Source organism: Cydia pomonella, chromosome 5 (genome assembly GCF_033807575.1).
Source record: "Cydia pomonella isolate Wapato2018A chromosome 5, ilCydPomo1, whole genome shotgun sequence".
Lineage (NCBI taxonomy): Eukaryota > Metazoa > Arthropoda > Insecta > Lepidoptera > Tortricidae > Cydia > Cydia pomonella.
In genome coordinates, this window is record NC_084707.1 from 11,652,565 (window position 1) to 11,764,330 (window position 111,766).

The 111,766-nt window shown below is 36.6% G+C and overlaps 6 protein-coding genes across 9 annotated transcripts; 3 read left to right on the top strand and 3 right to left on the bottom strand.

Moving 5' to 3' along the window:
- Positions 1 to 26,930: 26,930 nt before the first annotated feature.
- On the bottom strand, positions 26,931 to 36,600 carry LOC133517706 (ATP-dependent RNA helicase DHX33-like). 2 transcript variants are annotated; one of them, XM_061851077.1, is made up of 13 exons: positions 36,002 to 36,600; positions 35,648 to 35,901; positions 35,336 to 35,545; positions 34,316 to 34,538; positions 33,694 to 33,878; positions 33,287 to 33,362; positions 32,594 to 32,781; positions 31,394 to 31,567; positions 30,038 to 30,162; positions 29,164 to 29,288; positions 28,881 to 29,045; positions 28,531 to 28,659; positions 26,931 to 27,583 (listed from the first exon to the last, which is right to left on the bottom strand). In XM_061851077.1, the coding sequence occupies exons 2-13, from the start codon at positions 35,890 to 35,892 to the stop codon at positions 27,305 to 27,307; spliced, it is 2,124 nt and encodes a 707-aa protein (XP_061707061.1). In that variant the 5' UTR covers positions 35,893 to 35,901; positions 36,002 to 36,600; the 3' UTR covers positions 26,931 to 27,304. The 2 variants fall into 2 exon arrangements, with proteins under 2 accessions (XP_061707061.1, XP_061707060.1); XM_061851076.1 differs by having other exon boundaries at positions 36,007 to 36,598.
- A 488-nt stretch (positions 36,601 to 37,088) lies between these two features.
- LOC133517707 (FAD-dependent oxidoreductase domain-containing protein 1-like) lies at positions 37,089 to 39,546 on the top strand. Its single transcript, XM_061851078.1, has 6 exons — positions 37,089 to 37,517; positions 37,678 to 37,981; positions 38,104 to 38,440; positions 38,683 to 38,917; positions 38,997 to 39,111; positions 39,357 to 39,546. The coding sequence occupies exons 1-6, from the start codon at positions 37,251 to 37,253 to the stop codon at positions 39,494 to 39,496; spliced, it is 1,398 nt and encodes a 465-aa protein (XP_061707062.1). The 5' UTR covers positions 37,089 to 37,250; the 3' UTR covers positions 39,497 to 39,546.
- Positions 39,538 to 42,464, bottom strand: LOC133517708 (calcium load-activated calcium channel). Its single transcript, XM_061851079.1, has 5 exons — positions 42,119 to 42,464; positions 41,931 to 42,008; positions 41,036 to 41,210; positions 40,734 to 40,874; positions 39,538 to 40,067 (listed from the first exon to the last, which is right to left on the bottom strand). The coding sequence occupies exons 1-5, from the start codon at positions 42,177 to 42,179 to the stop codon at positions 39,971 to 39,973; spliced, it is 552 nt and encodes a 183-aa protein (XP_061707063.1). The 5' UTR covers positions 42,180 to 42,464; the 3' UTR covers positions 39,538 to 39,970.
- A 1,459-nt stretch (positions 42,465 to 43,923) lies between these two features.
- Positions 43,924 to 68,875, top strand: LOC133517705 (serine/threonine-protein phosphatase 1 regulatory subunit 10-like). Its single transcript, XM_061851075.1, has 5 exons — positions 43,924 to 44,347; positions 50,510 to 50,607; positions 50,687 to 50,961; positions 51,878 to 53,005; positions 67,181 to 68,875. The coding sequence occupies exons 1-5, from the start codon at positions 44,345 to 44,347 to the stop codon at positions 68,662 to 68,664; spliced, it is 2,988 nt and encodes a 995-aa protein (XP_061707059.1). The 5' UTR covers positions 43,924 to 44,344; the 3' UTR covers positions 68,665 to 68,875.
- Positions 68,876 to 73,296: 4,421 nt separating this feature from the next.
- Positions 73,297 to 84,396, top strand: LOC133517709 (glycerophosphocholine phosphodiesterase GPCPD1-like). The gene is made up of 7 exons (XM_061851080.1): positions 73,297 to 74,748; positions 75,169 to 75,394; positions 75,535 to 75,744; positions 76,042 to 76,164; positions 76,310 to 76,444; positions 80,780 to 80,926; positions 81,595 to 84,396. Exons 1-7 carry the CDS (start codon positions 73,679 to 73,681, stop codon positions 81,955 to 81,957), a joined length of 2,274 nt encoding a protein of 757 aa, XP_061707064.1. The 5' UTR covers positions 73,297 to 73,678; the 3' UTR covers positions 81,958 to 84,396.
- A 2,088-nt stretch (positions 84,397 to 86,484) lies between these two features.
- Positions 86,485 to 110,961, bottom strand: LOC133518282 (uncharacterized). 3 transcript variants are annotated; one of them, XM_061851950.1, is made up of 6 exons: positions 110,502 to 110,961; positions 100,627 to 100,979; positions 100,021 to 100,136; positions 99,433 to 99,945; positions 93,633 to 93,891; positions 89,324 to 89,462 (listed from the first exon to the last, which is right to left on the bottom strand). In XM_061851950.1, exons 2-5 carry the CDS (start codon positions 100,946 to 100,948, stop codon positions 93,652 to 93,654), a joined length of 1,191 nt encoding a protein of 396 aa, XP_061707934.1. In that variant the 5' UTR covers positions 100,949 to 100,979; positions 110,502 to 110,961; the 3' UTR covers positions 89,324 to 89,462; positions 93,633 to 93,651. The 3 variants fall into 3 exon arrangements, with proteins under 3 accessions (XP_061707935.1, XP_061707934.1, XP_061707933.1); XM_061851949.1 differs by lacking the exon at positions 110,502 to 110,961 and having other exon boundaries at positions 100,627 to 101,174; XM_061851951.1 differs by lacking the exons at positions 93,633 to 93,891; positions 110,502 to 110,961 and having other exon boundaries at positions 86,485 to 89,462; positions 100,627 to 101,189.
- Between the last annotated feature and the right edge of the window lie 805 nt (positions 110,962 to 111,766).

Below are 111,766 nucleotides of genomic sequence, written 5' to 3' on the forward strand. Positions count from 1 at the left end.
CACTAATATTAGGACGGTGTAGTCGAGGGTATGGAGATCGACTCCAAATACCGAGTTGCTGTGGCTAGGAGTCTCGGTTCCTTCTGTGAAAATATGTCTGTCTGGGGGTCGAATAGAAGGATATTATTTATGTGATTCAGTGCTGCATACAGAGGACTGGTGACTAAAGTTACTGTATTGGTGCTGGGAATTGTAAAAAGAGGTGTGGGGCGAGGTCGAAGAGTAGTTCTCACAAATGGCGTAGGTACTTTAAAGGTGACATATTGCAGTAACCAAGGATTTGTGATTGATCCACGTATTAATCTAAGGAAGTATTTTATGATTGCAAGTTGTCTTCGTACCTCAAGACTTTGATGACCTACCATTCCTAACACAAACTGCGTAGGATACATATAGGGATAGTAACCATGCTGCTTCCAGTACAAGTACCTAACAAATGATTTCTGAATCTTTTCAATGAGAAGTACGTATTTTTTTTTCGTGTGGGCACCAGACAATATAGTTACTTTCCAACAGGCTACGTACAAAGGCATTATATAACAGAGTAATGACTTGGTGGTTATGAAAATATTTGGATTGACGTACTACGAAACCGAGAGCTTTTCGCGATTTTTTACAAATTTGAAGTACATTTTGATTAAAAGTTATTTCAGTGTCAAAGCATGTACCCAGGTCACGAATAGAGTTTACATTTTGTAAGTTTTGGCCGTTTAATGTGTAGGATCTAGCAATGGTCTGAGACGTTCTTGAATATGTCATTACTGCACATTTACTAGTGTTAGGGTGTAAGCTATTAATAACACCCCATCGATAGACGCTATCAATATCCATTTGGAGTTTACTTACATCAGATGGATTTTGTATGGACATAGCGAGCTTGACATCATCGGCAAACATCAATATCATCGAATGCTTTATGTATTCTGGAAGGTCATTTATTGTTATTAAAAATAGTAGTGGTCCAAGACTTTTAATCAGTCACATTTTTTGTTTTTATAATTACAGATTGTAGTATTAACTTTTTTTTATTGTATAATTATAAATATTTGGGGGCAATCTTACACAGATCGTCTAGCCCCAAACCAAGCAAAACTTGATCTATGGGTACTAGGAGACGATATCTACACACATACGTACTTATATACATAGAAAACACCCATGACTCAAGAACAACTATCTGTCCAGCAAACAAATGAATGCCCTTACCGGGGTTCGAACCCGGGACCATCGGTTTCATAGGCAGGGTCACTCACTACCCACTAGGCCAGACCGGTCGTATGGTAAGTACTTGCACAGTTTAATTTTATCGATGATTTTTAGGGTTCCGTACCCAAAGTGTAAAATCGTCCGTCGTCGTCGTCGTCTGGGTGTCTGACAGTCTGTCACCACTCACCAAGCTGTAATCTCATGAACCGTGATAGCTAGACTGTTGAAATTTTCACAGATGATGTATTTCTATTGCCGCTATAACAACAAATATTAAAAAGTACGGAACCCTCGATGGGCGAGTCCGACTCACACCTGTCCGGTACACTTAATAAAGTTCAGATACTCTAGGCCAAACATAGTCAATTATTAGCAGCCCTATTTGGCCGTTCAGATGGCAGTCATCACTCAGACGCGGTAATTGCCATTATACAAAATTCTGTAAAAATAATTGAAGACACTTATGCCGGACAAACATGGCGTATTGGGAGATTTCCCTTATTTGTTAAAAAAATTGACAAACTATGGACCAGCTGCACTAACTATACTTGACAGACTGATCAACGTTACTCGGAAGTACATTATCCCTCTAGTCTAATGCATATCATATAAAATTATTTGTTTACATTTTAACTTTAACAGCTGTTAATAGAGTTGATAATTACAACTGCCATAAATGGCTTCGTTAGAACTAGAGACTTATAAAACTTTCCATAAAATAATATTTAAGTACATAAATTGGTACAAGTATGAATGAGGCTAAACTTTTTAATTACCTACTATCGGTTTTTTTAACAAATCATCCACGCACAATCTATTAAACGTCCTCATCACTTGAAAAAGAATGTATCTTGCATTTCATTTCATAATTTTGAATTTGGTCAGTAGATCCATTAAATAGATGGCATATAATTTATTATTGCTAATGCGCTAGCGGTTTGGGACTCATAATTTACCTACTTTGAAGCGCGCTACTAAATGACTACATTAATACTCATCTACATAAAAGTGATACGTGCTTTATGTTTTAAATTTTATCAATTACTTGGGTTTTGCTTTTAAGAGGTTGTGACGTTGAGGTGACTAATTGGTTCAAGCGTTCCAATATTTCTGCTTATTAGGTAGGCTTATAGTAGAAGCCCATTCAAACTTACAATGTGACATCAGAATGATATCTAAATGGTGTTCGTCCGTACATGTATTGGAGTGAGCGAGACGCACAGGCTACTTGACATCATTTAAATGTTATACTGAAACACATCCAACTTGTCAGTAGAAAAAGGCGCGAAATTCAAATTTTCTATGGAAGTTCAACCCTTCGCGTCTACATTTTTTAGCCGCCAGACGTTAACGTTACATGAACGTGCACCGGACATCAAACCGATATTAGAGTAATATTTTATAATCATATAAGTCAGCTGGCATACGGGGGGCGTTTCGCTCGCACTAGTATTAGTAGGCAACGGTACATGTATATGTACGGACAAATCAGAGCGAAATGAACGCGTGAATGACAGCTAACTGGTGTGACTCCAATATGATTCCAATATCGGTTTGACGTCAGGATCACGTTCGAATTGGCCTGCTAGTCACTTAACTCTTTTAGTGCATCATTTTTCACAAAAAAATAAGCGCACACGCTACGTCGTAGCACTAAGACCCCTATCGTCAAGTGATAGTAGGTACCCTACCTGTCAAGCACCGTTTAGTATAATACAAACAGGCATATTAATGGTTTAACAGCTAAGGTTCTAAGGTACTAAGGTCAGGTCTAAAGACTAATGACAAATCAATATCAAATCATTATTTTATATTTATTTTTATATGAGCCTAGAGTTTCTAACTGCTGGGCTGTCCCTCCTCCCTTTCCACGTATCCCGGTCTTGACCCGTCTCCCACCAGTTCATATCAAAGGCGTCAAGGTCATCTCGCCAACGCCGTCGAGGTTTGCCGCGAGCCCGGGTTTGATGTGGGACCCAATTGGTCGTTATTTTAGCCCACAAGACATCCGGCATACGGCAAACGTATCCCACGCAGTCCCACTTCAGCTTGGCGGCTGCTTCAGTCACGTCAGCTTTTTGAATTTTGGAGCATAGTACAGTGTTTATGATGCGATCGGTCAACTTCAAGCCAAGAATACTACGCTTCATTTTTACTTACGTACTTTATACTTACTTACTTGGCTGGCGCGATGATCCAAAATGAGTCTTGGCGTCCAACACAACCGTCCGCTATTTTTCTCGATCCTTAATGGCGAAATCTAATAACTGATTGCCGAGCCGAATATAATAGATGAAACCAAAGCGCATCGTCTCCGCTGGCTTGGCCACCTCGAAAGGATGGGTGAAGATCGAGCATTTAAAAGAGCATACTTTAATTTTAAAAACTTTAAATTCTATAACTTTAATAAGTACGAGTATTACGACATACGCGTAACATAACCACAAGCTGTGCATTTCATTGCAAGGAAATATCACGTGCATACCAGTAGAGAGCATCGACAGCTGGTAGATGCTAGAAGTTGGCAGGAACGTGTGTCGCTCCAGGCGCGGAAGGAAGCACCCAATCAAGGAGGCGGCACACGCCCGCACGAGGAAACTCGCCTGATTTACTGCCGACAACACGCTAGAGTATTCTCTCTTAATACACGCTTATCTACTTCGTATATTTAATCTATTACCGCCATGCCCGTGAATTGTACGTGTAAAGATGTGCCCACGTTTAATCGCCACAATCGTTTTCGATCCTTGAAAAAACTTAACTATCATTTTTTCAAGAATCGTAACCTCAGCATAATCTTGTATTATTTATTTACACGTTTTCTAAAACCACGCTTATGATTTAGATGACATTTACTATTTACAGATTATATAACAAGGGTAAAAAGTTAGATCATACTAAATAAAAATGCAACTAAAAAAACTTAATGAATCATTCTGGATCCAAAAGTACGGAGATACGAACAATCTATACCAGTAGTTGATTCCTGGAGAAACTTATTTTAAAATTGATTTAATTCTACACGACCTTAATTTTATTGCATGTTTTTTTAGACTTTACTTGTACGATAATTTATAAATATTAGGGGTACTTAAAAACTCAGTACCGTACTAAAAGGTAAATTGTAAATCCAGTAACATTAAGCACGTTGCCAAAAGAGTCATTAAAGTGAGCGCGCTACACTCGGGAGTATACACGAGTAGATCGGAATATCTAATTAAACAAGAACGTAATGTTTGAACGGCACTTTAACCCGCAGTTCTAATACCTACAACTCCGTCGCTGTGTAAATAAGCTCCGGGCATAGCTTATTTACTACTAATATGAGATCCATTATGAGCCTCGTCGCCCCTGATTACTGGGCATTATTTTGTACACGGCTTAAGCATCGCTTTTGTACGATATAATATAAAATCCATTCATGTATAATTAAGATATTTTGTGACATAAGGACAATAGGTAAGTATCAATAAGAAGTGAAGACTTGAACAATGAACAATCAAAAAAATTCGTGGGTAATATACAAAAAAACTGGCCAACTGCAAGTCGCTGTTGCGCCCCGAGGATTCCGTACTACACACAATATGTACATATGTTCCGACTTATGCCTGACCAGTTTTGAATATTTGTTGTTATAGGACAAGTACATTCTTTATTATCATATCATGTTTGAGGTTAATATAAGCATGTTAACAGTTATAGAGATACAATAACAATAAATTAATGGTGTTAGGGTCGACCTCATTCTTAATTAATTTTTAATTGTATTTTTAGTATCTGTAGTTGAAGAGGTAAACAAACTGTGAGATAATACAATTCAATAATATACCTATTACTGTTCTTAAGATAGATCCCATTGACGGACAGACGAACGGACAGTGGAGGCTTAATAGTTATAAGGATATGATTAATCATTTTGACCACTGAGCGCCGTTAATAACTTCTACTGATGAAAAACTCCCCTATGTTGTGATAAAATAGTAAAATGAAAACAATACTTTTTTGAAATAAAGCGAATTACATAGCGTATAATTTATTGAAGATACATGTCATGATTGGATGTATTTTAAATTCATTAAACGCGTAACGGATTATCCGTTAAAAATAGGTTTATTTCATGAGTAACTATCGTGGTGATCGAGACAATATCATAAGTATATTCTTTCTCAGTTTTATCTCTTAATATAAAACACCTGTTCTTCTTAAGCTGTTAAAGCTTAATAATAAATAAAATATATTGTCCTACACATTCGCCAGAAATACAAGCGAGTGCGGCAAAGGGGAGGTCACGTATCATCATGCTTGGATAATGGGGCGAGCGAATAATGAAAAAATACACACAAAAGAGTAGGCAATTTATGTAGCCCACCTGAAGCTAGTAACTAAGATAGATGCCGGGTGAAACCATATTGAAAAATATTGGTCTCGTAATTATTATAGCCAGGACATAAAAGCTTTTCACATATATTATAACGTAACATTTTCGCTAACTTTATTTTATTTTTAAAATCAAGGTTAATCTTAAAACGTATCAGATTGCGGACTTAAGGGTATTTTCAGGAAAAAGTGTACCATTTAATATTTTTCGAAAACCATCGGCTTATTGGTTATTTCACAATCACGTGGATGTTGAGTCGATATAAACCAAGCCATACATCTTATGAAAGAGCTGTTAGTTTTTAAACAAAACTTTTTTCTGAAAACCCTGATAAAGGTAAATTTGTTCGTTAACACAATTTTTATTTCTAACAGTCCAAACTATAATCAATGTTGGGTAGGTCGAATAGGACATTACCGAACAATATTAATGAAAAATAAATACTTTGAATTTGTAATGATTGATTAATGGCCAAGTAGTCAGATGCAATGCACCAGTAGCTTAGCATACGAGTAGGTAGGTATGACCTGCACGAATACTCCTTAATTTTTTTGTTGTGAGAATCATTTTTCATAATTGTTTATAACTTATATAGAGGTGACTTACAACTTGATCTAAGATTTGTTACACAATTTGTGGGACTTCAGGCGGTCTTTTAATTGAGTTTTCGTGTTGGTATATAATTTAATTTTAAGTTTAACAGAGGGGTGTTCGGACTTCGGCACGCGGTGAGAAAGAAAAACACTGTAAGCAACAAAGCCTCGCAGAAGTGACCAACGAGAAAGAAACTATTCCAAGTTATGATAATGCCTAAATACGAATATTCAAACTACGACGTTAGAGACTACCCTTTTTTGACCGCAAACGGCTGTAACGGCATTCGAACTGTAACTAACCTGATGATATTGATTTGACATAACTATTTGTACCAATTGTAATGTGTACTTATCTTGTCTACCAGTGAGAGTTTAGTACGAGTAACTGTGAAACCATGTAGCTTCTCGCAATTGTAATAATCATCTGCATGTAGAATTTATAGATTGTAATGTGGTACGTCCCACTTTCAAAAATAAAAATCTACCTACGAGTAATAACAGGTTATGAATTTGATCTGGTTTTTGTATGGATATGATTCATCAGTGTTTTTCTTCTTTTAATGGCTGCCATTAAATTTATGGTGATTGCGCCAATGTCAAAAGTGTGTTCGTAGAGTATGACGTTATTCGGTAGTTTCTTTAATAAAGTGATAGCTGGACTTTATTATTTGTCAACAACCTATTTGCCACGATGGATTGCCGCGTTTTAAAACAATTTCTCCATTAGCTGCACACTTCCGCGTCAGTTCACTGCTTAATAACCTATAAATATTACACTTTACACAATAATAATGAGGAAAAACCAAAAAAATATTCTCGAGACGACTTCGCCATTTTGAAGTACAGCCCAAAATTCCAACCAGACACGTCACTTTCGACACTGCCAGATTAAATCAATAACTATAATCACAAATCCAGATAAAATTCATAAACTGTTATTGCAATCAGAATAAGACCCCGGGACTAAAAAGGCACTGTATCGCTTGGAGATACCGTCCGTAGCGCTACGCTATAGCACAGGAGCAATTTGTGAACTAGGTAGGTGCCTATGGCATGTCCGCCCAATTATCAAACGAACAACAGATATTTAGAACTCGAATTCCGCTCTTGCTGTCCGACTCATTTCGGGCTACACACAGTAGTGTAGCTGCACCACGTTTGGCACCACGATGGCCGCTTTGACCGTAAGTACTTAAATTAACTGAACACCTCAGACAACACCCGCCTTTGAATAATTAGAATAAAATACGAGTAAGATAAGATAACACAAAACACTGATTTTGAACTTAGTGCTAATAACTTATTTTGAAAATACAAGTAACAACAGTTTCATGCTGTACTCTTTCACCATTACCAATCAAAGGTGAGACCAGACCCTATTTCTGAACACTTTGTAGTAAAAGATCTAGACAGATTTAAAATTTCAAAAACCTCAACATAATTTTATTATAAAAGTAAGTAAGTAAGTAAATATTCTTTATTGCACCACAAAGAAAACAAATTTAAAACAGATTTACAATGTAAAGAAAGGTAGCAACAGGCAGTCTTATCGCTGTAAGCGATCTCTTCCAGACAACCTTAGGGTAGCAGTAGGGTAGGGTAACAGTAAGTTTTTAGAACAGGTAGTGCACGAATTAATTAGAGGAATGGGAAAATTACACATACATTAAGCAGACAGTACATACAGTACATTTACATTTTAAATAAACATATAAATATAACAATACATACCTATATAAAAATAAATAAATATTAAATACATATCTAAATATACATACATACATAATATAACACAGCGGCACATTAAGAAAGAGACAAGTAATGATTTTTCAGTAGGGGTTAAAGCTTTGAAGAGTTTTCACACACCTAATATCTAAGGGCAGGCTGTTCCACAGCCGAACAGCTCGAAAAGTGAAAAAGTCAGTATAATATTTTGTAGAGGATGGAGGGGGAACAAGTAGATATTTCCGTGAAGGCCTGACGGAGGAGAGATAGGTAGAAGTGCCATTTGATTGGTAAAATTTTATCTAAGTTCTATCACTGTTGCACAAATCTTGTACAGAAAATCGCAACTAAATTGGTAGATCCGCTTTGGAGAGAAAAATGCGATAATTAAATCATGGGCACAAACAGCTAAACTCATATACAGTCTCCATTTCGTCGGGAGTAATAAATCTAATCCTACATAGTGAATACATTTTATTCGCCAGAAGATAAAGGATCATTGTGTCAAAGCACTTATCTGAAGCTTAAAACTATACCATAACTATTTCCCCGGTTTGATCATTGAATGAGGCAATAAATCGCAAAGGCACGTACATATACGAAATGCACATAAAGCATATAAGTATCCACACATTGCAAGCCGCGGCTCGCCGGCGCTGCCGGAAGAAGGTAATAAATTGCGGCCGAATTTTAATTAAAACCAATTTAAAACCGTTGTCATCGGAAACAGCGGGTGGACAAACTTTGCTGCTCTCGAACAAACGAATAAGTAAACGCAATACGCCTACTGGGCTACCTTCATTAAATTCTTTCAGGCATTTTTACTGAAGTAAATTAGGGTGGTAAACAATCGGCCCACCTGATTAAGTAGCCTATGGATGTTTGTAATACCGGAAGTAACTGAAAAGAAGGAAGTTGGCACGAGGGAGATTAGCATCCTAATTCGGACCGTGTCTCTTCGCTTTCAGTAACTTTACATATAAGGCGTTAAAGGAATAATCCAGACATTATTAGTATTATGACTAGGCGGACTAGGCCTAATAAATGTACTGCATTACAATAAATGATAAAAACTGGCCAAACGGTCGGACTTAAGAAATTAAAACACTGTCAACATTGTATGACGGCACGAAACCCTCAACGCGGGAGTCTGATTCGCACTTGGCCGGTTTTTAAGTTTTGATGTAAAAAAACCCTTAAAAGTTATGAAACGCCTTTATATAAGCTAAATATTACTAACAGCAGGCATTATCTCTAAAACTACATTGAATCCAGCCTGCTATGTGGGTACGTTTTAGTTGATAAACATGAGCAGCAAAAAGACACTCTTAAAATCTCTCTACAGACCTCGGGATTACATTTTATTATAAGGAAAAATAAGTTACCTATCTAAATAGTTCCTTTTTCGTAGATCATTCGTATTAAACGTTACTTCATTATTTAAGACCGTGTAAGCAGCCATCTAATGGTGATGTGATGTGATATACGTAATGAGGTCCTTATAGAACAGAGTAGGCTCCTTCCCGCGGGACTAGGGACCCTTCCCCGCCGAATATCCATACCCCATTTGCTCTCTAAAAGCTTTTATACTTTTCTACTCGCATACATACTTAGACGCAAGAGTATCGATATATTCAATAAAAGAGCGCCTCTCACAATCTTCGTAAATACAATAATTGTGTTATTTAATCAGAGTCGAATAAAATCTAGGATAGCCTAAAATAATCCTTGCCCTTTTTGTGTAACACAAAAGGAACTGTTCACGTAAAGGCCAAACTGCATCTTACGTGTCGAATATGTAGTGCAAAAAACTCACAATCACTCACAAAAAAAACAACAATTACACAACACAATAAGAAACGGTTATGGCTTCATAGTCAATATCTGGAAGACATTATAAAAACTCAAAAATGCGCGTTTTCTTAGAGATAAGACCTAGTTAGATCGATTTTTCGCCCCCGAAAACCCACCCCCATATAGTAAAATTCATCGAAATTGTTAGAGCCGTTTCCGAGAATATATAAATATACAAGAATTGCTCGTTTAATCTCATCGAAAAAATACAAAGAAGCACTGACACGACTGACACACTGTTGACAAACAAGTTTTTTCATACAACTCTTGTGTAAGGTTTTATTTTATTTGCAAATAATGAATGAGATTATTTAATTCTCAAAAAAAAAAAGCAACCTACCTACTGCTCATTCAGGCGATTCTAACGATTATAGAGTTCGTTTAAGATAACTACACCGTCTTGAAATAAAGTGAGACTGCGTCATTATGAATATCATATTTGTAGTGACATGAATGTCAATTGATGACATAGCCACACTTTGTCATTACCAATGACATGCAGAGTTAACTTAAACCGTGGCTTGGCCCGACTCATGACATGTGTCACGACACTCACGGCGTATGTTTTAAGTTACAATATAGTTAAAATGTATTGAGATAACAGCTGTCACCGTACTCAAGCTGCATGTGCAAAAATACTATAGTTTTATGACAGAGTTCTGTAACGACTTTTTATCACGCTACTATAATTACCCGTCTCTCAATTTAGATACATCCGTTATTTCTAAACATTTTTTGTCATAAACATAACTTTCTGATGTAACTTGTTTTGAAACCTGACACTAAGTGGAGGGCAACAACGATCTGTGGTTCATCAGAAGCCTCTATGTAGAACTCTATACTATACCTATATATACTTAAGCTGATAATGTTACTATAACTTAGAAAACAATGACATCATGCTTTTTCCAATGATACGCATATTCATGAAAAGAGAATATTAATTTATTACTGAGGGGATTGATAAAGCATCAACAGCAAGTAATGTGTTGAAGAAAGTTGGGCAATTAGCGGGAAAAACACAAAAAGCAGACTCGAGCGTTATCGATGATGCCATCCATTTCAAAGTCCCATTAACCGCAGCGAGGGGCCTACGGCGCCGGGATATTACTCACAACTTGACCATCAGCTAATTATCGATCGGCTTTATTTCCTACATAATTTTGTGCTGATAGACTACTTAGTGCCAGATTAATACATTCTCAATTTGATACCTATTTCAAAACGATATTGAAACCTTATTGGTTATGTGAGATCGGCATGACTATAGTAAAATCAAACACTCGCTGCACACGAATACAGTGTCCTACCCGCTGCAGGTAATTGTATCAGAAACGTATTCGCGTGGAGCGAGTATTTGATTTTACTATAGAGGCACAGATATTCATGCTGAATTGGTGTTACATTAGTATCGAATCTTGATTTCTTATTAAAGCCCTTACGTATCATGAGTAGTTTTACCGTCCTCTTACTAAAGGTCGAATAAGTAACTTTATAGGGGAGGATAATTTATAAAAAAGAACTAGGTATATTATTATAAATATATTAAATGGAAGTCTTAATTTTAAGTTGCCTTGTAATGAATAAATAATTACTATAAAAAATGGAACTCTTAATTAAACGCGTACGGATGTTAATATTTACAAGCGTAGTTTATAAAGAAATATATAATAATTAACTACCTAAAACCCAAAAATATTGGTACATATAAGCTTATTTCCGACCTGTTCTTAGTAAATTAATTAGCTACAATGTTGTTTAGCTCGACTAAAATAGCTCGCTAAGTAATAGTATAGGTACTAACTGAATTATAGTTAGAGGAAAGTACAAGTAGGTTATTCGTTATTCGTTAAAACTGTAACGCGCGGTACATAAAGGTACATACACGAATACACAAATGGTAAAGATTAGTATTTTATACACTCGTGATATAATAGAGAGTTTTTCAGTCGAGTACCGTGTTTAGGCAACGAAGCTTGCCTGCTTGTGGATGCAAACTTAAGTTTGAGACCCACATTTACCTACACCTACATACTCGTAAATTGAATACCTACCCAATCTGCCCGTACCCTACCTAACAAAAGCCTATTTGGGAATAGGTATATTTATATTAAGTTGGAGTTCTTATACTTTTTAATAAGGTCTTAGCATTTTTGTCGACATAGAATAATGTTCGAACGCGATATCTTGCATAATAAAGTTGTAAAATAAATTGCCTACAGTTAATTAAAAGATTGCTCAAAGTGGCATTACTGTAATGGGTGCTTCTATAAAAAAGTTAATTAGGTTAGAACGGCGAGGCTCCGTACGGCGGTGTGGCTGTCGTTAGAGAAGCGCAAACGGCCCTTTTTCTGCCCCACAATCTCCGCAAGAACTATCCACACAAACACGTATAACACATAGTAAAGTGACGGCTTTGAAATAATCTTTTTTTGGTGTGTCCACCATTGTGGTTGTTGTTTTGATGAGTATAGTATATACTGTTGGCAACGAATATTCTAAGGAATTCTTATTTGTTTTATAAGAAGTATTTTTTAAGAAGAGTGCATTTCCGCTTGTATTACGAATCACAACTTTTCACGCAATGCGCCCCTTATCAGTCCAAATTGGAAGAGGACAGTGGACGACCGCTATTCCATACAGACGTCCCTATTTTCCTCCCTGGATATTGACATTATGGAAAATATTTTTACACGATTTATTGTATATTAACCATAGTTATTCAATAAATTATATTATTATAACAATTAGAAGCGAAAACCAAATTCCGTACAAATTATTCATTGCTTCTAACACTTACAATAATAATAATTAAAAATAAGGGTTCCGTTTTTTGCCATTTGGGTACGGAACCCTAAAAAAACTAAGATATTACGTTTATATTTGTATGGAGAAGCGTTCGTCCCTACAATTACTAAATTATTTACTGTAGGTAATATTGATTAAAGTTTATTAGTCTGCTGTCATCAGGGCGACATGATAATAATATCAAGCCTGCTTAAATATGTATATCGCATAAATCATAATGAACGATTTAGCGGTATTAGCATAATTATCGAATTAACATTGTTCCGGCTTCTGACTGAAAGCCCCGCGACGGCTCCATTCTCAAAAGACAATTTGACTATTGTATTAGAATCGTATTGTTTCATGCCTAAGATCGCTTTCGGCTAACACCATTACACAAAACCGCCGTGGAATCAGGACCATCAGGGTAGAGAACGGGCACAGTGGATTTTTTCGGACACTTAAATTATAAAAAATATATATCATATTTGAATCAAGTTAGAAGCTAGATTTGTATTAGATCACGACTAACAAAATTATGATCTAGGACAGCAAGTACAGATATAAATACCTACATACCTACAAGAAATCTCCCCTTGATACGTTTATTTAAGGAGTTAATTTGAGGAAAAGATTACCCTAAAACCTACTTTGAAGATTTTCGTTGCGAGGTTCCGTTACTTATTTACGTGAATAATTTAGCATTTCTTAACTGACAGAATATCCGCTTATTACAAAGAGTTCAATTCCTTGCTTTGTTAAGTCATGGTTACGGTTATACGGATGATAAATTTGTGCTGAATAATATCATTAGAGAATTATAATAAGTACCTGGGAGACGATTTTTTGATTTCGAGCGCTCGATTTCGTGTGGCTCCCTTCAGTAGGTATATCTCCACTACTAGGCATTTAAATTCTACCAATAGAATTGAAAACGAGTAGTCAATACCATTATGTTCTCAATTTCTATTGCTCGTATTATAGCAAAAATATCAAGTCCCCGATTTCCACAGATTTTCTAGTGCTCGAAATTCAAAAATCGGCCCCCTATTCGCTATGTGCACGACTGTCACGCAACCTAGGCTGAACCGCAAATCTAGGGGAAAACGTCAATTCACTACATCTAATAAAACTACTCCAAAACTAAAAACTACTAAACCGATTTTCATACGATTTTCATCTATTGATAGAGTGATTCTTGAGGAAGGTTTAGGTATATTGTTAAGGTTTTGTGTAAATTGGTTGAAATATAGCGATGTTGTCCGAAAAAATCACACTGGCTAGGAGCTTTAATCGAAAACGCTGCCTAAACCGTTTGAGCTATAACAACACAATGAATGGTGGGGTTGTCTCTCTTTCATAGGTCTACAAAAAAGTCCGCGATGTTGAATATCTATCTTTTAAGGATAACTTACTATACCCATTGTTAACTTCTATGAAAAGGTCACATAATATGTGTAATAATTACATAGATACAGTGTTAATAATTATCAAATTCAAATACTCGTACTTCAGTTATATTAAGCATTTCATACAGATTACAACGGTCCATTACACCATACAATTTAAATAAATATTTTAGGAGTTATCGTAAATTAAAGTTTCATTTCGAGCCATATAACTTTTACGATATTTTAAAAACACTATCTGCAGTTAGTTATGTTTTTTACCACGTTATGCGCTAGGATCGCATTACTTACCTCCACCATGCACTTCGCACCTAGAGCTCAAATTTTACATACAATGTATGCCCGTCTGCGGCGTCTGCCCCCTCCCTAGTTCACTGCTGGCTGGCTACGTATAGGATCAGTTCGTTATCCATCCTTCCGTCCGTCTCTCTGTCAAGACTATTTATATCGGAAACGCGTGCAGATATCGAGTTGAAATTAAATCCATATACTCAGGTCTACACTTCCTTGAAGCTGTGAAAAATGAACTTTCTAAGTTAATGTAAAAATAGATACGGCCGATAAACATGCCACAAAAATTGTATATTTCGACACTCAAAGGAATCAAAACTTATAGGGTAGTTCCCGTTGGCCTAGCCTAGAGCTATGAATATCGGCGGCTTACACTACAAAACTCATAAAACCATAAATTAGTAAAAAATAAAGTTATGTTTTTACGGAACCCTCGGTGGACGATTCTGACTCGCCTTTGCTTGGTTTTTAGGGTTCCGTAGCCAAATGGCATAAAACGGAACCCTTATAGATTCGTCATGTCCGTCTGTCTGTCCGTTTATGTCACAGCCACTTTTTTCCGAAACTATAAGAGCCATACTGTTCAAACTTGGTAAGTAGATGTATTCTATGGACCGCATTAAGATTTTTACACAAAAATAGAAAAAAAAAAACAATAAATTTTGGGGGTTCCCCATACTTAGAACTGAAAGTCAAAAAATCTTTTTTCATCAAACCCATACGTGTGGGGTATCTATGGATAGGTCTTCAAAAATGATATTGAAGTTTCTAATATATTTTTTTTTCTAAACTGAATAGTTTGCGCGAGAGACACTTCCAAAGTGGTAAAATGTGTGTCGTCATCGTCGTTGCCACCCCCCCCCCCCCCCCCTGTAACTTCTAAAATAACAGAATGAAAAATCTAAAAAATATATATGATATACATTACCATGCAAACTTCCACCGAAAATTGGTTTGAACGAGATCTAGTAAGTAGTTTTTTTTAATACGTCATAAATGGAACGGAACCAGAGATGTGACTTATTTGAAATACTTGTATTTAAAATGCAAATACAAAATGCAAAATACCTATTTTGTATTTTGTATTTAAATACCTTTTAAAGAAAACTATTTTGTATTTTATTTCAAATAGTTTTTGGGACCTATTTTCTGTTTTCAAAATACAAAATACTTTTAATTAGGTGAAGTAAGGAGACACAAAATTTGCACTCTAGAGGACTGATATACACACTATTTTTAAAGAATAAAGAAAGCCTTTCCAACTTGAAAATTCCGAGCAATACTAACTTTAATTCAGACTAGGTATTCACTATTTAAGAGTACCTTTTATCGCAAAGTATTTGTATTTTAAAAAAGCATTTTTAAAATACCTATTTTGTATTTAGTATTTTAAATACAAATTTGAAAACTATTTTGTATTTTGCATTTGAAATAGTATATCAAGGAAGTATTTGTATTTTGTATTTAAATACTTTTTATAAACTATTTTTCACATCTCTGAACGGAACCCTTCATGAGCCAGTCCGACTCGCACTTGGCCGCTTTTATATATTTATTGTACGCCCGGTTCAAATTTTAGAGGGGGGACTTTATTTTGGACTTTCGAAGCGATTATTTTCAAAAGCATTCACTTATGACTATACGTACATTTTTACAGAAAAAAAAGTTGATACTAACCTAACCTAACAATATTTTTTTCCTCTGAAGTAACGGCTTCCAAATTTCGTTATTGGTCTCGAGGACAATGGCTGTGACAGACGGATGGACGAACGGACAGAATTATAAGGGTTCCGATTTTGCCATTTTGGTTACAGAAATACCATCTACATCTGCCTACCCCTTCGGGAAATAGGCGTGATTATATATGTATGTATGTATGTATGGTTACAGAACCCTAAAAACGTAAACAAATATAAACTTTTAAGTAACTAAGTTTTTTACTAAGGTCTACAATTCCGGTAAGTAAATGTTACATGTTATTATGTATAGTTCAACTATATGACGACCGGTTTGGCCTAGTGGGTAGTGACCCTGCCTACGAAGCTGATGGTCCCGGGTTCAAATCCTGGTAAGGGCATTTATTCGTGTGATGAGCATGGATATTTGTTCCTGAGTCATGGGTGTTTTCTATGTATTTAAGTATTTATAAATATTTATATATTATATATATCGTTGTCTAAATACCCTCAGCACAAGCCTTATTGAGCTTACTGTGGGACTTAGTCAATTTGTGTAATAATGTCCTATAATATTTATTTATTTATTTATACTTTATTCATGTAGGCCTAGCAACAAGCACTTATGAATAGTAAGATAGTATTACATATTATTATCTTAATGAGAGATAATATATGATTAATATGATTAGGTATATGTATATGGTTATATGACCGCTCACAGAACTCGCACCTCTGTCTCAACGTTATACAGGTGAATGCGGCATTGTCTATGATTTCTATAGCTATTAAACATATTAGTACGTGACGTTTGACGCATTAAGGCACCTTATGGCGGTTAGCGCTTACGCTATTATGAACGACGCCCCAATACTAATGCTGCGCTACATGACGTAAGCGCTAGCTGCCATAAGGTACCTTTACTCGTGGAATGTCACATATTATTGTCTGATGCGACCAATGCGACAATAGCGACCAATGCGACAATAACCGACACTAATATTGTTGCGGATTTGATACGAGGGAATACGGTGAATGACGTTATATATAAGTTTTTCAAGGTGCAAGGTCAAGGTGCCTGGTTCGCTTTCCATACAAAAAACATTTGCGTTTTATGAATTCATTACACACTATAGGGACCGTGCGCGTTGGAGGGTCTGCCATCTTGTGGCCTGAATCGGAACCATAAACATGTACATTTACACGTCACGTGTTTTCTTGTGCATAGTAGGTTCTGCCATCTTGTGGGCTACATCGGAACAATAAACATCACATTTACGCCTCGAATCTGACACCTCCTGTGCTGCCTCCTGCAGTTCATGCACGCTCCCTATTACTACGAGTACATTACGTGCGCATCTGTCTACTTTCGAATATTGATAGAAAAACTTTGTTTCACACAGAAATCACGCAATAAACGTTATTTTGGTGTTACATTGATTGACGACCGGTTTGGCCTAGTGGGTAGTGACCCTGCCTACGAAGCTGATGGTTCCGGGTTCAAATCCTGGTAAGGGCATTTATTCGTGTGATGAGCATGGATATTTGTTCCTGAGTCATGGGTGTTTTCTATGTATTTAAGTATTTATAAATATTTATATATTATATATATCGTTGTCTAAGTACCTCCAACACAAGCCTTATTGAGCTTACTGTGGGACTTAGTCAATTTGTGTAATAATGTCGTATAATATTTATTTATTTATTGATAAAAAAATATAACATATTTAAAATATAATATCAAAAATGCGCCAAATAAGTTCACTTGACTTGACTGGTAGAAAATGCCTCGTGGCATTAAGTCCGCCTTTTGTACTATAAGATTGTTTTTCTTTTGCGCAATAAAGATTAAATAAATAAATAAATATTTGTGTGATTTCTGCATGAAACAAAGTTTTTCTATCAATTTAGTTCAAACTAATATTCGTTTTTTGTATGGAAAGCGAACCACCTTAAGTAGTTACCTTTGCCGAAAAACTTGCCTTTCTAGTAAAAGGACGTAAGTGCTTCGAAAATAAGTGCTTTGACATGTTATACCTACACATAACATGTTCCAAACTCTGACATTTCATAAATCGCACATGTTAATCAAACAAGCCTAGGTAAGAAAGACAGAAAATGTAAAAAAATGCACATTGTACAGTAATTGAATCTTTATTTACAGTAATTTACAATAATGGTACCGTAAAACCTATATAACAATAATCCACAGACGTACATTCAGGGTCCAATCAATGTTAAAATTAAGTAATCATCGGTATTCAATGTCTCTCCCTCGTCATCCCTTTAGGTAGTTATGTGTATGGCGTGGGGAAAATGTCCATGGGACGACATTATTTAACAGATATCAAAGGTCAGATAATTGGAAGATGTCGAAGTAGCGATACGAGGGCCGATTTTTTTTGTAGAAATTTTTTCGTCAATTTCCTATAAAATTGGGTGGATATAGTTTCCTGTACTGTATTATCTATACAATATAAGCGCAATTTCACCGTAGGTCGTAATTTGCTGTTGCCCGCGACTTCGTATGTGTAGATTTTTCAATCCCTATGTAACCCCCTCGAGGGATGAGTTATCAAAAATCCTGAAACTACTATTAGAAGTATTAGAATAAATTATATTAAAATATTTTAATTTGTTTTTATTTCAAGTAGAAACACTACCATATAAATTGTAAACTGAAATAAATGTCATATACTAAGAAAAACTGACCAAGTCCTCCAGTGCCCCAGGGTGGAATCGAACCAACGTCCTCTGCTATCGCGGCAGGTGCCTCAGCCACTCGGCCACCGGTGTCACGGCGGCATTGGTCGATTTTTTTCAAGTATATGCCTTTCTTACTGAAGGCTTGCGGCGCCCCCTAGCCATCCCTAACGTACAGTCAGCGTCAAATACTTTGTAGCAGTCAAAGTGGCCAAATAGTTCGGTACACCATACTAAATATATGGTGTACCGAACTATTTGGCTACTTTGGTTGCTACAAAGTATTTGACGTAGTCAAAGTGGCCAAATAGTTCGGTACACCATACTAAATATATGGTGTACCGAACTATTTGGCTACTTTGGTTGCTACACAGTATTTGACGCTGACTGTACAATAAGGTAAGGTAAGGTAGGTAAGTGGTTCTACCTCCTTTTATCCTCCTTTTAGTATGTGACATTTATTTCAGTTTATCCTGAAACTATTTTTCTTGTTTTCTAATTTTGTGTTTAATTACGAAGAGTCATACTTTAAAACTGTCACTCATAATACAAACTTTCACCCCTCTTTTAATTTTGATAAACACTGAAATTGGTTTTCTTTTTTACCAGTAACATATTTTCTTGAATTATTTTATTACGTCTTTCTAAGACGGCTCTTAGTGTTTGTACTCGATACAAACTATCAACCCCTTTTTTAACACCCCTAACATTTGATTTTTATGTACAAATACATTCAAAAACGCGAAAAAAAATTTTTTTTTTGGCGAAATGCATCTAAACTCATATAACTTTTTTTTCCGTTTTTTGGCCTCAGATGTGCGTGGTTAATATCTTTCCAGTTCCTCGTGAAACACCGTGTAAGTAAATAAACGTAAGTATGTTATTTTCGTAACTCACCAGAAATAACTTATTTCCCTCAAACGGTGATGTCATATTTATTACCAAATAAGGAAAAAAAGATTCGACAACAAAACCAAACTCGGCCGACAAATGTTGCCCGTCATCTGAAACCTCTAAACTTCTGTTATATTTTAGCAAGGCTTGGCGCTTTGCCATTTTCTGAACGTGAAATCATACAGAGTCAGCAAGGTATATGATGTGGCTATGGACATTAGTCCGCTCAACTGCCTTAGGCTCTGTTTTTTCACCGCTATTATGCTAACATATATATAATTATATTAATTATGTAAGGTTGACTGGAGATCCCTTATAGGGATAAGTTCGCCTTTGTACATTGCCAACATTTTTTTAAATTGTATTTTACCTGTCCCTTATATAAAATAAAGTGTTTACATACATACATAATAATTTGTGAAATATATATCTATACGAGTAAACTACAGTACCAGCCAAAAATATATCACCTTCAGGTTTTTTCATCACACTTGCTCGAAAAGAATCTTATTTCATGCAGGTATACTGAAGGACAAAGGCATGTATTGTTCCCGCGGGATATTGATTGTGAAAAAAAAGTTATTACTCCCGAGGGAGTTACAGCTTTTTTTTATTGTGTCACAAATTCATTCGAACCAAGTAGGTATAAAGGAGTTTTACTTTTGAATCAGAATAGTCATTATATATGTAAAAAAATATTTGATTTGATTAATTTAATAATAGCCATTGAATATATTTTTCAGGTACATCATTTTCAATCGTGGCTGAATGCCGGATAAGTCTGTGCCTTCATTGCCTAACCTGTCAAAGAATGACAATATGACGGACAAATGTTTGAAATGTCACCGTACTTAAGAATTATTTAACTTAAAATTTAGTTTTTTCTTCGTAAGTGTGATGAAAAACATTGTATGTAACTACGGGGGTAAGAATATTGCAAACTCGAATCTTTAGCCTGCGGCTGTTGTGCTAGATCTCGTTTGCAAAATTTCACTTACCTTCTGGTAGATAATTAAAGAAATTTACCCGTATCTCTATTTTGACAATATTTTGGGAGCTCCATCAGTCATTCCTAACAGTAACATTCTTTTAGTCTTTTTTTTTTTCTTATATGTTAACATCTACATTGTATTAACACCAAATGCTGCAAGGTCCTCTGTCCTTATATAATAAGGGATAAGACGGTAGTAGTCAATGATCAGACCTTAATCGTCATGCCAGTATGGATATGCTCCCGAATAATGGGCAGTGGAAGTATTATATATATGACCATGACCAACCCCAAATTTATTTATTACAAAAAATAACGTTTTTGTGAATCATTTCAATTGATACCGCAGGTTTACAGGCGTATCTATACTAACAGCGGCGTGCCAATACCGGAAACCAAAACACTAAAAGCACAAAGATATGTATAGTGCCTTTCTGTTTAAAAAATGCGCGGAAATATGACCTAAATATCAACAGCTACCTAAAAGTTCAAAGCGCTCCTAGATTCTACGAGACTAGATCTGCGGCGTGCACTGTACCTGAAGGGCGGCTCGGGCCCGCTTTCAATTAATATTCGTACAACATTGCCGTACATTGAACTTTTAGGTTACTTATTATTGCATGCATTTTTTTAGAAAAGCACTGCCTATACATAATAATATACTTCGGTCGGGGTAGCATTAACCGGCCTTAAGTTAATAATATACATGGACAACAATTGTAAATTTCCCATAAATTGACGAGATATATTATATCGTACAAATATTATAGTGTCGAATCAATTTTACATCATTGATTTATTTTTAACAATGAATATAGTAGTATAGGCTATAAACAATATCAAATACTTACACGTCTTTGAAACCTGGATTTCTTGCTTACAACAAGCACTATAGTTTTTAAACATTCAATTTCATAGGCTGCGTCTCTAGGGGTCATCCATTAATTACATCACACGTTTAGGGGGAGGGAGGGGGTCAAGAATATGTGACATGTTGTGACAAGGGGGAGGGGGGAGTCAGAAACTTTGTGATGTCACTTTAACTTCAGCAGTATTTATTAAAAAAAAAATTCGCTGTACAGTTAAATAACGAGTTTTTAGAACGATAATCGTTTTATGCGATTAATTTTCTTTCCTAGTCGGTTTTGTGTTATAATTACTAATATTTATTTTGTCAAAAATAATTTGATAAAATATTAATAGTAACTGTTAAAGTACTTGGGAAGCGACAATCAAACACCAGTTTCAGATCAAGACTAATCCTCATTTATTATATGCTTACCCACAACATGCATGAATATACATTTACCAAAGTACCTACAATCTCCTCTTTAAAAAAAAATACAAAAAAAAGTGTATGAGGTAAAACTGACATAAACAAGAGGTACATAATACCTAGTAATGTTTACTTTACTTTTGGTTATTTGTATTCTCAAACGAGAGAAAAAAAAACTAGGTGAAAGGTTTAAGAAATAAATGCTGACTGTTATAGGTAAATTTAAAAAGACTACAACAAAACTTGTTTGGTGTACAATTTTAAAACATGAAATTGCTATAACACATGACACAACACATCAACATGCTAAATGATTTTCTTATATCTATGCATAGTTACGTAGCAGTGTTCAAATGACAAACCATATTTTATTCCAGATAAAACATTGATTCGTGAGACAATGTACTTAATTCAGATACTAAAAGTAATAATTATGTAACGTTTATAACAATATTAATTTAATTACATTATAATGATATAATTGATTGAAATTAGTGTAAGAACTTACAACGAAACTCATTTTAATTTAGTAATAATAAACAACAACTTAGGCCTTGAAGTGCATGTACAGGCAATAGGTACATTATTATAGATATTAGATAACATTGATCATTGTAGAACTTATTATAGGTACACAACATACATCTTAAAATACATTACCATTCCAAACAGTTTACCAGCCCCAGGAACCCCACCGATCAGGAGCGATCACCTCCCTGCCGGAGCGAGTAACATAGTTATTACTATTATTATTGGTGGGAGCAGATAGTAAACTGGATGGACCGGGGCGAGCGACCGTGTCACGAGAATCGAACCCGGTGTCGATGTCGGTGGCGCGCGGCGCGCTGGCCGCGCCGCTCGGTGACGTCACCGCGCTATCACTGCAGGTACCGATATCATCGTAAGGCAGGGAGCACACAGAAGTGTTTTGCGCTGCCGGGCGCTGATCAGAATCTTTAATGAGATGTCGTCTATTCCGAATCAAAGTGCCACCACCACATATTTTTATCAAATACGAGCGTATACCGCGCAATGATATTACGGTACCACTCACCCAACGTTTGTCTATTCTTACTTTTACATTTTGGCCTGGGTGTAATTCAGACATGTCGCGAGCATTCTTATCATATTGATGTTTTTGTGTTTCTTGACGTATTTCCAACTCTTTTTTTACATTTCTCTGAATTTTAGGCAAAAGCAGTTTTGGAGGACATGGTACAATACCTCTTAGTTTACGGCTGTTGAGAAGCTCAGAAGGAGAAGCTAGCTTGTTACTAATAGGGGTATTCAAATACTCTAGTAAAGCTAGTCTAAATTCAGTTTTTTCATAGTGAGTTTTCTTTAGCAAGTTTTTGATCGTTTGAACCGTCCTTTCAACTTGACCATTAGACTGTGCAAAGTGTGGCGATGAGGTTATATGTTGGAAACTCCACTCTGCGGAGAATATCTCAAAACTATTGGATCTAAATTCAGGTCCGTTATCAGAGATCACCGTGTTAGGAATACCATGTCGACTGAAAATTATTTTTAATTCCTTAATAACGTGATCAGAGGTTAGAGAATTTAATTTTGCAACTTCAACGTATTTACTAAAATAATCTACTACTATCAAGTATTGGTTTTGCTGAAAATGGAATATATCAACACCTAGTTTGGACCACGCTCTTTCAGGCACTGGATGTGGGATTAAGGTTTCCTTTCTATTTTGATTTTTAAATGTCAAACATGCCTGACAGTTACTAATATGGTCCTCTACATGTGCATTTATATTTGGCCAGAACATACTCTCCCTAATACGCAATTTACATTTATCTATGCCTAAGTGCCCTGTGTGCACGCGCTTTAACATTTCGTTACGCATTGCAACTGGAATAACAATTCTATCGCCTCTCCATAACATGCCATATGCTAACGAAAGTTCGTCGCGATAACCCCAATAAGACCTAGCTTGAGTGTCAACCTCATGTTTGTGTGTTGGCCACCCATCCTTGACATACTTCAGTACTGTTTGTATTTCCACGTCATTTTGCGTAGCAACTTGTATTTTTACAAAATGCGTGTCCAGTAACGGGTTACTCACCGCGATGGTACAAACTTGTGCTTGCAAATCCAGCTGATCTCGCGGCACATCAACTGGACCGCACGTCGGTTCTACAGCGCGTGACAATGTATCTGCCATATACAAATATTTCCCCGGTTTATAAACTAACTTGAACGTGTACGGCTGTAAACGAAGCAACATTCGCTGTAATCTAGCTGGAGCGGTTGCTATGGGCTTGCAAATTATGCTAACCAAGGGCTTGTGATCGGTTTCTATTACTATGTCACCCCTACCGTATATATAGGTATAAAATTTCTCACACGCGTAAACCACGGCCAAAAGCTCCTTCTCAATCTGAGCGTAAGCTTGCTCAGCTTTGGTAAGCGATCGCGAAGCGTAACAAACCGGTAAGTCATTTTGCATAAGACAAGATCCTAATCCATTCTTAGACGAATCTACTGAAATCACTACGGGTTTATTGAGATCATAAAACTGTAAAACGGGAGCTTTTGTCAAACAATCTTTTAAGTCTTCGAACGCTTTTTGGTGGTGTTCTGTCCAATGCCATTCGGTATCCTTACGTAACAACTCCCTCAATACAAAATTCCTATCCGATAAGTTTGGTATGAAATTGCCTACGTAATTAATCATACCCAAAAATCTCTCTAAATCTTTTATGTTTTCTGGTCGTGGCATATTTTTTATGGCAGAGGTATGTGAGCTATCTGGATATATACCTTTCGCACTAATTCTATGACCTAAATATTTGATTTCTGTTAAACCGAATTTGCATTTATTTTTATTTAACTTTAAATTGATTTCCCGGCACCTGTTGAACACCTTTTTCAGCCGGTCGTCGTGCTCTTCTTTAGTACGGCCGTGGATAAGTAAATCATCTATAAATAGGCATACTCCGGGAATGTCATCAAAGTTTTCAAACATTCGCTTATGAAAAACCTCTGAAGCGGACGTAATTCCGAACGGTAACCTTAAAAACTTATACCTACCGAAACATGTGTTGAACGTGCAAAGATCCGTACTTTCTTTGTGCAAACGTAACTGCCAAAATCCCTGTTTTGCGTCCAACGTACTATAATATTTTGATCCCAATAAATTTACAGTAATTTCATCCAAGGTCGGCAGCTTGAAATGTTCCCTTTTAATGGCCTGATTTAAGTCACGTGGGTCTAGACAAAGACGTAAGTCACCGTTAGATTTTCGCGCTACGGTCATACTGTTGACCCAGTCGGTAGGGCCTTCCACTTTTGCAATTATGCCTTCATCTACCATGTTATCTAATTTTTCCTTGATATTATCCTTTAAGGCTACCGGCATCTTTCTCGGAGCGTGAACTACGGGTCTAACACTACTATCAATTTCTATCTTGTACTCACCCGGCATACATCCTAATCCCTCAAAAACGTCGTTGTACTCGCGAAATATATAATCATAATCCTGTGATTCCCGTGTGACGCTAATGTTCTTTATTAACTTAACTACCTTAAGTTCACAACACGAGTCGCGGCCTAACACCGGTGCTGACGGTACATCCGCTATCACGAACTCCAGTATGTAATAATTATTTTTGTACTGTACTTTCAAATGACACGCGCCTAGTACGATGATGTCGTTATCTGAGTAACTCTTATACTTTGTACTCGTCTTAGTTAAATCTTGTTCTGCTAAACCAACCTGGCTTAAATATCTTACCGGCAAAACATTGGCATCGGCCCCGGTATCCAGTTTAAATTTAATAGTAACCTCTGCTCCAAAAGTTAAATCTATAGACCAATGACTACGCGAATTACTAAGACAATAGATTACCTGATCGATAGGCTCCACTGAGGGCTCCACAGCTTCTACGTTATACACCGTGCACATGCGTGAGAAATGATCATAGTTATTGCAACTCAAACACATTTTCCCTAAAGCCGGACACTTCATGTACACACCGTGAGCTAGCCCGCACTTTAGACACTGCACTTCAGATCTAATTCCACCATAGGGTCCCATTTGTTGATGTTGGTGTCTTATTTCTCGCGATGAAGCAGTTGTTTGCGCAGGAGTGGCGCTGCGGCGCGGCGGCGCGGGGCGCGGGGCCGGTTGCGACCAGCCGCGGCCTCTGCCCCTCGGCGCGCCTCGCGCTCGATACCCTCCACGTCTTGATATCCAATTCACCTGACCGTACGGGCTACCCTCATTCTCTAGCATAACCCGGGCTTGACTATTACTCGCAGTAATATTATAAGTATAAGCTTCATGTTCACAGGACTCTTTCTTGATTGCCCCCGCCTGCAACTTCGATATTTGTGCAATATTACATATTTCCAAGGACTTTTTTAGAGTTAAGTCCGGTTCTCGCAATAAACGCTCCCTCAGCGCGTTCTCCTGTATTCCACATATGAGGCGATCCCTTATCAAATCATCTATTAGCTCTTTAAACTCGCAAGCGCTTGCTAGTTTTTTCAGCTCGAATGCGTACTGCTCAATTGATTCGCTTTGTTTTTGGCACCGAGTAAAGAATTTGTGCCTTTCGATCGTAATATTTTTTTTCGGTGAGAAAAAAGATTCGAACTTGTCCAATAAATCCTTAACACTAGCAAATGTACCTTCAAATTGGGCATGTACCTCGCGACACTGCTCACCAATCACATGCAACAATATACTCATCTGCACCTGAGCACTTTTTTTAGATAATTCACACGCCTCATAATAAACTTGGAATGATTTTCTCCATTTTTCCCATTCCTTGGAGAGGTTCCCCGATGTGACATTCTCTAAATTATTTGTAAAACTAAATGGCAATGGCGGCGGCAACACAGCTTCCATTACGGCACCAGCACTTTTCGATCTTGTAATTTAAATGTCTACAAAATCACAGTAATCACTACAATTCCCGAGTTTTCAACACCCGCGTTAACTAATGTACACATTTATACTGTGGCTGCGCCATGTTAAAGTACTTGGGAAGCGACAATCAAACACCAGTTTCAGATCAAGACTAATCCTCATTTATTATATGCTTACCCACAACATGCATGAATATACATTTACCAAAGTACCTACAGTAACAAACCCGATTCGCCGATTTTGTTGAAAAAAAATATGAACAAGTGTGACAAGGAGGGGGGGTGTCAAAAAACCTAGGAATTCGTGTGATGTAATTAATGGATGACCCCTAGCAGGAGCAAACTAGCTAAACGGTGAACGTGATCACAGCTTTCCGTAGTTCACAAAACGTATTCAGGTAAGCAAACTAAAATCACACCATAATCTTGACAATTATATACCTAGTATAGCTACGTCTCTGCATTGGCTAGATTGATACGTCTTCGTTAGAAAATCAACCTTATTTTCTTAATTGTAGGAGACATTTTTAGACTAGTGGTAAAAATAGAGCTACGGTGACGGGTCCAAGTTCGAGCGATGAATCGTCATATCAAGTCACTCGCACTATCCGCGGTCGCTAGCCCCGCGTCACCGGCCCGCGCGGCAGCGGCGGGCGTAGTCGGGCGCGAGCTGGTGCAGCCACTGCGCCCGGATGGCGGACACGGTGACGAGGTAGGCGCGGCGCGTGTGCAGCAGCTCCGTGTACAGCACGGCGGGCGGCGGCGGGCGCGCGGCGTGCAGCGCGCCGGCCGGGTGCAGCGCGGCCGCCGCGCCGCCCGCCGTCACGTAGCGCGCGCCGCCCGCCGCCGCGCCGCCGCGGACCCACGCGCAGTTCGTGAACAGACCGCTCACCAGACACTTTAGGAGCTGCAAGCGAATATGCCTAATTGAGAATAATCGACATCATACACGCGCAGATCCAGGAGGACGACGGAGGCAATCGAATATCTACCACTACACTATATACATCACTACCACAAAGTTCGGACCTTGAAAAGACCGAACTTTTCTTCTTCTTCCTCGCGTTGTCCCGGCATTTTGCCACGGCTCATGGGAGCCTGGGGTCCGCTTGACAACAAATCCAAGATTTGGCGTAGGCACTAGTTTTTACGAAAGTGACTGCCATCTGACTTTCCAACCCAGAGGGTGACGGAAACACCCCACAAACAATAGACCACCTTCTACGACTGCTCAAAATTCAGCATAGCAAGATTCTACCATGAAATCATCTGTCATAATCTCCAAATTCAACCTTACAGCCTGTAGGTCTGGGACCTCATTAGCACATTAACCATTATCATTAGTACATTAACCTCATTTTGCAAACTATCCAGGACCATAATCAACAGTCTAAAATCGTTCAACAACACATAAAAATAAAATAAAAACTCATCTACACCACCCATCTTCAGATCTTAACATTCATTACCATCATCACCTTTCATAACAACACAACATCACCCCAGTGTCTCATCATTCATTAGAGATATAAAACATCCCACAGACCATACGGATCCAGCCGCCCGTAAACTTCGCGGGGACTGGACCCAAAATTTTAAACGCATAAAAAAACAGAGGGTAAACTAGGCCTGGTTGGGATTAGTCCGGTTTCCTCACGATGTTTTCCATCACCGAAAAGCGATTGGTAAATATCAAATGATATTTAGTACATAAGTTCCGAAAAACTCATTGGTACGAGCCGGGTTTGATCCCGCGACCTCCGGATTGCAAGTCGCACGCTCTTACCGAAAGACCACCAGCAGCGCTTCTCGACCAATTTTTTCGATAAATTAAATTAAATGTAGTTCGCGTACCTGATCGGTGGCGTTTCCACAACTTGTGACGGCGAGGTTCAACCGCTGGCAGATTGCTAGCAGTTGTTGTCGTACCTCACTGGCGTACACCAAGTTCTTGTGATTTAAATAGTTTTCTTTACACCATTGCTGTAATTTTAAAAAAGGTATGTTGTATTGTCGAAACGTATTTAGGACTCCGCTTTTTCAATAAAATTTATAGAGGCCTATTTTTTCTAAATTTAATGATTAATAAGTAGAAATAAGCTAATTTCGGTAACTTTGTAAATATTCAATTGTCTTTTTATCTCGTAAAACAGACTGTCATAGTTTTTGCCCGGACTGAACATTTATCTATATTAAACACTCACCTTTTTCAATGGCGCTTTGCAAAATGCTTTATAAACGTTTAAAAGGGTCATGTGATCGCCCAAAGGCGAGATGAATTTTTGCTTCACTTTTAACGCTTCTTCCCGTTTGTGCATTGGCGTGTGAAAGATGTTTTCGCTCGACAACATGGCGACTAAACTTAACGCCTGGCGAAAAAAAACAGTAATATTTAATACATGCTAAAAGAATACTCGTATATCAATTACATGGATAACCAGTAATAGTTATGACCGTCTTCTATAATTTGAATGGCAAGATACGAACCTCGTCAAGACAGTCGAATTCGGGTGCACTCAGAAGTACTTTAGCGTATTTGGGATCAATTGGGAAAGATGCCATTTTTTTCCCAAGAACCGTCAACTTTGGACTAGTCTCGTTATCAATAGCACCTGAAAATAACATTTTTAATTAATTACTATCAGGCGTATTCTAATTTTATATATAATTCGATCTAGATTAGATAGGGAATGGAACGGATCTGTCAGTATCAAAAGTGACGTTTTTAGGGTACCGTACCCTAAGGGTCAAACGGGACCATATTACTGAGACTCCGCTGTCCGTCCGTCCGTCTGTCACCAGGCTGTATCTAATGAACAATGATAGTTAGCCAGTTGAAATTTCTAAAGGTTATGTATTTCTGATGCCGCTATAACAACGAATACTAAAAACAAAATAAAATAAATATTTCTTTCCAATCTCGAGGTTCTCATCCAATCACCGAAGTTAGCAACGTCGGGCGGGGTCAGTACTTGGATGGGTGACCGATTTTATAGATACTGGTACGGAACCCTTCCTGTGCGAGTCCGACTCGCACTTGGCCGATTTTTTATTGAAGAAATGTCTTTTTTGATACCGACAGATCCGATCCACATATAATCCAGATTTTTATTCTATAAATAAACTTAGACTACGACTGTATGTTTTTTTTAAATAATATGTCAATGTTACCTAACAGATGGATTGATCTTGCAACCCGAGGAATTCAAAATTTCAAGAATACAATAACACGTCAATGTATTTAAAAAAAAAACAATATATAGTTGCGCATACAAATCAGTCTACCGTATTTAGTTGCGGCAGAAATGAAAATCTATAAAATTACACAACAATTGATCAATGGTATCAAGTTAAAACTCACCTAGCTCTTTTAGTAATGTCAATGAGGCATTGATAGAGTCCATCGGCGGTGTATCTATAAGTGGAAACGTGCTTGGTTCTATGCCTGCTGCGATCAACAACAGTATCGTAGGCGCCAGTGGACATCTGGAAAAATAATTATAATTACAATCAGACATTCGTCCATCAAATCGCGCCCATGCCGTGATTACTGATTAATGATTATAGTTCAAGAAGCGTAGGTAAGTATTTTATGTAAGATAGTAGGTAATTAGTTGCAAAGTGAATTTGATACAGAGGTGGATTGTAGCCACAGTAAATTTACTGCCATCTTTCGACACATGATTAAAACGTTTAGAACGCCATTTAACTTTGATCCTTATTATTTTACAGATATGTGTTAAATTTGTTAAATATAATATTTGTTAAGTGGCGCCATCTAATAGATCAATCCTTTAGTGCCCGAAAAATGGCGCCATTTTAAAATATTTAACAAATTGAACACATATCTCAGTCAGTCAGTTTTAATCATGTGTCGAAAGATGGCAGCAAATTTACGTGCTACAAAGTTTTCTTTGACAATACACCTCTATTTCAAGTTCTCTTTGGTAGTAGCGTAAAAAAGAAGTTTTTTTGGCAGAAATACTTATGGCAATAATTTCGGACGTAACAGAAGAGATTCAACACTAAGACTAACATGCGTCCAGGGGCGGCCATAAGATTTTTCCAAATTGAGCCAGCCGACTTCAACAAATGGTGCAACATACATTACTTAAAAAACCGACGAGATGAAAAATTTCTGCTACCAGTAGCTTTTCGGCGAAGGAAAACATTATGAGGAAACTAGACTATAAAACCTACTTTCCTCTCTGAGTCTGCGATGGCTTTCGCAAGCCAAGTCAATTGTTGAGACTAGTTGCCAAGCGGCCCCCAGGCTCCCATAATCCGTGGTAGAGCTGGGACAACGCGAGGTGGAACAAAGTCGCCTCAGTTTAACGAGATTCACGGTGTACCTGATAATCTCGGGGGTCCTGTGCACTGACCGGACCGTCAAGCGCTTAGCGATAAGGACTCGGCGACAGTGCAGCCCGTGCGATATTATATTTAGTATGATCATAAGTTTGGAAACGAATGTAAACTCAAATAGTTCAATTACTGAGATGTTATACGATTGTACTAATATTTTTATTTAACAACCACGCTATAAGTAATTAAAATAAATAGAGTTTATCTAAAATTACCTTCTGTATTTCATTACAGTCGTTTAATTCGTTGGCATTCAGAGAGTGCCGGCACGATTCCGAAAATGTTACGCTTACTGGCGATATGTGTTTATTAATCTTCTTCCATTCTAATACATGGGCGGGCGGTACCATACCTGACAATCTCGGGAGTGCTGTGCGCTGGCCGGGCCGCGAAGTCCTGAGCGGTGAAGAGGCGGTAGGCTGCACCGGCGGCGGTGCGGCCCGCGCGGCCGGCGCGCTGCCACGCCGCCGCTTGCGCGCACGCGCGGACTCGCAGGCGCTCCGCCCCGGTCGCTGTGCACCAAGTCCTGCGCACATGTGCATATTCTGTAGTTTTTTTTTTTCAGAGGATACATTTCGAAAATGCTTCAATTCCCATAACATATTTTAATAAAAACCAATCTACGATTTCTAACAAAACATGCTGTATGAAAGAAGAACACGAGTACTTCTCGTCATCCGCGACTCTAAAAAAAGGTTACGATTGGTATTCGTGATCGGTGAGTTTGGCGTGCTAGCCGATTTTATAAAAATAAATATAATAAAAATGCGGCCCGAGTGGTTCTCACCATCGGCGTGCAAAGTGTTAATTGGGTGGGAAACTGTAAATCAACCAAGATTCAATAAGAACTAGACTAATGTTAGTACCTAGTTCAAAAAACGCTTTAAGCTAAAAAGCAAACATTGGTTGTGTAAGATGTACATATTCGTGCTTGGAATTAGATTGCTGGTGTAGATAGCGCTATAATAGCGCCACTATACGGTTTTATACATTATGTAGTCAGAGTAGGTACGGGTACCTACGGATGAAAGACAATAGTGAGTATTACTGTAATGTTCTGCCGCCAGAGTACAGCACTAGCACCTATCTTAATCCATAGAGTAACTAATACATACTGTGCATTAACTTGTTTTTTGACAAGTTTTCACTGATAATAAAATATGAGATTGGTGCATCAAGGCGGTATGTTTACAAGGGGCCCACCGGGAAATGCGAAAATCGAAATTTACTGATCTGCCTCTTCATCGCTCGAATATGCAAGTGATTGATAGAGGTTAGATAACGAAATTTCGATTTTCTTGTTTCGCGGTAGACCCTCAGATTGCGATGGATTGTGGTAGTGGCGCCCCCTATGCAAACTTTCACGTAATATTCCTTATTGACAATACACTGTCCAGGAACCTTTATGACGCCGTACAACGCCCCCTATAGGTATTTCACATTTTAAACTAAGGACACGGTGTTTTCTGGAGTTAGCATGATGATATTAAGAAAACTGATAGAAAAGTTCACAGCTGATACTACAAATAAAATGGCTATATTAATATCTTACCTTTCCTTTACAACTCCTGTATCAATAACACATTTTATTTGTGGGATAGTGACAGAAGCCTCTGCAATATTAGTAGCTAGAACAATTTTCCTCATCCCTGCTGGTGTCTGCTTCCACACTTGCAATTGCTTGGCTGCAGGAAGTCCGGCATATAGGGGACATACTAATAAAGGAGGGCCGGGGGCTTCCTGAAACAAACACTTTGATATCAAAAAACAGTTGGTCAATATTTCATTTTGATTATTTACCTGATTTTGAAACTCTTTTGAATTTGTAAATACTGAACTGAGCTAATAGGAAGACAATCAAGTCAAAGAAGTAATCAAACCAAGCTGCACAGTGTTGCCAGATGGTCACAGAAGTCATATTTTTCGTGACCTTTTGGCCACAAACTACACAGACACCGCATTATGAAGCATTTACAAAGAACACGAGGTCACCTACACAGCTGCAATTTTACTTGTAAAATGCTACAACGCCACTTTCTGATATTTAACAAATTTAACACATATCTGTGAAAGAATAAGGATCGAAGGCAAATGGGGTTCTAAAAGTTTTGATCGCGTGTCGAAAGATGGCAGTAAATTTATGTAGCTACAAAGTTTTCTTTGACAATACACCTCTATTTTAAATTCTCTTTGCTGTGAGTTCATTTGTACGTATTTAGGTAAATAAATTGTCAACAATACTTACTTTAGCTATTTGCTTTATGTTGTACATGACTGTTTCAATTTCTTCTTGTCCCGTCAGAAACACCAGAAAATCGTTGCTAAAAATAAATTAAAATAATAAAATAAATTAATATGTACTGTAAATTGACAAATAATATTGAAGATACCTAAATGCCAAAATACAATTTTCATATACTTAAAGCACTAAGTATCATCATCATAGTACAATTTTTAAAGTTATATCATAAATCTATATACCAAATCACAACCAACCTGAAAAAATTCTGAATTGAGACTACAGAAACTTAATTCCACAAGTGTAATTTTTTTTCAGGCCTGTTTTAAGCATGTACAGTGACTGGGTCCCAGTCTAAACGTAAAGAACGCCTAAGTAATGTAGCTATAGAAAAAAAGGCTTTCAATACTTACTTTGCTGGCATAGTTCTATGAAGTTCGAAAAGTGTGCACACTGCAGCATATTGATAATCCTCCTGTTTCATCTTAGAGTGGTAGATAGTAACAGGGTGCGTCCGGCCTTCTAAATATATCACTGGACAGTTATTAAAGTATGTTCTGAAGGTGTCTACATCCATTGTTGCGGACATCACAATAACCTACAAAGATAGGTAATGGTTAATTTATCTGATACAAATCATTCTCAAGTGCCAAATTTGTATTGAAACATCCAACTAACAACAACAACAACAGGTGCTTTTCATAGGGGAATTATAATTTTATCAATTACTCATTGATTGAAACAGGCCCATGTTGGGACCTATTTATGTTGCATAAACCTACCACAGGGGCTAACCTCAAACTAGCTTGTGAGTAATTAGTAAAAATTCTCTATTCCAGTTCTACCTCTAAGTGCAAAATAATTAACATAGTACATATAGTAAAGTAATACTAAAATTCGTGTCATTCACAATAACACACAGATTTGTCAAATCTAACCTTTAGTAACATGACTTTACGAGTCAATGCATGCATCTTTGTAAGTTACATGATTTATATACTTCCATTATTATTTTTTTACAAAAAGCTATATTACCTTAAGAGGATTTAGTTTCTTTTCTAGTCTCTCAATTTGCGCCAGTTTAACAATGCCAAAGAGCACATCAGTACTAACTGTGCGTTCATGGGCCTCATCTAGTACCACAATGGAATACTTCTTCAGCAAAGGATCAACTATGGCTTCCCTGAGCAACATTCCATCAGTTAAGTATTTTAGTTTGGTTCTAGGGCTAGTCATATCCTCAAATCTAACTGAATACCTGCAAAACATAATGTTTTTTATAGATTATTTTAGCATTAAGCATCATATAATGTTTGAAACTTTAAAGTATGGCATTCTTCTCTTATTCTAGTTCATTATTCAACATTAACATATTAAAGTATGAGGTTCTTCAAAAAAAAGAGTGTACAGAACTTAAAGTCTAACACCTCTGGAGTTGCAGGCGTCCATAGGCTAAGATTGCTTACCATCAGGCAGGTTGTATGCTTGCTTGCCACCATCGTGGTATAAAAATATACTATAGAATATTTCAAGTTACTGTTTTAGTTAAGAGTATGGATGCCAATATTGCTGATGTTACTATAGACTGCATTCTAACCGCAATTTGTATTGTAAACTGCTGGCTAGTAATACAATATAACAATTAAGTTGTTTCAAAATTAGTAAAATTTCCAGTTTAACATTACGATACTGAATCGCAGAACATGCCAACAAGCTTAAGAGTTTCATACAAATAAGTTCTGCATATGTGGGGTTGGAAGGGTTAGGTGTCAGTAGAACATCTAACACATAACCTTGATCTACCCCTCAATATTGTACTCAAAATCTTACATAAGACAGCATAAATAAGGATGGCAGCTGACTGTCAAAGGTATTGGTTGGTGTTAAGGTATAGTTGGTGGCATACCTGGCATAAGCTTTACCTGTCTCTTGTTTTGTTCTATGAAAATCACAAGAATTTGACATTATTCATATATCAAATGGCCAACCCCTTACAATAAATCATCATTCATAATCACAAATCAACATTTTTTAATGACAACAAAATGTTTTTACCCAACAATATTTCCAATATTCGTGCTCATTTCAGCAGCAACCCTGATTGCAATAGTGATCGCTGCTACTCTTCGCGGTTGTGTCACAGCAATGCACCCAGGTCCTTCTAAACGCTGTTCATGAATCAGCTGAGGTATTTGAGTTGTTTTCCCACTGCCAGTTTCACCAATCAATATCATTGTATCATTTTTCTTAATTTCTTCCAATAGTCTTAAGACAAACAAATTAGTGGGTTAAATATGATATTCTATAAATGAAAGCATAGCAAATCCAAATAATTTCTACTAAGGTAAATTTTACTTAAATACACACCTGCCCCTAACTGTATACACAGGCAAACGCTTTCTTGCTTCAAATAGGTTTTCTGCAACAGCTTGTTTTACTGGAGCTTTTTCAATTCCGGTTTGAGGCTTACAACCATTAGAAATCAAAGGTTTATTTTCTGTATTACAGGATTTTTTCTTTTTAACATTTAAGTTTTCCATAAAGGTTTTTCTCTTAAAGTTATCAACTTTGCCTCCATTCTGCTTGCCCATTGATGTATATTTGGAGTCCATTGTAGAAATCTAAAATAGATTAGTTACATTACCATAGTAGATAAATCAATGCACATTAAATTACAAATCTAAGACACAATGTTAATAATAGTAACAATATTTAAATAACCTTACCAACTTCTTCGCTCTTTTACAAAACAGAAATCAAATGTTTACGTATATTTTTTATCATTATAAATATGAAATTATTGAAAAAACGTGCAAGGCCATTCGGCCACGATAGCCCTCGAACCAGGAAATATTTCATTACATTACACTTATTTATTTTTCGTGATCGTGCTCTGGCTCTAGTCAAAATACAAATTTACTTTACTCCAGTATTCAATATGTATTAAGTTAACACTAAACAAAATGCACATAGGAGATAGGAGGTGGCGCCGTAAAGTACTATTATTATAATATAATCAACGGATAACTAAGATAACTTTGTCATACAACAGCACAACACATAACCAAAAAGTCCAAAAAGTACCGAGCAAACTGTCAAAAATGTGAAATAAAATGTTCCGTATTGTACGTATAGTAGTTTTCTCGCCTCTTTTTACAAATAATTATGCCTCTGATATAATGAAATAATATAAAAACTAAAATAAAAAAAGGTTTTTTTTTATTATTTGATTACATTATTCTTACTCCATTACCTGTATAAATTCGTTAGCAAGCACTTTGCTTCACCGCTTTTTTCATATTATTTTGGACTGAATGTACGTCATGTCATCTGTCACCAGTGTTGTCACATCTACCTACTTTTTGGTAGATCTACCTATTTTACCTGCGTTCTACCTATCTACCTCCTTCGGCCTGAAATCTACCTATTTTTCAAAATGGTACAATTGTAAGCAATTCTCAATACATGTAACGGTACATTACCTAATTTCTACCGAATTTAGATTCGATTTAATGAAAACTTGCCAAAGAAACAGATTATACAAGCAGGTTTATTACCTACAAACAATGGAAATCCTAACTTATGTTTCAATTTCTTTAATGAACATGTGTACTAATATCACAATATTAAAAACTTATAAATAATTCAAAACATTTTTAATCATAACAATGTACTTCTATTGAGTGGTAGATCTACCTATTTTTCATTTTAAATTCCACCCATTTCTACCTATTTTTGCACCCTGTTCTACCATTTCGGCAAAATTGTATGTGACAACACTGTCTGTCACTCAACCGTCATTACCATACCCGATATAATATAATTATGTCTCATCCTCGCCTGTAAATGTGAACATTTGGGTGCAAATGCGAAAGTTACGTACTGTTGTAACTGTAATTTAAGTTATTTAATTGCTAACATTATACTGGAGGCATATTTCGTTACGTATTTGGTGGCACAAATTCACATTATGATAACTTCCAAAGTATTTCAACGAAGTTTTAGTAAATACGGATTTTTATGCTCCGAATCAAAAAACCCTTTTAAAAGAACATGGGATACAATTGCCAAAGAATTGCCGGCTATTTTTGGCTTGAATAACAAAATCTCCAATTATCCGGAACATGCCGATATCGTAGTTATTGGAGGTGGTTATATTGGCTCTTCTGTTGCATATTGGCTTAAAACAAAAGCCGGCCATGGCCTTTCTGTTATTGTGCTAGAAAAAGATCCAACAGTAAGTGTGTTTTTATTTTGGTATAGTAAGTGTAACATCTGAAATACTATTATATAAATGGGTCAAAACTAGGAAGGGATTTGTTCTAATTTGGGGCCTTTCTGGGCGAATTTGTTCTGTTAAAATACTTATATAAATTTCATAATTCATTTGTTACCAGTATGCTGCAGCAAGAAAAAATATCTCATGTGGATCACTAACTCAACATTTCTCATTACCAGAAAATATATATCTTTCCCAACACAGTGCTGAATTTTTAAGGAATGTAAAGGATAATTTGGGTCCAAATGTTGACCTAAAATATGTACCTAAAGGGCACTTACTGCTAGCTTGTGAAGAACATGCCGAAAAACTTGAGCAAAATGTCAATGTTCAAAGGGAATATGGTATTAGAAATGAACTGTTGAGTGCAAAGGAAATAAAAAACAAATTTCCTTGGATCAACACTGATGATGTCAAACTTGGTCTGTTTTTTTTTTAAATTAAATTTGAGTGTTATGAATTTTACACATTGATATAAATATTATATATTATTTAATAAACAGGAATTATATGTATGAGTACCTAACTCCTTTTTTATTTCTAGGATGTTTGGGGTATGAGTCTGAAGGAACATTTGATTCTTTGGCCCTCCTTGGAGGTCTTGTAAAAAAATCTTTAGATATGGGAGCAATTTACATTCACGCTGAAGTAACAGGATTTGAATTAGAGAAACAAAGAGATGTATTAATGGAGGGTATCACGCCTGGTTCATTTGAAAGGATAAACAAAGTTATGTACAGAACACCAGATAATGAAGAACACTCTATTAAATTTGCTGCTTGTATTTTAGCAGCAGGACATGAGTCTAGTCAAGTTGCCCAATTAGCTAAAATAGGTAATGGTGATGGATTGTTAGCTATACCATTACCGATTGAGAAAAGGTAAACATTCAAAACCAATTGTTTTTCATCAGATAACTGATGTTTTGTATATATGTTTTTGGGCTGTGTCTATCACACATCCACATCATATTAATATTATGTATTACCACTACTTGCTGCACTACAATCAGTACCTGACAATGTTTATTATTGCAAGTTATATTTTGATGACAAAGGTAGTTAAACAGGTAATCTTTAAAAAATGTATTAATATTCTACATTATGTTTGTTTCACTTCACAGAGATTCTGATGTGTATTCCATAGAAAATATGACTAAGACCACAGGCCTGAATACACCTCTTGTAATGGATACAAGTGGAGTTTGGATAAGGAAAGACAGCTTAGGGAGCAACCTGTTGTGTGGTGCCGTTCCTCTTCTTTCGCAGAGTGCTACTGGCCAGTTTGGTGATGAATACATAGATAAAATAATAAAACCTTCATTATTGAACAGGATACCACAATGTAACTTGGCACAGGTAAAAAAAAATTGAACATTATCTAAAATTGCATCTTAAAAAGATCATGTTTTAATTTGTTGCTTTATCTTTCTCTTAGGTCACCAGTATTGCAACTGAATCATATGACTATTGTCATTATGATGACACTGGTATATTGGGCCCACATTCATATCATAATAACTTGTACATAGCTGCAGGTTTTGGGAAGCAAGGTAATAGCAAAGTTATATTAAATCCTCAGCTATAAAAAGTTTCTAACATATAATTAAATTTCTAATTCAATTGACTTAATTAACTATTTCCCTCTTGCCACAAATAGGTTGATTCAGAGAAACCTTGTGTCTGTACGTATTTGAGGTGTTTGTTAATTGAATGTAGTTTGGTACTGGAATCTGATTAATAATTTTAACTATTAAATATAAAGAATTCCAAATAAATAAATATTGTTTGCCCCCAGGCTGCCAGCATGCACCAGGTATCGGAAGAGGTATTGCTGAGCTGATAGTTGATGGCCAGTATATTTCTACAGACTTTACAAGGCTAGGCTTTGACAGATTCCTCACAGATAACCCGTTAATAGAATCTAACATTTATTAATTCAACAAAATAAAAATGTAGCTAATTCAATAAAAAACAAATGAGTTTCATTACTTTATTTTATTTAGAATTCGTAAAGAAACAAATTTCCTATGTACCATACCATCAGCTGTAAAAGTGCATGGCAACTTTATCAATAAATTCATGAATTATTACTCCATGCAATTTCACAGCTCACTGTACAAGCTTTCTTTTGACTGAAATGGGAACACAGAGCTATAACGTAACGTGCATGAGCCAACTTATTTTACAAACCTAAATAACAATTGTACAATGCTCTTCCTTCTAGTAAACCTATCAAACACACATACGTTAACTGATACTGTAATTTAACAACAAGAAATTCCTGCCATTTCCATCCTGTTAACTTAAATAATATGTCTGAATTTATATCATAGATACAATAAATTATCAGCAATACTATTTATAACGGAACATTAGAACGAAATATATAAAACTAACTTTTGTCCCTTATTACTTGAACTGTGCTGGTGGTGCTGCAAAAAGAGCTCCACCCTGCTTTGATGCCACACGGGATGGTGCAAATCCCAGTAATTTCTGGATATTTTGCCTGAAAATAAATACAAAATTAAGAAAAAAGATTTGTTTAAAAAGAAACTAAAGATCTTCATTCTGTTTCATGCCATGTCATTACAAAATACTATGAACTTAAAACTGTGGTAGATATATTTAGCCATGATAATTTTGTATGAGTTAACATAACACACCTTATTTTCCATGTATATTTGTCCCTGCCTTATGTATAGCTCATAAAAAGAATAAAACTAAGGAAAATTTGCTTTAAAAAATCCCTAATAAAGAATTAAGACATGAGTCGCATGAGAGATATACTACTCCAAGCCGCCAGAAAGCTCAATTGGAAGTGGGCAGGGCACGTAATAAGATACAATGATAACAGATGGACCCAAAAAACCATATCCTGGTACCCAAGAAACATTACAAGGGCGCAGAAACAACCGAGGACCCGATGGCATGATGAGCTGGCTGACTGTGCAGGATTAACATGGAACAGACAGCCTACTGACAAACGGAATTGACATAAGATAGCAGAGGCCTTTGCCTAACAATGGAGTCCCATACTTTTGTAGTACTAGGCTAAATAAATAATATGGATGGCAGGGTCACTTAGGGTGGGGACAAAAGGGGAAACACCTTATTTTCTAGTGTAAATTATGGAATTTCCAGTAACAAATTTTCTTGAGACTTGTTTATTTACCTTATACTCATAGTACACAGTATGTACAAGAAAATAAATGAGCAATCAGAGAAGTCATCTCCTGGTAAGTTCCTGTGACTGAGTCCTTGAATCCATGAAATGGGATAAAAAGGCAACTTGGCTACTACTCTTCCATCAAATCTGTAAAGGAACAAAGTAATTTTTTCATTGAAAGGTATTGAAACTGATTTGAACGGAGAATAAAAAAAAAAAGTTACGAATGGAAAGTAACTTCCTAAGTTTTGTAAGAGAACTTGCAAGTTATATTTGCAAATATTAAATTACACATCTGGCATACTTACATACTGTTGAACATGCTAAGCAAGGCTGTAAAAGCAAAGCCTATGGCAAACATTGACTTCATTTTGACCAAAGACAAGTCCCGGTTGTTATTTTTAAGCCTCTCCTCTTCACGTTCAATCTTCTTCTTATGTTGTTTGTCCAATGAGTCACCATGGGCCTCCTTGCGCTTCTCCACTAAAATTTAATAATTTAGTAATGTAAGTGCCAGACCATGTGAGAAGGACCACTCCAACCATACTAGAAGTCTGAAATCCATAGGTTTCTATGAAAAAAATTTGCTGTATAAATTAAACATACCCAGTTCTTTAAAAAAAATTGCTACAGGAGGGGTTGCTCTTGATTTAAGTATGTTCTAATTATAATAGAATAAGAAATAAGAAAGAGTTGATTGTAAAATACCATGTAAACAGCCATTCTGGTGAAAGCCCTTTACATATACCAACATCACATAAGGTGCATTGGAATGTCATAATTTCATAGAAGTATGACTTTTAAAATTACACTTGCACTGAGTGGGCTGTCAAAATCGTCATCAATATCTACAAAACCACAAGCACTTCATACTTTGGCAACACCAGCCCTTACCAAGGCATCTTGCTTACTGTTGCTCCAGTAGAAAGTTCTTCTAGTTTACTAGATATATGTTATTTACAAAATTATCCCACATTTGAAGTTGCCCAAATGCAGCTTATGCTAAATGGACATCTACAGCCTTGGACTTAAGAATATACAAATGCTGACACTTCATAATACACCAATTTCAAAGGCTGATTGGCAAATGGGTTGAACTTGGTAAGTATGTGTGGTGTTTGTGTGAGCATCACAGACAGCATCCATACAATTCAGAACCAAGAAATTGACATAATATGCCGAGCATGGCATCTGCCCACTTACATTTTTTACTTTGCCGCTCCACCTCTACCTTAAGTTTTTGATATTTTTCTGTTCTATAGACAAGAATCCATGTCAAGCCTGAAAATACAGGTAATGTACTAAATAAATTGAAAATGAATCTACTGCATGTTAGTATACATATTAGTGATATTAATAGACTTTTCGATAATAAACATTTTTGAAATTACCTTCTCCTAAAAAGGCCGTACAAATCGAAATGAAAACAATTAACAACGAATCACTCCACATGTTTAAGGTAGGTATTTTTTTATTAAATACTAATTTGAGGAAGTGTATCTTAGAACTATGAAACACAAATGCTTTCTTGTTTTGGCTAAAATAATGAAAATCTGCTTTAAGCTTGAAAGAATACGAATTGATTTAAAGTTCAGATAATATATTTAGCCCACCGACCGATTAATTAATTAATTATATAGTGTGACTGTGACAGATGTCAAAACGGTTTATTTTTTTTATATTCGCCCTTCTGGATCAAGATTGATCAAGATGGTTAAGACATTCCTCCACTTCGGCCAACGCAAACTTATGGTCCAAGCTGAACTATAATATTATGTGTCAAAATAACATTTTGCCTCAATGTACAACGTTTATTTTCTAATATAGAAGAAAAATATTTCTTTTCTATGTATTAATAAAATAAAACTATTCAATAAAAAATATGTAAGAAATTTCAATGTTATAGCTGGTGAAACAACTTTATCAGTAGACAAAAAGAGCGAAATTCAAATTTTCTATGCAATAATAACCCTTTGCGGCCACATTTATTAAATTTTCCGCTTTTTCTACTGACGGAAATGACAGACTATTTATGTTTGTTGCATTGCATACAACAATTTGTTCTCATGCGTTTGATTCGGAACTACCGAGTTGACCGAATGCGTAGGAAATGCACATGTGGATGAATAATATGTCTCTCAATTCTTAAGGGATCTATACATTTGACGATTTGGTATAGATAGGTCGTTGTGATATTTCAAGGTCTACTAACTTGGCCCAGCCCAAACCCACTGATTGTGGATAAACGTTCACATTTCGGATTAGCTCAGTGACGCTAATAAATAACATGTTTCTGGTTTATGGAGTCAAGTCTCATATACGTAGCTCAAGGCAACGAAAATCCCTTAAAATTGACTTGTTTAAAAGTTGCGATTTTGTGAACATAAGTATCTAATCATAAAAAAGTTAAAAAACAAGAGGAGCTAAAGATATATTTTAAGACCTTGATGCACCTTCCTGAATTTAAAAATTGATCAGAGGAACACCGTGATTCATGAGCTACGTTGAAGATATATACAGCTACTAAATTCTTGATGGTCCCTGGCCGCAGACGCATGGAATTTTTCATACGGAATGTGTAAATAAGACAGCGCTGAGCATGTGTAGAGCGACGTGCCGTTCACACATGTCATTCATATGGAAACCGGATAAATGCTGAATTTAAGAACTGACAATTGAGAGATGATATATCCTATCGTTTCTCACGTATTGCGGTGTCCCTCTTGTCAGTTACTACATTTAGGAAAGTGTAACAAGCTCTGTAGGTGTAGACTACTTTTTTCGGGTTCTTGTTAGATTCATTATATTCTGCTCAGGTGTCATCTCAATACAAATATTATGCCCAAGCTGTTACAAAAATATTTTAGTCGTTCACGGTTTATTATATAGTCAGACCAAGCTAAGTAAGATGTTGATAGCGGAGACTGTGCGAATTTTATTGTATGTGAAATTATGACGTTTAAAATAACACTTGCTCAGTCTGTGCTTTCAAAATCACAACTGTTTGCTTGGTCTAATCGAGGCCAAATTGTTACATGTATAGATTCCTTAATAATCAGTTTGGCCAACTTAAAAGATGTGTAATCATTCACTCACTCATCCGATATAAGTGCGGGGAGGGGGAGGAAACGACTCTTGAATCGTTCGATCGATTCGTTCTCGTTCGCCAGCCGTGCAACCGAACGGACTGAACGGCGTCACTGGCTAGCTCGACCTAGATAATATTTTTACTCACTGATCTTGTATATTTTGCGTGTATCTGATATATTTTGATCTATTCATAATATAATACTGTTATTTGATGCAGTAATCTAGTTTATAAGGAAAATTCGTACCTAGATTTATAACTACGTAGTAGGATTAGGTAATAGTAATACTACCTAAAGAATTCGGTGGAGCCTTTAAAAGGAACATAAACTCAATAGTGATATAAACTAACTAATAAGGAACTGTATGGACTCTCAAATTGTGGTTTATTCTTGTGCATAAGATAGAAAACCAGTCGTTTCACTGACTTACGAAATGATGAGCCGCCATGTTGCCTCGGCACAACAGGGCGTGGCGCATTCGTGAAGCTGTATAAAAATAAACTGAAGTAAACTTTTGTCAGATTCATCATGGTAAGTTACATTTATATTACATTATTAGGTAAAATTTAACCCATAAAATCTGTATTATAGCTGTAGTCCAACTTCAAAATTGATTGCATGCATGTTCTTGACGACCTCGTTTTATTTGGACTTTGGACTCGTTGAAGTTGTAACAAATGTGGGGATTTTAGAAAGTCTATTTCACTAATTAAAGCAATTACCTCGGTATATTTAGAACCCACCATGGCACCCACGGACTTAAAACTATTTAAGATGACTCATCGCTATTGACGTAATGACACGGATATGATTCTTCGTTAAATTAATACAACGTGGCTTTCACAAAGCAATGTTATATACTCAATACTACGCAGAAACTGATATCATGTTGCAATCTAGGGCATTTTATTATTATTTGATTGCTATCTGAAGTGTATTTTTTTACTTGGGCTCGGTCAATAGTATAACCGTATCCCACATGTAGTAGGTATTAGTTATTTAAAACTATTTGTGTCCGCGCCTTCTCCCGCTTAGGATTAGGTCTGTATTATTTCCCCTCAGCTGCAGGAGCTGAATTCGTATAGGTAAATAAATTAAATTTCATCAGAATCGTTTGTCATTTAGCAGTGATAACTGGCAGTTGCGTTGGCACCTGATGAAAATGAATGTCCAAAAACAAAAAACCGAAAATTCTCACTTTCGTGATGCCTATTACTTATTCTGTGGTGATTCATCTCTTTCCTTTCGCAAACGAGTGTCGCATCAATTCCTATTTGCCCAAAAACAACAACCATGTATGTGTGTTGCAGGAAAAATATTTGTGTATAAATTGAACGTAGTTGGGCAAACGGTTTCGGACCAAGACACCGACAACGGTATCATATGTTGGGGCTTATTTGCATTTACCTAAGGTTCTAATTCCCATTTTATGTGCGGCGACGTCGCATCGAGCTGGTACCAATTGCATGACGTTTTATCTAGATTTATTTATTTAACACGGGTTTTACGGGACAGTTCTGTTACCGTTTAACATTCTTAATGTTTTTATTATAACTTAAATATTGCTAATTTATTTTGGTTTGACAGCAATTTTAACTTAACTCTTAAAAGATTAGAAACACAAATAGTCAGTGCATTAAATCATAATTCTGACTTTTTACTAATTAAAGGTGCGTTGGTATTGTATTAATGTTATTGTGGCCAAAAATACACATTTAGGTAGCAATACAAATCTGCGTCGACAATGTATGGCCACGGCATGCTTGACGTTGCACTTGGCCTTGGCGTGCAGACAACGTATAGGCAAAGAGAATTGATTATAATAGAGAGGTAAAGTCTGAGAAAAAAACGTACCCCATATTTTGCCATCCAAAACAGATGGCGCTGTTCTGGGCCATATGTTTTGGATGTCAAACTATGGGGTACGTTTTTAACGTTTTTTTTTTTTTATACTACGTCGGTGGCAAACAAGCATACGGCCCGCCTGATGGTAAGCAGTCTCCGTAGCCTATGTACGCCTGCAACTCCAGAGGAGTTACATGCGCGTTGCCGACCCTAAACCCGCCCCCCCTAGTTGAGCTCTGGCAACCTTACTCACCGGCAGGAACACAACACTATGAGTAGGGTCTAGTGTTATTTGGCTGCTGTTTTCTGTAAGGTGGAGGTACTTCCCCAGTTGGGCTCTGCTCTAGATCTAGAATGACATCCACTGGCTGTACCCTACCACACAAAGCGAGATGACATTCACAATGCCCATACCTCTCTTTTGGACGTAGTTTAAGGACGTACCCGGGTCCAAAAAAAACGTACATCAACTTTTGACAATCAGAGTTTACTACCGCAAAATGTCTGGAGCTGTTCAGCGCTATCTCGTTTAGCTGTCAAACTCGAAGCACGAAATTGTCGCATCTTTGGCCCAGAACCCACGTAGCGGCGGCGCGGTGTGACTATTCTATGACGAAGTAGGTAAACCGCCTAGTCTGCGCCCACGACGCCGCGTCACCGCGCGGCGGCGGGGCGCCGCCGCCGTGAGCCCGGTCGAGGCAGTTTAGGGCCTCCGCTAGCTGACGCGGACGTCCGCCACGTGCGCACGCTCGCGGGTCCTGAGGGCCTACCGCGAGCGAACCACGTTCGACGTGTTGCCTCTCTGTCGCACTTGTAAATTTGTACGTAAGCGTGACAGAGAAGCAACACGTCGAACGTGGTTCGCGGTAGGCCCTCTGCTCCCAGGCCAAATCCGTCGAACGCGCCCGCGCCAGTTAGCGCGGTTCATACAATTTCTTATTAGACGGGGCGTCCGTTCCGGATAATCCGCGTCAGCCAGCGGAGGCCCTGACCCACACCGCAATACAAAACTTCGCGCCGCGCGACGGAGCGGTGGCACGCCGCTACTTGGGTTCTGCGACTTACTCAATCAATGTGTCTTTGGTATAGGGGATATATAAATTGTATATAGCTTCCGCTTGTTTTTTGTTAACCCTTTGAACGCCACGCCTATCCTGTGCGGCGCGACATCGTGAACCTTGTTGGACTGCACGAAGGTTGATATTAGGCTGTAGCCTCGCGCGTCAGTTGATGTCTTTGGCGTTCATAGGGTCAAATCTTTATTATTAATGAAATTGCAACATTGGTAAAATATTTAAACAAGCAATTTTAAAAGGGAGGTTTATTTCCGCGAAGCAATAATTTTTAACTCCCCCGTTCTTGGTTTTGTCTATCTTCAATTGGTAGGTCAAAGTTTGCAAGCATGGTGGCCTCTCCAAAGGTCACCAATAGCCGGGTCCACACAGAGCGAGCATACGCGCGAAGCAATTTCCTCACGCACTATACGGTCAGTGTAGACATGCCTCGGCCGAGGCGGCGTGCGCGTTTTCCTCGCTCACACTGGCCGTATTGTGCGTGAGGAAATTGCCTCGCGCGTATGCTTACTCTTTGTGGACCCGGCTAATAACACAGAATAAAGTTAATAATAGTAATAGAAACTTCCTACAAATTCGAAGTTTGACAGTGATTCAGGGACGAATCATGTCCCTTTCTAATGTATGGCACTATCCCTTTCGGCTATTTAGGGTTGTCAAATTTCAAGTCATTATCTGTGGTTGTGCACGCAAAGGAACGTCAAGTTTTGGCAACCCTAATAATTGCTCGTAGCAACGCTGACCGGAACGGAGCCGAGAGCGCCCGAAAAAAGTTTTTCACTCCACTTCCAATAGTCACAAGCAATTTGCAATACTTTGCGGCATTTGGTCGATCAATTGAATTCTTTACTTTAGCTTAAACACTTCACACACCTTAATTCAGTAACTTGTCGACAGAAAATTTAATATACAGCTGCGTCCCTGTCGTCAATAAAGTAAGGTGTGTGAAGCGTTTTTTAGCCATCAATTATCTAAAATTGCATGCCATTTGTTGTAATGTCTACTGGACTGGAATCGAGAGATGACTCTGTAAAATAAAGATGGGCCTGATGGCCCATCAGTGAACCTTATGTTAATGTCTTACTGATTAGGTTGGTGAGGTGTCAATTAACAGGATATTATGGTAATCCATAAAAAAATATTATAATAAATAATTAATTACATTTAATAAGTATACACGTTATCTATTGTCATTTATTAATCATCTAGACAATTCGTAACGCTATTCTTCGTTTTTATAGCATTAGAAAAAAGATGTAATCGATTTTGACGTGTCTATATTGAAACCGTTTTAGAAAATAAGTTGCTGCTAATGTAACAATTACGTAGCATATATCATCATTTACATTCTTTTGGTTTCATGAGTAACTGTCTATGTAACGCTGGCACTTTATACTTTCTTTGTTTCTGTTATATCATGTAATTTAACGTGTTTGTGTTTACGAATATAAATTATTCTATTCTATTTTATAGAATAGAATAAAATTTATTCACTTGAACAACAAAAATGTAACAAAAAGTGCTATTTATCAATGAAACGACATATCGAGATTGTTTACCCTTTTCTAATGCAAAAAAAACGAAGAATAGTCCCTATAGACACACCTCTGGTCTTCAGATCTGGGTGCGTAGACAAGATGCCACTCGTTCACGCTCCGTAGCGTAGCATAGTTCTCTCTCTATCACTCTTCCCTATTAGTGCGACAGAGACAGTTGCGTTTCGTTCTCTAAGCCTTAACTACGGAGCGTTAACGATTGGCATTTTGTCTACGCATCCTGCTCAGTGTCATCATGTTACGTGATCATAAATTTAGTCTACCATCTTCATAAATGTATCAGATTAGAGCCCAATCGAATGTCGGGAAATGATTCTAATTAAGCTTCCAAGATGAATTTAGTTAAATGCTTGTAAAAAGGTCCAGTTTTCGTTGCAACTAAAAACTTGAAAAGTCCTCAAATATAAGAAAATTTAAGATTTTTTTTGGTATGCAACATCAACAGTCGGCAAATGCGTAAGGTGAATCATCTATTGTTTAATTGAATATATTAAAAGTGTCAAAGATTGTTTTAGTAGCGCAAGGATGACATAAAGTTTAAAGTGCAGTATAGCCTCAGAAATGGAGTTTTTGGAAATTCGTAGCGCTTTTTTAGATCACAATACGGTTGCCAAAAATTTAATTAGCAATCTTGAGGCCTTTCTCTAGGGACTTCAGTGATTTAAATCCTGAGTTTTTACTTTCAGTCGATAGAAAAAAAAACACGAACAATACGTCTAAAATGCACTTTAAAAAATTATAAATTTTTTTACACATCAACTAAAAATATGAACATTATTTCTAAAAATGGGCATTATAATGCTCGAGGGAACTCAACGATTGGTTTTATTATTAGTAAAACAAAAAAAATAAATCCAAAAACATGATATCCGCGGTCCCGAGCACGCACATCCATCTCACTCACGCTTACGCTCAGTGAGAAGAAGATGGACCTACTGGGTGAATTTAAAAAGACTCTTTGACATGCCTTTTCAATTAGATATTTTGCTGAAATACCTATATCGTATCTATTTCATCATAAAATAAAGGATTTGATCAAAATACAATAAACGTTTTAACGATACTTTTGGACAGGTACAGTCACTTGCAATAATATCTTCAACAACAAAGTGCACAAATATTTATGATATGCTTTTATGGGTCTATAAATAAGATTGTATCAGATATTTTCACACGCTTTACTGTGTAAGATATTATTGCGTATGACTTTACGAAGCCCCGAATTCCTTTAAATTATTATCTTGCAAAACGTGCAAAAAATGGTCCAATTTTTTTAAGAGTTTTGATAAGTTTTAGAAGCACCACATTCCCTTATAAAAGTTATAAATTTGCCCTAAATAATTTAAATTGGGTCAAATTCGTGGATATTTTTCAATATTAATAGAAAATAAAAGCAAAATGAAAAACTAACGAACGAATTTAATGATGTTGTTTAATATTTTTTGTGTTTTTTGAGTAGCCACAGTATTATATTGATTATAAACTTGACATTGATACGAAATAAAATCACTCGAGCCCTTGGCAACTTTCTTTTGTATATTATGATATTTATGACATTTAAATTGTCAATGAAAAAATTAAAGCACCAATAAATTAATTTTATTATATTATAGCTTAATTTTAACCCTTTACCGCATTTGCAACCATTTATGGCAGTTATAATATTCAACTCTATTGATAGCTATTAAAGTTGAAATTTAAATAAATATTTTTTTATAACATGACATTTTTTATACATAAGTTTACACCGCTAAAAACAAATACGAATCTACTACTATTTGATGGTTGAATGCCAAGATGTTGTCACAATTTGACGTTTAAAAACAAAGGAAGGTTTATTTACAGGCCTAGGTGTGTAAGACTGTATGAAATTCCTTTACATATCATCTTCACTCATCGCACCGGATACGTAGTATTTCCGGGCCTATTTAGTCATGTCAACTTTCCTTTGCAAGTTTGTAAAAAAATAATTACAATACAATTACAATACGTTAGGCCGTCTTTGATACCAAAAGAGCCAATTGAACCTTAGGTAAAGGCATAAAGTGAGACCTTAAACAACATATGGCTTGGACATATGGGATCTGACTAATCATATACATACATACTTGACACTCTTAGACTGCTATTACTACCTTTGTAGAAATTCTTGTTTTTAACGACATTACGTTACTTATGAAGCTATTTTGAAATATAATAATATTTGTTTTTTTTTACAGCCACGTATTGACCCGATCCAATTATTAAATTGCCTCAGTGTACTCCTGTCTCCTGATGGTGGTATTAAAAGCAGAGATGAAGTTCAGAGGCTTGCCAAGTAAGTCTTCATTTCGTTTACGTATCTTTTATGGCATTTTCATGATTAGCTATCTAATACATTTATTTCTTTTTTTCAGCCTTATGACAAAATTTTCAAAAAAATTGGTATCTAAGTGCATATATATTCAAATATTAAAATGTACAGAAACTGATTTATTGGGTTTATTTATGGGATCAGGAGGCTGGCGACTTGTTCACATGTGGCTAACAGAAAGCATAGTCGCTAAAAATTGGCCTTTAGTTCGAGAACTATTGGAGCTTTTGCTATTATGTCCTGTTGACATAGAACATTTAAAAACAAATAATTGCCCTAAACTCGTCAAAGAATTGTCCAAGGAGGGCAATCAATTTGGTAAGTGAAATGTTTTTATATTTATATACACCGTGGTTTTTTTAAATTCCGTTAACTTCTGGGTATGGTTAAGTACATATAAGGAAATTAAGTGGCACATATACTGTTATTGTAACACGGGAATTATATTCAATTCAACCAAACATTTAAAAACTATGACATTTCAATATAATTCCGAACAGCAATCATCCGAGATAGCACTAGCGTTTAGTAGCAAATGTATAAACTCATACTAAACACTAGTAATTAATAATCAATATGTAAACAGGCCCAGCCAAGTGTACACGCTCGTAGGGGCTTTATCAGATAAAAATAAATTATTGGTTATCTCAAAATTTTAGTCAATTAGAATACCGGTCTTTGAGTAATTAAGTAACTGAATTTAAGCTCGGGAATGCACCCTTGATATTAACGGACTTAAAAAAATATTTTTCTTTTTGTGGATGCGCTAAATGTACAAATTGGAACCCGGTGACGTGTAGCGCCCGTAGGCAACTGCAGCATTTCTCGCCGCTCCGCGTCAAGTCGTTGTGTTAGTTTCGAACCCGACTGCATACCGCAGCGCCGTGTGTAGTTGGTTCCGAGTTTTTCGTGACTTCAGCGGCACTACTGATCTCGTCGCCGAGCCCGACGTTATGTAGCTGGATTTGTGTTGCTGGCTTCGTGTCGCTGAGTTCGAATGGTATTTCATAGAAATGCATAAGACACCAGTCACTACGCGGCGACGTGTCGTCTGCAGTCGCCTCACGTCGCCGGGTTCCAACTTGTACCTTAACAACCCTATCACGATTTATTAGTTTTCCATTTCCAGTAAATTTAGAAGCACCTAGTAATTTCTAAAACTGGTATACCTGTATATTTCCAGTTTCACACGACATGCTCGTATATTTTATTAATATAATATTTCTTGTTGTAGCTATTCGAGCACTTGCTTCAAAACTAGTGGAGCAATGGCTTAAAACCGTAAAAGGTGAACCTGTTATTCCTGTGCTATCTTCAGAGATCCCCCAAATAATATTAGATGCACAGAAAGAAATCAATACGGACTTAGCTATAAAAAGCGACGTTCCCGACTTTGACAAAGCAGATCAAGATGAATTAGAAATAAAGTCTGAATACGTTAAGCAAGATGTATCTACTGAGAAGATAGAAACTAATGGACTTGATGATAATAAAGAAGTGTCAGATAAAGAAAAGGAAACTTTGCCTGTTTTGAAGATTACATTAAAAGATGGAAAGCAAATATTATCCCAATTAGATGACGCAGATAATAAAGTTATAGAAAAATCCTCGGATAAGGAGAAAACTAAAGATAAACATAAAAGCAAATCTAAAGAAAAAGAGAAATCGCATGATAGTTCAAAATCTAGTTCCTCAAAACATTCGAGTAAATCTGTATCTTCTAGTGACAAACGTAGAAGTAGTAAATCAGATAGTCCTAGTCACCATAGCAGTAAGGATAGGTCTAAAGATAAAAGTAAACATTCTTCTCATAGTTCTAAGTCCAAAAGCGATAGCGGGCGCAGATCCTCTAGTGAAAAATCCAGCTCTTCCAGTAGCAAATCTAAAGAAGATCGTAGCAGCAAGTCATCGTCTGAGAAAAGCAAGAGTAAGGAGAAAACTAAAGATGATAAAAGTGAAAAGAAGAAGGAAAGCTCCGAAAAAACGAATGAAAAGTCTGATGAAAAACCAGGACCTCCATCTATTCATAAATTAGGCAAAATACCGAAATTGAGTGATGTTAAAAAAGAAAAACCTTCAATATCGATAGAAGTTAGAAAACCAGATGAACCTAAGCCTAAGACTGTAAAAACGTTTCATTCTAAATTTAGAAAGCATGGCCTTGAAGAAGAAGTTAAACCTCCGCCTAGTCGAGCTTCACTTTTGAATAAAAAGCCTCCTCCCCCTGCGTTACCACCCACAGTATCGATACCTAAAAGACCATCTCCAGTACATAACGAAACCCCACCAGAGAAAAAGCCAAAAACTATCGAACCTGTTGAAAAGCCTGGCGCTATAAAATTGATACCACCTAAACCTAAACGTAAGTATCATTCTACTATTAACTGTATTGGTACATTATTCATTTGTTTTATTTTTGCAGGTTTCGCTCCGGGCCAAAGCCAAGTGCCTTCGAGTGTTATTAAATATTTAATTAGATATTTCGACAGTGGTAAGTCAATAATGTATAACATAAAGGGTTCCAAAGTGATATTTTTATCTGTAAAGTATTTATTACAAATAAACGGTGAATTAATACTATTCTTTCGTTGAATATTGACCTGATTTGTTCAAAGACAAGCGTGAGGTGCATACGCTAGCCCGGCACGCGCCTTCATTGGTTCCGTGCAAGACTCGCTGCAGTGCTGTTGAGAACAACTGGTCTCTACGGCTGGAATCTACTGCTGTCAGACAACCAAGGTCCATACGAAAAGGAATAAAGCTACTACTTACGAAAGTTTTGACATAGTGTACATTAGATAATATGCGACTGGCATTTAAAAACATCGTTTTGAGTAACAAATATTGGCTGTATGTAAAAAATACTCCGGATTTATCTAAACATGACGTAATTACGCGGTCCATAATTCTTTTTTTTTTGTACAAACGCTTATATATTTACAAGAATTGTTGACCGTGTACAGACTTGATTAGTGTTATTACAAATCAATACACATGTGAACACACCGAGTTCTACGTCATACACAACTATCTATACTACTATATTAAGATGCCAAAAATCGTAATAAATGGTGCTTAAAATAAAATTCCATTCCGGAGTTGCCGCAGTCTCAAATTTGTGACAGCAACAGAAACAAATAAATAGTGATTAAACTCTGAATGCCATGCCAAAATTATTATATTACTATTATATTTTCAAAATATGTCTACGATGACAGTATGAAAGATCAATTTATTTATTTGTCAGTCATTTAATGATTAAGCATGGACTTCAACTCTTAAGAAAACCAATATATGACGGGTTTTGAAAGATAATAATTTGTCATACTTAATACCGCGATCTCTCAAACTAGAGACTAATGATGCACATCGAATTAAGACATTTACCAGCTGTGAGCTTAAACCCTGAATTTTATTGTAGGTAGCACGCAAATCTGTAGTCTGCGGTTTTTATGTTATTATAATTAAAATTTGCTATTCTGATATCAAGGTAAAATTTGAGTCAGTCCATCATGCGAGTAGCTGTATTTATAAATAAGGTAAGGAGATTGCAACGCGACTGAAGAATCCTCTTTTTCTACTCGAAGAAGTCTCCGGATCAACATTTACAATCTATGCGCGCCTGAGGTAGCTTGACCTGAATTAAAATATTCTGCTGTACAAGGTCCTCGGTCTTAGATTGTGATGGTTTTGTTCAATCAAGCCCTTTATAGAATGATCCTCCGAGGTTACATATATGGCTTGTCGAAGACATTCGGTACCTATACTGAGGATATTTGATTTTAATAGATCCAACTGTATTGAAGTAGGGTTGCAAGAGCTAAATAGGATGAGTCTTATCATGAATTTTCAAGAATACACCGTGGGGCCGGTATTTTTTTGTAAATTTCGTTTTGTGTTTAAGTGTTCGGGAATGCGTTGTTTAATCTGTCTCGTTGCTGGTACCCACGGTGTATATACACAAGAAGGTGCATCCGTCGCTTTGTCGTTAAGTACAAGGTAAATTAATTCTATAAGATAATCCCCTTTCATATTTGGTACTTTTAGCAGAATAAATGAATAGAAAGAACATAATTGGGAGATCCAATGAACGGTATAAAAAAGTGATAAGAAATAGTTGGACATTGTTTTTTAGGCTTTGATGTCGTAGGTATACGACGTGTACTTTTGATAAAATCGCAAACTTTAGGGAGTTGGTTATAGTGCTATGAACAGATTTTCTAATAGAAAATAAATTGACCGAGTTAACTACCACAGTGTAATTCGTATTTGAAGCAGCTGTGTATTGCGAACATAAGTCAGCCCAATATAAGTTGGCAGCGATTTTGACAGTCCACACAGTGCAGGTATTATTTTAAACGTCAAACTTCTATGATTAACACTTGTACAGGCTGGGCTATCAAAATCGCTGCCGACTTATCTTAGTCTGACTCTAGTATACTTGGTGACAGATTTGACGCCGCGTCAGTGCGCCGTTTAAATTAAGATAAAGATTGCGTGGTATTTCATTACGCAATTATTAAAAAAAAAGTGATCTCTTTTCCTAACAAAATAATTCAGCACGCAATGTATCATCATTACTTTGTATTTATTCAAAATGCTCTCACTGACGCGACGTCACAATCAGGGATGTCACGAATGTCGCATTCTTCATACTCGCGAATGCTAATTCGAATGTCCAGGATGCGAATACGAATAAAGAATTGTTTAAATGCATTACTTGAAAACAGTTTGTGCGCATTGCTGATACGCGAGTTGACGAGACAGGGCACGAGCTGCGCACATTCGCAAAACATACGCGTCATTTGATGCGAATGCGAATGTTGAAAATGATTCGTATATACGAAAGCGAATATTCATGACATCCCTAGTCACAATTGATAACTACGCAATACATTGTTGCTTGAAAAAAACGAAAATCAAGTATGCTCTTTTAATTAAGGTAGAATTAAAAGAATCTCAACATCGTTTCACAACATTAAATACCTTCTTCTCGTTTCATTTTGCAGTTGCATTAAAAATACACGTTGTATAAAATAGGATTCTACAGCCTACATTAGATTATGAGTTCATATCAAATATACACGTTTTATAATTATTTCTAGTTGAACCGTATAAATAAATAGACAGCCCCTGACCATATACCAATGAACATTAAAAGTCATAAAGTGGGCACAGTCGGCACGGCATATATAAGTAAATTGGGGCATTGTGGCATTGACCTCGCAACAGCCATAACTATACCTATCCAAAAATCATGCACATGCTAAATATCACTGGTGCAAACGTACTTGAAAAGTTGAAATGATGAAGGCGTAAGTCTGCCATACCATACACTCGCCGTGTGAGCAGTAGCCTTGCCACGACTGCCTTAGCAGTGTCAAACTGACTCATTCGTTACGCTAACGTTTTCGTAGCTTACTTTCTATACATCTCGCTCGCTCTAATATACGAAAACGAGCGAGACGCATAGAAAGTAAGTCACGCACACGCTAGCGAATAGGTCACTGTCAAACTGGTGGTAGCGGTGGTTACTTATCCTGCTTGGCCATTCACTGAATTCAACGAGTCTGAAGCAAATAATTTTGATGTGTACACTTTCTTGTTTTAGACTGAATGATGATGATTTTAAATGTTTCATGGCCCAGAGCCCAATTGATTATAATTAAATAAATTAATAAACCTAAACTACTCGTGCACACAGTTCCATCGTCAGATAAGCTTGATGGGTACTAAATTATATATCGCTACCTGGATTTAACTGTTACCTGCAAAATAAAATATATTTTTTTAGATTGTCAGTTTAAAATTAATAAACATGTGGGTATATATAAAGCTTGTTAATAATAAAAATATTAATGAGATATATATTTAAAAATAATAATAATTCCAAAATATTGTAAAGCTTATCGCATTTTGGCTGCTCCTGTTGGTAGGCACTTAAAGTATCTCTGAGAACAGTAACTAGATTAAAGTGTAGATAAATATAAATTATAAGTGGGCTACTGTGAATCCATACATAACATTTCTTAATATAGTAAATAGTAGTGTAGTAGTAGTAGTAGTAAGATTAACAGTTCTACGCTAAATGTGGGATTAACGGACAATAAATATCAGTAACATGGATAATCGATCCCTGGATATACTCTTACATGGTCAGTCATTGTCTCTGCTGACAAACGATTTTTCAAAGTAGGCTTTTCGCACTCACTATTCCGCGCCATTCGTAATATAATTGCGTAATGTTCTTGATGATACAACAGAAAATGTACGGGTAGTGACATCTCTATTTTTATCAGCATTGCAAACCCCACTATAGCATTAATTGTTGGGCAGCAGGTAAAGTAAACTATCCTATTAGCTGCACCCCACCATTGATTGGTAACTTCAACCTATTAGGGAGCAGTGACATTCTATAATAAAAACCGGCCAAGAGCATGTCGGGCCACGCTCAGTGTAGGGTTCCGTAGTTACTCTTCCGTCACAATAAGCTAAACTGGAGCTTAAGTATAGTAAATTGTTAACCAAGGGATGAAAAGGTACCTTTCACCAGAGTTAAACAAATAGGCAAATTTGCATAATCAGTACCTAATTAAAGTGAGCCTTTTTACTATGAAGGGAAAACTTTTTGCGATAACTCAAAAACAGCTAAACTGATCATGTCCGCTATAGTTTTCATTTAATGTCTTTCTTAAGCTCTACTTCCACGATTTTTTTCATATTTTTTGGACTTATTTCAAAAGTTAGAGGGGGGGGGACTCATTTTTTTTTTTTTTCGGAGCGATTATCTCCGAATATATTCACTTTACCCCTATTAGTTTTGAAAGACCTTTCTAACGATACCCCACACTAGGGTTGAAGCGAAAAAAAAATTTCACCCCCACTTTACGTGTAGGGGAGGTACCCTAAAAAAATTAAATTTTTAGATTTTATTGTACGACTTTGTCGGCTTTATTGATTTATATATCCATGCCAAATTTCAGCTTTCTAGCACTAACGACCACGGAGCAAAGCCTCGGACAGACAGACGGACATGGCGAAACTATAAGGATTCCTAGTTGACTACGGAACCCTAAAAATGGTGTCGACGTACTTTACGGTGCCTGTCACTGGGTAGTTTACCTTACTCCTTTAACGATTTCCTATAGTCCTGATCGCGGTGTCTACACTGACCACTCGATCACCGCGCAAAGTTGTGGCTGAGATGTTAAGTGGCCACTCTTTTCCGATACCTATCTCAAGATCTCTATTCGCGTCGCTCTAATTCGAACTGATCAATTCAAATTAGAGCGACGCTGTTCTCTATTGATTTTATGATAGCACACGAATACAGTAAAAAAATTCGGCTTCCGATCCGCGAAATTTATATTTTCGCGGTAGGGCCCTCTTTCTCATTGAGTTATTTGAAGGAGAGCTTAAACAGTCCATTTTCCTACACTTAACTACAAAAACTCAAACCTATTTTTCGAATTGGATTAAATTAACGAGATTCTCACACTGATGCGAATCCGCACGCCGCTTCGTAGTGTGAGTGAGATAGCGCTACGTGCATAGCGATGTCCCGCACGCAGACCGGAGCAACATGCGGATCCGCAACCAATGTGGATATCGGCATGACTTGTCATCGTGATACCCATTGGTAACGAGAGCCAAACTATCTGATTTCATTCCCTAACATGAAATATACATAAGTGGTTTATCTAATCATTTTTTAATCTAAATTCTACATTAGAAAAATAAAAATTGCTTAGCTGAGTATAGGGTTCTATAGTTACCCGTCTATTAGAATTAGACTGAACGGGTGCTAATTGTACATGATACTTATACAAATATCATGTACAAATTGTGCATAACAAGCAAAAAGGAGTAGACTACGAAAACTGCTTAACTGGTAATGTTCGCTACTGCTTTTATTAAAGGTCTTATTAGTCTCTATTTTGACGATTTTTTTTTTCATATTTTTGGCCCCTATTAGTTTTTTAAAACCTACCCAACGACACCCCACACCTTAGGGTTGAATCTAAATTTGTAGGGAAAATACCCTTAAAAAGTTTTGTTTCTAATTTTTACTTTATCACTGTAGCTATATGATTGATTTATGTATCCATGCCAAATTGCGGCTTCCTAGCGTTAATGATCACGGAGCAAAGCCACGGACGGACAGACAGACAGTCGGACATAGCAAAACTTAGTCTTCCTAGTTGACTACGGAACCCTAAAAAGCACAGTCAGTTGTAAATAATATACCTACGCAGCCAAAACTATTTCAAATCCAACTTCCTATTAGCAATGATAATTAAGGATGGTGACAATAATTATAAGATTTAAATGCACTTGCAGCTGGACTGTATGTGAGATGTTTACTTACCTACTTAAGTGTACATGATCATCGCTCTAAACAGGCTTAACCCTTATGCATGATTTTTTTCCTTGCCTAAAAAAATGTGGATACTTAATGGCGTAATAAACACGAGAAAAAACTAAACCATTTATTTTTTCGCTGAAATTAGTTCTAATAATCAAATGACGGATACAGCCTTCACCATGCATTGCCCGCAAAACCAGATGGCCCTTATAGTGCCTATGACATTATTTAAAATCTAAAATGTTTGTAGGTCTGTACTGTACCCCTAGTGTAAATTTATTCGACAGCGAAACGTGACGTACGCGTTTGTGTTTAGTCTCATTTGAGTCATTTGTATGGGATTTTGAGTTTCCAAAACGTCCCGCTTGGCGCGCTGTTTCTAAATTCCCATACAAAATGAGACTAAACGCATACGTCACGTTGCGCTAACGAATAAAATTACACTAGGGGTACTGAATTAAAACATTTTCGCAAATATTATGCTTATAGTACACGTAAATATAATTAAGAGGGAAGAATAGCTTTGCGATCCTAGCGAAATAACGGTGCTTTTTCTAAGAAATTCCATTTCGGGAGAAAACGTTTTACACTAATTCTGAACAAATCACATTGATTTTGATGTTGATCGCTTCAGCATAATATATTCTAGGTTTATGTTTCGCTATTCAAAAAAAATCTTTAAATTTAGCTAGAAAACATTGTGTCAATAACATACTAAAAATAATATAGGATGGAAAATATTTAGAAGGGGAAAAATGTTTTCTTTTTTTGTATGGACGATCATGTGGTATACTTATGTGCGGAGATATATTTCATTCACCTATCAGTACCTGTACTTTCCGAAGGATCCATGTGAAATAAAACGAGCCATCTATTATAAAAAAGTGGAATTTAAAAAATTATATTGAGATTATAAAAAAATACAAGGCTCCGAAATCTCATCAAAATCATCATCTCAGAAAAAAAAATTTTTTTTTTCTTTCAAAAATAGAAAAGAGAATGGTACCATTCGATTCCTTACATTTTATTGAAAAATAAATTGTATGACAACTATACACATAAACGCAATATTTCAGGGTCAAAATGGCAATTTCCTTGATCTTCCATACATTTAGGACAGTCTTTGAGATGTGACGTCACATCACCTTATCATTTTGTTAGAGGCGTTTCAATCTTCGAGTGCGAGCGTCGGACTTTAACTCTCATTTCTGATCTTTGTGTTGCTTAAATGCCATGAGTCCTATGTAGACATTTGATCCTCAGGAAAATCAAGATCGTTTGACATTATTTACAAAAAACAGTCAAGTAGCCAATTGTACAGTCAGCGTCAAATACTTTGTAGCAGTCAAAGTGGCCAAATAGTTACACCATACTAAATATAGGGTGTACCGAACTATTTGGCTACTTTGGTTGCTACAAAGTATTTGACGCTGATTGTACATTAACCAAGTGCAGTTGTGTGAGGCAGCATAAAAACTTTAAAGGGGTGCATTTTTAAAGTGGTTGAGAAAAAATATAGGTATTGTGATTTGTCGATAAAATTCATCGTACTGTACGCGGTTCACGGCTCCATTATACGTGTACAAACATTACATTACATTAAACATCCCTAGAGTAAGGACACAACACAAGTAGAGAGACGCATGGTTTTGTTGGTTAATTTATATATTAGAAAATATAAATTGCCTTCCTTTAGTTATCTAATTAATATAAAATAACCTACTTACAAATAACAGCCGATGCCGGTTGGCACAATTGTTCCGTGGGTCAAACAAAAATGATCTAGCCCGGGAGTGAAGAGGTCGTGCGTGGTAGTGGTATTTCTTGTTCCTCTATTATACGAAAATGACATCATTTGCCCTAGTTGCTAAAAGCTGGCAGAAATATAGCACACAGATTAACCCGTGGAGCCGACCCTTTCCCCCCTGTTTTTGAGGGGGTAGCCACGGCACTAGGTATCTCAAAGGTACCGGGCTGAATCAACTTTGGTTGACCCAAGCGGCATCGCCTGAGAAAAGTGCATACTGCTCCATACATCTCTAAACTTGCTAAATACGCTACTATTGTAAAGTTGTTGGGAATGCATAGTGTAGGCTAGATCCAACATGATCAAATATTGTCAACTTACAAACTGAAAAGTTTATTAAATTTACTACATGTAAAATCATTATGATATGTGTTACAACATTGTAATCAAAAAATAAGTACTTAGTTAAAAAAATATAGTTTTGCCATCAACTGAGTAATAGACTTAAAAATATATTAGTCTTCCTTTTAGCAGGCCCCTCTTTCCCACTGGGCACTCTGGGCACGTGCCCGGGGCCTCCAACCTCACGGCCCCCGTTTTTGAGTGCTCTAGGGTCCCCTATTCCTGAGTGCCCAAGGCCCCCGCGTGTATAAAGACGGCCTTGCCATTTAGAATCACTTAACAAAATAAATATTTTTCTAGTTTTCAAAACAATTACTTTTTGGTTATGTAGGCTGCTTCCAACACCATGAATTTTTAAGGGTTAAACAAACTAATTATTATTATAATTTATAACACCGTCTGTGGTCTGTATTCTATTATCTGAACAGGAACCGCAAATTGTGAAACAAAAATGTGCTTAATTGATTAGGGATCCACAAGTTTTTACAACGATACATGCTGTCACAGTATTGTAGTATCGTATATTTTAATTAAAACCATAATAATAAATAAAAAGTGGCTGTGACATGACCAATCCATAAGGGTTCCGTTTTTTGCCATTTGGCTACGGAACCCTAAAAACCGATCAAGTGCGAGTCAGACTCGCGCAAGAAGGGTTCCGTACCATTATCTAAAAATCAGTTTTTTGTATGCGGGCTCAACTGGCTAACTATTACGGTTCATGAGATACAGCCTGGTGACAGACGGACAGCGGTGTCTCAGTAATAGGGTCCCGTTTGACCCTTTGGGTACGGAACCCTAAAAATTAGATCTAATTGACACCAATTTCTAAGTTCGAATTGACTTTCGACGTGCTCGTGGAACTTGCACAGACTATTCTATCCTATGAACAGCGTTGTTTTTGTTACGTATAATTTTCAAACAAAACTAAATCAACTTTATTACTCATGTCGTGGGATCAAATTTCACTGGCAAATTACGGACTTCAATTTTATGGCCGGGTCTTAAGAGACTGAGTAGGTAATTCCTATATAAGAGGAGAAACGTACCCTTTTTGCTATTTTCATACCGCCTTACTTTTTCATGTTATTTTAAACCAATTTTTTCGTTTTAAAAATAATCGAGAAAATCAAATGGTTTTCTGTATTTTTTTTCATAGCTCATGGGATGTGATGTTAATTTGCAGAGTTGCTTACCGAATCTAACTAAACCGACCTACATAGTAGAAATGGGTGATTTAACTTTTTAAATAATTTTAATAAACAATAATATGCAGTAGTTCATAAGTAGATGTAGACATACAATAGACACTTTTATTATACCTACTGAGTAATGTTACCTATGAATATCTCAGCCCAGTAGTCTTGTACAGTCAGCATCAAAAGTAGCGGATCAAATAACGTTTCATAAGTAACTACCATTCTGTAACAGCTTAACAAAAAGTGATGTCTTTAATATAGAACAACTAAGACTGTAAAATATATACTATTGAACGCGAATTTTAGTAATTTATCTATATTTGGAAAAGTTACCCGGAATATCAGATACTTATCGCGCGTTGTTTCATCCGCTACTTTTGATGCTGACTGTACGTACTCTCCTATCTTGATACAAATTCTCTCGGCTCTGCCCTATCAGCCCGCGGCATCAGAGTAAAAGTCTATCTATCTATTTTGCTTAAAGATTAGTTTGATTAACATGCTTACTTAGACCGACTCACATTGCATTACCCTGTATTACAGGGTGGGCGCGAACAAAACCGTGTATTTCTGATGACACTTATTACGTAAAAAAAAATTATATCAACATAGGTCGAATATCCTTATTCTTATATTTAATTTAGTAATTTGCTGGAACATAATAATTCAGTTTTGCTCATCCGCATTTTGTAAACAGTGGTCGGTTTTCGGTACTAAATAACAACTGACAGCGAAAGGGTATTATCGACATCTGATCGGAGAGTTTTTCCTTGTTAATTTAGTTAGAGAATCTTGTGAACTAAGGTTTTTACTCATTTATGTTACTAAATTTTTACTCTTATACCCACGGGAATATATCGTTAATGTTATTCGAGGGCACCCTGACTTATCATGTGTAATGTACTTACATATTTAGATATTGTTATCTAGCTTCATCTCTAAACTGCTGCCAAATCAGCTAACAGACAGATTTTTGTTTTCTTAACTTCACACCGATCTGTATGGTGAACGGGATTTTTACTCCTATTTACTATTATTTTTAGGGTTTCGAAAGTGGTAAAAGTAAAAATAGAAGAAAAACCAATTTATAGGGCTCTAAGCTGAGTCCTCCCCTACACTAAAGTGAGGATGTTTTTTTTTCTTTTCAACCCTATGGTGTGTCGATGGATAGGTCACTCAAAAGGATTAGGGTTCGCCTAAAACCATTTTTTGATAAAGTTCATAATTATGGGACTCGCTCTGAAAAAAAATTAGTTTAATAAAATAAATTATACTTTCAACGAAAGCTATAGCAAACATGATCAGTTAAGCCGTTTAAGTTATCGCAAAAAGTCTACCTCCGTTGAAGACCGCTTATTGTGATGGACGGGTAAATACGGAAAATTCTCAGTCAGTATGAGCACGGCCCGACTATGCTGTAGGTAATATATTTTTGTTGCATACCTACACCCTTCAGCGTGCAATCCCAAAGGCTTGAACGATTTTAAAAAGTTAAAAGTGTTTTTACTCTGTGATTCAGATTTTTTAAATGTATTTATTTAATATTTAATTACTTTATTGTAGATACACCAGCGTAGGTACCTTTCCGATTATAGATCGGTCAAATTACCGGTATCGGATATGGTACGTACAGTCAGCGTCAAATACTTTGTAGCAGTCAAAGTGGCCAAATAGTTCGGTACACTATACTAAATATATGGTGTACCGAACTATTTGGCTACTTTGGTTGCTACAAAGTATTTGACGCTGACTGTACATAATAATTTCGAGAATTAGCCGAAAAGGAACCTAACTGGCCGTCCAAATTCAAAAAAATACTATTCAAGTTTTTTTTATTGTTTTTATTACTACTTGCGAGTTAGCGACACCTATATATATATATATATATATTTTGATAATAATATTATACGCAATTTAATGATTATATAACTTTTCTTTTTTCAAAAATATTTGTTTGGATCAACAAAGTACTTATCAAAAAATTAAATTATATGTAGGTATGTAATATTTCATATTCAGCAAGGGGCGATTTTAACATGGCAGTCCGGCCAGGCCCTTTATAAAATGTAGGCACGACAAGTTGAGTTCCCATAGAAAATTTGAATTTCACGTCTTTTTCTACTGATTAACTGGGTGTTCCAGAGTATAAATGCACCGGGCTAAATAAATATACGTGGTAAAACTTACATCGCAAATTTCTTCAAAATCGGTGCAGTACCTAGTTTAGCGATGAAAAGCTACCAGATAGACTAGTTATTTTTTATATATGTATAGCATGAGTATAAATATTTGAATATATAAAAAGCATCATATTATAGAGATATGGTCATTGCAGAGCGAGCATATATTATGACCATGAGATGAGCTGCCTAGGTATCTACTCACTAAATCTTTTTGCGATTGGGAATTCGTCAGACTAGCTAGACTAATAACTTGACCCCACCGATCGGTACCTACGTTTCTAAGATCGGAGTCGAGAGTCCACCTCTGTTATAGTGGTTAGGCTTCTGCATAGTCTGCATATCAGTTAGAAAGCTACGCTTAAAGTATGCCGAGTCCCTATTCTGAACCTGATTACTACAGCCTAGAACTCCTCTTGTAGTTTTTCGTAATACTGAACTACTTTTGCGTCATCTAAGGTCAAAGTTTTCCTTGTCTGCCAATGACTCGACCGCTGATCACTTTGCCAACCGCGAATTGGTTAACTGCATGTCATATTAAAAATGTTCGTTCGTAATACAGGATGTTTTTTAGTAATCTGCAATAATTAACGGACGAACATATAGGTAATACTGAGCAAGTTTTACTATGGGATCAATACCGAAACCGCGAAAAAAAATTGACTCCCATAAAATAAAAATAAAACATTTCATTTATTTCGTTGTAAAGTCATGAACTTACATAAAATCTAAAACGTGTTAAGTAATAAATAATGTCAGTCTATAACGCCCTGCTAGGGCACTTCAACATCAGACCAGCCAAAATGTATGAAACAGCCAATTTATTTTCGCGACTTCGGGGTTGGTCCCATGGTAAAAGTTGCTCAGAATGACCCATATATTCACTCGTAAATTATTGCAGGTAACTGAAAAAACACCCTGGTTAAAAAGGAAAGACAACCAATAAGTTTGGTTTAATTTGCCTAGCTTATTATGTTTCTATTCAAAATGACCTTTGTTTCTAGGCTTTAATTTCTTAGCATTATTGCTATAGAAACACATGAACCATGCGGCTATGCAACTTTGTTTGTGCACGTAGTATATCTAGATATAAAATGGTCAAGAGAGATCGTTTACCTACTGTAACAAGATACACGTAAGAGCAATGAAAACTGGTCACCAAACATTTCCATACACGAAGTGACCTGTTAACATTGTTCTTGAGAGTAGTTTTTGTTTGCGTAGAACACCTAGGTACATAGGAAGAGTTCTACAGCGACTACTTAATAGAATAAATTTAATATTGCTCGACCACTGAGGGCACCGAGCGATGTAAACAGAAACGAGACAGCCAAAGTGGCCAAACATATTGCAACACTTCTTTGTTACATATTAAGGGGTCATCCATTAATTACGTCACACAAATTTCTAGGTTTTTTGACCCCTCCCCCTCTCCTTGTCACACTTGGTCACATTTAGGAAACCCCCCTGGTGTGACGTCACATTTTCGAATCAGAATCGAATTGGGTACTATTAATATTTTATCAAAATATTTTTGACAAAAGAAATATTAGTAATTATAAAACAAAACCGATTAGGAAAAAATAAACGCATAGCTATATTACGATTATCGTTCCTAAAACTCGTTATTTAAATGTACAGGGAATAAAATAAAATACGGTTGCATACTAATGAAGTTAGTTACGTCACAAAGTTTGTGACTCCCCCCCCCCCCCTCCGCCCTTGTCACAACATTCCCACCCCCTAAATATGTGATGTAATTAATGGATGACCCCTAAGAGGACATAAGAATAGGACTTGTCTCGTTCGCTCAGCTAAACTATTAGTTTAGCACCCATGCATACAAATATGTAATACAATTGTACGTCTGATGGAGATTTAGACATGCTGGCCCGACCGCGCGAAAAAGTCAGTCATAAAGTTATGTTTATCACTGCAAGATGCGCTAACAAGTACCTACTGACATAGATATACGTCACTGATAATACTACGTACCAACCTACGTATTGTAGATGGTGTATACGGATATTAAAAGCCAGACATGCCGATGTAAAAAAAAAAATTGGTACGACGTAGGTAAAAATCTATTTTATTATTTGGTCTTTTATAGCTGCAGAGACTGCAAATAATTAGGTGAAAAAAAATGGATAACGCTCGGCTCGAAATAATATTGATAAGAGTAAAAAACAAAACTAGAAACAGTATTTCTTATATTTTAGCTTGAAATCTAAGACTATGGCTATCGTGTGAAAACTAGGTCAAACTTATTTTTTGTACTTTCTACCTGCGTCATACTTTTATTAAGCTGGTATTAGATAAATACTTAAATTAATGTGCCGCTACTCCTTCCTTTCCCTCAATAATAACTTGCAAATGTATTCTTGGTATAGGCATAGGTATGTTTTGCAATGAGTAAATTGCATGTATTATGTTCAATTATGGACCCATATGTTATACATTGTTGACTTAAGTAGGTTTACGCTTAAGCTATTTAATAAAGGACATGATACTTTATTGCTTAGGTATTCAAATTTCTGCGTTCTTAATTTTTCCATTTCGGAACTGTCAAGAGTCGACTTGTACCACGTCGATAGACGTTCGTAATACGGAACATTTTATTAAAATATGTTTTTTTATGTTACAGCTATGCTGTTATTGGAGAGCGACATGTTTATGGATGCCCTTAATGCATCAGCTACGAACAAAAAGGAGCCAAAGAAGAGAAAACGACGTACCAGCGGTTCTAAGGATGGAAATGCGCCGACTGATGGCTCCCCACCACATACTCCAAATTCCATTACCAGTCCAACAAGCGAAAGCAAATCAGTGCCGCCTAGGTTTTATCAAGATACTTTGGATACGGAAGAGGATAAAGATAAACCAGGCGATAAGGTCACCGATAGCAATGACAACAAAGACTCGTCGGATAAAGAAGCTGAGGAATCCATGGACACCTCGGAGCCGCACACTTTGACGGTGAATGGTTTAAAGGGTGTTTTATGTTATCACAAGAAGAAAGGTCCCAAGAAAAGCATAAGGTGGAAACCAGAAGCCGAACTAGAAGAGATTCAATACTTTGAGCTGGATGAAACCGAAAGGGTTAATGTTACTAAGACCTTCACAGATATGAAATATCTGGAAAGGATACATGAAAGAGAGGCATTCCAAAAGGGAAGGAATCTTAGTAGTGAAGATGTTATGGAAGAGAAAACAAGCTGGAAACCACTAATTCCTATTGATGCGAAAGGACAAGTGCATGTTGACCACGGGAAAAATAGTAAAGAAAAAGACATACAAGCTATTCGGCAGAAAGGGACATTACAACCCCTTTATTTCCATAAATCGATGATACCTGATTCTCCATTAGAACCTGACACCGAAACGCATACATACTCGGAACCAACTACTATTCCGTTAGAAGATGTTACTGGTAATCAAGATACTACCAGCGACTTCAGAAACATGCCATGGCCTGAACCTAAAGGCAATGCTCCACCAGTATCGAGTAGCAATATTAATATGCCAGCAATGTTCCCGAGTAATATGACACAGTTCCCGAACGGCTTTCCACCTGCACCCTTTCCAGGTGCGCCTGGATTTCAAGGACCTCCTGGAATGGGGCCTGGCGATTGGCAAAACGGTGTGCCTCCTCAAATGATGCCAAATGGTATGCCCCCTGGAATACCACCGGGAGCGCTCGCGCCAGGGGCGATGCCTCCAGCAAATATGCCGCCAGGTTTAATCATGACTCCTGAAAACATGATGATGACTCCAGAAATGTTCGTAGGCGGCCCGAATGGCATGTTCCCTCCTGGAATGGTTCCAGATGGGTTCAATATGCAGCCAAATATGTTTCCTCCCGACTTCAACATGTCTGGTCCACAGGGACCTCCTGGCGCTGATGGATTTTCTGGCCCAGGAAATTTCCGTGGCTCTATGAGAGGCCGTGGTTCCAGCGGTCACTGGCGTGGCAAAAACTCAGGCAACTGGGACGGCCCTCAAAGAGGCAGGGGTGGACATTCTCGTGGAAGCAAAAGGCCTGTTTGTATATATTTTCAAAGAAAAGGATCATGTAGACAAGGCGACAACTGCTCGTTTTTACATCCTGGTGTTAATTGTCCATATTAAACTTAAGTAATGCTACTGTTGTGTAATTATAATTAGCTTAAAAATCTATTTTGAACTCGATAAATTATTGGAAGAATATATTGTCGAGTAAAATAAAGATAAGTTAATTGATTTGTAAAGACTGGTAATTATATTTTAATTGTAAATTTGTACATAAAATAGGATAGTGTTTATATAAAACGTAGCAAATAAAAGTTGCAAATTGAATTTATATTTGTAAATACTATTTTTTTCTTCCTAACCTGAACGAGAAAACTATCATAAATCAGGATGGTTTTAAACTCAAGTGCGACTTACAAGGAAGGGCATTTTCTCCTAACAGTTTGAGTTTGGGCAGCTAAAAAAAAATACGTGTCCGTTATTTTAGACTACTCTATAACATATATCAAAATGAATCAAATCGGAGTCGGACAGTTGGGTACCCTTCCTTGTTAGTTTTACATCTTAATTTACTTTCGAAATCACAGGATTGCTTGTGGAAGGGCTAAGTTTCACATGGTACCTATATAGTTTATTGGGATTATTCCGCAAATGAACTCAGGGGGCCCACCGCGAAAATCGAAATTCGCAAATTGCGGGGATCTTTCACTTTTACTCTCACAAAGACTTGATTAGAGTGACAGAGAAAAATGCCCGCAATTGACGAACTTCGATTTTTGCGGTTATAGCCCTGATGGAATCTAAATAAATAAAATATCCGACGGAGAGCTTAGGAACTATTATTTAACGCTGAAAGCTGGTTACCTGAAATAGTTCTGCCATAAGATTTTCCTCCTTTTAATTATCCGACTTCAAAAAAAAAGAAGGTTCTCAGTTTGACCCACATGTTTGTATGTATGTATGTTTGTCCGCGATGATCTCGTGATTTGCTGAACCAATTTTGATGCGGTTTTCAGAAAAGTGTTATATTCTAGAGAAGGTTTAGTATATATGGATGGTTTGAAAAAATAATTGAACCCGATAGGTGGCGCTGCTATCGGTATATCGTCAAATTTGATTTGCTGAAACCGATTTAAGATGAAATTTTGTGTGTATATTTGTATAAGTGCAACGGCTTCCTAGATGGTTTGGAAACACCATTGGATCCGGTAGATGGCGCTGCTGTCGATATATTTTTCTTTCTGGAAATATCTTGAACGACCTAATTTAATAGACTAGACATTGATTTAGGTTTTAGGTTCATGTAATCAACTTGTGCGAGTGGGAGTGGCGTAAAAGATAGTTTTTATCCCAGAAATAATCCACCAAGGGAGTGAACATTTTGGGTGTAGGTTTGGTGTGGGGAATCAATAAACGATGAATCGATTCAGATGAAATTTGATATTGATAATATACTTTGAGTTGTGGGAAAGGTCATATAATCGTTTTCATCCCCGAAATTATCACGTCAGAGTGTAAAATGGAGGTGGCAGTTTATAAAGGGAATTAATAATTTCTTACGACTTTTATCATTTAACTTTTTGTAAGAAATAAATAATGCTTAAGCATTTTTGACCAATTAGGTAGTCATCCCTTTAGAGGGTGAAATTTACAAATTCTACGCAGCCGAAGTCCGGGCAAACGCCTGGTATCTATATATTCATAATTATAACCCTAGGCAAACTAAATCTTAGTTACAATAATACGACGAAACATTACTTACTTTACTCTTTGATCTAAACCTAATAACTATTTACAAATCATTTAGCAGCGAAACATCATCATCTCGTTTATTGTCGAGGATTGCTAACACTAGTAAATAATAGCCCAAAACTAAATGTAGAACTATGGAAGGTAGAGGCAAGTTATCAAGTTCGCACCCAATATATTAACCAAGTAGCCGCCATAGAAGGTTATGACAGTTCAAATTAACCGAGTCGCGGCGCGAAGCGATCGCGAGTGTGGACTCTTGCAAGTTCGCGCTTCGCGTCTCTTTTGACACGGGCCAAATACCGACAAAAAACGGGGAATAAGGCGCGAAGGCGTGAACAACCTGCGAAATCGACGCGAGGGCCCTCCACACTCGCGTTCGCGTCTTCGCGCCTCGATTCGCGCACGAGTGTGGAGGGCCGTGTACACAATAAGATAATAATAGAGTAGGTGTAATAAGTACTTGCAGCTCATAATCTCTTTGGAATTGTTCTTCTTTTTAGCCTTGTTCATTTTTATCAAAGAATATAATACTCACAAGGAGAAGAACGATAACTCCATACAAAAAAATGTCCCTTTCAAAAGTTCGTTTATACTAGTAGCGCTCTCTTTGTATCTCAGTACTAAAATTGACAACCGGTTTAGCCTGGCGGGTTTTGGTAGGTAGTGACCCTGTTCTAGCTAGTGGTTCTGGGTTCGAATCCCAGCGACGGAATTTCTTTTTGTATTTTTTAAATTTTTGTTTTTGTTGGGGTGAGGTTTTTAAATTAGCATTTCACAAATAAAAAAATATTATGTTACATATTAATCAAAATCACAGGTATCTTTTGTACTAAGAGATAATGATATCTGTATTTTGAAGTTTTTTCAATATAAAAGGTAACAAAACAGTTTATTATCAAGTTATAAATATTTTTATTCCTATATATTAGGATCAAAAGAGCTTAATTCGTTCGAAAAACATACAATAGGCAGGAAAAAAGTCATTTTCTATACAAATTTATGTATCGGACGGGGCTTGTTGAACTAACTGTGACACTTCCTTATAATTAAATTAATATTAAATTAAATAATATTAAATATTACATAGGACATTATTACACAAATTGACTAAGTCCCACAGTAAGCTCAATAAGGCTTGTGTTGAGGGTACTTAGACAACGATATATATAATTTATAATTATTTAAATACTTAAATACATAGAAAACACCCATGACTCAGGAACAAATATCCATGCTCATCACACGAATAAATGCCCTTACCAGGATTTGAACCCGGGACCATCGGCTTCGTAGGCGGAGTCACTACCCACTAGGCCAAACTGGTCGTCAAATGATGATTATAATATCTACATACCTATATGAATTTTATTCAATGAGACCACAGGTCGGTAATTTCGGTTCATTATTGCTGTGGCTACCAAATAGTTAACCTATCCTGTGCGTATGATTATTATCTTTTGTTTTTTTTTTTAAGCGTTATTTATGTTTAGGTTGCCTATTTATTAGCGCAATTATTTCAGGTTTGTAACTTTGTAACCAAATGAAAATCCGAACGCGAATGTAAACAGCAAGCGTGGATCCCCCGCGAGCCCCTTTGACTCGTGCCCGAAAAGCCGCTCAGGGCGGCTACCGGGAAAATCGAATTTCATCAATTGCGGGCATTTTTCTCTGTCACTCTAATGACGTCTTACTAAGAGTAAAAGAGAAAGATCCCCGCAATTTGCGAATTTCGGTTTTCGCGGTAGGCCTCCTGGGCCAAGGCACGAGATAAGTCACGAGCCCACCGTTTACATACGCTTCTCGTAGCTCGACTCGTGCCTCATCATAGCGCTTTATCTGTTACTGCTACTGAAAGTTCCATAAGTGCATCTCGTTCGGTCATCAAGCCCCTCCTCCGTTTCATCTGTATATAGATTATAGAGGTGCCTCTATGGTCGCATTTAATCGATTACAATTTCTTAAAGGACCGCGAAAACCAAAATTCACAATTTGAATGGAATCTTTCTCTTTTATTCCCACTAAGACGTAATTAGAGTGAGAGAGAAAAATATCCGCAATAGGGAGCGTGCATGAACTGTAGGCGGCAGCACAGGAGCCGTCAGATTTTTGGCGCGAGGCGTAAATGTGATGTTTTTTGTTCCGATGTAGCCCACAAGATGGCAGAACCTACTATGCACAAGAAAACACTTGACGTGTAAATGTGCCTGTTTATGGTTCCGATTCAGACCACAAGATGGCAGACCCTCCAACGCGCACGGTCCCTATTGACGAACAACGATTTTCGCGATTATAGCCCCGACCCGATTTCGGGCCCGAGAAAGAATATTTTGCCGTTTCACCAAATATCAGCACATCGTTTACAATATTTTAATTTTAAATGTTTGATTAGCAGAGAAAGCGCTATGATTGTTGGTCCTTGTCACAGTCTCATTTTTTTTATTCCCCACCGTAAATTTTAGTATGGTTTATGGTGGGCAACAAATAATCCGACCAAATTACGTAGGTTATTTTTGGTATATTGTCAGGAATGTTAAAACGTGGTTTTAATTTTGCGCACTGCGTATGTTCTGTCCCTGACGGACGAACGCGTATAGCCCATCTATGTGATCCACTATCCTACCATTTATGTGTGACACTGACAGCAGTGTTATCACATCTAACAACTTTTGGGTAGATCTACCTATTTTGCCTGCGTTCTACCTATCTACCTCCCTCGGCCTGAAATCTACCTATTTTTCAAAATGGTACAATTGTAAGTAATTCTCAATACATGTGACGGAACTCACGGAATATTACTTAATTTCTACCGAATTTAGATTCGATGTAATGAAAACTTGCCAAAGAAACAGATTATACAAGCAGATTCATTACCTACAAACAATGGAAATCCTCATTTTTGTTTCGATTTATTTAATAAACACGTGTACTAACATCACAATATTAAAGACTAATAAATAATTTGAAAAATTGTATACACATTTTTAATCATAAAAATGTTTATCATTTTAAAACCACCCATTTCTACCTTTTTTTTGCACCGTTCTACCACTTCGGCAAAATTGTATGTGACAACACTGACTGACAGTTTCGTCTTAACTTAAGACTCGTTTTATAACGTCAATGTCAAGATTGTCAAGTCAAGTCTTCAATTTCGTTTCAAAATCACCACTGCAATGAAACTAAAAAGTGAACCAATATTTTATAATTTTTAATTTCCTTCAATATTTTTTTAATAATGGTACCTGTACATGAAAGTCTTATAATATTAAAGCAGCTGATATTATTTTGTTAGTGAGACCAAACTAACAATTCGGCAAGACTTTGGAAGTACAGTGCATTATTGACAAATAGTCGTCACTTGCCCACCGTCGGTAGTAGGAGCATGCAGAGCTGGTTCTTTGCCCAGGACCGGAAAAAACCGAAATTTAGAATTCCTCCGAAATCGCCCGCCAAGCTACCACCGTCACCACCCAAAATGTATACCGAAGAGTGGAAATTTAGTGTATCCGTTCCATATGCTAATGTTAGTGCTCGAGATACCGTAGTTATTACGGGGAATATACCTCAGCTGGGAGAATGGGATTATTTGAAAGCAGTTCCACTTGAAAAGGAACCAGGTAGAGATGTGTGGTGTAACACTATAACTATCCCAAATACATGCGAGATTTACTATCGCTATGCCGTGTGTACCTTCGATGACCATAACAAAGAAGCAGTCATTGTGCGATCCTGGGAGACCAATGTTCGTCCTAGAGTAATCAAGGAAAACACGCGTGAGCCATCACTAGATGTCTATGGGCACTATGATGGTAAGGCCAGGATCTGTAGGGGATGGCTCACATGTCAAACATTACTGCAATTTAAATTTGTTAAAAATCCATTAAAGCTTAAGACTCGTTTAGCAGGGAGACTCATGAATATAAAAGTAACTCCAGTCAACTTAAGTTTTGGAACTGAAGGTCAGATTGAAGATTCACTAAGCACTGATACTGCTGAGGTCCCCACCGGAGTTTCTGTAGAGGTGGCTACATTAGATAATGATGCTTCTCTTTGTCAACTGCACCCCCAGGAACAATTTGGAAAAGAGTACAGACCTAATGATATTCTTATTTTCAATATAACTGCACAGAAGCTAGATAGTGTGGCTTATTTAGTTGATTTTTATTGCTATAGTACAAGAGCTTCCTCTCAGGAACCGCCATGTCATGTTGGTTACACTTACATACTGCCCAACATGTTTAAACCCTCGGAAGGAATTTTAGAATTGCCAGTCACATGCAGCATCAAGCACAGACCTCTTGGGACAGTGAACATTCAGTATTTAACTATAAATCCCATGTCAGACTCTAAGCTTAACTCTTTTGAGGTTTCATATGCAAAGCATTGGGATCCTGCATGGACTGGGTTGGAAGTAGGGCATCGGGGACTGGGAGCTAGCTTCAAAAAGAAAGAGTAAGTTCTGTTAAATATTTTGTAACAAGCCTCCTTGATTGGATGATATAATAAAATATTAAGTGAAACGTTTTAATCTGATATCCATATATTGTTCATAAAGTGTGTTTAATGTCACTATCTAAGTATAATTGGGCATCAAAGTATAACATGTTGTCACTGATGCGGTATTTTAAAGGGACATTGTGAATGTATTGCCACTAGCTGTGCATATTTCAAGCCTAACTTTTTGCTTGGCATTACATGATTGGATTCAATTCACTGAAATGTATATAAATAGTCAAGTTGATGTAAATCCATGGTCTTCTTACAATTACCTGTTACCCATGTCATTTGGCAGACATTCCTACAGTTTATTTAATCATATATTTGATGCTCAATTACAAATGTCTGTTTAAAATGTAATCTGACAATTTTCAGAGGAAATTCTATTCGTGAAAATACCATAGCTTCTCTTAAACAGGCAGCTGCAAGTGGTGCAGACATGCTTGAGTTTGATGTTCAGCTAAGTAAAGATATGATACCAGTTATATATCATGACTTTTATGTATGTATTTCTATGAAAAGAAAGAAGGAAGTTGACTTCACAGAAATGCTAGAATTGCCTGTGAAGGACTTGACTTTGGAACAGCTTCAGAAACTTAAGGTATAATTCTGTGACTTTTCAAAAAAATTGTATTTTTCAGACTTATGTTTACATTACTAAAACTAGTTTCCACTTTATTAAAAGATAAAGAGGAACTCTCTAAAAAGACTATTTTTAAAGAGGTAATTTTCGTTTTATAGGTATACCACTTAGTTGAGGGACGAAGCCATGAAGCCCTCTTTTTTGATGAAGATTTAGAAGAACACCAGCCATTTCCAACTTTGGAATTGGCATTAAACACTATAGATAGCCATGTTGGGTTCAATGTTGAGCTTAAATGGACCATGGAATTGGAGGATGGCACATTTGAGCTGAATAACCCATTTGATATGAATATTTACGTTGATAAGGTGAGCAAAAGAATGAACTGCCCAAAAACATTATTATAGGTAAGTATGCTTTTATTTTTTGACAGCTGCAAAAAGTGTTAGCCACAAACAGCTGCCATTGTATCTAGGCAGTGCAATGCAGTACTGTGGTGGTGGTCGTTTTTGAGTCTGCATTGCATTGGCCTTGTTTAAACTGAAATATTAATAATTATTTTTATGTGACCCTATTCGTCATTGCTTGCATTTTAAAGCATTTTAATCAGCTGGAGTAGTTATAATACTATGATATTGACACAAACTTTTTGATATTCCTTCTAGGTACTGGAAATTGTTCTGAAGCATGCAGGATCGAGAAACATCGTGTTTTCCTGTTTCAATCCTGATATCTGCACAATGGTCAGAAACAAGCAAAACAAATATCCTGTTATGTTTCTAACTATCGTAAGTAGTATTTGTTTGCTTTTGTAATTAGTATAAGTATATTGTATATTTTATTCAAGACATGTGCACATATTAATCAAAGCATTTATTCAGAGCTTTACAAGGCATTCAATAGAAATGGTTTATATTATGTTAATATTTTCAGGGTGTAACAAGTAGATATAAGCCATACAGAGACCCCAGGTGCCTATCAATTCCGGCTGCGGTACAAAACGCTATTAGCTCAGACATTTTGGGCATAGTTGTGCACACAGAAGACCTGCTCAGAGATCCTACCCAGGTATTTATTTATTTAGATAATTCTCTAACTCTAACAGCCTGCTTAGGCATTTTAGGCAATAGTGACTCTACCTATGGAGCAGGAGGTCCCGGGTTAGAATCCTGGTTTATTTGTGTGTTCATCACAAATATTAGTTCCTGAGTGATGGATGTTACCTATGTTACATCATAGGCTAAAAGTATGGGTATTGTTGTCTAGTGGCCTAAAATACAAATTTTGCTTAGTTAGGGGCTAGGTCGATCTGGTAAGGTTGTACCTAAAATCTTTATTAATTTTCAATGCTATACATACTTAATTGATCATTTGGCCCAAATCATTATGGGGTAATGCCTTACCTTGAAATCCTATTGCCCTACTTAAGATATACCATCGACTTCGATACTATAGGTATTGCGCCCTACCTGTAATTACGGCTGCCCTATTTTAAATTTAACTCTGGGTACGGCCCTGGCCAAGTTCTGTCACAATTAATCTTGTGACAATATTTATGACTGGACTAGGTATAGACGCTATAGGCACAAATTAACAATGCGAAGCTGAGTAAAAGCATGTAAAAATGCTTCTCGGTTGTACCTCTTTATTTATTTGTTGTCTTTTGGCTGACCCTCGCTACAACTAGAAACAAACACTACAATGTCCCCTTCACGGTCGGCACGTGACTATAAATAATCTCTAGCTTCGGATAACAGTTCACGTGGGAAAACGACGCAAATACGACTGCGTCATGCTTTTGTACTATTTATCTGTACTTTGCAACGCTGCTCACATAACAAAACTGCCTTTTCATAGTTTGTTCAGTATGTAACAACGAAAATGGGCCACTCTTTGTATGAATGTTCTCATTGGTCTTGATGAGGCCGAGGGTTTTTCCAACTAATAACGGTAACGTTGTAATAACGTCTACGTAAATTCTTAAAGACTTCAACAAGGTTTCTTTTGGCTGGCAAATTTATGCCTCTGGGATTTCTAAGGTTAATATGTTCGCCAGTGGTATTTACAGTGATAGTCGTAGGTACAGTCACGCTCCCATCTGAAAATATCGGTACAAAAAATGTGCCAAAAATATGTATACACTACCTTAATATATGGGCAATAAGGTCGTGTATACATATTTTTGGCACTTTTTCGTATCGATATTTTCAGACGTGACCGTACCGCTGAATTTTAAAGTTTAAATTTAATTGGCACGTACGGCTATTAACGCCGCCGAAGCGTATGCGTCCCAGGTCCCAGACAATTTGGACTATAATTTAGAATTTCAAGGTTATTAATTCAGTAGCAAATTTTTATTATGTTTAACAAAGGCGAACACGAAGGGATTAAATCTGGGGGCACGGCAGTGCCCCCGCCAAGACGAGCAAAGCGAAGCGCAAAGGCACTACCTACCTTTTCTCGAAGTTTTGAACCCTCATAACTTGGGTTTGGATTATAACAGATAAACAAAAATCTCAGGATATAATGTCAATAGTGGACTTATTATTATGCATACAAAATTTCAATGGCATAGCTCTCATACTTTAGATTTTATTCATATCTAAAAAAAACCTGATTTCGTCACTGACTCACTCACTGATGATCATCCAAAAGCCTTAGGGTAACTCCTGGAGTCCTAGGAAGCTGAAATTTGCTATGTATAGGGATTGAGATCCTGATATCCGTCAAGTATAGGATTCGGATCCAACTAGTCCTAGGATCCGGATATTTCGAATATTACGGATCCGATAAATATGGTCATAGACCTATAGCAAAAACAATTTTCGAATGAAATTTATGAATGATTTCATACCATTTTGTCATTTAAATATAATAGTACCTGGGCGACCGAGCTTTGCTCGGTTATAACTATTTATTGTAATATGGTGGTGTATAGGTGATAATCTTAACTACATTTTTTTACTAAATTAAACTTGTCTAAAACAATAAAAATTAAAAAAAAAACTATTTATAAACTTGAACATATAAAAAAAAAAAGCTGGTCACCGGGCGAGATTCGAACCCGTAACACTCGTTTAGCAGTCCGCGTCTTATCCCGCTGGGCCAGACGGACAGTGGCCGGCAACACGAAATTAGCGATCATATTCTGCGTCGAAAGAAAAACGCATGACAACTCGAAAACACGCGTTTTCCCAAACATAAGACTAATCTAGATCGATTGTATACCCCCAAAAACCCCCATATACCAAATTTCAGCGAAATCGTTAGAGCCGTTTTCGAGATCACAGAAATATCTTATAGCTTTAAACGAGCAATTCTTGTATATATATATATATATTTTTTTTTAATTTTATGACGGATAAAAAAAACTACTTACTAGATCTCGTAAAAACCAATTTTCGGTGGAAGTTTGCATGGAAATGTATATCATATATTTTTTTTTAGTTTTATCATTCTGTTCTTTTAGAAGGTAATTTTATCACTTTAGAAGTGTCTCTCGCGCAAACTATTCAGTTTAGAAAAGAATGATATTAGAAACCTCAATATCATTTTTGAAATTAGTGAGGATTTGCCTAGTCCAATCTGTAGGTTTTGGCTGTCTCTGCATCAAGATGCGAACCGGAAGTAGTTATTTTAAATTGTAATTAAACAATATTATTGTTTTACAGTTATTTTACTTTTTACACTTTTGTGTCATTTCACATTGTATAGGTAGTTAAAATTAAATTCTCTGTGTATCACTTTGTTTTATATGGGTGCTTGCTTGAAATATTCATTAATAATATCAATTTATTTATTTTTATTCATTTTTTAAATCATAAATCATATATTTAAATAATAAATAAATATTATAGGACATTATTACACAAATTGACTAAGTCCCACAGTAAGCTCAATAAGGCTTGTGTTGAGGGTACTTAGACAACGATATATATAATATATAAATATTTATAAATACTTAAATACATAGAAAACACCCATGACTCAGGAACAAATATCCATGCTCATCACACGAATAAATGCCCTTACCAGGATTTGAACCCGGGACCATCGGCTTCGTAGGCAGGGTCACTACCCACTAGGCCAGACCGGTCGTCATATTTATTTGTAAACATAGGTTTTCACAGATCATACAAATGTACATAAGAAAGTATCACTATGCTTAGCCATTAGACATACAAATATTTATCTTACAAGAGTCATAAATAAAACTGATGATTATTTAAGTATTTTTATTTCTTTAAGTGTGCCGTTTTACCTTGTTTTCCCCTAGGTATAATATTCATGATATATTATTATCTTTTACTTGAAGATTATATATGAAGATGTCATATCTTCATGTCCAATCTGCTCATTTGGCACACTTTTGTCAGTTACTAATGTCACTATATCATTAATAAATGATAGTTAGGGTAGGACTCTGGTTTGGGTATTTTTTTTTAGTTTTTTAGTTAAAGTTTTAGTTTAGTATCTAGAGGAAACGATGTTTTTCTCTGCAGACCTAAATTTACAGAGTGACTAACAGAGACTGGTGTTATAAAACGCACTGGGTCAACGACCGGGTGGGTATATTATAAGATCATAACAACCAACAATGGCGATCGGTAGCAAAAGATATTCTTTTCATCAATGTCATGAGTTCATTGACGTCTATACTGTTGTTTTTCTACCTACATATGGTCGACACCAAAGATATCAGTTGAGTTTAGATCCATCTTTTGTATAATCTTTGATACGTTAAAGAATGTGCACTCCTATTTTTACAAGCTTTTATTTAACTTGCGTTGTACAGTCAGCATCAAAAGTAGCGTATCAAATAACGTTTCATAAGTATCTACATTCTGTAACAGCTTAACAAAAAGTGATGTCCTTAATATAGAACAACTAAGACTGTAAAAGATATACTTTTGAACGCGAATTTTAGAAATTTATCTACTTACATTTGGAAAAGTTATCCGGAATATCAGATACTTTTGGTGCGTTGTTTCATCCGCTGACTGTACTTATGTGTGTACGGGTCAAATCTTGCAAGTTAAATTTGACCCACTTACCGATTTCCGATGAAGCTGAACATTTGTATACATATGATATGTAAGTTGGATGGAAATGCAATATTATGGTACCATTGGTACCATCGACCTGATCTTATGATGGACACAGGAAGTGGTCATAGGAACTCTGTGATAAAACAACGCAACATAATGTTTTGAGTTGGTTAGAATTGACTTGATGAGTACTATTTAGTTTCCTGTTGAAAGAAAAGTACAGTCAGGGATAGAATCTTGTATCTAAAATGATTTTATCACAAAAAATCTTTTTGTAATATTTTACGGTCTTACAAGTACAGGTAGATACCTCCTTAGTTAAAATAAACTTACAATATATAATTTAAATTTTCAGGTCAAGTTGGCGACGGACGCCGGATTGGTGATATTCTGTTGGGGCGACGACAATAATGACAAAACTACCATCAAGAAACTTAAAGATCTCGGTCTTCATGCTGTCATATACGACAAACTTGACCAGTACATCACCAAAGAAGTTAAGGTAGTTATTCTTGCATTATCTTCCAAATTTTTATTTTTTATTACTTTAGTTCAGTTTTTCATATATATGTTTTAATTAAGTATTTGGACTTCAAACGAGTGTTTCCTAATTGTTCTATTCCACTAGAAAAATAACACTATACTCAGGCATAGCCATTTTGTCAATAGAAAAACGCGGCAAATTTAAAAAAACGTAGGCGCGAATGGTTGATCTCCTATAGAAATTTTAAATTTGCACCTTTTTCTACTGACCATCTGGGTGTGTTTCAGTTAATATAACCGCTACTACTTGTTATTTGTCGGTTCGTTAAGTTTCTATAGATACCTATAGAACACTCTGGAATGACTTCTAAACCACGCTAACACGTAGGTACCTATGTATATTGCTATTACTGCATTTTTGTTTTTCTGCTAATCACTCTTCTGCACTATTTATTTATATTTATTTTTAACTTACTAATGTTTTAGGTGTATCGCGAAAGAGGGAAACCTGTTGATATTACAATCAATTTTTAGCGGCGCATATTCAACGTTTAACTAAATTTATGCTACTTAGCACTAAATTAAGATCGATTCTGATTGAAGAAACGAAATCCCTCTTGACCCACTAATCTTGATTACGATTTTATTTTGTCCCGCTTGCTTTAAACGATTTAACTGGCTAAACAGGAAAGCATATTCCTGATGGAAGCGCGCGAATCCCAGCGCGATGTCATTCGCCTGGCCGCGCTCGAGTCGCCCGCGTCCGCGTCCGCGAGCTGCGCCTCCGTGGAGGTCCCGCGCGACGCCGCGCGGCCCTACCTCGACCTAGCCGCTCGCTTCGCCGCAGCGCCCTCCACCGTAACCTCCCTAGAGTCCCTCGCGTCCACCGACGACGAGGATAGAAACTTGAAGAGAAACCGGGACATTATCGCTTGCATTGACAAAGAATCCCAAGTAAAGGAGCAGCGCCACAACTTCCAAGGCCTGTTTCCGGCCGGCGACAATAAGTCCGCTAGTATGAAAAAGTCGCGAAAGAGTGACGCTGAATGAATTTATCTAGCCTAGAGCTTGCAGCAAAGTATGTTTTTGATTTTATTTTTTGCTCAATTTGTAGTTAATTATTTTCATTAAGGGCAGTAAATGCGGATCGCTTTGCTTGATATGACCTGTTTTAATTGCTCTTAAAGTTAGTTTTACTTCATCTGTACAGGTATTAATTTTAAATTGTTTCCAGTAACGTAACACATTTCTTTTCTTTTTTTTTTCATAAATCGTAATTAATAGATTGCATTGATTTCTGGATACTTAATGTAATATTGCCATTGTTTGAATCATGTTAAGTCAACTTATAATCTGCAACAGTACAACTGCTTGCAATATTCGATATCATAGTTACCACTTTATTAATTTTAAGTCATGGATAACATTCCCAAAATATAGTACAGTTGTAAAATTTTTGGCATCAGTGTCAGGCTGTTAGCTAAGCCTAAAACTCAGTCAATAACTTAAACTTCAATAAAAATTATATGCCTTCAACTCTACAAACCTCTCTACTTTTTGTGTTAGCTATGAATATTATTATTATACATAGGTAGTATAAAAATATAAACAATAATTTGAACTTGATTATCTGTTAAAAATATAAAGTAATAAATTAAAGAGTAAGAACAACAATAAAGAAAATGAACAATGATCTTGATCAGTAACCCGTCGTAGATTTTTTTTTACATTAATAACTAGTTTTTTGTAGGATGTACCCATGTACCAATACTTATTAGGCGCTCATGTCACATTTCTGAAGGCGATTATCTTCAAGTCAATCTGCTCATAGTTGAGGAGTGTCTTTTCAAAAGGGCTTATTTGAAAAGACCAGAGATGTGGAAAATAGTTTGTAAAAGTATTTAAATACAGAATACAAATACTTCTTTGATATACTATTTCAAAATCAAAATACATACTAGTTTTCAAATTTGCATTTAAAATACTAAATACAACATAGGTATTTTCATAATACTTTGCGATAAAAAGTAATGGATTTTTAAGTGATGGTTTTTAACGGTAAATTTTTAAAACCAATTAGATTTGTAATGTTTTACAACTTATACCTCTCTTAGGTTGGTGAAAACGCTTCGTTTGTGTTTTACCAGGGCAGAAAAGTTTGTTCCCCTTTCGTGCCTTGAAACCCTCGCAACGCTTCCACATTTTTAACCACTCGTTACGCTTGTGGGCATGTTTACAAAACAGATTCACCAATTCCATGTTAACTGAATGAGAGCGGTGCAAGGATTGTAACGTCAGACGGGATTGTAACTCCTACCTACTTTACCTACTAACAAATATTTTGTATTTTTAAAATAGAAAATTGGTCCCAAAAACTATTTCAAATAAAATCCAAAATAGTTTTCTTCAAAAGGTAAATACAAAATATGTATTTTGCATTTCAAATAAGTCACATATCTGGAAAAGACACTCCTCAGTTATTATTTAAAAAAAACATCTTTATAATTTGCCTAATAAAGCCCCTCTTATACTATATATAAATTAATATATATATATATATATATATATATATATATATATATATATATTTATAATTCATTTCTAACGTTACGGTTTTAATTGTGTCGAAAGATGGCAGTAAAATTACGTAACTACAAAGTTTTCTTTGACAATACACCTCTAATTCAAATTATCTTTGATCTAGACATGACATCTCAGTTCTACCTGTATCCTACTAGTAGCGAAAAGGTACCTTACGGCGGTTGGCGCTTAAGTCGCGTAGCACCGTATGAATATTGGAGCATCGTTAATAACAGCGTAAGCGCCGACCGCCATAAGGTACCTTTACCCGTGGAATGTCACCTATAGTCTGTAGTGGTTAATGTAGTGTAAAAATATTTTACATAATGTCAATATCCAAAGAGGAAAGTGGGGACTAGGATTGTATGAAGAAGCGGTCGTTCATTAGCCTCTTAATTTAATATTAAAACTTCGTGATCCTCGCACTCCTCCCTGGCTCTGATGTCTGTGCTGCCACCTAGTGCACGTCATTCAGATAGCTCTTTTTTTTGACGCCTTTCGCTTTCCAGCGATAGACTTATCGTCTGGCGTTTACTTCGTAAGCCTCCTGGATCCTCGAGGCCCTTTTAAAGTTAAAGTTAATTTTTTTTTTTTTTAAAGAAGACAAGGTTCCAAATATAAAAACAAAACTAAAGCTTCTAAGAATGAGGAGGTTAGATGAGCTGACTCTAAATTAATTTTATTAGTGGCTTATTCTTGCTTCGTTTCTGTTTGCCTATGAAACTTTTATAGAACAACATTGAAAGAACATTAATTATCCTTATTGTTTATTTGTCTGTGATAAGTAGTGGTCAAGTTTTTTTAAATAGATAGTAACATTCATAATTTTAATTATAAGATGTAGGTATGGCTAAATTCAATATTTTTCTGTATAATTTTAAAATTTTATTAAAGTGTATTTTAACGTAACATTTGTTTTATTTTTCAAGTGCATATGTTTTGGTTGAACAATTACAAGTTGCTTATAGGGGTATAGTTCATGACAATCATGACATCCACGATGACGCGCAGATTAGTCAAATCTAAACATTAATAACATGACGAGTGAAGACACGCGTCTATATACCTATTTGTCACTGCAAAATACAATGAAAAGCTATAGTTAATGTCGTAAAATGAATTGTTCTTGTAGTCCTTCAAAATTCCTTATTGTATGTAAATATGTATATTCATAATCTCAAATTATGTTTTATGATAACATGTCTGTACACAAAGGATACTGCTGGTTCATCGAAATCTAGCTGAAGGTAGTTTTTCATATGCCTGTGTGCGATATACCTATTACTGTACCTACGCTTCTATTCTTACTTATATATAGGTGTAAGTTTATTAGATATTTTTTCCACAAAATTCCGCAATATGGTAAGTATTATAGCTACTAGTTTTCTTTTAAGTCATGTGCAAAATCGATGGTTATCGATTGTACGAAAAAAAAACAACCCATTTTATTCGTCGAGAACTTATCGGTCCTGAGTGAAGCGAGGTCTGATGTAGCTCAGGGACGCGAGGATACAGTGGGACGACAGTGAGATATATGATGAATGCGGGGTCGTATACGCACAGCGACATCTGCAAAAGCTGTCAAATTCGAGGTATGATATATTTTTTCTGTTGTAATAAACCGGTATTAGGTATAGGTACAGTCAGTATTGAAAGTAACGAATCAAACTACATCTACCATCCTCATATAGCTAAACAAAAAAATATAATGCCTGTATATAGAACAATAACAAGCTAATTTGGTTATTGTGTTTTATTGAATTCCGGTAACTTTGGGGCCCATACCCATACTTAAGTACGTTTAAGGAAACTAAGCGCCACTTGCCCCATCACTAACCTGAGGTTAACCGGTTAAACCTGGAGTTACCATGGTTACCAGTACAATTTGACACTGGTTAAGTGGTTTAATTGCTTAACCCCGGGTTAGTAGGATGGTGCAAGTAGCACTAAATGGCATAATTAATTTTCAAAAAAATATTTTGTAAATATTTGTTTAATTTTTTTATGTGGTTAAATGTTGCATATAGCGTTGTTGTAACACGAGCATTATTTTTAACTCAACTAAACAATTGAAAACTGTGACTTTATATCAATGTCATTTCGAACATCGATCGTCCGAGATAGTACTTACGTTTAGTAGCAAAGTCGAATTCATTATAAGTTAATTAGTTATTAGATTAATTACAAGTCGGTTTCAGTAAACTGCCTTAAAAGACATCAACAATAGTCGATCTTTGAATTTTTTTAAATTTCATAGATAACGTCACAATTCATTCAATTTACAATTAATAAGATAAATTTCAACCAAACGTTAATTTCTTTTTATCTTTTAATTTTATGCACTTGCACTGGTTTTAAAAAATTTTTTCACTTTTAAAGCAGTAAACTGAAACACTAATTGACTTATAACTATTTATTAAAGCACTCTTTATTTATACTTTACTAGTTCTACTGTTTTTATTAGTATTGAACTCTAACAAAATTTTGGTGGTAGCTACTGGGACAAATAATTCCCACCTTTTACCAGTGGTAACTACTGGGAATAAAACACTGGTAAAAAGTGGAAAAAAATTCCCAGTAGTTACCACTGGTAACAACTTGGTGGTAACTAGTGGGAATAACCCTATAATAATAATAATAATTCAGCCTATATACGTCCCACTGCTGGGCACAGGCCTCCTCTCATGCGCGAGAGGGCTCGGGCTATAGTCCCCACGCTAGCCCAATGCGGATTGGGGACTTCACATACACCTTTGAATTTCTTCGCAGATGTATGCAGGATTCCTCACGATGTTTTCCTTCACCGAAAAGCTAGAATAACCCTAATCAATATATAAACAGGCCTTAAGGCTACACGCTCGTAGGGGCCTTATCCGATAAAAATAAATGATTATCTCCGAAATGGAGTTCATTAAAATATCAGTCTCTTTGAGAAAGTAACTTAATGTAAGCTCAGGAATGCACCCTTGAAATAAATGGACATAAAAAAACACGGTGTACAAAGAAAAAATGGGAAATTTATTTATTTATTTCTTCCAGTGCAATGGAAACCCGAAATTTGCCAACAATAACGTCCGTAATCCGTAACTAGCAGATACCCTTGATGGACATTGGACATAAAATAAAACGGTCTTAAATAGTAAAAAGTATTATGTATTTCTTTAAAAGTTACATAAAAATAGGTGTATAAGGAATTGTATTGCTTAATTCTAATATATTAAGTACTTGAACAAATTTGGACGGAATGTACCTATAAGATGTAATCATACATCTATTTACATACTAAATATGAGCAGATATTTTTGTAATATACATTAATGTAAACAATATAACCACTTTCACGCCGGAGAAGTCGAACATACTTACATCATTCAATTATTACACAATTAATTTGAACTCTGCAATTTTAGACATAATGTTTCACGACTAACAATTTTGCACCAAATATTGTATTATTGCTTTACTACGGTATTTATATGAAGAGAAATAGTATTTATTATATTCTTATACAAACACCTTTTTATTAAAAAGGTAACACTAACACGTATTGTAGATATTTTAACAATAAATTCACCATAGATAATTGTGATAAGTATTTATGTTTAAAAAAATCAGCTCAAAATATATTACTTTTTCCTTAGCTAAAATTTTAAAACAATATTTACGAGCTTTGGCTAATATATTTAAGAGAAAAAAATCACTGACTAGCTGCATTAGATTGTGATCTAAATTCAGTCCAAAAAATCAATAAAAAATATTATTTGTAATAAATTAATCGAGTTTTACTGTGTATAGTTAATTTAAAAAGCCGCGCTGTGTCACACAAAATGACGGTTTCCGTAACTACAATTACGAAAAAATAAATTATTCATGTTCCATCTTTTTCTTTAATACCTCAAGAGAGTGACGCAGCCATATTTCCCTTAACCCTAACACATCACAAGTGTATATAGCCCGCCTTATAGACATACAGGCGGACGGCTGTACAGCAAAGGGTTGGCACCCTTGGTTGGTAACTAGAAATAGGGAACCAAAACATTAAAAATCTTTTAGAGATTATTTGTATATACCCATAAAAAGTATGTAATCTATCTATACTATTCACGTCACGGATAATGACAATCTGTAAATAATTGAATAACCTCTCCCGTTATCGCAAAAACATATTTTTACTCCTAGACGGGGTTAAAAAACTATTACCACTACATGTAATCTATGTTCAATCTCATAACTTAATCTACCAAATCAGAGTTTATAAAATAATAATACCGATAAAAATACCATAACAAAATATCCGACATTAGGTAGCTAAGGACAAATAATTCATGTAATATACATTCATGCCTTAAAATACGTACTTGTACGTTATATTTAAAATATAGACGTTTATGGCTGCGCATAGAGAAACGTAGCTTTCCATCAGAGAAGGCCTTTCTATCAGAATTTCTGTTGGAATTTCAGATTATTGCACTTGAAGCATAAGGACCCTTCTGTGATGGAAAGCCACAAATATAATTTAATTGGAGTGGGTACTTTATTACGGAGACCGGACTTATGTCTACATACCTACTTGCCACCAATATTTTACTGAATATCAAATTCTCCGTGATATTATTCAAATGAATTAAATACATTATAGGTATATGGGGTGTCTAACACTATTTCACTTAGAGTGCTTTTTCTTAATGAAGTTCAGTTAAACAGTATATATAAATTCGCTTTTAAGATAATTATGGCCACAAATGCATAATAAATATTCGATACCAAACCTATTAATATTTACAAGGATTCTTATGAATGTAGGTACGTATGAATACGCTTGTAGAATTTTGTTTTTTCGTCTCCACTTCTTAGTGAAAGCGGCGAACAAATTCTAGGGTAGTTACTAGTTACGTACATTTCATATTCGTTTTTACTATTTTCTTGGTTAATAAATTATAGAATAATGAGATTATTCATATGGTTTTTACAGGTACATATTGCAATTTGTTGACATATGTATACATAAAAGTAAAATATTTAAGTTTTTTGCTTATATATTTATAATAATCAATACAAACATGTTAACTTGTGCGATTTTACATACGAGTTAGGAATATGGTGTAAGTAAATTAGTATGGTGGGACAGTTTGAACACCATAAGGAATAAATGAACCAATAGCATCTAAATAAAGTATGATTTCATACTCATTGAAGTAGTGAAGAACAGGTTGTCTATATCATGGTTTACAAAATATATGGGACTGAAACCTTGCAGTACCTAAAGATACCTCATGAAATGTATTTAGGAGCAACACATCATTTTATAGAGATCAGTAGTAATTATTAGTAACTTGTTTCTGGTATTACTGTCGATAAATATGAAGTTCCCAAGCAAAAGGTATCACTTTGACGCTTACCGACGACTTATAAGGACTAATCAGGACGAAATTTGCTTATAACTTCATACGAATAACCTGGTAGAGCGTCCTTATGGCATGCGCCAATGTGGTACCTTTGCTTGAACGTCACAAATACCAATATCTGTCCATAAATAACACTTATATATGCATATTGCATAACAGACAACCCGTTAGAGCTTAAATTGAAATCGTTACGGACGTTCAACACTCGGGTCAATAAATATTAAATAGATAGGGGTACAGGGTACACATAATAACTTATTGATACCTATAACAAGAATATTCATAAACGTTTTCTTAACCTACGTGATATGTTATATACAACACACATTGGACGGATTCAATAATACAACAACACTTTTAAAACAGTTGAACATTCTGATTCGGTAACATGAAAAACTTAGCAATGCCAGCCGGTGGCTTGCATTTTAGGTGCTCCTCTATGAACTGGCAAGGGCAGACGTATTTCTCACCATGGCGGCCTGGCACGGTGCTGCTGAGGTTAAGTCTGTTTTTGACAGCCATGGCGCCCCATCGCCCCACGTACCGCAAATAGAGAAGCGCACCTCTTTCCTGTAAAAGATTATGTTCGGTTAAAAGATTTAAGGTATAAATATGTTAATGCAATAAAACCACATACGATATACGCCCTCACGGAGAGTAGGTACGCTGAACGAGCAAGATGGTTGGTCAATTAAAGGAGATCCAAAAGATGGCATCGAGCATAAGCAAAATAACAAGTAATAAAAACTGCTAATTTCTATATAAAGTTGCGCGCCTTACTATTACTGTCGTAGATGGCGCCACATAAAGAGAGATTACGGACATAGAAATAAAAAAACAGCGCTATTTTAACACTTAGATAACTCACTCGTGTAATAAATCACACTCGTATCCAGAATTAGAAAAATCTTTATGCATCCAAGTACACTTTCAAATTACAATGTACCTTAAGGCACATGGACCCTGGCAGAAATCACACTTTTCGGCATGTATTTTATTACATTGCTGCAATATCTTATACTTTATCAGTTACTTCTATTTACATGGCATTCAATCATATTTCTGCATAAATTGATTTCAAATTCTTGATATCAGTATAAATAAACACCATAGGGAAGATAACTGTCGTTTTTCGAACTTGAAATAGTAGTTAACTTCTCTTAGAAATTCTTTACGATTTATGAATTAAAAGTTGAATAGAAAAATGTCTTCGGTCTACGCTTTGCAATATTTTTCTGTTGTCTTATTTCGTGATACATGGCATGAAATTGTGTGTTAACCACAGTCACCATGCTGATTATGAGGAATACATCTTTATATGAAGATTAGCAGTCTACATAGCTATACTTATCATTTAAATAAGTTTGTACTTGATGACATTGATGACTTATGATATGAGCTAAAGTTAGAAACTTTACAAGATCTATAGAGAAATTCTCGTCAAATATCTCGATGTATGAAAATACAGCATTACAACACATTTGGCACAAAACATGTATTTAAATTAAAGTGAGAAAAATACGAACCAGCAACCTTTCATATATACATTATAAATTAAACTATAGGTATGTGTAGAAGAATAAGTGACCAATGGCGGCGGCCGGATTCGAACCGGCTTCAAATTATTACGCGCCTAACGCCCTGGATTAGCCTAGGGGACCAGGGCGCATTAGAAGTTTATCATTTATGGGGCATTTCACGCCAAGCGGGCAGCGAAAAAAATGTCAGGTCATAGAATTTGCTGATATTTGGAATAGTTAATTATACTACTCGATGTCCTAAATTTATGTATATTTTTATTTTATTTTTATTCGGCGCCGTTTCTGGTTTAGAAGCGTTTAAAAAATGAACAAAATCGGAGGAGTGTATTTTTCAAAAGCTGATGTTGCTATTATTTAATAAACTGAAAAGATAGATAGATATAGCTTTTATTTGAATATGCGAAAAATAAGTTTAATATTGATTTTCTTACAATATTTCTTGCTATTTCTTGCAGTTATGACCTGACTTTTTTTTTGCTGCCCGCCCGCTTATATACGTAAGTAAATATTCTTTATTGTGCTTATAGTTAAAATTAGACAGGAAATGAAATACACAATTAATATATACACCGTGTTTTTATTGAATTCCGTTAACTTCGGGGTATCGGTAAGTACGTTTAAGGAAACTAAATGGCTTAGTTAATTTTAAAAAAAAAGCGGTACCATTTATGACGTATTAAAAAAAACTACTTACTAGATCTCGTTCAAACCAATTTTCGGTGGAAGTTTGCATGGTAATGTATATCATATATTTTTTTAGATTTTTCATTCTGTTATTTTAGAAGTTACAGGGGGGGGGGACACATTTTTTCACTTTGGAAGTGTCTCTCGCGCAAACTATTCAGTTTAGAAATAAAATTATATTAGAAACCTCAATATCATTTTTAAAGACCTATCCATAGATACCCCACAAGTATGGGTTTGATGAAAAAAGATTTTTTGAGTTTTAGTTCTAAGTATGGGGAACCCCCAAAATTTATTGTTTTTTTTTTTTCTATTTTTGTGTAAAAATCCTAATACGGTTCATAGAATACATCTACTTACCAAGTTTGAACAGTATAGCTCTTATAGTTTCGGAAAAAAGTGGCTGTGACATAATCGGACAGACGGACATGACGAATCTATAAGGGTTCCGTTTTTTGCCATTTGGCTGCGGAACCCTAAAAATGATTAAATGATTTTTTAACTATTTTTATTTTTATAAAAAGTAATTAAATGTAGCATATAGCGTTGTTGTAACACGGGCATTACATTTGACTCAACCAAGCAATTGAAAACTTTGACATTCATATAGAATGTCATTTCGAACATCGATCGTCCGAGATAGTAGTTACGTTTAGTAGCAAATGTATGAACTTGTACTGGACAATAATCAATATGTAAACAGGCCCTAGGGCATGTGTACACGCTCGTAAGGGCCTTATAAGATAAAAATAAATTATTGATTATCTCCGAAATGGAGTTCATTTGAATACCGGTGTCTTTGAGAAAGTTACTTAATTTAAGCTCAGGGATGCACCCTTGAAATTAACGGAAATAAAAAAAAACACGGTGTATAGTAGTGTGACTACCTAAAAAACACAAATCAAAATATGAAATAAAATAATTTGATGGGTTAAACTTGTAGCAACGTTCCGCTTACAGCGCCGCAGACGATCGTATCCAAATGACGCTTCGCGAATGATAGTTAATCGAAGCGAGGCGGTTTTTTATATTTCTCACGTTAATTTAAATCTACAAATTATATTTAGCAGACGAACATTTGCTAAAGCATACAGAAATCAAGTGCATAGTATTCCGTTTCTAACGGTTAGATAATCCACTTACAGGGCGCTAGTAGGGTTTATCGTGGAATTCGTGGACATCGGAAGAGCCAAATGAAAACAATTGAAAGGTTAACCGGAAACACGGTAACTACAGTGACTACGTAGTAAAAAGTCGTTGCAACCACCTTAAAGTTTCAACGGGTTATCGACTCTATCTCTATGGTCATTAGATTACAAGTTCAATAAAAGAAAAAGGGTACACCATACACTTCAGTTTTCTAAATGTCCATTTTCAAGTAGTCTAGTACGGTCACGTCTGAAAATATCGATACGAAAAAAGTGCCAAAAATATGTATACACGACTTTATTGCCCATATATTAAGGTAGTGTATACATATTTTTGGCACATTTTTCGTACCGATATTTTCAGACGTGACTGTACGTACACACTATACTTGCCGCAAAACTAAGTGGCGAGTCAGGTCATAATGCCACCTCTCTCACTCTTGGTTGGTCTTAACAAAGGTAAAGAAGATAGCGTTATGATCTCGCTCTCAGTCGCCAGTTAGGGGTGTATTCAAATCAAGTAATGTCTATGACTATGAACTGGTAAGAGAAAGAGCTATTACCCGTTCACTTCAAGTTGGCCGTTACCTCGCAGCCCGCTTCCCCGCATCACCATCTCTGACGCCCTATCCATACTCGGCTACCATTAGGGGTGTATTAAAAAAAAGTAATGCCTATGACTATGAACTGGTAAGGGAAAGAGCTACTACCCGTTCGCTTCAAGTTGGCCGTTACCTCCCGGCCCGCTTCCCCGCATCACCTCTGCTACTACAGCTTTACAGCTACTTTTTCATTTATTACTTAAATTTAATACAATCACAAAAATTATTAATTGAGTATTCAAAAATAAAGTATGAAATTATTTTTTCATTTCTCATGCTCTGAAAGAGGGTCATTGTTGCTCTAAAAAGAGTGCAGGAAGCATTTTACTTTCTAAGTACGATTTTTTTACGATTAATTTAAATTTGGTTTTAAATGGATTAGTTAAATAATTCTCATTCTGATATTTAACTTCCCATTCCATTCATAACGATACTTTTACCCAAATGATTAATCGAAAGTACACCCACGAAATGCTATAAAAATTATACGTTGTCGAAATGAAAAGTAGTGTTCAACTCGTGTAAAAGGCATCATTTCAGCCTCGGGTAATTGGCGAACGGGTAGTACAGTTGATACCTAATCTGTTGATCCTTCAAGATAACTGTGACGACTTTTTACAACTAGGTCATTATCTTGTTTTGCGGTTAACCTTCCATTTAATAGCATTGTTTTAAGTGTGCTTTAAGAGGATTATCCTAAACGAAAAACTACACAAAACAATACAAATCATTCAACTACAAGGTATAGGTCAAAATCAGACTTGCCAAACTGAAAGCTGTTTGGTCAGTCGAGCCCGCGGCGCCTGAGCCAGCTGTTACAGGTCGGGCAACAGGCTCGCGTGTCTCTCGGCTCTTTATTCCTCAAAATCTCCTCGACATATTGACAGGGACAAAGCGCTTGTGTTAAGTGGCGCGGCGCCGCGGGGTTGCCGGCCTCCTCGTCTAGGGTCCAGTCGAGCCGACGCCGAAGGAAGTCTTTGCCCCACCGCTGCAGGTACCGGAGGTACAACTGGTCTGCCATAGCCTGCACATTCATATGCTTTTCTTACCCGCCACAATACTAAATATAATATGATTAATAATTATGTGTTGAGTGTCACCAAACCGCTAAAGATATATGCGCAGGCGTTATTTACATGATGATTAGTAGGTATAATTTCTTATGTTAGTACTTAATACAGTAGTTACAGTACCTACATATACTCGCATACCCCATTTCATGTACCATAGTGGGATTCCACTTAAACCTGCACAAAGAGAATCATAATGTTGATCTATAGGTTAACAATTACTTTACGACCTCTGCTCGCGAAAGTCAGCGTGTGGTAGTATTACTTAAAGTGAAGTAATGGGTATATGTATAAATATTTAAAAAACTTTTAATTCAAAAAAGTCGTATTTAAACAATTAAACACTTGAATTGATTTATCATTTTTTTACGTATTGTCAAAACTTAAAAAAGTTATTTATTTATTTAATAACATCTAGCCTTGATCGAATGTAGGAATACGAAGCAGTCCCTACAAGTCCAACAACAACTATGTACCTATATGTAGTTATAAAATAATTTTATCAGACTGACATGGCTGTCAAATAATAACACGAAAGGCCCAAGACTGGAAAGTTACATTTTACATTTAAGACACGACGCCGCAATAAAGGTTGCCAGGTATCTTTTGTTGTGACTACTCGTCTTGTTTACGCTTAATGACCATCTCAAGTGGAATCCCGCCATGGTATACAGAGTGACCTTAGCCATTGGACAAACCCTGAAATCCCACGTAGGGTTACTTCTCAGGAATGTTCTGACGTTAATATTAGGGTTCCGTAGCCAAATGGCAAAAAACGGAAGATTTATAGATTCGTCATGTCCGTCTGTCTGTCCGATTATGTCACAGCCATTTTTTTTAATTAGAACAAAAAATAAAATAAAAAATTTGATCAAAAGTTATATGCAATAAATAATCGACAACAAAAAGAAACACACTGTGTTAATCTTTGGCAGTGTTTTTGACAATTTGTTCGAAATATTTGATAATGATGACATTTTTCAAAAGTCAGAAGATTTATTAGTGTCATAAATAAAAAAGATAATCAAAAAGGTCGAAGAAGGTTCCATACTATTCTTTTAGCATATTAACTTAGGAGCTACTAACACATACAGGCTGCTCCAAAGTATAAAATGGTAATTTGTTAATTTCTTCGAAACCGCTACACCGGTTGTTATGATACTCTGTACACTGGTTCTAAATACCCTAATGCATATGTACATTTCGGCTTTGTTCAACGGCTAGGGGACACACTGTATAAAATGGGGTTTACATTCGTCCCGACAGATGCAGCAATAATTTGAATAGAATGGCATGATGGGACAATTAACATGAATGTCATAATGTTACTTTAAATAGATATTTACTATTCATTGCTGGCTAGAAAACCTTGGTGTTTATTATCACCACACCTTGTGTGGTTTAAAAGCAGGCGTTAATGTACCAAAAGCAATATTAATAGTTACTTATACATAAAGAAATATACAATTTAATTCTTTAGATTTTTAAGTGAAAACTTCTTTAGCAGCGCTGTGCACTTTTTGTGATGGGGAAAAAAATGTTAAACTCGCGTCAGGGGTCACGTGACCGTCAGATTGAAAATTCGTAAGACGGACACGTGACATCATGGTGACGTGCAAATTGAATGTCAACAAAGCCTGGTTACTTTTGAAAAATCGTATCTCATTCAAGTGTGACATTTTATTTTCTTCATAATCAAAGTGCTGTCATAACGGTTAAAGAGGTTTAATCTTTGTTAATTGTGTTGTATTGTATCTTTGTGTTGTTGGGTGTCCATGATTGTAGAAAATGAAGTATGGTGAACGATTCATTAACATTTACTGATTGTGTAGGCTGTAGTCCTGCTCACGTCTCATGAATTACTCTGTATATGTTATATATTACTTAACACTAAAATTCGCATTTCAAAATATCTTCCACACTCAAATTTATTTACGTAGGTATAATAGAGAATTATCTCTTTTTATACCTAGTTGGTTACTAAATTCTGTTACTGCAATAATCTTTATCTACATAAAATATATATACGAACGAAAGTTGAATAAACTATATATTAAAATGAAGTACACAAAATCAGGAATTACATATGACAATATCATTCAAAATGGCCTCCTCTGGCCTTGACACAGGCCCTCAAACGACGAGGCCAGTCATAAATAGCGGCACGCACGATTGTCATGTCTAATTCCATCACTGTCTTAACTATGGCCCGCTTGAGGGAGTCAAGATTTGTGTGGGGTTTAGCACAGGCTTTCTCCTCAATAACCTGCCATATGGCATAATCCAGGGGGTTAAGGTCCGGGCTGGAGGACGGCCAGTCTTTGTGGGCAATAAAGTCAATTTTGTTCCTTCGAAACCAGGCTTGAGTTGTTTTTGCCTTATGTGCAGGAGCTGAGTCCTGTTGAAAGACCCATGGCTGGTTTTGAAATAGGGTGTGGCTTAAGGGCTTCACTATTCGTTCGAGAACGGTTTCCTGGTAAACTTTGGCCCCAGTTTTCACAGAAATGAACCTGTGTTAGCCCTGAGTATGACACACCCAGCCAAATCATCACATAAGAGGGATGATGGCCTCGTTGCACTCTCGGAACAGCCGCAATCGCCTCTTGACTGTTTTTTGCATACACTCTTGTCATTCTGGCGGTTACAACATTCTTCAATGGTAAAAAAAATTTCATCTGTAAATAGTATTTTTTGGTGGCCATTTTGTGCGTACCGCTTCAATAGTACGCGACTTCTCTCTAGCCGCATAGTCTTTAATCGTCCATTAAGCAAATGACCTTTCTGTCTGCGGTAAGCGTGTAGTCCAAGGTCTTCATTGATAACTTTTTTAGGGAGCTTCTCTTCACAGACATCTGTATTGCCAACAACATTCTCGCCTTCAATGCCTTTATTAGAGCTGGGGTCCGAACGGTGCGTGGTCTTCCAGACCTCTTGCGGTCATCGATGCTCTGAATACTATTGTATCTATTAATTGTGCGATATACAAACTGTTTGTTGATTTTTAGGTTTTCAAGCAACTTCAAAATCATGTTTGGGGGGTGCCCACATTTGTGCAACGCAATTACTGCGATACGATTCTCTTTTAGGCCCCAATTCATTATAGATACGACGAGATACGCGTTATGTGTGGTATATAATTCTAGCTCCAAATCCACCACATTATGTCATTTTTTTTTTTTTTAAGTATAAGAATAAGAATAAGAAATATTTATTAGCACAAATAGTTACAAAATTTAGATTAATATAGCATTTGTTTTAACGGAAATAAAGAGGTTACAAATCGAGTAACAGAACTTAGTAACCAACTAGGTAAAATCTGCTACTCAATTTCTCCAAAATATCAAAAATGCACAACGTTAATATTCAAGTTTTCACTTCTGCCGGCACTCCCGGAGTGCAACCCGTTGTTTTTTTGTAGTTCTTTCACGTGAGCGATACCTCAATTTTTTTAAGTTTGGAGGGCTCTAAATTTTGCATATTTGCTACTAATATAGAGCCACACCATCCATTAAAATTATAAATTATAAGTAAAAACTCGCTGGGGGCTGGCAGATTCACTTAGCTTATCCTGGTATGGCCTTTAGAGAGCTGATAAAAGTAAAATATCAAATTAATAATATGTGTTCGGGCTATTAACTGCTCTATATAATTTAAGGCTAAAAAGATGACTGCACCTTTTGCGTGTGGAACTCAAAGCAAATAAAAAAGACACGTTTATTTTATATAACACGATTACGTCCGATTCCTCCCGACAACCAAAGAGCATTATTAGATCTCACGGACTGCATGTACAGAATACATAAACGGCCCCTAGTCCAGTTATCTCACGAAGATTTCCTTCACCGATAAGCGACTGGTTAATATTAAATGATATGATATTATAGATCTCAGAGTTTGACTAGACTTCTATGTTAAATATCTACTTGTGTGGCCAAAATCAACGTCTATGTTGCATAAAGGTCCAACCACATCGCTGCTTTAAAACACGCTGACGGTGCGGAATTTCAGGGACACGTCGTAAATATCACGGCTTTATCGCAAAGTAAAGTCGGTAAAGTTTACGGCACGTCACTGCGATTCCGCACCGTCAATGTATTTTAAGCAGCGGTGTGGATGGCACGCAGAAAAAACGATACACTTACGGTGCGTTATTGCGATTCCGTACCGTCACCGTTTTGTGAGCAGCGGTGTGGCCGAACCCTAAGGCTAAGCGTATTTAAGACGCATGATACGCAGTTCCACGCAGCGCAGATTTTGTAAAGTATGGAACGTCCTTGCGCCGCAGCGTGCGTAACTAAAGGACGTTTCATACTTTACAAAATCTGCTCTGCCCTGCGCTGCGTGGTTCTGCGTCGCTTGCGTCACAGCATACGCTTAGCCTTAAGCCGCAATAAGCAGGACCTCTCACTCATTGTAAGTATTTTTACTACTCTATCTGCGCGGTTATAGAATAAAATCTTAGAATGATAAACCCTAGAAACATTGTACTGGTATTGGTAAACCTTACTAGGTTTACCAATACCAGTACAATGCCAGCACAAGAGTTTTTTTGTGGTTCTTTCAATCCTTCATTATTCTAAACGCTAAATAATCCTTGTGCAGCAGCTGGGGTGCAGGTGAGCAATCTGCTCTACGAATGTTTGTTTAGTTAAGTACATTTCTTTTTAACATTTCAAAAATTGCCCATCACTAATCAGTGTCGTGAATTCATTATACTCGTAACTAATAAAGCCCATTGAGTATTAATACAATTGATATTGTTTTCTATTCAATAAAAAAAACAATTCACAATAAGCATTATAAATAAATAGTGAATTTAATATGATTAGTGATTATGATTACTGTGATTATATCAAAAACATGTTAATAGGCGGGCCCACACAGAGCGAGCAGAAATGCGAGGCAATCTCCTTGCGCACAAACCGGCCAGTATAGACGTGCCTCGGCCGAGGCGGCGCGCGTGTTTTCCTCGCCTGAGCGCGCCGCCTCAGCCCAGGCACGTCTGGCCGGTTTGTGCGCGAGAAAATTGCCTCGCCCTTTTCCTCGCTCTGTGTGGATCCGCCTAATCACATTAAAGTATGTTAAATAAACAAGATAAAAAATAAAGCATACAACTTTACGCGAAAAAGCTAATCTCTAAGCCTCATAAGTGTGTTAAGATATTCAAACACCCATTCGGTTTTAATACTGATAAGAGAGATAAGACTTTGGTTAGTAAGTTAGTTAAAACATAGTTAAACATTGGAGCATGTAAGATTTTTAGGCAATAGACACGTTATTCGTATAAATAATAAGATTGTTAGACATACTCCAATGTCATTTACTTTATGTGTATTTTAAAATGATAATTATTGTTTGTAATAGCATGAGAATGTTAAGGATATGGCATACATCCACTTGATCCAAAATTGGCAACAATGAAATTATTTTCTGTCTCACACACATCCTCAAAGTTTTTAATTCTAAATGGATTAATTTACACTAAGACAACATACCTGTTTCCGAGACAATCTAGTAGACTGACTTCCTTGAATGACTATATCATGTGCCGACACATCAAGTCTCTGTTCCCAGCCTTGCATTATACTTTTGCCCTCTTCACTCTCAATAAACTGCTGAATGTGAGCCACGCATGGACCAGAATCAAAGTAAATGAAACAAAGATTAACTTTATGGCAAGAGATCTTTCCTCTATCATCCAAGGCCAATATCATTTTATGTTTATTTAGCAACTTATTCACACTTGCCAGACACTGCTCCAGTCCCTTGGAAAGAGTTAATTTTATCCACATACAAAGGAATATAGCAGCAGCATTAAGAACTAGCCATAAGACACCAAGGGAAAAGAGTAAGAGACCTGTCAATCCAGAAAAGAGTAGAGCTAGGAGCACGAGAAATGCAAGTGTTATCCAACAAACAAGAACACGCTTGTAGCAGATATTGTACAGAGTGAAGCGGGCATCATTTACAAGTAACTCCATGGCATGGACATATTCTTCAACAGTAAGCTGAAAAATAAATAAAATGTAATAACACGCATGAATTTCATACATAATTATGGATGTAGAAAATGTATAACATACAGTGAGTCCTTGAGCCATGAGTTCTTCAGGAACTAATTCAGGCCTGAATCGTGCTGCTGTTACCCATGGCCACTTGGTATTTGATGGAAGTATAGTTACTATGATGTCCCCATTTGCTGTAAAGAGAATGTCACCAATCAGAGAGATTTATTTTATTTGTAAAACATTCTTCTGGTTTAGTTCAATCAATGAAATATTTGATAGTCCATATAACATCTAAGCAAATAAATGCTAGGTTAGCATTAACAAGTTGACACAATTACAACTAACCAGTTTCACTGAACCATATTAAACAATAAAAATAAGCAGTAATGGTAGATTGATTTGTGTTTATATCCATCAAGCTGTTTAGGTTACATATTCTGCCTTGTGCGAATGAGTACTTTACACATAATTAGAAATAACTTTATCTACTAGGCTAAGTGGGTAAAATTCCCTCTATTGTTGACTAACTACAATGCTTATGTAAGTACAGTATACCCAACGATACCTAACAAAATCTTATGTTTTGAAAATGAGTAACTTTATTACTTATGAATGGTACGGTATAATACGCAATAAGAATAACCCATCTACGTGGTTATAAGACAACAATAGAATACTTACAAAAACCCGAACGAATGTTAACAAATTCAACATTTTTAGTTAACGTTGGTTGAGGAGCGACTTCCACAGATTTGTCACCGCGCTCTAAGTTTACATGCACCGATTCAGTCTTCAATACTGCTGGATGTGCCGAAGTTATGGACTCGGATGTGCTGGGAACAACAGCAGCAGCCGCTTGTGGTGATATCTCCGATAGAGGCACCGTGGACAGAGGAGAATCTTCTTCAAATTTCACCCAATCTTTGCGTGGTTTTTCACTGTTTACGCTGCCATTTAAGTCACTTATCGGTGGCTTTTTTCCATTTTCTTCTACGTTACTCATCGCGAACAGTTAATTAGTGTTTTTATAAATACTGAAAACAGTTATAAAGTATTTCTAAAAGCCACAACTCAACACACCCAGCCAAATCACAAATGTCACATTTTCCATTACCTAAATTACCTTGCCCATTGCCAACAAATACACATAAAACAAACCACAGACAGTAAAAATAGTCAACGTTAGATTAAGGGCTCCACAGACGTTATGATATTCGCATGTGATTTGCGATGGTCTTGCGTATTGGAGAGTCTGCTATCTTCCGCGAAAATCGAAGTTCGTCAATTGCGAGCATTTTCCTCTGTAACTCTAATTACGTCTTAGTGAGAGTAAGAGAAAGATCCCCGCAATTTGCACATTTCGGTTTTCGCGGTAGGCCCCCTGAATTGGAAACGTAAACTTCTTCTTTAAGAGAAGATCTTAAATTGTCTTCAAAAAAGAGGTTCTTAGTTTGACCCGTATGTTTGTATGTATGTGTGTCCGCGATTATCTCGCGATTGGCTGAACCAATTTTGATGCGGTTTTCAGAAAAATGTTTGTTATATGCTAGAGAAGGTTTTAGTATATATGTATAGATGGTTTGATTTGAAAAACCAATTGGATCCGATAGGTGGCGCTGCTATCGGTATATCGTCAAATTTGATTTGCTGAAACCGATTTAGATGCAATTTTGTGTGTATATTTCAACGGGTTCCTAGATGGTTTGGAAACACCATTGGACCCATTATATTTTTCTTTCTGGAAACACCTTGAACTTAATTTAATAGACTAGACATTGATTTAGGTTTTAAATCTATGTTCATGTAATAAACTTCAACTAGGAGTAGGAGTGGGAGTATGGTAAAAGTGTGGTGAGCGTGTGGTAAGAATCGTAAAGGTGTGTATATGTTATGGACCAAGTGATAAATTGGGCATTTTTCATAATGCCCGGGCATTATGAAAATTGCCCAATTTGAGATGGCAATGTGATAATAAATATGCAAATAATTAAATTGCCCGGGCATTATACATACTGCCTCTCACCTATTGGGCAAAGTAATAAAAAAACATTTTACAGTACATATGGGGCTACTTTATAGCACTAGTGCGAGAAGTAGCATATTATGTTACTGTGTCGAACATTTAAAGGGCCATATGTACTGTAAAACGTTGTACGATACATGTGCGAATAGGTAATTCGCAACTCGTGTCGATTTAAAACACTCCCTTCGGTCGTGTTTTAATTTATCGCCACTCGTTTCGAATTTCCTATTTTTCGCACTTGTATCGTAATGTACTATTTCAATACTATTATTTTTAATTTTAACATTAAAGTGAATGTAAAATTCCTTCGTTTCCTAAGATGCATATATTTATGATTATACATCATCTGCCTGCGTCATTTCCCATCATCTGGGGTCGGCTCTCCTTGTGTGTTTTCTCCATTCTGGGCGATTTTGGGCGATATCTGAGTTCATATTTGCTTGTTTCAGGTCTTTTTGGACCGTCGTTAGCCAAGTGGCGGAGGGCTTTCCACGCCCATGCTTCGTCGATGGTATGTCTAGGGCTACTCGCACCATGTGGTCTTCAGGACGCCTGAGGATGTGTCCAGCGCAAACGTTTTCTTGGACTTTTTCAACAATGGGGGCGATTTTGAAGCTACCTCTGATATATTCGTTCCTGATTTTGTCGAGCCTGGTGACGCCCGCTGACCAGCGTAACATGCGCATCTCAGTGGTGTGCAGCTTTGTGAGATGTTTCTTGGTAGAAGCCCAGCACTCTGTTCCATACAAAATAGCGGGGCGGATCGCGGTTTTCAATCAATCATCAATCAATCAATCATTTATTATTTCGTCATCATAGGTATAAAATACATTTAGTACAGGTGATAGGGTGTTTTTCATGTAGCAACTATGATGTACCTTTCCGGCGTACGACATTTTAAAACATAACTACCCAAATAAATTAATTTACAATTAAAATACATGTTACAAACAGAAAAAAAAGCAAATAAAAAAAAAAAATGTCAATAAACCTTACATACTACACCTACAATTACTAATAAGAATGTACAGCCAGTTTAATATTAAATTACATTTAGGAATAATATAACAAATTCGATGTCACTATATTTATATACTACTATCACATAGAAAATCTTGAACATTATAGTAACATTTTTCCAAAAGAAATTTGCGCAACAACCTTTTAAATTTCTTCGAGCCAGTACTTTTGAAGTCAGAAGGCAGTTTATTATATAGCCTTGGGCCCATTGTCACAATACTGTTGAGCATAAGGCTAGTTTGACACGTTTCTAGGTGCACACCAGGGTTTCTAGGACGCAGATTGAAATCTTGTGGTGGCTCTCTCCTTTGGAACAGATCAGGGTTAGAGTTAACAAATACGCAGCACTCATATATGTAGAGAGATGGCAATGTTAATATACTTAACGTTTTAAAAAGAGTCTGGTGACTTTCCACGCGTTGTAATCCGCATATTGCTCTTATACATCTCTTTTGCGCTAGGAATAATACATTCTTATATGTTGAGTTGCCCCAAAATATTATACCATATCTTAAGGTGGATGCAACAAAACCATGATAGGCTGTTAGTACAGTACTACGATCGGCTGTCTTCCTTAATCGATATAGAGCATAGGAAAACTTAAATATTTTTTTGCATACTTCTGTGCAGTGTGACTCCCACGACATATTATGATTTATGTGGATTCCTAAAAACTTTTGTGTTAGGGTTTTGTTAATAGTGTGTCCCTCGTATTTAATTCTTATGTCTGGAACTGTTTTCCTTTGAGTAAATTGCATGAATTTCGTTTTCTCCAAATTAATTTTTAAATTATTATCAACAAGCCATTGTATAATATTATAAATAGTTGTGTTAATGTCAAGTTCAAAGTCACAGTCTTGATCATGTTTTATAAATACCGTGCTGTCGTCTGCGAAAAGTATCATTGGATGTTGGGTGCTACTGGTGATGTCATTAATATAAATTAAAAATAACAAGGGCCCTAAAACGCTTCCTTGTGGTACACCATATTCCATTGTCATGCTTTTTGATAGATATCTTTTTTCTTCCCTAGTAATAGTACAGATCTGAGTTAGTGCAGTACGCTGGTCTCGATTACTAAGGTAAGATTTTAAGAGATTTAAGGCGTTACCACGGATGCCATATCTACTTAATTTTTCAATTAAAAGTTTGTGATCTGCATGATCAAAAGCTTTAGACATGTCCATGTATATGGCACATGTCGGATTCCTTTTATCTAAACTACTAATGATTAATTTAACTAATTCATAAATAGCAACGTTAATGGAAGTGTCTTTACGGAATCCTTTCTGTTCCTTGATTAATATGTTATATTTATTTAAAAAGCTATACATAATATTAAACATTATTTTTTCAATTATTTTTGAAAACACTGACAATAATGCAATGGGTCTGTAATTTTCTGGACATTCCTTATCACCCTTTTTGTAGACAGGTATAACAATGGCGGATTTTAATTTGTTTGGGTATATACCTGTGTCAAAACATAAGTTTATTATATGGCTCAGGGGCGTTGCAATAGAACAGCCTACATATTTTATGACTTTTGTGCTGATGTCGTCAAGTCCTACACTTTTTGTGTTCTTCAAGGATTTTATCACTTTAAGTACATCATCAGCCGTAGTTGGGGATAAAAATATTGTGTTTGCGTTCCGTTCTATATTTAAGGGGTGGTATTTTGGCTGTTTATTTTCATTAGATTTTTTTATCGCTGTTATAAAATACTCATTAAAAGCCGTCGCTATACTGGTCGGGTCTGTTATAAACATATTATCAACTTTTATTCTATGAATTGGTTCGCGGGGAAGGAAAGTTTTAGACTTATTTATAACCTGCCATGTCGCTCTTGTTTTGTTGTCCGCAGTTTTTATATAATGATCATTTTGTGAGCGTTGGGTAAGTCTAATAACTTTCCGTAGTCTAGCGCTATACATTTTAAATGCTACTTTATTTTTATACTTGGACTCTTTATTACTGTTTTTGCTAGATCTGTATAGCCATAACATTTCTCTCTTTTTTCGACAGCATGTTTTTATTCCCTTACTCATCCATCGCGGTTTCGTTTTAAGGGTTTTCTTTAAAGTCATGTAGGGAAAACATTGCTCATATAGACAATTAAATATGTCGAAAAAATTATTATAAGCTTCATTAGGGTCGGTGGAAATTAATACATCATTAAATGATAAACTTTGTATATGTTTTTCAAATAAATCCATATTGGCTTTACTATAGTCTCTACGTCTAATGCGCCATGAGGATATGTTACATGTCTTCTTTGTAGGGCATTTAAGAATTTGCGCCGCATGGTCTGAGAGACCCATTCCAATGACTTCGCCCATTGAGCCTTTTATATTGTGCGCAAAGTTGTCAAGACATGTTCCACTACTTGGTCTAGTTACTTCTTTAATTTCAAGCGTTAAATTATGACTCATTAAGTGGTTTATGAAATCCCTGCTTTTAGGCGTATTTTCCAATGTATTAATATTAAAATCGCCACAAATGATTATTCGTTTGTTTCTTAAGTCACATGCATAGTTAAGAATACATTCAAGTTTTTCGTGAAAAGTATCTAAACAAGTACCAGGAACTCTATATATACAAATTACTAACACATTGTGTTCACACAGCTCTACGGCACAGCATTCGATCATACATTTTATAGACATTTTTTTTATGTTATCTAGTACTTTTTATTGCAGGCCAGTTTTCACTAGAATACAAGATCCGCCCCTGCTTTGATCTCTACAGAAACTAGTTGCTAGGTAGAAGTTTGGTATCGTGAAAAACATTTCAGTGTCAGTCGTCATGTTGTGCTCAGTTATACAAAGCACATCAACCTGATCTCGCTTTCCTAATTCATCTAGATTAATTATTAACTCATCACTCTTGTTAATAAGTCCTGAAATATTTTGGTGAAGCAATGTGAGAGTGTTAGTCACGAAAAAAGGTTGACGCTGAGTTGGAAGTAGTATTTTGCGAAACTTTTCGAGTGAGTGTGCTAGTGGGATTATCCTTGCCAATAATAGGGAAATAGTCTGTAATTTTTGTATTAGCTGAGGCACCAGCGTTATTTTGAATACTTGCTCTATTTTTTCTTTCTTGGCTTCGGACTCTATCACTATTTCGTACTTGGGCTACACTTTTACATTCATAATATGGGAAGAAATAGAAAGGTACTCGAACGGTACTCGGTTTTGTAGTTTCCTTTTGGTTTTCAGCGGCATTCTTTTTGTTTCATACCTATGATTATACAACTAGAAATATAACCCAGAAGAAGACTGAAGATACTGCTACAAAACAATAACCCTAGAAGATCCGATACTCCAGCATCGTGGCGCCGGTGCTGCCTAACTGGGTAGCGGTGGTCAAGGGAATCACCGCGGAGTTAGGCCGAACCGTCAACACCAATCCGGTTAGGACAGGCTTTCGGTTCGAGCCCAAATCAGAAGAGGAGTACCGTACGGTGTTCAAGCATCTCGAAAAATTGGACAATGCCGTAGTGGAACGCCTACGAGTGTTAGACTCGGAGAAGAAGATGAAGGTGGCGCTCCAAGCTTTACCAGCAAACACGCCACTAGACGAAATCAAGAACGCGTGCGTGGACCTCGGATTCACTGTAGAGCACATCAAGCAGATAAACGCCAAAGAGGGCAAGCCGGGCTGCGTTTACTTCTTGCAGCTCGCCCCCCCCCCCCCTTCACCCTCGCGAGAATATACCGCGATCAGGGATACAGGGTGAACGAGTTTCTCTTCCTGAACTCCTTTATAATAGAAGCATGGAGGGGGAAATCTGGACCACCGCAGTGTCACAGCTGCCAGGGCTTCAGACACCATTCGAAGGACTGTCATAGTCTGCAAAAGTGCGTCCATTATGCAGACCTCATCCAGCAACAAAATGCCGCAGGCAAAAAGAAGAGCCCTGTACATGCGCCAACTGCACGGGCTCTCATCTACCCAGTTACAGGAAATGCCCCGTGTATCTGAGAGAGGCCCATAATTGGAAGGCGGGCATAAACGCACACACGGTCCGTAAGAAGGCAGGCCCGGTGACAAAGGCTAGCGTTACAAAACCCACGGTGGAGTAGTCGGCGCCCGCATCCCTGATGGCGCTGGCGAATGCCCCTACTCAAAGCGGCGAAAGAGACCAACCAGCGGCCACCAACATCACCAAACAGGCTCCAAAGAAAAACAAAAAGAAGACGAAGCCCACAGCTCCAACTCCAGCAGCAAGTGACAAGGATCTGGCTGTATTATTAATATCGTAAGGCTTTATTGAAATCAAATTTTCAGCGCTTAATCTTTCAACGTTAACGTCGAAGCATACTGGGCCCTGGATTTGGGAGTCTGACCAGATAGGTCTACGAGATTTGAGCCGTACGTTAGGAAAGCTACCCAGTGTTTTTTTTTTTATGTAGCTAACCAGAGTCCTCTCCTCTTACATGGTTGAGAGGATGAACCTGAAGAAGCATGTCGTCGCAGTATTCCTCGACACAGAGAAGGCGTTCGACAAGGTCTGGCATGAGGGCCTGCAAGCCAAAGCTGTCAACGTCATCGGCCCCACGTCGAGTCATACACGTTGCCAACTCCTTCCTCACCAACCGACCTCGCGGGAGTCTCACAAGAAAGCTATCTATCGCCATCTTGTTATGCTTCGTATACCGATGATATCTCGGTGGTTGGCCGCGTCCAGCTGGGTCTGTTCGCAGACGACGCAGCGTACTACGCGTCGTCCATCATACCAACCCACGCCTCACTGAAGACCCAGCGCTAGCTTGATGTCCTACCTGAGTGGCTGACCAAACGGACATTCTAGGTGAACGTCACCAAGACGCAGCCGCTCCTTACGAGAGCAGCCCATGCGAGCAACTACTAGGCGAGGAGATATAGGGGCAGCACATGAAAAAATACCTAGGGGTCACACAGGGGCATCACAACGGAGCAACACACCGAGGAGTTAGTGAGACGGCCTATAACTGCGCGTACCCTGCTTCGTCTACTGCTCCGCAGCAGCCATCCCCCATACGCACAAAGCTGGGGATCTATAAGACTTACTTGCCAGGACTCTCCTGCTAGTAGCCAAAAAGGGCCAGAAATGGCCACCTCAAACCCCCCAGAAAGGGAAATAACAAAAATGAAGATCGTTTTTACTATAATTCGAAACTGAATTACAAAAATAAGATCCGTCCGCGTCCATTCGTATTCGGTTTTAGTTCAGTCCAAAACTAAATAAAAACAGTGAGCGTTTTACAGTAAACAGTGAATCATTTGACGTCCGCACGTTGCTATCACGGACTCTGGTTGGTCAACGCGTGTCACGCGTTTATTTTCCTCCTCGCACCTCATCCAACGTATCTTTATTATCAAATTGCCCAACGACCACGTAGCAATATTCATAATGACCAGACAATGTGATAAATAATGAAGTTCAGATAATAATTTATCACTTGGCCCGATATAGCTTGCCATTATTCATAATGCCCGGACATTATATATAATGCCCACATTAATCACTTGGTCCATGACATATATATTGGATATACGCAGAACTTGATGTCGATTTTTTTCTTTATAAAAAAAAAATAAAAAAACAATAATACAAAAAAAAAAAATAAGAAAACAGAATACATCAAGCCCTAGCTAACAGAAAAATAAGCATATTTACCAAAAATAATAACTGTAGCGCAAACACATACGAAGAAAAACGCGCACAAAGTTTGTATAGAAAGAGCTTGCCCAACCCGTCGCCTTAGTCGACGCTCGCGGATCTGCATTTTGATCAGAGCCCCTCGGATCCTCAGATATCGATTTTCATCTTGATCAGAGCAGATAAATTTGGATGGATGGTCGAGTCACAAAATTATTCAATTTCTAAATGTTTCATTAAGTTTTTAGATTCAGATCAAGATAGATTTTGATTTTGATTTTTCGATTTTGATAGCCCAGACGGTGCAAGTGTTAAGTAAACTTCAGAATTTCATAGAAGTTTGACATTTAAATTTTTTTAAATAACACGTGTCCCGGCTGGGCTCTCAAAACCGCTGCTAACTTAGCTTGGTCTGACTCTTATTTCGTTTTATTTGTAGTTTAAATAGTTAGGGTCTCTAATAAATTATTACCATATTCCATTTCTGAACGCACCCATAAAGTTCGACAACCAACAATGAACCTTTGTGACAGTGACACTTTTTATTATTTTTTTATCTTAATACACGATAATCCAAATATTGTAAACCATCTCTTGACTGCCACGAATCGAATATTTCAATACCAAAATTAACCAAATCGGTCCAGTCTTTCGGAAGTTATGCGATCAGATTCATTTTGGCGATTCATTTTTATTAGGGTTCCATAGTCAACTAGGAACCCTTATAGTTTCGCCATGTCCGTCTGTCTGTCTGTCTGTCTGTCCGAGGCTTTGCTCCGTGGTCGTTAGTGCTAGAAAGCTGAAATTCGGCATGGATATATACATCAATAAAGCCGACAAAGTCGTACAATAAAATCTAAAAAAATAATATTTTTGAGGGTAACTCCCCAGTCCCCTACACGTAAAGTGGGGGTGATTTTTTTTTTTGCTTCAACCCTACATTGTGGGGTATCGTTGGGAAGGTCTTTCAAAACTAATAGGGGTCTTCAACATACATTTTGTGATAAAGTGAATATATTCGGAGATAATCGAAAAAAAAATGTGTCCCCCCCTCTAACTTTTGAACCATAAGTCCAAACAATATGAAAAAAATCGTGGAAGTAGAGCTTAAGAAAGACATTAAATGAAAACTATAGCGGACATGATCAGTTTAGCTGTTTTTGAGTTATCGCAAAAAGTTTCCCCTTCATAGTAAAAAGACTTACTTTAATTAGGTACTGATTATGCAAATTTGCCTATTTGTTTAACTCGCGTGAAAGGTACCGTTTCATCCCTTGGTTAACAATTTACTATACCTTAAGCTCCAGTTTAGCTTATTGTGACGTCACGGAAGAGTAACTACGGAACCCTACACTGAGCGTGGCCCGACATGCTCTTGGCCGGTTTTTATTTATTTATATAGAGATAGAGATTATATACTGATTAAGCCTGCGTTAATCTGCCAGTGGCGCACTCACTAGGGGAACTGCGTTTTCCAATAAACCAATAAATTTCTGTATTTGTACATAAATCTATCATAAATAAAATATTTTTAATGGGATACTTACATCTTAATCAATGTATCTTTGGCTAAGCTATTAATTTTAGAATCTTTTATAATTTTGGAATCTGGCTCTTGCTCGGGTATCAATATAGAGGGATTAAACTCCAACTTATAAAACAAATAAATAGGTATTGTAACTATAACTGCCATCAGACGAACAGAAGTGCAATTTTAACTTTAGAATTTATAAATATCAGCAAAGTGACAGTTTTCATGCCCAAAATAATTAAAATGTGATCCATGTCCAGGTACAACGATGATAATTCTCACGGCGTTGTATAAGGGTTTGTTAGTCTTCTTTATTTACTTTTCTCTGGCACACATACCTTTTGGCATGGCTTGGCCTTTCACCTGATCGTCCTCAGAGATTAATTGATTTTACAAGATGTGTGAAGTCCGACATGTAATTAGTGCTTCGAAGAGGTAAAGGCTCCGTCACACCGACGCGGAAGCATTTCGGTGCGGCCGCGGAGGGGGGCGGTAACAAGGCGGTGATGTCACATTGAGCGCGGTCGGCAGATTGTAACATATATCTAAAGTAAAGATCTAAGAAAGAGAAGTCCATGCATAAAATTCCGACAGAACATTCTCGTTAAGCAAAACACAGGCCATCTATGGTATACTGCGTAAACTACGTGGTCAATGGTAGCAAAGATACAATAAATTCTCTTTGGTCAGAGACATACAATAAAGTAGACTGCACTCTCGCCTCCAAAAACGTGTCTTGAAAAATTTCTCGAGGGAGACCTTAATTTCTTTCTTTCTTTCTTTAGGGCGACGATGAAGTGACAATCGAGTCACTGGTTTTGTTTTGTATTAATTTTTATTATAAAATAAAACACACCATTTTTAGGAACAAGGGTACAAATAAGGATTTGTACCTACAATCGTATATAGGTGCTAGTATTTTTTTTTGGTTATAATCAACTTTGGTTTCAATTTAACATTTTTCTTTATCATTCATCTTTACATTAGATTTTGATCAGTCCGCACTTATTCGGAGCATAATATTATACTTTGCGCATTTCTGTGATATTACCTAAGAACTATCAAGACTCCCTCCCTCTCCCATGTAAGAAAAAAACATAAGACATCTCCTCCTAAATCGTCTTACGTAATAAATTAATGGCACCTTTCCTCGCGTTGGTGGGGTGAAGGGGTAATTTTTTTTGTATTTCGGTTGCAATTTTTTTAAAACCATCGTGTCTTTAAACCCTCGCAACCATCCAGAATCAACTTTTTGACCCATTCGCTAAGTTCGTGGTTCAATGTTGGAATACTTGGAATCTTTCTCTTGCTCGGGTATTAATATTAGCGCGAGCGATTAAACAACAACTTTGCCCCCTTGTAGAACAAATAACACTTCGGCAGTTATAGTTACAAAAGGTACCAATACCTTTTGTAACTATAACTGCCGTCAGACGAACAGGAGTGCAATTTTAAGTTTAGAATTTAATATCAGTAGGGTGACGGTGACAGTTTTCATACGCAAATAACTAAAATGTGATCCATCTACAACAATGATAATTCTCACTGCGTTGTATAAGGGTTTACTAGTCTTCTTTATTTTCTAGTCTCTGGCACACATACC

Excerpts from the sequence above, each read along its gene's own strand:
- LOC133517706 (XM_061851077.1), bottom strand. The coding sequence starts at position 35,892 with ATGGACTCCAAATATACATCAATGGGCAAGCAGAATGGAGGCAAAGTT. Across the intron at positions 32,782-33,286 it reads ACATAAAGCAAATAGCTAAA|GAAGCCCCCGGCCCTCCTTT; the intron begins GTAAGTATTGTT and ends TGTTTGTTTCAG. Across the intron at positions 30,163-31,393 it reads AGCACTCCCGAGATTGTCAG|ATGTCCACTGGCGCCTACGA; the intron begins GTATGGTACCGC and ends TTATTTTTCCAG.
- LOC133517707 (XM_061851078.1), top strand. The coding sequence starts at position 37,251 with ATGATAACTTCCAAAGTATTTCAACGAAGTTTTAGTAAATACGGATTT. Across the intron at positions 37,982-38,103 it reads CACTGATGATGTCAAACTTG|GATGTTTGGGGTATGAGTCT; the intron begins GTCTGTTTTTTT and ends TTTTATTTCTAG. Across the intron at positions 38,918-38,996 it reads CACAATGTAACTTGGCACAG|GTCACCAGTATTGCAACTGA; the intron begins GTAAAAAAAAAT and ends TCTTTCTCTTAG.
- LOC133517708 (XM_061851079.1), bottom strand. The coding sequence starts at position 42,179 with ATGTGGAGTGATTCGTTGTTAATTGTTTTCATTTCGATTTGTACGGCC. Across the intron at positions 41,211-41,930 it reads GGAGCGGCAAAGTAAAAAAT|TGGAGAAGCGCAAGGAGGCC; the intron begins GTAAGTGGGCAG and ends ATTAAATTTTAG. Across the intron at positions 40,875-41,035 it reads CTTAGCATGTTCAACAGTAT|ATTTGATGGAAGAGTAGTAG; the intron begins GTAAGTATGCCA and ends GTTCCTTTACAG.
- LOC133517705 (XM_061851075.1), top strand. Across the intron at positions 50,962-51,877 it reads CAAGGAGGGCAATCAATTTG|CTATTCGAGCACTTGCTTCA; the intron begins GTAAGTGAAATG and ends TTCTTGTTGTAG. Across the intron at positions 53,006-67,180 it reads GATACCACCTAAACCTAAAC|CTATGCTGTTATTGGAGAGC; the intron begins GTAAGTATCATT and ends TTTATGTTACAG.
- LOC133517709 (XM_061851080.1), top strand. The coding sequence starts at position 73,679 with ATGCAGAGCTGGTTCTTTGCCCAGGACCGGAAAAAACCGAAATTTAGA. Across the intron at positions 75,745-76,041 it reads TGAATATTTACGTTGATAAG|GTACTGGAAATTGTTCTGAA; the intron begins GTGAGCAAAAGA and ends TATTCCTTCTAG. Across the intron at positions 76,165-76,309 it reads CTGTTATGTTTCTAACTATC|GGTGTAACAAGTAGATATAA; the intron begins GTAAGTAGTATT and ends TAATATTTTCAG.
- LOC133518282 (XM_061851950.1), bottom strand. The coding sequence starts at position 100,948 with ATGAGTAACGTAGAAGAAAATGGAAAAAAGCCACCGATAAGTGACTTA. Across the intron at positions 99,946-100,020 it reads TCATGGCTCAAGGACTCACT|CTTACTGTTGAAGAATATGT; the intron begins GTATGTTATACA and ends TTTATTTTTCAG. Across the intron at positions 93,892-99,432 it reads CTAGATTGTCTCGGAAACAG|GCTATGGCAGACCAGTTGTA; the intron begins GTATGTTGTCTT and ends ATGAATGTGCAG.